The sequence below is a fragment of the Rhinoraja longicauda genome, chromosome 2 (assembly GCF_053455715.1).
Source record: "Rhinoraja longicauda isolate Sanriku21f chromosome 2, sRhiLon1.1, whole genome shotgun sequence".
Classification (NCBI taxonomy): domain Eukaryota; kingdom Metazoa; phylum Chordata; class Chondrichthyes; order Rajiformes; family Arhynchobatidae; genus Rhinoraja; species Rhinoraja longicauda.
This window is the reverse complement of record NC_135954.1, coordinates 5,456,127-5,585,991: the sequence shown is the minus strand read 5'-3', so window position 1 is coordinate 5,585,991 and position 129,865 is coordinate 5,456,127. Positions and strand designations below refer to the sequence as shown.

Sequence of the window (129,865 nt, the reverse complement as noted above, 5' to 3'; positions counted from 1 at the left end):
CAGACCTGGGTGTGTGTCTTATGGTTAGCCTCCAGATGGTCACGTGGCAGCCCAGACAGTATCTTTTCTTTTCAGCCACAGCCAGTGACTGCTCCGTTCAGCGGCATTTGCAAGTTCTTTGATTGCCCTCCTTTGGGCCTGCCCTCTGACTCCAACTTCCCTCAGGAGCCTTGCAGTGGAACTGGCTACAATGCCCCTGCACCCCACCTCCACTGGACGCACCCTTACACTCCAACCTCGCTCCTCTGCCTCTCCTGCAAGGTTGGAATATCTCAGCCTTTTCCTTTCATGTGCTTCGTCCACAGCCTCCTCCCAGGGCACCGTCAGCTCAATGATGTAAACACGCCGACAGGAGTTGGACCAGAGGACCAGGTCTGGTCGTGGGTTGGAAGCTGCGATTTCAACTGGGAAGGAAAGCCTCTGGCCTAGGTCAACCCGCATTTCCCAGTCTCTGGCTGCGCTCAGTGGGCATGAGTTGAGAGGCGAGGTGGTAGTCCTGTGGACGAGGTGAGGTGGTCGTCTTCCGTTTCACTCCTTCCCGGATGAAGGATGGGATTTGCGGGAATGTTAGCTGGGCATTGATAGGCACGGCGTTGGTGGTAACTCTCTTGCACTCGAGTGCAGCTGTCAAACACCTCAGCACCTGGTTGTGTCGCCAGGTGTATCTGCCTTGTGTCTTACAACCGACCAGGATGTGCTTGAGGTTTGCTGGAACTGCACACAGGGGGCAGGCTGCATCCTCTCCCAGCCAAAGATTTAGGTTTGTGGGAGAGGGAAGGACATCATATGTGGCTCTGATAATAAGGCTCAACATACTTGACTCCATGTTCCACAGCTCACTCCATGTGATCTTCCTCCTCTCAATGCCATCCCACCTCATCCAGCGGCCTTGCTTGGCTTGAGATATGGCTTTGGCACACCTGGCTGCTTCTTCTTGGCGGCGCACCTCCTCCACCACCAGGTGCCGACGTTCAGCTGGAGTAGCCTTTTGCCAGGTAGGTTTCATTGCTCTCAGGCCAAAGCCCCCTCGGCCTTATAGACAATAGACAATAGACAATAGACAATAGACAATAGGTGCAGGAGTAGGCCATTCGGCCCTTCGAGCCAGCACCGCCATTCAATGTGATCATGGCTGATCATTCTCAATCAGTACATGTTGGACATGGCCCACTATGTCCCGGTGTCGGAGGGCAGATTTTGCGTCCTGTACCACTGCTGCTGGAGTCCGTTTCTTCCCTGTTGCTAGGGTTGGAGCGACACCTCTAACTATTGGGTCCCGGGATTCTGTCAGTGTTATGTCCAGCCTTGCTTTGGCGCATTTGTATTCCTCCACCAGGCTTGAGACTGGCAGTGAGAGGGCTCCATTCCCATAGAGCCCTATACTGCTGAGGCATCTCGGTAGCCCAAGCCACTTCCTCACTTGTGAGTTCATCAGTCTCTCCAGCTGGTTGACATGGGATAAAGTGACCTCGTAGATGGTAATTGGCCACATGAGTCGGGGCAGCAGACCGAATTGAAGGCACCAAAGCTTCAGCTTCCCTGGGAGAGCAGTGTTGTTGATTTGCTTGAGGCCACTGATTGTATCGTGCCTGAGTTGTTCCACCTGCTCTGCGTCCTTGAGGTGTGCGGTGTACCATCGCCCGAGGCTTTTGACAGGCTTCTCCAGGACAGTTGGTATTGTCTCGTTGTTGATGCGGAACCTTTCATCAGTGAGCCGGCCTTTGACGATGGAAATACCACAGGATTTGCTGGGTTTAATCTCCATTCGTGCCCATTTGATGTTTTCCTGGAGTTTATCCAGCAGGCGTTTGGTGCATGCTTTTGTTGTTGTTATAGTGGTCATGTCATCCATGTACGCCCTGATTGGAGGAAGTCGCAGCCCATTCTTCAAGCGTTCCCCTCCGACTACCCATTGTGATGCTCGAATGATTAGCTCCATTGCCATGGTGAAAACCAGAGGAGAGATGGTACAGCCTGCCACTATAATAATAATAATAATACATTACATTTATATAGCGCTTTTCATATACTCAAAGTCGCTTTACAGTGATTTAGAGAACATAGGGAAGTGAATAAATAGATAAATAAGTAAACGAACAGAGAAAGGAGACAGAAGGTGAGGTGACCTTCAGTGGTTGAAGGCAGTGCTGAATAGGTGAGACTTCAGTGATGTTTTGAATGTGGTGAGTGAGGAGGAGTCTCTGACGGTTTGAGGTAGCGAGTTCCATAGGGTGGGAGCAGCGATGGAGAAAAAGCTCTGTCCCCCCAGGATCTGAGTTTGGTCCGGATGTGGGGGGATAGGAGATTGGCAGCAGCAGAGCGGAGGGTGCAGGTGGGAGTGTGCCTGTGGAGGAGGTCGGTCAGGTAGGATGGGGCCAGGTTATGGAGGGCTTTGTAGGTCATGAGGAGGATTTTGTACTGGATTCTCTGGGGGATGGGGAGCCAGTGGAGTTTGTAAAGGACGGGGGTGATATGGTCACGGATCGGGGTGTGGGTGAGTAGACGGGCAGCGGAGTTTTGAATGTATTGAAGTTTACTGATGATTTTTGAGGGTGAGCCATAGAGGAGGCTGTTTATGCCTATCTCAAGGTGCTGCCAGGCGGTGGTGTTGTCCTGTGTTGTGATGCAGAACTGGAGGTCCTGGAAGTAAGCTTTTACCAGCTTTGTGGTGACCTCTGGGACCTGGAAGAAGTTAAAAGCTGCCCAAAGAGTCTCAAGAATGGCACCGAACTAAAGGCATTGGCAAGATCTAAGAAAACCATGTGAAGATCTCTCTTTTCTTTCTTGGCAGTTTGTATCTGGTGCCAGATGACGTTCGCATGTTCCAGACATCCTGAGAAGCCATGTACCCCTGCTTTCTGCACTGACGTGTCAATGAAGTTGTTGCTCTGCAAAAACGCTGAGAGTCTTTGGGCCACAACACCAAAGAAGATCTTTCCTGCCACGTTCAGAAGGCTGATCTGGCGGAACTGGCTAATGGTTGAGGAGTTCTTTTCTTTGGGAATTAGGATCCCTCCTGCCCTTCGCCATGCCTTAGGTATGATTCCTTTCCCCCACGCCACGTTCATTAACTTCCAGAGGTATTTAGGCCACAAGATTTGAGGCTTAAAGTGAGGGCCACAGCCACATCCTTCCATACTTTAGCTTTCAATCAATCACTCAGGGCCGGCACGGTGGCGCAGCGGTAGAGTTGCTGCCTTATAGCCCCAGAGACCCGGGTTCCATCCCGACCATGGGAGCTGTCTGCACGGAGTTTGTACCTTCTCCCTGTGACCATGTGGACTTCCTCCAGGTGCTCCGGTTTCCTCCCACATTCCAGAAGCGTGCCGGTTCGTGGGTTAATCGGCCCTCTGCAAATTGTCGGTAGTGGATGAGAAACTGGGCTAACTGAGATGGAGCTCTAGGGGCTAGCGGAGTCAGGGGGTATGGGGAGAAGGCAGGCACAGGTTACTGATTGTGGACGATCAGCCGTGTTCACAATGAATGGCAGTGCTGGCTCGAAGGGCCAAATGGCCTCCTCCTGCACCTATTTTCTATGTAACATAGAATTAGTGTGACTGGATAATACTCGATGGTCAGTGCGGGCTCGGTGGGCCGAAGGGCATGTTTCCACGCTGTTTCTCTGAAACAAAAAACACAACTGAAACTTGTTCGTTGTGGTGTGAGATGGTGGTGAATATGGGAGGTGTATTCTGGGGTCAGACATTATGAGCAACAGGAAAGGTGCTGCATTTGGAAATTAAGCGTATGAGTAAAGGGGGGATGTTGTGGTGTCACGGGTCCATTCATCTTGGTTTCTTCCAGTGCTGTCTTTGCATAGTTTGTTCATTCTACTTGTGACTGCGTCACTTTCCCCTGAACACTCTGCTCTCCTCCCACGTCCCAAATGTGTGTGGGTTGATGGGTTAATTAGAATCATAGAGTGATACAGTGTGGAAACAGGCCCCTTGGCCCAACTTGCCCACACCGGCCAACATGTTTAGAGTTTAGGTTAGTTTAGAGATACAGCGCGGAAACAGGCCCCTTCGGCCCACCGGGTCCGCGCCGACCAGCGATCCCCGCACATTAACACTATCCTACACACACCAGGGACAATGTTTACATTTACCCAGTCAATTAACCTACATACCTGCACGTCTTTGGAGTGTGGGAGGAAACCGAAGATCTCGGAGAAAACCCACGCAGGTCACGGGGAGAACGTACAAACTCCGTACGGACAGCACCTGTAGTCAGGATCGAACCCGGGTCTCCGGCGCTGCATTCGCTGTAAGGCAGCAACTCTACACTAGTCCCACCTGCCTGCATTTGCCCCATATCCCTCTAAACCTGTTCTATCCATGTATCTGTCTAAATACCTCTTAAACGTTGGAATAGTCCCTACTCTGGGCAAAAGACCGTGCATCTACCCGATCTATTCCTCTCATGCTCTTATGCACCTCTATAAGATCACTCCTCTCCTCTTAGTCTCCATGGAATAGAGACCCATTTTGCTCAACCTCTCCCTGTAGCTCAGACCCTCAAGTCCTGGCAACATCCTCATAAATCTTCTCCGTACCCTTTCCAGAATGACAACACCTTGTGTGGAGAATCCGCTTTGGTGGATGTCTATGTTAACTTTATGTAGTTGTGTGTCTTGTTGCTTTCTTTTGTATGGCAGTATGGTAATTCGAATTTCACTGTACCTTAATTGGTACATGTTACAATAAACTGACCTTGAAACCTTGATCTTTCCTATAAAATGGTGCCCAGAACTGAACACAATACTCTAGATGCGGCCTCACCATCATGAGGGCGTGCAGCGTAGGTTTACTAGGTTAATTCCCGGAATGGCGGGACTATCATATGTTGAAAGACTGGAGCGACTAGGCTTGTATACACTGAAATTTAGAAGGATGAGAGGAGATCTTATCGAAACGTATAAGATTATTAAGGGGTTGGACACGTTAGAGGCAGGAAACATGTTCCCAATGTTGGGGGAGTCCAGAACAAGGGGCCACAGTTTAAGAATAAGGGGTAGGCCATTTAGAACTGAACTGAGATTTTCAGTCAGAGAGTTGTGAATCTGTGGAATTCTCTGCCTCAGAAGGCAGTGGAGGCCAATTCTCTGAATGCATTCAAGAGAGAGTTAGATAGAGCTCTTAAGGATAGCGGAGTCAGGGGCTATGGGGAGAAGGCAGGAACGGGGTACTGATTGAGAATGATCAGCCATGATCACATTGAATGGCGGTGCTGGGGTGCTGGCTCGAAGGGCCGAATGGCCTCCTCCTGCACCTATTGTCTATTGTCTATTGTCTTACACAACTGCAACATGACCTCCCATCTTCTCCACTCAATACTCTGACTGGTGAAGGCCAATGAGCCAAAAGCCTTTTGGGCCACCCTAGCCACCTGTGACGCCACCTTCAAGGAAGCCCACTACAAATATTCCCAAGTGTGTCGGTGAGTGGTGGAATCGAGAGGGGTTGATAGGAATGAGGGGAGAATGAAAGTGTCGGTAAGAAGAACTGGACCCTCGAGGTTGGCTGGAAGAGGTGCCCCCGGGGTACGAAGGCTGAAGGTGGGCGTGCGAGGAGAGGGGCGACGGTTCACGGGACGGTCCAGACGGAGGTGACAGATCGGGTTGACGCACAGAGTCTCTTGCCCAGAGTAGGGGAATCGAGGGCCAGAGGACATAGGTTCAAGATGAAGGGGGAAAGATTTAATAGGAATCCGAGGGGTAACTTTTTCACACAGAGGGTGGTGGGTGCATGGAACGAGCTGCCAGAGGAGGTAGTTGAGGCTGGGACTATCCCATCGTTTACCATATAACCATATAACAACTACAGCATGGAAACAGGCCCGTTCGGCCCTACCAGTCCACGCCGACCACTCTCCCTGACCTAGTCTCATCTACCTGCTCTCAGACCATAACCCTCCAATCCCCTCTCATCCATATACCTATCCAATTTACTCTTAAATAATAAAATCGAGCCTGCCTCCACCACTTCCACCGGAAGCCCATTCCATACAGCCACCACCCTCTGAGTAAAGAAATTACCCCTCATGTTACCCCTAAACTTTTGTCCCTCAATTCTAAAGTTATGTCCCCTTGTTGGAATCTTCCCCACTCTCAAGGGGAAAAGCCTACCCACGTCAACTCTGTCCGTCCCTCTTAAAATTTTAAAAACCTCTATCAAGTCCCCCCTCAACCTTCTACGCTCCAAAGAATAAAGACCCAACCTGTTCAACCTCTCTCTGTAGCTTAAGTGCTGAAACCCAGGCAACATTCTAGTAAATCTCCTCTGTACCCTCTCCATTTTGTCGACATCCTTCCTATAATTTAAGAAACAGTTGGACAGGTTTGGAGGGTTATGGGCCAAGCGCAGGCAAGTGGGACCAGGGTAGCTGGGACACTGTTGGCCGGTGTGGGCGAGTTGGGCCGAAGGGCCTGTTTCCACACTGTATCAATCCGTGACTGGGGCTCATGTGACTGTGGTGGTGGGCCGGATCTCCAACAACGATGGGAAGGCCTACAGGGAGGAGGTGGCTGATCTGGCACTCTGGTGTCAGGACAACAGCCTCCTCTTGAATGTCACTAAAACAAAGGAGCTGATTGTGGACTTCAGAAGGGCTAAACATCCAAGGACGTACACGCCACTGGAGATAAATGGGTCTACTGTGGATAGGGTGAGCAGTTTTAAATACTTGGGAGTCCGCATCACAGAGGATCTGACGTGAGCAACGCACATTGCCGCACTGGTGGGTAAGGCAAAGCAGCGCCTTTACCACCTTAGACAACTGAGGAAATTCAGAGTGTCTCTGAGGATCCTTCATTGCTTCTACTCTGGGGCTGTAGAGAGCATCCTGTCCGGCAACATTACAGTCTGGTTTGGGAACAGCTCTGCCCAGGACAGGATGGCCCTGCAGAGAGTAGTGCATTTGGCAGAACGCACCATGGGAACTACACTCGTCCCCCTGCAGGACCTATACATCAGGAGGTGCAGATCCAGAGCAAGTAAGATCATGAGGGACCCCTGCCACCCCAGTAACGGACTGTCCCAGCTGCTGCGGTCAGGCAAACGCCTCCGCTGTCACGCTGTGGAAACGGAGAGGATGAGACGGAGTTTCTTCCCACAAGCCATCAACTTTTATAACTCCAGGGACTAAATTTTGTATTCTCTGTATTAACTTTATTTATATGCTGTAACTGTAATTCTTTATTGTGCACAATCCGCAGGCACTGCCACTTTCATTTCACTGCACATCGTGTATGTGCATGTGACAAATAAACTTGACTTGACCTGATGTTGTCGACCTCCTCGTGGTGAGCCCTGTCAACTGACCTTGCTCGGTCAGGCGAACGACAACAGAGACAGCAGAAGCAGAAATAGCAGAAATAACAACGAACAAACAACAACAGTTTGCAGCCCAAATGTCGCTCAGTCGCTGCGGCTTGGTGCTAACCCGGAGCATGCGCCCTTCTTAGGGCGGGCACCTACGGATGCCCAACCGGATGGCATCACCCTGCTGCAGCTGAATGCGGAAGGCCTCACCAAGGCAAAGACCACCATCATTGAACATCACAGAACATCGTTACCATGTACCATAGAAGGAGTCTCAGGAGCCGACAATATAGCTGATTTGTGGAGGCAACATTACTCTGAGCTATTGAATTGTATTAAAAGTGATCCCTACAAAGTGGGCAACATTTCCAACAGTGACAAAGTGGGAATCACAGCCAATAAGGTCTATCAAGCAATCACACAGCTAGCTGATAACAAAGCTAGCGGCTTAGATCACATCACTGCAGAGCACCTCAAACTTGCAAGCCCGAGGGTTGCTGCCCTTCTTGCAATCTGTTTTACTGGCCTTATGAATCATGGTCTGTTACTGGACTCCATGTTGTCCGTTACTCTGGTGCCTGTCATCAAGGACAAAGCGGGCAAGGTGGGGAGCTTGGATAATTACAGACCGATTGCTCTAGCCAGTGTGTTATCCAAAGTCCTGGAAAGAATTTTATTAGATAGATTATGTTTTTATTTGGGTACTACAGACAACCAGTTTGGCTTCAAGGCTAAGCATGGTACTGATTTATGTATCTATGCCCTGAAGGAAATGGTCGAAATGTATAGAAGGCAGAATTCCTCTGTGTTAATTGGTTTTATTGATGCCTCCAAAGCTTTTGATCGAGTCAACCATCATAAGCTGTTCCAAAAACTGAGTCAAAGAGGAGTGCCTAACAGTATAATTAGGGTCCTGGCATATTGGTGCGCCAACCAGAGCATGCAGGTCAAATGGGGTAATGCAGTCTCTGTAACATTTGGTGTTGGTAATGGGGTTTGCCAGGGGGGGCTACTCTCACCAGCCCTCTTTAATGTGTACATGAATGATTTATCTGACCAGCTTAGAGGCTGTAAAACAGGATGTATGATTGGTAACACCCTGGCAAACCATCTTATGTATGCCGATGGTCTGGCGGTTTTTTCTCCTAGCAGTGCTGGGTTTCAGCAGATGTTGAATATATGCTCTGAGTATGGTGTCCAATTTGACGTGAAATACAATGCTAAAAAGAGCGTTGTCATGATTTGTAAAGTAAAAGGGGACAAAGATCTAGTCTTCCCATCGTTTTACCTGTCAGGGCAGGTTCTATCTGTCTGCTGTAAAGCTAAGTATCTGGGACATGTCATCACAGATCAAATGTCTGATGATGAGGACATGTATAGACAGCGCCGCATGTTGTATGCACAAGCTAACATGTTGGTTAGGAAATTCCACTGGTGCTCAGGAAATGTCAAGATAAACCTGTTTAGAGCGTACTGTACTCCTCTTTACACTGCTCCTTTGTGGATAAAGTTTAATAAGTCAAGCATCCATAAACTTAAGGCTGCCTATAATGACTGCATGCACATATTGCTTAGAAAGCCAAGGTGGTGCAGTGCAAGTGAACTGTTTTGTAGTGCAGGAGTCAATACGTTTCATGCCCTGTTGAGGAATCTCATGTTTAAATTTATATGCCGATTGAATGGTTCTCAGAATTCCATCATTGTGCTGCTGGTAAATCCTGGTTTCAGTGCCGTGAGATACCTGGCACCTATGTGGAAACATTGGTATTGTTGCCTTTTCTCATTTAATTTAATTTTATATGTATATACTGTGTACTGTATGTGTATTCTAATGGACCATGAGTCTGCTTAATAAATTTTAATTTAATAATATCACAGAGTCACTGCAATCCTGCTCCAAGACACTCACAAAAGTGACCGCTCCCAACTGAAGGTCCCCGGTTAAACCCTGTCCGCCCACACCGAGAGAGACACCCACGGGACTGCCACTTTTGTCAGTGGCACGGTGGCGCAGCGGTAGAGTTGCTGCCTTACAGCGAATGCAGCGCCGGAGACTCAGGTTCGATCCTGACTACGGGTGCCGTCTGTACGGAGTTTGTACGTTCTCCCCGTCACCTGCGTGGGTTTTCTCCGAGATCTTCGGTTTCCTCCCACACTCCAAAGACGTGCAGGTATGTAGGTTAATTGACTGGGTAATGTGTAAAAATTGTCCCTAGTGTGTGTAGGATCGTGTTAGTGTGCGGGGATCGCTGGGCGGCGCGGACTCGGTGGGCCGAAGGGCCTGTTTCCGCGCTGTATCTCTAAATCTAAAAAAACAGCGTCTGGAGGGCGTTGCATAACTTCTGTTGCCTCAAACACACAAAGAAGAGGAATCTGTGACTCTATCCATGACAATATGGCGGCTCCAATAGACAATAGGTGCAGGAGGAGGCCATTCAGCCCTTTGAGCCAGCACCACCATTCAATGTGATCATGGCTGATCATTCTCAATCAGTACCCCGTTCCTGCCTTCTCCCCATACCCCCTGACTCCGCTATCCTTAGGAGCTCTATCCAGCTCTCTCTTGAATGCATTCAGAGAATTGGCCTCCACTGCCTTCTGAGGCAGAGAATTCCACAGATTCACAACTCTCTGGCTGAAAAAGTTTTTCCTCATCTCAGTTCTAAATGGCCTATCCCTTATTCTTAAACTGTGACCCCTTGTTCTGGACTCCCTCAACATTGGGAACATGTTTCCTGTCTCTAACGTGTCCAACCCCTTAATAATCTTATACGTTTCGATAAGATCTCCTCTCATCCTTCTCCAATAGACCTTTATGGCCAACCGTAGCTGGGACTGGGAAACGGCAGCAAACCTGGCTACTCTTGTACATGGACTCTGTGGCTGTTTCTATACATTCCCCACTTAATCTGGGATTGTGTTTCCATACGAGTTGACTTGAGTTTAGTTTATTGTCACGTATTGTCACGAGCACAGTGAAAAGCTTTTGTTGCGTGCTAACCAGTCAGCGGAAAGGCAACACATGATTACAATCGAGTCGTCCACAGTGAACAGATACATGATAAAGGGAATAATGTGAATAACGTTTAGTGCAAGATAAAGTCTGGTAAAGTTCGATCAAGGATAGTCCGAGGGTCTCCAATGAGGTAGATAGTAGTTCAGGACCGCTCTCTAGTTGTTGATAGGATGGTTCAATTGCCCATTAACAGCTGGGAAGAAACTGTCCCTGAATCTGGAGGTGTGCGTTTTCACACTTCTGTACCTCTTGCCCGATGGGAGAGGGGAGAAGAGGGAGTGGCCGGGGTAAGACTGGTCCTTGATTATGCTGCTGGCCTTGCCGAGGCAGCGTGAAGTATAAATGGAATCAATGGAAGGGAGGTTGGTTTGTGTGATGGTCTGAGGTACGCCCACAATAACCTTACTGAACTGCATGCAAGAAAAAGTATGTACCTTGGTACACATGATAATTCAGAACCATTGATTAAAATGAGATTAGTGTGGGACGAGTGTAAATGGGCGATTGGGAATGAAGGGTGGATATCTGAGTTGTATCACTACAAATCCAAAAAAAAAAATGCAAACCGTCTGACTGAAATGAGTTGCCTGTCAATGGGAATAGTAAGTGGTCGAAGATAGAAACTCTGATCGAGATGGAAACTCAGTAGATAAGACTTTCAGACACATATTAGTCACATATGCAACTGTATAACACGTTGGTGAGACCGCATTTAGAATATTGTGTTCAGTTCTGGGCGTCGTTATAGGAAAGATCAAGGTTTATAGGTCAGTTTATTGTCACACGTACCAATTAAGGTACAGTGAAATTCGAATTACCATACAGCCATACTATAGGAAAGATATTGCCAAGCTTGAAAGGGTTATGAAAAGATTTACGAGGATGTTGCCAGGACTAGAGGGTGTGAGCTACAGGGAGAGGTTGAGCAGGCTGGGTCTCTATTCCATGGAGTGCAGGAGGATGAGGGGAGATCTTATAGAGGTGTACAAAATCATGAGAGGAATAGATCGGGTAGATGCACAGAGTCTTTTACCCAGAGTAGGGGAATCGAAGACCAGAGGACATAGGTTCAAGGTGAAGGGGAAAAGATTTAATAGGAATCCGAGGAGTAACTTTTTCATATAGAGGGTGGTGGGTGTATGGAACAAGCTGCCGGAGGAGGTAGTTGAGGCTGGGACTATCCCATTGTTTAAGAAACAGTTGGACAGGTACATGGATAGGACAGGTTTGGAGGGATATGGACCAAGCGCAGGCTAGTGGGACTAGGGTAGATGGGACATTGTTGGCCAGTGTGGGCGAGTTGGGCCGAAGGGCCAGTTTCCACACTGTATCAATCTATGACTCTATGCACAGTGAAATTCCTTTTGCATATATTACACATGGGGGCACGACCAGTTTACATGCCATTAATCAAAGTCCAAAGCCTGGTCGGCCCGCGCTCTCGATGTACCGGAGTAGGGAGGAACTGGAGATGCCGAAGAGAGATACAAAATGTTGGAGTAACTCAGCAGGACAGGCAGCATCTCTGGAGAGAAGGAACGGGAGATGTTTCAGGTCGGGACCCTGCTTCTGAAGAAGGGTCTCGGCCCGAAACATCACCCATTCCTTCTTCTGAAGAAGGGTGTCGACCCGAATCGTCATCCACTCCGCCTCTCCAGAGATGCTGCCTGTCCCGCTGAGTTACACCAGCATTTTGTGTCTCTCTCGATGTACTGGAGCAGTTCTGGCGAACCCACGTCCCTCTCCTCTCCTGGCCCGGCCACCTTTGTGTCCTGGCGACACCTCCTACAGCCGACCTTGAGGGTGCTGGAGGCATTACCCCGGTTCACCCTCCTACCGGCCCTTGCTCCTCACGTCCCACATCTGCGGCACGGTGGCGCAGCGGTAGAGTTGCTGCCTTACAGCGAATACAGCGCCGGAGACTCAGGTTCGATCCTGACTACGGGCGCCGTCTGCACGGAGTTTGCACCTGCGTGGGTTTTCTCCGAGATCTTCGGTTTCCTCCCAAGCTCCAAAGACGTACAGGTATGTAGGTTAATTGGCTGGGCAAATGTAAAAAATTGTCCCTAGTGGGTGTAGGATAGTGTTAGTATGCGGGGATCGCTGGGCGGTGCGGACCCGGTGGGCCGAAGGGCCTGTTTCTGCGCTGTATCTCTAAATCTAAAATCTCCAGCTCCTACCCGGTTACGCCGACCGACGAGCCTTCAGGAGAGATCTCACCGACCGCAAGGATTCGGCCGATTAATTAATTTGGTTAAATGACACATCATACATCAAATCAAATTGCTTTTATTGTCATTCAAAAATAGACTTGAATGAAATTGTCGTTACCATGCAGTCACAAACAATAAAGAGCACAAGACACACAATTACATAGGTTTAACACAGACAACCATCACAGTGATTCCTCCAGGCACACCCTCACTGTGATGGAAGGCAAAGAAAAGTATTTTCTCCTCCTTTGTTCTTCTCCCTTTTCCCACGGTCAGGCAGTCAAACTGCTGCTTCGAGGCGATCGTGGCTCCCGATTTTTGAAACCCCCGCCGGGCGATAGAAGGTCCCAGGGCCGAGCCGAGCATATACGATTATTAAGGGGTTGGACACGTTAGAGGCAGGAAACATGTTCCCAATGTCGGGGGAGTCCAGAACCAGGGGCCGCCGTTTAAGAATAAGGGGTAGGCCATTTAGAACTGAGATGAGGAAAAACGTTTTCACCCAGAGAGTTGTAAATCTGTGGAATTCTCTGCCTCAGAAGGCAGTGGAGGCCAATTCTCTGGATGCTTTCAAGAAAGAGCTAGATAGAGCTCTTAAAGATAGCGGAGTCAGGGGTACGGGGAGAAGGCAGGAACGGGGTACTGATTGAGAATGATCAGCCATGATCACATTGAATAGCGGTGCTGGCTCGAAGGGCCGAATGGCCTCCTCCTGCACCTATTGTCTATATCAGACAATTTGGTCTGTATTTCTTGTGTGGGCTTTTTGGCAATTTCCAATCAAAGTCCAACTCGCTGCTGGATGTATTTTCCCCATATAAAGCATTTTATCGGGATGCATCACAGCTTGGTTTGGGAACAGTTCCATCCAAGACCGCAAGAAATTGCAGTGAATTGTGGATCCAGCCCAGACCATCACAGAAACCAACCACCCTTCCGTTGACTCCATTTAAATACCTCACGCTGCCTCGGCAAGGCCAGCAGCATAATCAAGGACAGGTCGCACCCCGGTCACTCCCTCTTCTCCCCTCTCCCATCGGGCAAAAGGCAAAACGCACACCTCCAGATTCAGGGACAGTTTCTTCCCAGCTGTTATCAGGCAACTGATAGGTAACTGATAACTGACAGGCAACTCCAGGCCTTGCCGAGGCAGCGCGAGGTATTTAAACAACTAGAGGGTGGTCCTGAGATACTATCTACCTCACTGGAGAACCACGGACTAGTGGACACCTTGATTATAATCATGTACTTACTGTCTTGTCTTTACGCTTTTAACGATAAACTAAACTAAATAACAAAGCCAATAAAATAACAAAATGCTTACACTTTTGAAATATATAACGTGCTCTCATTTGCTTTAACAGGTGATAAATAACATTTTAACGCAGATAAACTTCACAGCTAAATTTATTTACAATAAATGAATTACATAGATGCAGAAATTCACAGCAAGAAACCATGGTACAATATTTGAAAAAATGTAAATATCAAGAGTTTTGAAGCTTTTATATGAAGCAGGTTCTTGACTACTCCGGGTGTCATGGGGTTCTGGGGAGAAGGCAGGAGAATGGCGTTGAGAGGGAAAGTTAGATCAGCCATGATTGAATGGCGGAGTAGACTTGATGGGCCAAATGGCCTACTTATGCTGCGAGAACTTATGGTAGACACAAAATGCTGGAGTAACTCCGCGGGACAGGCAGCATCTCTGGAGAGAAGGAATGGGTGACGTTTCGGGTCGAGACCCTTCTTCAGACTCCATGTTCTCCAGAGACGCTGCCTTACCCGCTGAGATACTCCATTGCTTTGTGTCTTCTTGTGTAAACCAGGATAGTCATCGTGTGATACAGTGTGGAAACAACTTGCCCAACTTGCCCACATGGGGAGAACGTACAAACTCCGTGCAGACAAAGCACCCGTGGTCAGGATGGAATCCGGGTCTCTGGCGCTGTGAGGCAGCAACTCTACCGCCGCGCCACCGAGCTTCAATTCGGAAGGAATGGGATACAGGCCTCTTGCCGTTGGCAATGACAGGGTGTCATCTGCTAAATGAATCGGGGGGAAAACCGTGTAACACTAATTACTAATTGGGTGGTTTTTACACAGGCGTGGGAAGAGACAATCTCACTAGTCGATTGGACTGACGGGAAACGAGACACTCAAGAAACAAAACTAACAAAATGGTTTTCTTTCCAGCATGACGATCTTTCGCCTCAGAAGGAGGTATCTTTAGAAAGTCGAGGAGGAAATTCTTTAGTCGGGGGGGGGGGGGGGGGGGGGTGGTGAATATGTGGAATTCATTGCCACAAATGGCAGTGGAGGCCGCCAATTGATATTTTAAGGCAGAGATTGACAGATTCTTGATTAGTACGGGTGTCAGGGGTTATAGGGAGGAGGCAAGAGAATGGGGTTGTGATGGAAAGATAGAACAGCCATGATTGAATGGCGGAGTAGACGCGATGGGCTGAATGGCCTAATTCTGCTCCTATGACTTATGAACTTCTAACAGTCTTCATTTGAAGGGAACTGCAGGCTTGAATGGTCTGAAAGCCAGTTACTTCTCTTAATATCTTATGTATTTAAATGCGGCATTTTAAAATCAGTTTTTAATACAAGAAATTGAAAATATTTAATTAGTATATACATTCAACATGTAAGTACAGCACTTTTTTTCTTCTAATTAACTACTTGTGTATGTTTGAATATTTTCTCTTTCTGCACAATTTTAATGCTTCTGAGTCCACCTCTTCTGATGCTCTTACACCAGCATTCACAGAGATCAGTTATATTTCCCACTTCAGTCGAGCAGACACACATGCCTTCTGTCTGATCCTAAGTTTAGCTTAGTTTAGACGTACAGCGCGGAAACAGGCCCTTTGGCCCACCGAGTCCGCGCCGACCAGCGATCCCCGCACATTAACACTGTCCTACACCCACTCGGGACAATTTACAATTATACCAAGCCAATTAACCTACAAACCTGTACGTCTTTGAAGTGTGGGAGGAAACCGAAGATCTCGGAGGAAACCCACGCAGGTCACGGGGAGAACGTACAAACTCCGTACAGACAGCGCCCGTAGACAGGATGGAACCCGGGTCTCTGGCGCTGTCAGGCGGCAACTCTGCCGCTGCGCCACCGTGCCGCCCGTGATCACTCCTAATCCTGCAAGTCTCTGGCTGGGTAGGAAGGAACTGCAGGGGCTGGTTCATACCGAAGTTGGACACAAAATGCTGGAAAGTAACTCAGCGGGTCAGGCAGCATCTCTGGAGAAGAAGGGAATACGTGACGTTTCAGGCTGGAACCTTTCCTCATATAGAGGAGGCTAGAACAAATCAGGGCTGGCAACAGATGACCTCAGGAAGGGTGGGGCCCATCTTGGACCATTGTTGGCTGGGGAAGATGTGCTAACGACAGGGATACAAGTCAAGTCAAGTCAAGTCAAGTCAATTTTATTTGTATAGCACATTTAAACACAACCCACGTTGACCAAAGTGCGATGTGAACAATAGACAATAGGTGCAGGAGGAGGCCATTCGGCCCTTCGAGCCAGCACCACCATTCAATGTGATCATGGCTGATCATTCTCAATCAGTACCTCGTTCCTGCCTTCTCCCCATACCCCCTGACTTCGCTATCTTTAAGAGCTCTATCTAGCTCCCTCTTTTGCACGGTAGCGCAGCGGTAGAGTTGCTGCTTTACAGCGAATGCAGCGCCGGAGACTCAGGTTCGATCCTGACTACGGGTGCTGCACTGTAAGAAGTTTGTACGTTCTCCCCGTGACCTGCGTGGGTTTTCTCCGAGATCTTCGGTTTCCTCCCACACTCCAAAGACGTACAGGTATGTAGGTTAATTGGCTGGGTAAATGTAAAAATTGTCCCTAGTGGGTGTAGGATGGTGTTAATGTACGGGGATCGCTGGGCGGCACGGAGTTGGTGGGCCGAAAAAGGCCTATTTCCGGCTGTATATATATGATGATATGATATGATATGAAAGCATCCAGAGAATTGGCCTCCACGGCCTTCTGAGGCAGAGAATTCCACAGATTTACAACCCTCAGTGGGACTAGTAGAACAACTAGGGTGTGAGATAGGGGTGAAGAATGCATCTATTGCAAGGCCTGTTTTTATTCTGGCCTTCTCCATCTTTCAGCCTGAAGAAGGGTCTCGACCCGAAACGTCACCTATTCCCTTTTCCCCAGATGTGCTGCCTGACCCGCTGAGTTGTTCCAGCACTCTGTGTCTAATCTTCAGCCTCTGCTCGGGACTGTTTTCAGGGAGAGGTCGCGGGGAGAAAAAAAAAATACCCATCAGCGAATCATGCACACTGCACACAGAGTTAAAATGGTTAAGATAGCAAAAATTCATCTTTGGGGACTTTAAGCGAAAACAAAACTGAAAGCAGCACATGGTTAAATATATACTAGTTACTATAACCATCCACTTATGTCCTGACAGCTGCCGTCACTTTAACATCAACATGTAGAAGTATAATTATGCCTCTCGGATAGACAGATGGCAAATCAGCTTATCGGTTGCCTGCATGCTTCTAGTTAATCTGCTCTATCACATTTTGCACTGTCGCACAGCCGAGCTCCAACATGCTTGCTCTGGTAATATTCCCATCGATTCATATTTAAACAGCAAAAATCAATTTTATGACAAGATTACAAAAAATCAATTTGCCCAACCCCGAGGCCGTTTGACCGACTGTTCGTACGAGCCGACAAGAGGACGGTTCGCTCCTCTCTCCCCAATTACATTTTCTCCCGCTCGGACCGAGTTCGGGCCAGACAAACAGCACATTTGAAAAATTACACACAGATCGCAGTTTACACCGAAGACAGGAAATCTTTAAGCGTGGCCTTTGTGCTCTGCTGCTTCTGTTCGGAATTCAACAGCATCTTGAGACGAGAGCATTGCAGCTTCTTCCCTTTGGCTGACATCAAAGAGGGCGAAGATGTGACCACAGACGTCCTAGGAAGGTAAATGCAAAGGTTACAAAAACAGCAATGCCTACCCACTGCTGGAAACATTCACTGTTGAGGCGGTGTTGCCAGGAATTGGGGGCCTGAGCTATAGGGAGACGGTGGCCAGGCTAGGACTTCATTCCGAAGTTCACGTTCTAGGAGCAAAAGTAGGCCATTCGGCCCATCGAGTGTACTCCGCCATTCAATCCACCGGGTGGTGCCAGCAATGGCTGCCTTGCCAACAGTCTGTCTGTCCCTTTCTTCTCTGTTGTTTCTTTAGTATGTGTTAAATGGATGTTTTAGTATTCTTTAGCGTGGGGGGTGGGGGGAACTTTTTTAAAGATGGATATGCGATTTTTTTTCAGCATCGCATCTCCGTCCGCACTGCGGCCTAACATCGAGGAGTTGGCGGCCTCTGCTGGAGACCGACTTCGGGAGCTCCAAGCCGCAGGAGCTTCGACCGCCCCGATCGCGGGGACTTCGACCGCCGGCTGCGGGAGCTTCGATCGCTCCGACTGCTGATGGTTCGACTGCCCCGACCGCGAGAGAAAAATGAGGGAAGAACATTGGACTTTATTGCCTTCCATCACAGTGAGGAACGTGGGGAATCCGCTGTGGTGGATGTTTATGTTAACTTTTATGTAGTTGTGTGTTTTGTTGCTTTTTTTAGTATGGCTGTTTGGTAATACAAATATCACTGTACCTTAACTGGTACACATGACAATAAAAGACCTTTGCAACCTTTGAATCATGGCTGATATATCTTTCCCTCTCAACCCCATTCTCCCCATAACTTCGGACACCTGTACTAATCAAGAATCTGTCCATCTCCACGTTAAAAATAATTTTGCTTGTCAGTTTATTGTCATGTTTACAGAGGTGCAGTGAAATGCTTTTGTTGCCTGCTATCTAGCCAGCCAGCACGCTAAATATCCATTGACTTGGCCTCTACAGCCGTTCATTACAATGAATTCCACAGATTCACCACCCATTGACTAAAGAAATTCCCTCTCATCTCTTTACTAAAGATACATCCTTTTATTCTGAGGCTGTGCCCTCTAGTCCTAGACTCTCCCATGAGTGGAAACATCCTCTCCGCATCCACTCTATCCAGGCCGCTCACTATTCGGTAAGTTTCAATGAGGTCCCCCCCTCAACCTTCTAAACTCCAGCGAGTACAGGCCCAGTGCCGATAAACGCTCATCATATGTTAACCCACTCATTCCTGGGATCATTCTCGTAAACCTCCTCTGGACCCTCTCCAGAGCCGGCACATCCTTCCTCAGATATGGGGCCCAAAACTGCTCACAATATTCCAAATGCGGTCAGACCAGCGCCTTATAAAGTGCCTCAGCATTACATCCCTGTTTTTGTATTCCTTGGAATGCAGGAGGATGAGGGGTGATCTTGTAGAGGTGTACAAGATCATGAGGTGAATAGATAAGGTAGATGCAGAATCTTTTACCTAGAGTCGGGGAACCAAGAACCAGAGGATCATAGGTTTAAGGTGAGAGGGGAAAGATTTAATAAGAACCTGAGGGGCAACATTTGCACCCAGAGGGTGGTGGGTGTACGGAACGAGCTGCCAAAGGAGGTAGTTGAGGCACATACTGTAAGGACATTGAATAGGTAGGTACACGGATAGGACAGGTTTAGAGGGATACGAGCCAAACACAGGCAGGTGGGACTAGTATTGGTCGGCATGGGCAAGTTGGGCCAAAGGGCCTATTTCCATGTTGTATGACTCTATTACAATTAGACATACTAAAGCTTTCAAATCTAGAAAAAGTGTCATTGCTTGTTGACCACTGTAATTTAAAGGCAAGAGAAAAGTTGCTGCATATCCAAATTTAAAATATATTTCGTTGAGAGACACAGCACGGAAAAAGGCCCTTCGGTCCACACCGACCAGCGATCCCTGCTCACCGGCCACTGGGGACAAATTTTACAACATTTACCGCAGCCAATTAATCCGCAAACGTGTACATCTCTGGAGTGCGGGAGGAAACCGGAGAAAACCCACTCGGCCACAGGAAGAATGTACAGAGTGCGTACAGACCCCAGATAGGATGGAACCCGGGTCTCTGGCGCTGCAAGACAGCAACTCTACCGCTGCAACTTATTATTACCACAAATACTGCGCTTATTTGTTGCAGAACATTCTATTTCTGCCACTCGCCGATTATAAATACACACGAGCCCGCAGATGCTGGAACCGTTCAGCAAATCACAAAGTGCTGGAGGAACTCAGCGGGTCAGACAGCATTTGCAGAGGGAAACGATCAGACAGAGGGCAGCGTCTCAGTCTGAAGAAGACTTTCTACCCGAAATGTCACCGATTCCTTTTCTCCATAGATGCTGATTGACCCGCTGAGTTACTCCAGTATTTTGTGTCTATCTATCTTCAGTGTAAACCAGCATCTGCATGTTCCTTCCTCTACAGAGGACGTCTCGGGTCGGGACCCTTATTCAGTCAACATGTCCCATCTAGACAATAGACAATAGGTGTAGGAGTAGGCCATTCAGCCCTACGAGCCAGCACCGCCATTCACCGTGATCATGGCTGATCATCCACAATCAGTACCCCGTTCCTGCCTTCTCCCCATTTCCCTTGACTCCGCTTTCATTAAGAGCTCTATCTAACTCTCTCTTGAAAGCATCCAGGGAATTGGCCTCCACTGCCTTCTGAGGCAGAGAGTTCCATAGCTTCACAACTCTGACTGAAAAAGGTTTTCCTCATTTCTGTTCTAAATGGCCTACCCCTTATTCTTAAACTGTGGCCCCTGGTTCCCATTATACTATACTTACTAGTCCCACCTGTCTGTGTTTGGCCCATATCCCTCTAAACCTATCCTGTCCATGTACCTGTCCAAATGTCTCTTAAACATTATAATACCCACCTCATCTATCTCCTCTGTCAGCTCGTTCCATGTACCCACCACCCTGTGTGTGAAGAAGTTAGGTTCTCCCTCAGGTTCCCATTAAATCTTTCCCCCCTCGTCTTAAACCCATGTCCTCTGGTTCTAGATTCCACTACTCTGGGCAAGAGACTTTGCGTTTACCCGATCTATTCCTCTCATGAACTTGTACACATCTATAAGATCACCCCCTTATCCTCCTGCGCTCCAAGGAATAGAGTTCTAGCCTGCACAATCTCTCCCTGTAGCTCAGACGCTCGAGTCCTGGCAACATCCACGTAAAGAGTCATATAAAAGATCAAGAAAGCAGTAAAAAATATATAAATACCGTGGAGTTGTAGCTGGGCTCCTGCTTTCGGAGCTTGATTTAGTCACACTTGGGGAGTATTTGGTTGCTTTCTCTGTAGACTGGGGTATCCCCCTTGCTTCGAGTGGCTTTATGTCAGTTTTTGTCTTGGTTAAGCTTCTTGGGATGCGAGGCCTCACAGCAAGAGATCTCCTTCTCGCTCCATTGAATCTTGAAGTTTCCTCACAGGTGTAGCATGTAACCAACTGCAGGGAGTGAAGAAAGCTCGGTTAGCGCATGTCCGCTCAGAATCAAAGCTGGAGTCCAATTTAAAAAAAAAAAAAAAAAAAATGTACGTCGTTTTTGAACGAGTGAGTAAATTCATTCAAGGAATTCTGGAAATCTATCGACATAATTTGCATTGTTCTTAGACAATAGACAATAGGTACAGGAGTAGGCCATTCGGCCCTTCGAGCCAGCACCGCTATTCAATGTGATCATGGCTGATCATTGTAAATTGTAAATTGTAAAAACCTTTATTGTCACTACACAAAGTACAGCGAAATTAAAGCAGTCCAGATGATGCAATCACACACAGCAGACAGTACAAAGGATAAACCTTTATCCATAACAAGCTAAACCTAATCTACTGAATTAAACAAACTGACCTCTAATACAATATAGACAAAACAATTACAATACGGCCGAGGCAGTGTACAGTGCAATCAAGACAGCAAGTTATTGCACAGCAATGAGAGCCAACATATTGCAAGTGCCGTTTAAAAAAAAAATAATAATAATAATGTAATTAAATATAAGGTGCGGTCGGTTGTAACATGTAATAAGTTTAGCAAATGTTAAGCAATATAAGTGCAGTAGAATGTAAACTTGTATTAAATTGAGGCTTATGTTTTCTGACAAGTAACTGACAGTGTTCCGATCAGTTCCGTTCCTTCCATTCAGTTTTATGTGAGTGTCTGGCAGTGTTCAGCTCACGTATGACGCTGGGGTAGAAACTGTTCTTGAGTCTATTAGTCCGTGATGTAATGGACCTGAACCGTCTACCAGAGGGCAGCAGTTGGAGCAGCTGATGACCAGGGTGGGAAGGATCCCTCAGGATGTTGGCTGCTCTGCTGAGGCAGCGGACGGAGTAAAGTTCCTCTAGAGAGGGCAGTGGGCAACCAATGATTTTCTTTGCAGAGTTGATGACCCTCTGAAGGGCTTTCTTGTCTGCCTCTGAGCTGCTGGTGTACCACATAGAAATACAGTACGTCAGCACACTCTCGATGGTGCAACGGTAGAAAGTCACTAGCAGCTGCTCTTGCAGGTTGTTCTTCCTGAGGATCCTCAGAAAGTAGAGCCGCTGCTGTGCCTTTTTGACTGCCGCTATGGTGTTTGTGGTCCAGAAGAGATCCTCAGCAATATGCGTGCCCAGGAACTTGAAGGCAGGGACCCTTTCCACACAAACCCCGCTGATATGCAGTGGTGTGTAGCCCGTATTGTGTCTTCGGAAGTCTATTATGAGTTCTTTTGTCTTGGAAGGATTCAGAGCCAGATTGTTTTCCGCACACCATCCTATCAGTTTTTGGACTTCATCTCTGTAGGCTGTCTCGTCATCTCCTGAGACGAGTCCAACCACAGTCGTGTCATCCGCAAACTTGATGATGGTGTTGGTAGGATGAGTGAGGGTGCAGTCATGGGTGTAAAGGGCGTAGAGAAGAGGGCTCAACACGCATCCTTGTGGGCAGCCGGTGCTGATTGTTAGAGTGGAGGATGTGTGAGGGCCTAATCTGACCATCTGGGGCCGATTGGTCATTCTCAATCAGTACCCCGTTCCTGCCTTCTCCCCGTACCCCCTGACTCCGCTATCCTTAAGAGCTCTATCTAGCTCTCTCTTGAATGCATTCAGAGAATTGGCCTCCACTGCCTTCTGAGGCAGAGAATTCCACAGATTCACAACTCTGACTGAAAAGGGGTCAATTTATGGAACAGTTGCAACAATGAATTAAAAGAGTGTAGTAACATGTGTAAATTCAAGAAAATGTTCAAAAATATTATATTTGAGAGATACAAAATATGTGATCAGCACTGAGAAATGACTGACATGACAGAAATATAGACTGATCGACTTCAGACTGATCGACTTCTCCAACTTTAGATAGTTCCTCTGTCCCTCTCTTCCCCTCCTCCTTCCCAGATCTCCCTCTATCTTCCTGTCTCCACCTATATCCTTCCTTTGTCCCGCCCCCCTGACATCAGTCTGAAGAAGGGTCTCGACCCGAAACGTCACCCATTCCTTCTCTCCTGAGATGCTGCCTGACCTGCTGAGTTACTCCAGCATTTTGTGAATAAATACCTACGACATGACAGAAATGATGGTTCTTGGCTATATTTGTGTTTCTCTCTATGTTTTGTTTATCTGCTTCTGACTTATGATGTTGTGTTGTTTATTAAATTATATTTTGTTAATAAGTATTAAGGGTAGGCACAATAGGCTTCTGCCTACACCTCTTTTTTCGGTCAGAAAATATCATGCGTGATGATATTGTTTTCATTTTTGATACAATGATTTCGTACTATTTAACTTTCACAACTGTATGGTCAATCTGTTGTATTGTATTGACCGGAAAATAAATAAATAATCTTTTTTTTGTTGTTGTGAAAATGACACAGCAACTTTTGTTTTGTCAAACTGCATGAAAGTAAAACATATAATTCAAATTCCAAACAAATTAGCAACACTACTTCCTCCTCGATATCTATCAGCCCTGTGTGCCCAGTCCCCTTGTCTGCCTCTCGCAATACCCATGATTGTGTAGCCAGACAGTTCTAATGCCATCTTTCATTTTGCTGACGATACCACCTATGTTGGATGAATACTGGAAAACGATGAGTCAGAGGACAAGAGGGTGATTGATAACCTTTTTGAACGGTGCCAGAATACCAACAACCTTGCTCTCAGCATTAGTAAGGCAGAAGAGCCGATTGTTGAAAGGACACATTGTCCTGGGTAATGTCTTTCAACATATGACAGTCCCTTCATTCCGGGAATTAACCTAGTAAACCGGATTATGCCCAGAAATTCCTGCCATTGCTGTTCCACCGTCAATCCTGCTAGGATCCCTTTCCAGTCTACCCTGGCCAGCTCCTCTCTTGTGCCTTCATAGTCCCCTTTGTTCAACTGCAACACTGACACTTCCAATTTAACCTTCTCCTTCTCAAATTGCAGATTAAAACTAATCATATTATGATCACTACCTCCTAGCGGTTCCTTTACCTCGAGATCTCTTATCAAATCTGGTTCATTGGACAACACTAAATCCAGAATTGCCTTTTCTCTGGTAGGCTCCATTACAAGCTGCTCTAAGAATCCATCTCGGAGGCACCCTACAAACTCTTTTTCTTGGGATCCAGATCCAACCTGATTTTCCCGGTCTACCTGCATATTGAAATCCCCCATCACCACAGTGGCATTACCTGTCTTACATGCCAGTTTAACTCCTGCTGCAACTTACACCCGACATCCGGGCTACTATTTGGGGGTCTGTAGATAACACCAATTAGTGTCTTCTTGCCCTTACAATTCCTCAACTCAATCCACAGTGACTCTCCTTCGTCAGTCCCTATGTCTTCCCTCGCAAGGGACTGAATTTTATCCCTCACCAGCAGAGCTCTGCCCATCTGCCTGTCCTTTCTATAGGATGTATAACCCTGAATATTAAGTTCCCAGGCCCGATCCTCCTGCAGCCACATCTTTGTAATCCCCACAATGTTGCATTACATATTTCAGTTTTACACAATTATGGTCACGCATTATAATTTTGCAAAGTCTAACATGGGCATGACCTACACTGTGAATGGTAGGGCGCTGGGGGAGTGTTGTAGAGCAGATGGATCTAAGAATGCAGGGACATATTTCCGTGAAAGTGGCGTCCCAGCTACATAGAGTGGTCAAGTAGGCTTTCAGTACATTGTCATTTATCAGTCATTGAGTATAGAAATTGGGACGTCATGTTATAGTGTACAAGACAATGGCCACTTTTGGAATATTGTGTTCAGTTTTGGTCACCCTTTTATAGGAAAGATGTTGTTAAGCTGGAGTGCAGAGAAGATTTACGAGGATGTTGCCAGGACCCGGGGGCCCGAGCTATAGGCAGAGGTTGAACAGACTAAGACTTTATTCCTTGGAGCGCAGATGAAAGGTGATCGTATAGAAGTGTATAAGATCATGAGGAGAATAGATCGAGTGAATGCGCAAATAGTTTCACCCAGAGTGGACAGTCATAGCTTCATACAGCATGGACATAGGCCCTTCGGCCCAACTTTCCCATGCTGGGATGCCCCATCTGCACTAGTCCTACTTGCCCGTGTTTGGCCTATATCCCTTGAAATCTTTCCCGAGTAGGGGAATCAAGAAGCAGAGGAATTGGGTTTAAGTTGAGTGGGGACAGATTTAATAGGAACCTGAAGGGTAACCTTTACACACAAAGGGTGGTGGGTGTATGGAACGAGCTGCCAGAGGAAGTAGTTGAGGCAGATACTATCACAACATCTAAAATACTTTTGGACAGGCACATGGATAGGACAGGTTTAGAGGGATATGGGCCAAAGACAGGCAGGTGGGACTAGTGTTGGTCAGTGTGGGCAAGTTGGGGTGAAGGGCCGGTTTCCACGATGTTCGACACTATGACCATTGTTATTAATTTATGGTAATATCAGTTTAGTTGTCATGTGTAATTGAAAGGCACCAGGCTCATGCAGGATACATGTGACACATCAACCTCATATAATGTCTGTCTCATCGGAGAATCTATTGAAATATAAGCATCAGATGAGTCAAATGACAGAGTAGCAAGCCAGCTCACAGAAACATACGTCCAGAAGTGATGGGAGTAGAATTAGGCCATTCGGCCCATCGGGTTTACTCCGCCGCTCAATCGTGGCCGATCTATCTTTCCCTCTCAACCCCATTCTCCTTTCTTCTCCCCATAACCCCTGACACCCGTACGTACAGTCTTCCAGTCAGTGTCTCAAAACTCCCACAGCAATGTCAGTATCACGTTCAGTGAACATCCTTTTATTGCGTGATAACCAGTCAGCAGAAAGACTACGCATGATTACAATCGAGTCATCCACAGTGTACAGATATAGCATTTATGTTTAGTGCAAGATAAAGTCCAGTGAAGTCTGATTAAAGATAGTCCGAGGGTCTCCAATGAGGTGGATAGTAGCCCAGAACCGCTCTCTAGTTGTTGATGGAATGGTTCAGTTGCCCGAAGACAGCTGGGAAGACACTGTCCCTGAATCCAGTGGTGTGCGTTTTCACACTTCTGTACCTCTAACTCAGTGGGTCAGGCAGCATCTCTGGAGAAAAAGGATGGGTGATGTTCTGTGTTCTTGATTGGTACAAGTGTCGGAGGATATGGGGAGAAAGCAGAAGTATGGGGTTTGGAGGGAGAGATAGATCAGCCATGATTGAATGGTGGAGTAGACTTGATGGGCCGAATGGCCTAATTCTACTACTATAGTTTATGACCCATCTTCAGATATGGGCCAAACACAGGTAGGTGGGACATCTTGGTAGCATGGGCAAGTTGGGCCGAAGGAACTGTTTCCATGCTGTACGACCCCAAGGCAAAGCAAGCTTGCAGCTAGTAATGAACCAATGCTAATAGGAAAAACCTATTTCATCATTACCTCAGGAAATTATCTGCAGCACAAATGGCGGACCATACAATTCTTGTGAATATGACGCACAGCCTCAAAGCACTGCTTCGTATTACCAAGTTAAAAAAGATAAATGTTAAGACAGATCAAAAAATTCAAAGCTGGAGATCTATAAAGTACTCTGGATGCACAGCAGCAGAAATATGTTTGATCAAATTTGAACCCTCGTGATCTAGTACGTGCCTCACTCCTAGAATCATGCAGTGTGGAAACAGGCCCTTCGGCCCAACATGCCCACACCGGCCAACATGTCCCATCCACACTAGTCACACATGCCTGCGTTTGGCCCAACCACTAAATCTGTCCTATCCATGTACCTGTCCAATAATTTCTTAAACGTTGCAATAGTCCCTGCCTCAACTACCTCTTCCGACAGCTCGTTCCATACACCCACCACTCTTTGTGTGAAAAGGTTACCTCTCAGATTCCTACAAAATCTTTCCCCCTTCACCTTCAACCTATGCGCTCTGATTCCCAATTCCCCAACTCTGGGCAAGAAACTCTGCGGATCTACCCGATATATTCCTCTCATGATTTTGTACAACTCTATAAGATCAACCCTCATCCTCCTGCGCTCCAGGGAATAAAGACCCAGCCTGCTCAACCTTTGATAAGGTGCCTTTGATAAGGTCCCGCACGGGAGATTGGTGACTAAAATTAGAGCACATGGTATTGGGGGTAGGGTGTTGACATGGATAGAAAATTGGTTGGCAGACAGGAAGCAAAGAGTAGGAGTAAACGGGTCCTTTTCAGAATGGCAGGCAGTGGCGAGTGGAGTGCCGCAAGGCTCGGTGTTGGGGCCTCAACTGTTTACCAAATATATTAATGATTTGGAAGAGGGAATTAGAAGCAACACTAACAAGTTTGCAGATGACACAAAGCTGAGTGGCAGTGTAAACTGTGAAGAGGACATTAGGAGGTTGCAGGGTGACCTGGACAGGAAGAGTGAGTGGGCAGATGCGTGGCAGATGCAGTATAATATAGATTAATGTGAGGTTACCCACTTTGGCGGCAAAAACAAGGAGGCAGATTATTATCTCAATGGTGTTAGGTTAAGTAAGGGGGAGGTGCAGCGAGACCTGGGTGTCCTTGTACACCAGTCACTGAAAGTTGACGCGCAGGTACAGCAGGCAGTGAAAAAAGCTAATGGAATGTTGGCCTTCATAACAAGAGGATTTCAGTATAGGAGTAAAGAGGTTCTTCTGCAGTTGTATAGGGCCCTGGTAAGACCACATCTGGAGTATTGTGTACAGTTCTAGTCTCCTAATTTGAGGAAGGACATTCTTGTAATTGAGGCAGTGCAGCGTAGGTTCACGAGATTGATCCCTGGGATGGCGGGACTGTCATGTGAGGAAAGATTGAAAAGACTAGGCTTGTATTCACTGGAGTTTAGAAGGATGAGAGGGGATCTTATAGAAACATATAAAATTATAAAAGGACTGGACAAGCTAGATGCAGGAAAAATGTTCCCAATGTTGGGCGAGTCCAGAACCAAGGGCCACAATCTTAGAATAAAGGGGAGGCTATTTAAAACTGAGGCGAGGAAAAACTTTTTCACCCAGAGAATTGTGAATTTGTGGAATTCTCTGCCACAGAGGGCAGTGGAAGCCAAACCACTGGATGGATTTAAGAGAGAGTTAGATAGAGCTCTAGGGGCTAGCGGAATCAAGGGATATGGGGAGAAGGCAGGCACAGGTTATTGATTGTGGATGATCACCCATGATCACATTGAATGGCGTTGCTGGCTCGAAGGGCCAAATGGCCTCCTCCTGCACCTATTTTCTATGTTTCTATTAACCTCTCCCTATAGCTCAGACCCTCAAGCCCTGGTAACATCCTTGTAAATCTTCTCTGCACCTTTAATAACTTGACAACATCTTTTCCAACTTGACATCAATTTGTACCCTTGCACCATTTTTTAAAATCAAGATTGGCAACCAACCCTGTTTCAATGAGTGTGGGAAAACAAATACAGAACAGGCGCGGCATAGCAACCCAACCGTGCTTCAGTTGGGCCATATACAGGTCAAATACACATTTCCATAGCCAACAGATCAAATGAAAACTTTACAATTCTGCCACCACCAGGTTATTAACGATAATGCACAAATATACTAAAGAGGGGAAGAAAAACATCTAATTTCCCACCAAACGTAGAGTCTACCACATTTGGACAGGTACATGGATAGTACAGGTTTAGACGGAGATGGGCCAAACGTGGGCATGAGGGATTAGTGTAGATGGGGCATCTTGACCAGCATAGACAAGTTGGGCCAACGGGCCAGGTTCTGTGCTGTATGACGATAACTCTACAACATTTAAAAGACAATTGGATAGACAATTAACAATATAAGATAATATAAGATTATTAAGGGGTTGGACACATTAGAGGCAGGAAACATGTTCCCAATGTTGGGGGAGTCCAGAACCAGGGGCCACAGTTTAAGAATAAGGGGTAGGCCATTTGAAACGGAGATGAGGAAAAACCTTTTCAGTCAGAGAGTTGTAAATCTGTGGAATTCTCTGCCTCAGAAGGCAGTGGAGGCCAATTCTCTGAATGCTTTCAAGAGAGAGCTAGATAGAGCTCTTAAGGATGGCGGAGTCAGGGGGTATGGGGAGAAGGCAGGAACGGGGTACTGATTGAGAATGATCAGCCATGATCACATTGAATGGTGGTGCTGGCTCGAAGGGCCGAATGGCCTACTCCTGCACCTATTGTCTATTAAGTTCAGTCGTTCAGTCTGAAGAAGGGTCTCGACCCGAAACATCACCCATTCCTTCACTCCCGAGATGCTGCCTGACCTGCTAAGTTACTCCAGCATTTTGTGTCTACCTTCGATTTAAACCAGCATATGCAGTTCCTTCCCACACATGATGACCTTGACACCCTTCTGGGGTCCGCAGAATTACGCATTGTGTCCTCCGGCGATTTGATTCATACCTTGCTCTATCAAACTCCTGATGTGCATCATGTACTGTGAAGGTTATGTGTCTGGCTGTGTTCTGGCTGGACGCCGAAGAGTTTTGCTCCTGAGCCAGGTGCATCTTTAGTCAAGCTGTTCCAGTACTGCTACAATATTTTGGGAAAGAGAATTGTGGACGCAGCCCAGATCATCACACAAACTGACCTCCCTTCCATCGTCTCCATTTGCACCTCACGTTGCCTCGGCAAGGCCAGCAGCATGATCAAGGACGAGTCGCACCCCGGCCACTCACTCTTCTCCCCTCTCCCATCGGGCAAGAGGTACAGAAGTGTTAAATTCGCACACCTCAGATTCAGGGACAGTTTCTTCCCAGCTGTAGTAAGGCAACTGAACCATCCTACCACCAACTAGAGAGTGGTCCTGAACTACAATCTTACTTCATTGGAGACCCTCGCACTATCGGCACGGTGGCGCAGCGGTAGAGTTGCTGCCTTACAGCATGTGCAGCGCCGGAGGCTCAGGTTCGATCCTGACTACGGGTGCCGTCCGTACGGAGTTTGTACGTTCTCCCCGTGACCTGCGTGGGTTTTCTCCGAGATCTTCGGTTTCCTCCCACACTCCAAAGACGTACAGGTATGTAGGTTAATTGACTGGGTAAATGTAAAAATTGTCCCTAGTGTGTGTAGGATAGTGTTAGTGTGCGGGGATCGCTGGGCGGCGCGGACTCGGTGGGTCGAAGGGCCTGTTTCTGTGCTGTATCTCTAAATCTAAATCTAAATCTTTGATCGGACTTTACTGGCTTTATCTTGCACTAAACGTTACTCACGTCACTCCCTTCATCCTGTATCTGTACACTGCGAATGGCACGATTGTAATCATATTTTGTCTTTCCGCTGACTGGTTAGCACACAACAAAAAAGCTTTTCACTGCACCTTGGCACACGTGACAGTAAACTAATCAAAGCAGATGCTGCCTGACCTGCTGAGTTACTCCGGCCCTGACTTTGGAGGTGTGCGTTTTCACCCTTCTATATCTGGATCAGGGAGTGAATGTGGCCCCAAAGTTCACTGTGTTCATTTTACCATTTCATCAGATTATGAAGTGGTCCATGACTGCATTTCAGGGAGATCTCTTTTCCAAACCGGGGGGGTAGATGTGAACATTAAACACTGCTTCAGTATCATCTGGCCCCAAAGATCACTGCTGCGTTCATTTTACATTTCATCAGATTATAAAGTGGTCTGTGCATGCCTGCAACAAAACTTAATCAGATCCTGTTGGATGTTGTCCAAATGGCAAGTAACACTTACACTTTACAAGTGGCAGGCAATGGACATACACAAGACTCTAATCACCTCCTACTGACACTCTGTGACATTAATAGCCAATACCTCACCATCAAGATCTTGGAGTGTGCATCCATAAACTGAATTGGACCAGGCATGTAAATATTCTACCTACAATAACAGGTCAGGAAATTCTGTGGTAGTTATTTCTCCCACCCATTTATGGTTGTGAGCATTCAATGGCACTTTATTATCACATATACCTAGATACGGGTTAGAAAGGGTGTCAGGGATTATGAGGAGAAGGTAGGAGAATGGGGTTGAGGGAAAGGTAGATCAGCCATGATTGACTGGCAGAGCAGACTTGATAGGCCATGTGGCCTAATTCTGCTCCTACAACTTTAGTTTAGTTTAGAGATAAGGCCCTTCGGCCCACCGATTCCGCACCGACCAGCAATCCCTGCACATTAACATTACCCGACAAACACTAGGGACAATTGACATTTATACCAAGTGAATTAACCTACAAACCTCAACGTCTTTGGAGTGTGGGAGGAAACCGGAGTTCCTGCAAACTCCGTACAGACAGCACCCGTAGTCAGGATTGAACCCAGGTCTCTGGCTCTGTAAGGCAGCACCATGCCGCCCTAAACATGAACTATGCAAGTGTCTTTTAAATTGCAAATTTCCCCGGTGTGGGACGAATAAAGGAATATATATATATATATATATAAATGCTGTTATTGTACCTAATTTATTCAGTCATTGTGTTCATCACTCTAAAACATACTACCTCCACTAGTACACTGCGACTGCAACGTGCATCAGATACAAGATGTACTGCTGCCACTTACTACCGTTTCTTCATTACACTCTCCCAAACTCACACTTGCTAGCACCAGCACCACCTCCTGCTGCAAATTCCACACCATTCAGTCATAGAAATAAATTACTGCTTCATCATCAATTCAAACTCCCAATGTAACACTTTAACATGCATGTCTGACAAACGATTATAAACCTGAATGGAATTATGCCTGTTATAAGTGGGGAAAAAGAACAGGAGCAAGATAATATAATTAAGGGCGGCATGGAGGTGCAATGTTAGAGTCAATAGACAATAGGTGCAGGAGTAGGCCATTCGGCCCTTCGAGCCAGCACCGCCATTCAATGTGATCATGGCTGATAATTCTCAATCAGTACCCCGTTCCTACCTTCTCCCCATACCCCCTGACTCTGCTATCCTTAAGAGCTCTATCCAGCTCTCTCTTGAATGCCTTACAGCGCCAGAAACTCGGGTTCAATCCTGACCACGGTTGATGTCTGTACGGAGTTTGTACGTTCTCTCTGTGAACTGCGTGGGTTTTCTCTGGGTGCTCCGGTTTCCTCCCATAGTCCAAAAATGTACAGGTTTGTCAGGATAATTGGCTTTGGCAAAAATTGTAAATTGTCACGAGTGTGTAAGATAGTGCTAGTGCTGATTGGCGCGGACTCGGTGGGCTGAAGGGACTGTTTCCTCCCTGTATCTCTAAACTAAACTAAACATTTACATTGAAAATGTAATGAAGAGACAGGGTACAGGAAGGAGATTGAGAACCTCCGAACTTGGTGCCAGCGCAACAACCTCTCCCTCAATGTAAGCAAGACAAAGGAGATGGTGATCGACTTCAGGAGGCGAAGTAATACAAACACCCCAGTGTACAATGATGGCGCCGAAGTAGAGATGGTCAAAAGCTTCCAATTCTTAGAAATAATTGTCACCAGTAATTTGTCCTGGACTAGCCACATCAAAGCTATAGCCAAGAATACTGATTGAGAATGATCACATTGAATGGCGGTGCTGGCTCGAAGGGCCGAATGGCCTATTCCTGCACCTATTGTCTATTGTCATGCTTCTACTACCTTAGAAGTTTGGCATGTACCCAACAACTCTCACCAACTTCTACAGATGCGTTGTTGAAAGCATTTTATCTGGATGCATCACAGCATGGTTTGGGTAAAAACTCCATCTGATATGTGGACACAGCCCAGACTATCACACAAACTAACCTCCCTTCCATTGACACCATCTACACTTCACTCTGCCTCGGCAAGGCCACCAGCATAATCAAGGATCAGTCGCACCCTGGTCACTCCCTCTTCTCCCCTTTCCGACCAGAAGTTTGAAAACGCATACCTACAGTTTCAGGGACAATTTCTTCCCGGCTGTTATCAGGCAACTGAACCATCCTCTCAGCAACTAGTGTGTGGTCCTGACCTCCCATCAAATTTATTGAAGGTATCACAAAATGCTGGAGTAACGCAGCGGGTCAGGCAGCATCTAGGAGAGAGGGAATGGGTGACGTTTCGGGTCGAGACCCTTCTTCAGACTGAGAAGCCTTTGAACTATCTTTAATTGGACTTGCCTTGACTTTATCTTGCACTAAATATTGTACCCTTTATCTTTCATCTCTACGCTGTGGACAGCTTGATCGTGTATAGTCTTTTCGCTGACTGATTAGCATGCAACAAAACATCTTTTCACTGTACTTCGGTACACATGACAATAATATATAAACCAAACTAAAAATCAAACATCTTCATACATTGAAAAGCTGAAATTAAAAAAGAAAACTGGAAATACTCCACAATTCAAGTAACAAATGTGGAGACAAACGGTTAACAGTTCAAATGGCCTTTGAACAAGTTGGAAATCGAATAACTTTCAAAAAGGACACAAATTGGTGGAATGACTCAGTGGGTCAAGCAGCATCCCTGGAGAAGATGGATAGGCGACGTGTCAGGTCAGGACCCTTCTTCAGACTAATTTTAAAAACAGGTTTGATTTTTAAAATTTTCCTATTCTGATGATTGGTCATAAACCTGAAACCTTAACACTGTTCATGAGTCTGAAGAAGGGTCCCAAGCCGAAACGTTACCGATCCATTTTCTCCAGAGATGCTACCTGACCCGCTGAGTTACTGCAACCTTTTGCGTCTATCTTTGGTTTCACCAGCATCTGCGGTTCCTTTTTATTACAACCTTAATACTGTCCTTTTTGCTGCAGTATTTTCTACTGCATTATGTGGAGATCCGGTTTGATCATATTTGGAGCACTCTGCACACCATGAGTCTTCACACCCATTCCTTTAGATGCAACAAAGGTTGACTGATTTCAGGATGAGATGGGCTCTCCTATGAAAAGATGGAACAGAATAATGCCTATACACCGATGAGCTAAAACATTATGACCACTGCGAGGTGAAGTGAATAACATTGATTATCTTGTTACAATGGCACCTGTCAAGGGGTGGGATATAACGGGCGGCACGGTGGCACAGCGGTAGAGTTGCTGCCTTACTGCCTGCGAATGCAGCTACCTAAACATCGTTGCAGACCAGGTACACCCCTTCATGGCAATGGTATTCCCTGATGTCAGTGGCCTCTTTCAGCAGGATAATGTGCCTGGCACACTGCACACATTGTTCAGGAATGGTTTGAGGAACACGATGAAGTGATCAGGGTGTTGCCCTGGCCTTCAAACTCTCTAGATCTCAATCCGATTGAGCATCTGTGGGATGTGCTGGTTCGACAAGTCCGATCCACGGCGACTCCACCTCGCAACTTACTGGACTTGAAGGATCTGCTGCTAATGTTTATTAGGCATATTAGGCAGGTGGTCATAATGTTTTGGCTCATCGGTGTATGTTCTGGACAAACTAGAGATGATCTCGCTTAAACAGGCAGAATGTTTTGAGGACAGGATACAAAGTGCTGGAGTAACTCAGCGGGTCAGGCAGCATCTCTGGAGAACATGGATAGGTGACGTTTCACAGAGTGCTGGAGTAACTCAGCGGGTCAGGCAGCATCTCTGGAGAACATGGATAGGTGACGTTTCACAGAGTGCTGGAGTAACTCAGCGGGTCAGGCAGCATTTCTGGAGAACATGGATAGGTGACGTTTCGAGTCCGGATTCTTCTTCAGATTGAAGGTGGGTCCCAACATGAAACGTCACCTATCCATGTTCTTCAGAGATGCTGCCTGACCTGCTGAGTTACTCCAGCACTCTGTGCCTTTTTTTCTAAATCTGCAGTTCCTTGTTTCTACAATAGACGAAAAGTACTTGCCTAGACACAAAATGCTGGAGTAACTCAGCGGGCCAGGCAGCACCTCTGGAGAGAAGGAATGGGTGACATTCCGGGTCGAGACCCTTCTTCAGACTGTTCTAGCCTTCCTGATAAACGCCCACATCTGTGGTGAATCTGTGGAAGTCATTGCCAGAAAAGGCTGTGGAGATCAAGTCAATGGATATTTTTGCATGAGTATGGGTGTCAGGAGTTATGGAGAGAAGGCAGGAGAATGGGATTGAGAGGAAAAGATAGACCAGCCATGATTGAATGGCAGAGTAGACTTGATGAGCCAAATGGCCTAATTCTGCTCCTATCACTGATGAACATCCCTTGAATAGAACATACAAGAGCTAAACCTGGATTGCACTTAATAGCTGTTAGCATTAGCAAAATTTAATGCGCTCCTCAAATAATCAAATTATGTTAAATAACCATTAGATTTCTCTCCACAACAATCTGGATAAAATTGGAATTTTCCTCATTATGATTTATCTTCTACTAAATTCCTTCAAAAAAAGTATTAATTGCCGTGAAATAATTGAGCATATTAGTACTTTTGCAGAGCTAGGAATTAAATATCCCCATCTCCATACACACCGTTGAGCCAAAACATTATGTCCACTGACAAGTGAAGTGAATAGTATTGGTTATCTTGTTACAATGGCATCTGTCAAGGGGTGGGATATATTAGGCAGCAAGTAAACAGTCAGTTCTTGAAGTTAATGTGTTGGACGCAGGAGAAAAGGGCAGGAGTAAAGACCTGACGTAAAGACGGTCACAAAGAGATCGTGCAAACTCCACATCGACAGCGCCCGAGGGCAGGATGGAATCTGGGACTCTGGCACAGTGGGGCAGGAGGTCCACCAGCTTCGCCACGGTGTCACCCGCATCCTCTGGTGTTTTGTTGTCTCATTCAAATACATCATCTGACAAAGGTGGCGTGTGGAAGTAAATTTCCATAAACTCCAAACAGGCACAAATTCAATTTAATTCAATTTAGTTCAGTCTATTGACGAGTGTACAGTGAAAAGCTTTGGTCAAATTTACTCAAAGCACAGATGAAATAGAGAGATCACAGAAGTCCCAGGTTTAACATTCTATGGCAAATCAAAATGATTGTCAGGAAAGAGGATGTGCAGAGAGATAGTCATAGAGTCATGAGATGGAAGTGAGAACATTATAAATTGATCAGTCCAGGGAGCCTGAGGCCATAGGTGCAGGAGTAGGCCATTCAGCCCTTCGAGCCAGCACCACCATTCAATGTGATCATGGCTGATCATTCCCAATCAGTACCCCGTTCCTGCCTTCTCCCCATACCCCCTGACTCCGCTTAAGAGCTCTATCTAGCTCTCTCTTGAATGCATTCAGAGAATTGGCCTCCACTGCCTTGTCTATTACCCAATTAAAACTGTTGTTCAGTTCAGTTCATTTTATTGTCACGTGCACCAAGGTACAGTGAAAAGCTTTTGTTACATGCTAACCAGTCAGGGGAAATGTAGTTGGCAATACCCGTTAAAATCAAGTCACTTTCATCTAGGTACTTTATTTTAGCTTAGTTTATTGTCACATATACTGAGGTACAATGAAAAGCCTTTGTTAAAATGCTTTCAATATGCATACAAAGATAAACACAAAAAGCTGGAGTAACTCAGCGGGACAGGCAGCAACTCTGGAGAGAAGGATTGTGTGACGCTTCAGGTCAAGACCCTTTTACAGACAAAGATAAGTTATCACACAAGGGTGGAATTCATTGCCACAGAAGGCTGTGGAGGCCAAGTCAATGTGTATCGTCAAGGCAGAGATTGGTAGATTCTTGTTTTGGACGGGTGTCAGGGGTTATGGGGAGAAGGCAGGAGAATGGGGTTGAGAGGGAAAGATAGATCAGCCATGATTTAATGGCGGAGAGGACTTGAATGGACTAATTCTGCTCTTACAACATGAGAACTTATATCATCGGTTGACCAGAACATGTCTTGGCCAGGGGAAATAAAAAGGTCAGTGGAATACAACATGGACACGATATGGAAACAAAAAACTACAGATGCTGCTTTATTTTTTCAAAAGACACAAAGTGCCGGAGTAACTCAGCAGTCAGGCAGCATCTCTGAAAAACATGGAGAGGTGACGTTTCAGGTCAGGACCCTTCTTCAGAGTGATTCAAAACGATGTATTTTGGTACTACCGGTATTAGATTAATTTCTTACCCTATTGTTCATAGCCCAGTGTGGCCACACTGGTCAAAAGGATTGTTGCATAACTAAATACAGTTACTCATAACTCAGTGAAGTAGGTTTTGCTTAGTGGGCCAGAACAAAAAGACACAGAATACAAATGTGGGCGGGTAATTGTCACATCAGATTTTGACAACACAAAACCCTTGCAAAAATGAATTAGTCATAAACTGTTGTTGAAGCAAAGACCATTTCTAAACCAGCGGTGTGTCGGAAGGAACTGCAGATGCTAGTTTACACCGAAGATAGACACATAGAAAATAGGTGCAGGAGTAGGCCATTCGGCCCTTCGAGCCTGCACCGCCATTCAATATGATCATGGCTGATCATCCAGCTCAGTAACCTGTACCTGCCTTCTCTCCATACCCCCTGATCCATTTAGCCATAAGGGCCACATCTAACTCCCTCTTAAATATAGCCAATGAACTGGCCTCAACTACGTTCTGCGGCAGAGAATTCCACAGACTCACCACTCTCTGTGTGAAGAAATGTTTTCTCATCTCGGTCCTAAAAGACTTCCCCCTTATCCTTAAGCTGTGACCCCTGGTTCTGGACTTCCCCAACATCGGAAACAATCTTCCCGCATCTAGCCTCTCCAACCCCTTAAGAATTTTATATGTTTCAATAAGATCCCCCCTCAGTCTTCTAAATTCCAGCGAGTATAAGCCCAGTCTATCCAGTCTTTCTTCATATGAAAGTCCTGCCATCCCAGGGATCAATCTGGTGAACCTTCTCTGTACTCCCTCTAAGGCTAGAATGTCTTTCCTCAGATTAGGAGACTAAAACTGTACACAATACTCCAGGTGCGGTCTCACCAAGGCCCTGTACAACTGCAGCAGAACCTCCCTGCTCCTATACTCAAATCCTCTTGCTATGAATGCTAACATAGCATTTCTTGACACAAAATGCTGGAGTAACTCAGTGGGTCAGGCAGCATCTCTGGAGAAAAGTAACGGGTGACGTTTCGGGTTGAGACCCTGCTTTAGACTGAGAGTCGGGGGGTGAGGGAAACTAGAGGTATGAAAAGCTTCTGAGCAAATCAGAGCCGGTGACCAAATCACCAATGACCAAGGAAAGGTGGAGCCCACAATGGTCCATTGTTGTCTGTGGAAGAGGTAGATAACAAAGGGAGAAAAGTATACAAACAGTGGAACTGGCAGGACAACTAGGGTGGGGGAGGGACAGAGAGAGAGGGAATGCAAAGGCTACTTGAAATTAGAGAAATCAATATTCATACCAGCAAAATACGAGGTGCTGTTCCACCAATTTGCGCTGGGCCTCACTCTGACAGTGGAGGAGGCCCAGGACAGAAAGGTCAGTGTGGGAATGGGAGTTAAAGTGTTTGGCAGCTGGGAATCTAAGAGAAATGGTTGAAATCAGCCATGATTGAATGGCGAAGTAGACTTGATGGGCCAAATGGCCTGATTCTGCTCCTGTCACATGAAAAAAAGGGGAAAAGTAAAAGATATAGAGATATTGCAGTATTATGGGACTTTACAATGAGAGATACCCGGATTATTTTGACAAAGTAATAGCTTGCCTGCACTAAAATAATACTAAGATTTTATTTTATGACTGCTAGCATTAATCACCCTTTCTCTCCTCACCTGGAGTCGAGTAAATTAAAGACACCATGATGCCAAGAAACAATTATTAATATGCTGAACTTTTAAACCAGAGATGGTTGAAATCAGTCATGATTAAATGGCAGATTAGACTCGATGGGCCAAATTCTGATCCTATGACTCATTAATGGGAAAAAGGGAAACATTTAAAGGATATGGATATATCCTGGTAGAGTGGATGTGGAGAGGATATTTCCACTAGTGAGAAAGTCTAGGACCAGTTCATTTTAGTTTATGACCAGAGGTCATAGCTTCAGGATTAAAGGACGTTCCTTTAGGAAGGAGATGAGGAGGAATTTCTTTAGTCAGAGGGTGGTGAATCTGTGGTATTCATTGCCACAGAAGGCTGTGGAGGCCAAGTCAATGGATATTCTTTAAGGCATTGATAGATGGATTCTTGATTAGTACGGGTTTCAGGGGTTATCGGGAGAAGGCAGGAGAATGGGGTTGAGAGGAAGAGATAGATCAGCCATGATTAAATGGTGGAGGAGACTTGATGGGCTGAATGGCCTAATTTAGATTTTTTTAGATTTATATATACAGCGCGGAAACAGGCCCTTCGGCCCACCGAGTCCGCGCCGCCCAGCGATCCCCGCACATTAACACTATCCTACACACACTAGGGACAATTTTTTTAAACATTTACCCAGTCAATTAACCTACATACCTGTACATCTTTGGAGTGTGGGAGGAAACCGAAGATCTCTGAGAAAACCCACGCAGGTCACGGGGAGAACGTACAAACTCTGTGCAGACGGCGCCCATAGTCAGGATCGAACCCGAGTCTCCGGCGCTGCATTCGCTGTAAGGCAGCAACTCTACCTCTGCGCCACCGTGTCGCTCCTTCTGCTCCTATCACTTCTGACCTTATATTGCAGTACACTGGGACTTTACACAAGGAGAGATACCCGGCTAATGTTGACCAAGTAATGGCTTGCTTGCGCTAAAGCAATTCTAGGGTTTTATTTTATGATTGGTAACATTAATCATCCTTTCTCTCCTCACCTGGAGTCGAGTCAATTAGAGACACCATGATGCTGAGGAACAATTATTAATATGCTGCACTTTTAAACCAGAGATGGTTGAAATCAGCCATGATTAAATGGCGGAGTAGAATTCGATGGGCCAAATGGCTTAATTCTGCTCCTACGACTTATGAGCTTGACAAAAGGGGAAAATGAAAGGATATGGAGATATTGCAGTATTATGGGACTTTACAATGAGGGATACCAGGGTAATGTTGACAATGTAATAGCTTGCTCGCACTAAAACAATTCTACAATTTTATTTTGACGACTCGTAACATCAATCATCTCCTCACCTTATTATACTGTACTTACATAATTACATAATACTGTAAACAACTGTGTGCGAATGCCAAATGCACAAACGATTCATTGTCCTAAAGCACAATCAGTCGTAAAACCCATTGTCAAACGGTTTCGGCGAATCTAGGTTACCACGATAATTACACGGAATTCATTAAACAGCTAATCCAGAAATTTAAATTTAAAACACATTTAAATCCACAAGCAACAACCAAGTATGACCGTCTGCAAATCCTACAAATATTCCTGTTGGGAGATATTTATTTGTGGCGAGGAATTTATTGAGCACAGCGTGCTTGCAACAGCCTGTCAAACTCTTTGATGCACACTTCTTGTTATCTAAACCCACTGGGCTTCTCAAGCTGAGCAGACGTGCACTGCATGCTTAAATCTGAAGGTCAGTGGGATTTTATTTTGCAGCGCAGAGTGGCACATTTCCATTTATAATCACTTGAAAAGGATTCTATTCGCACACTGTCACGTAGCATCGAAAAGATCGGCTGCAAAAATCTCCATTCGATATCTTAATTGCCACCGGCAGCCGAGATTTTCCCTTTTCAAATATCCGTCTACAGGTAACGGCAAAGGACCAAGCAGTCCAATTTAACAAAAAAAGACCGAATACTCACCGACACAAATGCAGCCATCACAGAGCTGAGTTGTAATGAAGATTGGTTCCGACGAGAGCAGATAAACGCACCAGCTTCGAGAGCAGTCTGGGGTACTGATTTGGGTGGGGCTCTTTGAGGCCACTGTCACATTTTACACAGAATCTTGAACCAATACCCTGCTACGAGGGAGGGTCGATGGCACATTCATAATGGTCTGTCTCCAAATGACTGGCAAGAGGCACAAAACCAACGCAGCAGAGCAGCAGGTCCGCACGATGTGACAATTGCAATATTACCATACTACGCTAAACACAGTCATTCATGCCAGGGGTATGGTTCGGAATACAAAGTGCTGTTTGACGAAAGGACAAATCTTGTGACATCAAATGGAAGCCATCTGGTGATGGGGGGGGCGAGTTGCTTCAGCAAGGTAGAGGGTGTGAGAGATCACACGAATAAATTTTAAGTGAATAGACTCACGGCAACTAATGTTATGGCAACACAGCGATCCCGACCCAAGGGACAGTGAATTCTTTGATAACCTGCAGCTGAAAGTAGGACAAGTGGATTTAATGATCTGTTTACATTGTCAGTACGATGCTGCTCTCATGTAAATTTGCTTTTGAGAGCATTTACATTCACAGTACGCATTTCACTTGGAACTGGCTGTGCTAATATAAATTTAAATCGCTGTTACTTTCTCCAAGCCGGAATGGATGAATTAATTGCAAACTGATATCGCCAGCTTACAGTATCAATAGACAATAGGTGCAGGAGGAGGCCATTCGGCCCTTCGAGCCAGCACCACCATTCAATGTGATCATGGCTGATCATTCTCAATCAGTACCCCGTTCCTGCCTTCTCCCCATACCCCCTGACTCTGCTATCCATAAGAGCTCTATCTAGCTCTCTCTTGAATGCATTTAGAGAATTGGCCTCCACTGCCTTCTGAGGCAGAGAATTCCACAGATTTACAACTATGAGTGAAAAAGTTTTTCCTCATCTCCGTTCTAAATGGCCTACCCCTTATTCTTAAACTGTGGCCCCTGGTTCTGGACTCCCCCAACATTGGGAACATGTTTCCTGCCTTTAGCGTGTCCATTCCCTTAATAATCTTATATGTTCAGCCACAATCACATTGAATGGCGGTGCTGGCTCGAAGGGCCGAACTCCTGCACCTATTGTCTAATGTCTATTGTTTCAACAAGATCCCCTCTCATCCTTCTAAATTCCAGTGTATACAAGCCCAGTCGCTCCAGTCTTTCAACATATGATAGTCCTGCCATTCCGGGATTTAACCTAGTGAACCTATGCTGCACTCCCTCGATAGCAAGAATGTCCTTCCTCAAATTTTGAGACCAAAACTGCACATAGTACTCCAGGTGTGGTCTCACTAGGGCCCTGTACAACTGCTAAATACAAACCATATGGACTAAGAAGTGGGAACAGGAGTATGACCTCTTGAGCCTGCTATGCCAATCAACTATCATGGCTGATCTTCTAGCAGCAGTATTAGGCCATTTGGCCCATCAAGTCTACTCCGCCATTCAATTTGATCTATCTTTCCCTCTTAACCCCATTCTTCTGTCTTCTCTCCAGAATCTCTGACACCTGTACTAATACTGTCAATCTCTACCTTAAAATTACCCATTGACTTGGCCTCCACATCCTTCTGTGGCAATGAATGCCACACGTTCACCACCCTCTGACTAAGGAAATTTCTCCTCATCTCCTTTGTAAAGGTACATCTTTTTATTCTGAGGCTGTGGCCTCTGATACCGGACTCTCCCGCTAGTGGAAGCATCCTCTCCACATCCACTCTATCCAGGCCTTTCGCTATTCCTTAAGTTTCAATAAGGTCCCTCCTCATCAATCTAAACTCCAGTGTGTACAGGCTCAGTGCCGTCAAACGCTCATCATATGTTAACCCAGTCATGCCTGGGATCATTCCCAAAAACATCCTCTGGTCCCTCTCCAACGACAGCACATCCTCCCTCCGATATGGGGCCCAAAACTGCTCCCGATACTCCAAATCTTCCTCCTCAACGCCATCCTCTTATTCTCCCAATGTCCAGAAATCTATCGACTTCTAGTTCAGTTTAGAAATACAGCGTGGAAGCAGGCCCTTCCATTTCTATCCTACACACGAGGGGCAATTTACAAAGGCCAATCAACCAAAAAACCTGGCCCCGTAGCAGAAGCCTCCGCGTAGCGGGGCTGTAAACTGGAAGTGTCCTGAGCTAATTCTGCTACCACCATCATCTACTGTACGTGATGTCTTCCACTGATTATCGCCGGAAGCTTCCGCCCTTTTCAGGACGGACGATGACAGCGATGTCAACATTTGAAGCATGGAAGATGGACACGAAAGAAGAATTGGGCGGCACGGTGGCGCAGCGGTAGAGTTGCTGCCTTACAGCGAATGCAGCATCTGAGACTCAGGTTCGATCCTGGCTACGGGCGCCGTCTGTACGGAATTTGTACGTTCTCCCCGTGACCTGCATGGGTTTTCTCCGAGATCTTCGGTTTCCTCCCACACTCCAAAGACGTACAGGTTTGTAGGTTAATTGACTGGGTAAAATGTTTTTAAAAATTGTCCCTAGTGTGCGTAGGATAGTGTTAATGTGCGGGGATCGCTGGGCAGCGCGGACTCGGTGGGCCGAAGGACCTGTTTCCGCGCTGTATCTCTAAATCTAAATCTAAAACTAAAAAACCTGCACATCTTTGGAATGTTGGAGGAATCTGGAACACCCAGAGAAAATCCACACGGTCACGGGGAGAACGTACAAACTCCGCACGGACAGCATCCGTAGTCAGGATGGAACCCAGGTCTTTGGCGCTGTAAGGCAGCAACTCCACCGCTGCGCCACCGTGCCATTCTGAACGGCTGAGCCCCAGGGGGTAGAGGACTACAAAGGTTGACCAAACGGTCCTCCCATAAGCTAGGTGACGGTCCTGATTTTCCCAAACAGCCTCATTGTAGACGTCGGACTTTTTCCTCGGGAACTGTTACTCTACAAAGTTGAAGAAAGCTATATTTCGCAACACAAAAAGAACGACAGAGTAGGGGGGGGGGGGGGGGTGTGTGTGTGTGTGTGTGTGTGTGCGTGCGTGCGTGCGTGCATGCGTGAGTGTGTGTGTGTGTGAAGAAGGGAGAAGCAGGACAAAGCCTGGCCAGTTATAAATATGTTAATACCGGTGATACAGAAGGGTCTTGACCCGAAACGTCACCTATTCCTTTTTTACTGAAATGCTGTCTAACCCACTGAGATACTCCAGCTTGTTGTGCCTATCAGCGGTTTTGATAGGCAGATGGTTGAACAATTGTCAGAGATGAAAAGACAGAAGCTATATTCCACCTACATTCCTACCTCTGGCTTCACAATTTACAACTGTTCAATCCTTTTGTCACAAAGCTTCTGTTTTTTTCTTCTCTGGTCTATGTCCAACCTTGTGCCTACCAAAGGGCCTCATCATCTCGATCCACCTAGGCTTTGCCCTGCACTGCCCTCACTTTCTTCCTCCACCCTTCTACAATGCCTGAACTAGGGTCCCAACCTGAAACATCGCCTATCCATCTTCATCACAGATGCTACCTCGTCTGAGTTACTCCAGCACTTTTTTTGTAAACCATCATTTGTGAGGTCATAAATGATAGGAGAAAAAAATAGGCCATTTGGCCCATCAAATCTACTCAGCCATTCAATCATGACTGGTCTATCTTTCCCTCCTAACCCCATTCTGCTGCCTTTTCCCCAAAACCCCTGAAACCCATACTAATTAAGACACGGTGGCGCAGCGGTAGAGTTGCTGCCTTACAGCGAATACAGCGCCGGAGACGCAGGTTCAATCCTGACTACGGGCGCCGTCTGTACGGAGTTTGTACGTTCTCCCCGTGACCTGCGTGGGTTTTCTCCGAGATCTTCTGTTTCCTCCCACACTCCAAAGACGTACAGGTTTGTAGGTTAATTGGCTGGGCAAAATGTAAAAATTGTCCGTAGTGGGTGTAGGATAGTGTTAATGTGCAGGGATCGCTGGGCGGCGCGGACCCGGTGGGCCGAAAGGGCCTGTTTCTGCGCTGTATCTCTAAATCTAAAAACAAAATCTAATCTATCTATCCCTGTAGTTCCTTGTTTCAAACTATATTCTGCACTCTGCTATTTTTCTCTCTTTGCTCTAGATGTTGTACACATGTGTTTGGCTTGTTTGATTAAATATTGATAACAAAGGGGCAGCGCCTCATATTGCTTGGGCAGCTCACGACCCAGTGGTATGAACGCTGATTCCCCTAATTTCTAGTAGCCCCTGCAATCCCTCTCTAGTCGTCCAACTAGTTCCACTGTTCACATACCTGTCTGTGTCCCTTTGTTATCACCTCTTCCCCAGTCAACAACGGGCCATTGTGGGCTCCGCCCGTCCTTGTTCATCTATTGCCAGCCTTGCTTTGCGCTGGCAGTTTCCCAACTCCAGTTCCCTCCCCTCTACTTTCAGTCTGAACATAGAAACATAGAAAATAGGTGCAGGAGGAGGCCATTCGGCCCTTCGAGCCAGCATCGCCATTCATTGTGATCATGGCTGATCATCCACAATCAATAATCCGTGCCTGCCTTCTCCCCATATCCCTTGATTCCACTAGTCCCTAGAGCTCTATCTCACTCTCTTTTAAATCCATCCAGTGATTTGGCCTCCACTGCCCTCTGTGGCAGAGAATTCCACAAATTCACAACTCTCTGGATGACAAAGTTCCTTCTCACCTCAGTTTTAAATGACCTCCCCTTTATTCTAAGACTGTGGCCCCTGGTTCTGGACTCGCCCAACATTGAAGAAGGGTCCCAACCCAAAACGTCACCTATCCATGTTCTCCAGAGATGCTGCCTGACCCACTGAGTTACTGCAGCACTCTGTGAAACGTCACCTATCCATGTTCTCCAGAGATGCTGCCTGACCCACTGAGTTACTCCAGCACTCTGTGTCCGTCTCCAGCATGTGATATTGCATCTACTGGTTCCCTTTCAATAGTTACATCCTCAGAGCTCCTGCAGATTAGTCAAACATTATTTATTTTCATAAATCCATACCAACTCTGCTCACTTCTATTATTCTTTTCATGGTTTTGTTCAAATATCCTTGATTACAGATTCAACAATTCCCTGCCATTGTCATCAAGCTAACAGATCAATCATTTCCTGTTCCAACTTCCTCACTGGAGACCTTCAGACTATCTTTAATCAGACTTTATCTTGCATTAAACGTTATTCCCTTTATCCTGTATCTGTACACTGCGGACGGCTTGATTGTAATCGTGTATAGTCCTTTTGATGACTGGATAGCATGCAACTAAAAGCTTTTCACTGTACCTCGGTACATGTGACAATAAACTAAGCTAAACTTTATTCCCTTTATCCTGTATCTGTTCACTGTGGACGGCTTGATTGTATGTACAGTCTTTTGCTGATTGGATAGCAAGCAACAAAAAGCTTTTCACTGTACCTTAGTACACGTGACAATAAACTAAATTAAACGTTTATTCCCTATATCATGTACCTGTCCACTGTGGACGGCTTGATTGTAATCAATGTGTAGTCTTTTTGCTGACTGGATAACGAGCAACAAAAAGCTTTTCACTGTACCTCGGTACATGTGACAATAATAAATAAAACTCCTTTGTTAAATAGCACGTCGCGTTTTCGACAATGCAATCCATAGGAACAATTCCAGAACTCATTGAATGCTGAAAGATGATATGCTTAAGGAAGGAACTACAGATGCTGGTTTGTACTGAAGATAGACATAAAAAGCTGGAGTAACAGCGGGAAAGACAGGATCTCTGGAGGAAAGGAAAAGGTGAAGTTTCAGGTTGAGACCCTTCTTCAGACAACTGCAACATCCATTACCTCATTAGTTTAGAGATACAGCGCGGAAACAGGCCCTTCGGCCCACCGGGTCCGCGCCGACCAGCGATCCCCGCACACTAACACTATCCTACACCCCATTAGGGACAATTTTTACATTTACCAAGCCAATTAACCTACAAACCTGCACGTCTTTGGAGTGTGGGAGGAAACTGAAGATCTCGGAGAAAACCCACGCAGGTCACGGGGAGAACGTACAAACTCTGTACAGACAGCACCCATAGTCGGGATGGAACCCGGGTCTCCGGCGCTGCATTCGTTGTAAGGCAGCGACTCTACCGCTGCCCCACCGTGCCGCCCTGCTTCAAAACATTACGCCTGCTTCAAAACATTATGGCACAGAACGTCAGGTCCTTAAGATTTATCAACTTATTTTATTCCTTTTGTACTGTGGTTCTTGGCTGCCCACTTGAATGTCTAATATATCCAGTAAGTTTTACATATCTTCATGAAGACAGACTCAAAACACTTATTTAATCCCTTCTGCCAGTTCTTTCATCCCCATCAATTCCTCTGGACGGGGCCCTTGCTAATCTTTTCTCTTTGAGTACCTATGAAAGCTCTGACAGCTTTCTACGATTATTGCCAATTCATTTTCATATGTTGTAAACTTCCAAACATGCCTTTTAGGAGGATGAGGGGGGGACCTCATTGAAACATGCCCAATAGTGAAAGGCCAGAGTAGAGTGGATGTGGAGAGGGTGTTTCCACTGGTGGGACTCAGCGGGTCAGGCAGCATCTCCGGAGAGAAGGAATGGGTGACGTTTCGGGTCGAGTCCCTTCTTCGGACTGATGTCAGGGGAGGGGGCGGGACAGAGATAGAATATAGTTGGAAACAGTAAGACTAGTGGGAGAACTGGGAAGGGGAGGGGATAGAGAGGGAAAGCAAGGGCTATCTGAAGTTAGAGAAGTCAATGTCCATACCGCTGGGGTGTAAACTACCCAAGCGAAATATGAGGTGCTGTTCCTTCAATTTGCGCTGGGCCTCACTCTGACAATGGAGGAGGCCCAGGACAGAAAGGTCGGATTGGGAATGTGAGGGGGAGTTCCTTCCCTCTGACTTCATACTGAACCACATCACTTTCAAGCTTAATGCAAATTCGAACATAGAACAAACAGTACAGCACAACAAGAGGCCCTTTGGCCCACAATGTCTGAGTCCAACATGATGCCAAGACCATCACTTATCTGCCTGCACGTAACTCATATTCCTCCATCCCTTGCATATGTGCCTATCTAAAAGTGTTAAATGCTATTTAACGGGTGGGCAGAGAGAGGGGCAGATAGAGAGAAGGGCTGGCAGGCAGAGGGGCAGACAAAGAGAGGGGCGGGCAGGCGGGCAGAGAGGAGGGTGGCACAGTGGCGCTGTGGTACAGTCATTGCCTTATGGTGACAGAGACCGGGGTTCAATTCTGACGAGGAGTGTTAGCGGTACAGAGTTTGTACGTTCCCCCGTGTGACAGCGCGGGTTTTCTCCGGGTGCTCTGGTTTCCTCCCACACTCCAATGACGCACAGGTTTGTGGGTTAATTACTTCTGTAAATTGTCCCTAGAGTACAGGATAGTGCTCGTGTACAGGGAGATGATGGCTGGTCGGCTAGGAGTCCGCGGGCCAAAGTGCCTGTTGCCATGATGTATCTCTAAAGTCTAAAGCAATATAAATCTTTGGTTAGGCCACATTTTTAGTAATGTGTGCTGTTCTGGTCAGCCCATTACAGGAGTGATGTGGAGGCATTGGAGGTGGTGCGGAAGAGGTTTACCCGAATGCTGCCTGGATTAGTGGGTATTTCGCTTCCTACACACTGGGGGCAATTTGCAGAGGCAATTTACAATCTTTACCGAAACCAATTAACCTAAAAACCTGCACATCTTTGGAATGTAGGAGTAAACCTGAGCACCCAGAGAAAACCCACGCGGTCACAGGAAGAACATATGAACTCCGCACAGACAGCACCTGTAGTTAGGAGAGAACCCGGGTCTCTGGCGCTGTGTGGCAGCAGCTCTACCAGCTTGTCACTATAGTGGGGGGGGGGGGGAGGGTTCGGTTCAGTTTAGTTTATTGTCACGTGTACCGAGGTACAGTGAATAGCTTTGGTTGCGTGCTAACCAGTCGGCAGAAGGACAATACATGATTACAATCAATCCATTTGCAGTATATAGATACATGATAAGGGAATAAGATTTAGTGCAAGGTAAAGCCAGCAAAGTCCGATCAAGGATAGCCCAAGTAGTACAAGAAAATAACTGCAGATGCTGGTACAAATCGAAGGTATTTATTCACAAAATGCTGGAGTAACTCAGCAGGTCAGGCAGCATCTCGGGAGAGAAGAAATAACGAAGGGTCTCGATCCGAAACTTCGCCCATTCCTTCTCTCCCGAGATGCTGCCTGACTACTGAGTTACTCCAGCATTTTGTGAAAGCCCAAGGGTCACCAAAGAGGTAGATAGTAGTTCAGCACTGCTCTCTGGTTGCGGTAGGATGATTCAGTTGTCTGATAACAGCTGAGAAGAAACTGTCCCTGAAACTGATGGATGAAGTGGTTGGAGGGAACAACTGGCAAAATGACACCCTATTCTTACAACACGTCTAGTGTGCCAGAAATTCTCGGAACAGATGGACTATTTCAGTGACAGCAATACGTGACGTATTGTTGCTCGGCAATCTAGTGCCCTGCTATTGATTACGATCCAATGAGCCACGCTGACAACGCTTGTAAAACTGAGTCAGGAACATCAGATATTTGACTAAAAGAATCAGACATCATGAAGCTGGGAAAACTATAGGTAATCAGCTATCAACATTCATGCTAAATAAATCCATGTACAGATGTTACATGAAAGAATTATATATTGCTGTAAGGATCAGTCACTAAACTCATAGTATCAGCAAAAATCACGTATCTAGGTTACCACTAAATATACAGGATTTATTAAATGGCACTGGACACAGCCTTTATAATCCCACATGAAGGGCTTTAAAAAACTATCATAGATTAGTTTAGAGATACAGCGCGGAAACAGGCCCTTCGGCCCATCAAGTGCACACCGACCAGTGATCCCCACACATAAACACTACTCTGCACACACTAAGGACAATTTTACGTTTATACGTTTTTACGTTTATACCGATTATCAATGGTTCAATGGTACTTTATCTGTCACATGTGCCGAGGTGCAGTGAAATTCATTTTTGTGTACAGTTCAGTACAAGTATCATTATACGTGAATAGATACATATTTGATAAGTATCTCCGATATGGTACACATGTATAGCAGTCGTACACAGAGACAGTATACAGACTCGCCAGTTTTGGCGCCATTTTCACGTCTCAGTTGTTTAAAGTGCCGGTTTCTTGACCTGACCATAAAAGTCCGTTGTCATAACTTCATAAATTATATATTGCAGAATTAGGCCATTCAGCCCATCGAGTCTACTCCGCCATTCAATCATGGCTGATCTATCTTTCCCTCTCAATTCCATTCTCCCGCCTTCTCCTCATAACCCCTGACACCCGTACTAATCAAAAAGGCGTTCCTGATGGTAGTTGATTCAGTGTGATGCTTGTAGGATGTGGGAGGTCAGGGATACTGCTGGTGCCTCTGGCTGCTACAAGTGCGAGAAGTGTATCCAGGTACAGCTCCTGAAGGACCGTGTTGGGGAACTGGAGAAGCAAGTGGATGACCTCAGGTTCGTCCGAGAAACTGAGTCGTTCCTCGACAAGTCCTACAGTGAGATTGTTACACCAAAGGTGGGTGACGGTGAGAAAGGGAAGGAAACTTGGAATGCAAAGGTCCCCGGCTGTTGTGCCTCTTGAGAACAGGTTCACCCACTTGGAAGCTGTCGGGGAAGAAGACGTTACCACACCGAGCGGCAGACTGGCCTGCGAAGCAAAAAGTGCCGTTGAGCCAAAACCAAAGAGGCCGACGTCAGGCAACGCCGTGGTAGTAGGAGACTCCATTGTGAGAGGTACGGACAGGGGTTTCTGCGGCAACAGGCGGGATTCGAGGATGGCGTGCTGCCTCCCTGGTGCCAGGATCCAGGATGTCACGGACAGAGTGCAGGAAATCCTCAAGGGCGAAGGTGAACAGCCGGAAGTGGTAATGCATGTCGGTACAAACGATGTCGGAAAGAAGGGGATGAATATTCTGTAGCGTGACTTTAGAGAGCTCGGAAAAATGCTGAAAAGCAGGACCTCCAGGGTGGTAATCTCTAGTTTGCTTCCAGTGCTGGCGAGAGCAGGAACAGGGAGATACAGGACCTGAATGTGTGGCTGAGGAACTGGTGCAGGGGACAGGGATTTAGATTCTTAGATCACTGGGATCTGTTTTGGGGTAAGGGGGGATTGTACAAAAGGGATGGATTGCACCTTAACAGGTGGGGGACAAGCATTCTGGCAGGCAGGTTTGCCACTGCTACACAGGTGGTTTTAAACTAAATAAGGGGGGGGGGGTCAAATGGGATAGTCAAGGATGGAGTTAAAGGGAAAGAGAGTAAAGGGATAGTTAATGACCCAAGAAGTAACAGGAAAGAAAGCTCACAAAGGGATAGGAGAATATGGCCAAGTGTAATAAGGATCGATATGAAGAGTGAGATAAGTAAGGAATTAAAAGTATTGTATATGAATGCGCTAAGTATAAAAAGTAAAGTAGATGATCTTGAGGCTCAGTTAGAGGTTGGTAGATATGACATTGTGGAGATTTCAGAGACGTGGCTGCAGGAGGATCGGGCCTGGGAACTTAATATTCAGGGTTATACATCCTATAGAAAGGACAGGCAGGTGGGAAGAGGCGGTGGGGTAGCTCTGCTGGTGAGGGATGAAATTCAGTCCCTTGCGAGGGAAGACATAGGGACTGACGAGGTAGAGTCACTGTGGATTGAGTTGAGGAATTGTAAGGGCAAGAAGACACTAATTGGTGTTATCTACAGACCCCCAAATAGTAGCCCGGATGTAGGGTGTAAGATGCAGCAGGAGTTAAAACTGGCATGTAACAAAGGTAATGCCACTGTGGTGATGGGGGATTTCAATATGCAGGTAGACCGGGAAAATCAGGTTCGTTCTTGTAATGGAGCCTACCAGAGAAAAGGCAATTCTGGATTTAGTGTTGTCCAATAAACCAGATTTGATAAGAGAACTCGAGGAAAAGGAACCGCTTGGAGGTAGTGATCATAATATGATTAGTTTTAATCTGCTATTTGAGAAGGAGAAGGTTAAATCAGAAGAGTCAGTGTTGCAGTTGAACAAAGGGGACTATGAAGGCATGAGAGAGGAGCTGGCCAAGATAGACTGGAAAGGGATCCTAGCAGGAATGATGGTGGAAAAGCAATGGCAGGAATTTCTGGGCATAATCCGGAAGATGCAGGATCATTTCATTCCAAAAAGGAAGAAAGATTCTAAGGGGAGTAGGAGGCAACTGTGGCTGACAAGGGTTGATTAGTAGGACTAGATGTTACAATCCCTAAGGTTTGCACTACAATTGACTGGTGTTGTTCTTAGGGGTGACCACTAGGTGATGTTGCTACCATTCCGACACATCTTCAGTTGTGTACGTCAACGTCACTGGGTGTTTCGGCCTTTTATCACAAGACACCCTCAGTCGAGGCTGGCCCACCGCAGGGTGATCAGACCTGGGTGTGTGTCTTATGGTTAGCCTCCAGATGGTCACGTGGCAGCCCAGACAGTATCTTTTCTTTTCAGCCACAGCCAGTGACTGCTCACTGCCCTCCGTTCGGCGGCATTTGCAAGTTCTTTGATTGCCCTCCTTTGGGCCTGCCCTCTGACTCCAACTTCCCTCAGGAGCCTTGCAGTGGAACTGGCTACAAAGCCCCTGCTTTGGAATAAAACTAAAAGAAAAGATGTATAACACAGCAAAGAGTAGCCGGAAGCTAGAGGATTGGGAAACTTTCATAGGACAATAGAAGGTAACAAAACGGGCAATACGGGCTGAAAAGATGAAGTACGAGGGGAAGCTGGCCAAGAATTATAAAGAAGGACAGTAAAAGCTTCTTTAGATATGTTAAGAGAAAAAGAGTAGCAAAGTCAAATGTGGGTCCCTTGAAGGAAGACACGGGTGAAATTATTATGGGTAACAAGGAAATGGCAGAAGAGTTGAACAGGTACTTCGGATCTGTCTTCACTAAGGAAGACACAAACAATCTCCCAGATGTACTGGAGGACAGAGGATCTAGGGGGATAGAGGAACTGAAAGAAATTTTCATTAGGCAAGAAATAGTATTGGGTAGACTAATGGGACTGAAGGATGATAAATCCCCTGGGCCTGATGATCTGCATCCCAGGGTCCTCAGGGAGGTGGCTCTAGAAATAGTGGACGCATTGGTGATCATTTTCCAATGTTCAATAGATTCAGGAGCAGTTCCTGTGGATTGGAGGATAGCTAATGTCATCCCACTTTTCAAGAAAGGAGCGAGAGAGAAAACGGGGAATTACAGACCAGTTAGCCTGACTTCGGTGGTGGGAAAGATGCTGGAGTCAATTATTAAAGAGGTAATAACGGTGCATTTGGATAGCAGTAAAAGGATAAGTCCAAGTCAGCATGGATTTATGAAAGGGAAATCATGCTTGACTAATCTTCTGGAATTTTTTGAGGATTGATAAGGAAAATGGATGAAGGGGAGCCAGTGGATGTAGTGTAACTAGACTTTCAGAAAGCCTTTGATAAGGTCCCGCACGGGGGATTGGTGACTAAAATTAGAGCACATGGTATTGGGGGTAGGGTGTTGACACGGATAGAAAATTGTTTGGCAGACAGGAAGCAAAGAGTAAGAGTAAACGGGTCCTTTTCAGAATGGCAGGCAGTGGCGAGTGGAGTACCGCAAGGTTCGGTGTTGGGGCCGCAACTGTTTACCATATATATTAATGATTTCGAAGAGGGAATTAGATGCAACACTAGCAAATTTGCGGATGACACAAAGTTGAGTGGCAGTGTAAACTGTGAAGAGGCTGTTACGAGGTTGCGGGGTGACCTGGACAGGTTGAGTGAATGGGCAGATGCGTGGCAGATGCAGTATAATATAGATAAATGTGAGGTTATCCACTTTGGCGGCAAAAACAAGGAGGCAGATTGTTATCTCAATGGTGTTAGGTTAGGTAAAGGGGAGGTGCAGCGAGACCTGGGTGTCCTTGTACACCAGTCACTGAAAGTTGGCGTGCAGGTACAGCAGGCAGTGAAGAAAGCTAATAGAATGTTGGCCTTCATAACAAGAGAATTTCAGTATAGGAGTAAAGAGGTTCTTCTGCAGTTGTATAGGGCCCTGGTAAGACCACATCTGGAGTATTGTGTACAGTTCTAGTCTCCTAATTTGAGGAAGGACATTCTTGTAATTGAGGCAGTGCAGCGTAGGTTCACGAGATTGATCCCTGGGATGGCGGGACTGTCATATGAGGAAAGATTGAAAAGACTAGGCTTGTATTCACTGGAGTTTAGAAGGATGAGAGGGGATCTTATAGAAACATATAAAATTATGAAAGGACTGGACACACTAGATGCATGCAGCGTAGGTTTACTAGGTTAATTCCCGGAATGGCGGGACTGTGATATGTTGAAAGACTGGAGCGACTAGGCTTGTATACACTGGAATTTAGAAGGATGAGAGGGGATCTTATCGAAACGTATAAGATTATTAAGGGGTTGGACACGTTAGAGCCAGGAAACATGTTCCCAATGTTGGGGAGTCCAGAACCAGGGGCCACAGTCTTAGAATAAAAGGGAGGCCATTTAAAACTGAGGTGAGAAGAAATTTTTTCACCCAGAGAGTTGTGAATTTGTGGAATTCTCTGCCACAGAGGGCAGTGGAAACCAAATCACTGGATGGATTTAAGAAAGAGTTAGATAGAGCTCTAGGGGCTAGTGGAATCAAGGGATATGGGGAGAAGGCAGGCACGGGTTATTGACTGGGGACGATCAGCCCAGACCCTTCTTCAGAATTAGAGTCAGGGGAGAGGGAGACTAGAGGTACAGAAGGGTAAGGTGTGAAAATGACAGATCAAAGCAGAAGTTGATCGAGGAAATGGAGAATGGTTCATTGTTTTCCTGATTGTATGCTTCGGTGTCACCTTTTTCTCACTAACAATGAGCCATTTCCTTAATCATTGCCTGCTTTGATCTATCGTTTTCCCACCTTACTCTTCCATATCTCTAGTCTCCCTCTCCCCTGACTGTGTCTGAAGAAGGGTCTCGACCCAAAACGCCAACTATTCCTTCTCTCCAGAGATTTTGCCTGTCCCACTGAGTTACTCCAGCACTTTGTGTCTATTTTCAATATAGTGTTCTCCAACATGTTCCCTACAAAATGTCATATTTTTCTGATGCCAACTTGAGAAATAAAAACCCTAATCAAAAGCAGGTTACATTCAAGTCCTCTGAAGATATTAGACACATTTTTTTAAAAAAATTCTTTGACGTTTAGACTACAGGATTAAAAATTACAGAGGAAATCAGGGCATCCAAATGAACACAACTATTTTTGTTCATATGGATACCCTAATTTCCCGATTACAGAGAAAACCAGGGCATTCACATGAATAGTTTTGTTGTTCAGAGTCCTTGAATTATTTTTGATGTTAAAAATCAATGTGACCAAGTATGCCACTTGATGCACACAATGGCACACGTGGCTGCATCGACAAAATGAAGCGCAGAGACCTGGATTCTGCAACCGTTCCCTAATCCATCATCCCCGAGGAGCGACACAGGTTCGATCCTGACCTCGGGTGCTGTATCCCACACACAATCTTTTACCAAAATCAATTAACGTAGACAATAGGTGCAGGAGGAGGCCATTCGGCCCTTCGAGCCAGCACCGCCATTCAATGTGATCATGGCTGATCATTCTCAATCAGTACCCCGTTCCTGCCTTCTCCCCGTACCCCCTGACTCCGCTATCCTCAAGAGCTGTATCTAGCTCTCTCTTGAATGTATTCAGAGAATTGGCCTCCACTGCCTTTTGAGGCAGAGAATTCCACAGATTCACAACTCTCTGACTGAAAAAGTTTTTCCTCATCTCAGTTCTAAATGGCCTACCCCTTATTCTTAAACTGTGGCCCCTTGTTCTGGACTCCCCCAACATTGGGAACATGTTTCCTGGCTCTAACGTGTCCAACCCCTTAATAATCTTATACGTTTCGATAAGATCCCCTCTCATCCTTCTAAATTCCAGTGTATACAAGCCTAGTCGCTCCAGTCTTTCAACATATGACAGTCCCGCCATTCCGGGAATTAACCTAGTAAACCTACGCTGCACGCCCTCAAACCTGTACATCTTTGGAGTGAGGAAGGAAACTGAAGCACCTGGAGAAAACCCACACGGTCACACAGAGAACGTACAAACTCCATAGAGACAGCACCCGTAGTCAGGATCGAACCCCTGTTGCTGGCACTTGGAGGCAGCATCTCTACCACTGCGCCATTGTGACACCCAAATACTGACTCTGTTTCTCATTCCACTGGTACGGTCTGCCCTGCAGACTTCTTCCATGTTTTTGTTTTAGAATTCCTAAGTCTGGCGTGTAAAGCAACAACTCTAAGGCTGCGCCACTGTGTCGCCCCGGCTTCATTTGCACCAAACATTAATCCTGTTATCCAGTATCTGCAGTGGGCACGGCTTGACTGTGACCATGTATAGTCCTTCTTTACAACTTTAGATAGTTCCTCTGTCCCTCTCTTCCCCTCCCCCTTCCCAGATCTCCCTCTATCTTCCTGTCTCCACCTATATCCTTCCTTTGTCCCGCCCCCCTGACTCTCAGTCTGAAGAAGGGTCTCGACCCGAAACGTCACCCCATTCCTTCTCTCCCGAGATGCTGCCTGACCTGCTGAGTTACTCCAGCATTTTGTGAATAAATACCTTCGATTTGTACCAGCATCTGCAGTTATTTTCTTACACTTCCCCTGCACCTTGGTACACGTGACAATAAACTAAACAAAAATCAAAATTTGCTGGATAACCTTCAAATCCAACCTAAACCAATTTAAATGCAAATATCTCAAGTTGCCGATTCCAACCTACAGAATTTGTGTTGCAATATTCAGAATATGGAGTGAATAATTAATACAGGAGGATAATAGAACTGAGTCATTATGTGATGGATTGCCAAGGGTTATTAATGGAGCAGTGCTGACAACCTGCTCGTAAGTACATGCTTGTGGCAATTGAAAAATACACAATTTTTGTAAGTACCAATTAATTCGAGGATTATGCAGCGAGAATGAAAACACAAAGCGGAATGGCAGAATCCGCTGTTAAATGACAATGGCTCATGCTCATCAGTGATAGGAGCAGAATTAGTCCATTCGGCCCAACAAGTCTTCTCCGCCATTCAATCATGACTGATCTATCTTTCCCTCCTAACCCCGTTCTCCTGCCTTCTCCACATAACCCCTGACACCCGTAGTAATCAAGAATCTATCTGTCTCTGCCTTAAAAATATCCATTGACCTGGCCTCCATAGCCTTCGGTGGCAATAATGAATTCCACAGATTCACCACCCTCTTGACTAAAGAAATTCCTCCTCGTCTCCTTCCGAAAGGAATGTCCTTTAATTCTGAGGCTATGACCTCTAGACATAGCCACTCCTACTTGTCCCTCATAAGTGATAGGGGCAGAATAAGACCATTCGGCCCATCAGGTCTACTCCGCCATTCAATCATGGCTGATCTATCTCTCCCTCCTAACCCCATTCCTCCCTCCAATTCTCCCACCAGTGGAAGCATCTTCTCCACATCCACTCTATCCATGCCTTGCACTATTCGTCTTTCACAATTGCTCTGAGTCGAACTACTGGCTCACATTTACATCGTATAAATTCCATTAATTCCAGGACCTCTATACATGCACAAAGGCTTGAGTCTTAGAATTGTGGCATAACAGTTTCAGAGAACAGTCCAATATCCGCAATGAGGTCGAATAGAAAATCAGGACTGCACCCTAACTTATGGTAATAGAGGGGAAGAAACTATCGTTTAGTTTAGAGATACAGTGCGGAAACAGGCCCTTCGGGTCTGCGTCCATCAGCAATCCCCGCACACCGACACTATCCTACACACACCAGGGACAATTTACAATTATACCACGTCAATTAATCTACTAAACTGTACGCCTTCGGAGTGTGGGAGGAAACCAGAGATCCTGGAGAAAACCTACGGAGGTCACGGGGAGAATGTACAAACTCCGGACAAACAGCACCCAGAGTCAGGATGGAACACGGGTGTCTGGCACTGTAAGGCACCAACTCTAGTGCTGCACCACTGTGTCGCCCAAACTGTTCCCCAGTCTGGTAGCACGCACTTTCAAGCCTCTATGTCTTCTGCCAGGTGGGAGCGTGGCAGAAGAGGAATGATCATTGTGGGAAAAGGTCCTTGAATACTTTAGCTGTTTTTCCATAGAGCAGTATAACACAGGAACGGCCCCTTCGGCCCACAACGTTTGTGCCGAACATGATGTCTAGCTGAATATGATCCATGTCCCTCTAATCCTTGCACTCCCATGTGCCTGTTCAAAAGCCTCTTAAATGCCATATCGTATCTGCCCCTGTCGCCACCGGTACCAATGCATTCCAGGCCCCCACCACTCTCCGTGTAATAAAACTTCCCCTGCACATCCCCATTAACTTTTCCTCTTCTCACTTTATAGCTATGCCCTCTAGTGTTGGAACCTGGGAAAACAAAAATTCTGACTGTCTTCCCTCTGCCTCCCATGATTATATACTTCTATCGTCTCCCCTCAACTATTCCGTATTTCCCCGAGGTGTCCAGGCCGTGTCGCCGAGAACCAAGGGGGACCCTGCGTGAGGGGGAAGACAATAGACAATAGGTGCAGGAGGAGGCCATTCGGCCCTTCGAGCCAGCATCGCCATTCAATGTGATCATGGCTGATCATTCACAATCAGTACCCCGTTCCTGCCTTCTCCCCATACCCCCTGACTCCGCTATCCTTAAGAGCTCTATCTAGCTCTCTCTTGAATGCATTCAGAGAATTGGCCTCCACTGCCTTCTGAGGCAGAGAATTCCACAGATTCACAACTCTCTGACTGACAGCTTGTTCCATATACCCACCACCCTCTGTGTGAAAAAGTTACCTACGGATTCCTATAACATCTTTTCCCCTTCACCTTGAACCTATGTCCTCTGGTCCTTGATTCTCCTACTCTGGGTAAAAGACTCTGTGCATCTACCCAATCTATTCCTCTCATGATTTTGTATACCTCTATAAGATCTCCCCTCACCATCCTGCGCTCCATGGAATAGAGACCTAACCTACTCAACCTCTCCCTGTAGCTCACACCCTCTAGTCCTGGCAACATCCTCGTAAATCTTTTCTGAACCCTTTCAAGCTTGGAAGTCTATTTGAAGTTAGACTTCTCTAACTTCAAGTAGCCCTTGTTTTGCCTCCCTTTCCATCCCCTCCCCTTCTCAGTTCTCCCACCAGCCTTACTGTCTCCGACTACATTTTATCTCTGTCCCGCCAACTCCCCTGACATCTGAAGAAGGGTCTCGACCCGAAACGTCACCCATTCCCTCTCTCCAGAGATGATGTCTGCCCCGCTGAGTTGCTCCAGCATTTTGTATCTACCTTCGATTTAAACCAGCATCTGCAGTCTTTCCTACACAAACTGAAATCACAACTCCATAAAGCTTGCGTTTAACTCAATTCCACAGGAAAATCTAAAAAAAAAAATCAGTGCTGCAGAGAAAACAATTTCAGGATATTTGACTCATCGAGTTAGCAATGCGTACAAATACTTGTTTTTTTGGAAGAAAAAGATGTCATCAAATCTGTTACATGCACTAATTTGTGCATTTTGACGTACAAACTGAAATACCTTGCTCTGCAAAGTTCAAACTTAATACGCAAGAACGCACATGGTCTCTTTCCCAGAATAGGGAAATCGAGAAGAGGACAGAGGTTTAAAGTGAGGGGGGGGAAAGATTGAACAGGAACTCGATTGCTTTTTTTTTTAAACACAAAGGGCAGTGTCATAGAGTCATAGTCTCACAGCTTGGAAACAGGCCCCCAGCCCACTTTGCCCACACCAGCCAACATGTCCCAGCTACACTAGTCCCACCTTCCAGCATTTGGTCCATACCCCTCTGAACCTGTCCTATCCACGTATCTGTCCAACTGCTTCTTAAAAGCTGAGATAGTCCGAACCCTCAACTTGTTCCATACATCCACCACCCTTGTATGAAAAAGTTCCCCCTCAGATTCCTATTAGATCTTTTCCCCTTCACCTTAAACCTATGTCCTCTGGTCCTCAATTCACCCACTCTGGGCAAGAGACTCTATGCATCTACCCGAACTAATCCTCTCATGATTTTATACACCTTTAATTGCAGCAGATTGTGGATGCAGCTCAGATCATCACACAAACCAAACTCTCTTCCATTGACTCCATTTATACCAAGCGCTGCCTCGGCAAGGCCAGCAGCATAGAGGCATAGAGAGATGCAGTGTGGAAACAGGCCCTTCGTACCACACCGCCGAACATGACCAGCTACACTAGATCCACCTGCCTGTGCTTGGTCCATATCCCTCCAAACCTGTCCTATCCATGTACCTGTCTAACTGTTTCTTAAATGTTGGGATAGTCCCAGCCTCAACTACCTTCTCTGGCAACTTGTTCCATACACCCCACCACCCTCTGCGTGAAAAAGTTACCCCTCAGGTTCCTACTAAATCTTTTCCCTATTCACCTTAAAGCTATTTGTGCAATTTATATTTTTGTGCAGTGAAGTACAACATATTGATTTGCTGCAGTGCTTTGCTTATTTTTTTTTTAGTTTAGAGTTGGCGGTGGGGCCTCGCGGTTGATTAGCGTGAGGGGGGAGGGGAAGACAATGGGGACCCAGCGTGGGGGAACCACCGTGAAGAACAATGGGGACCTGACGTGGGGGGGGGGGGGGGGAAACCGCTGTGAGGGACGGTGGGAGAACAAAGGGGGACCCAGTGTTGGGGAGGGGAGCATTCTAGTTCAAAATCCTATGCCCAGGGGATAAGTCTGTGTTTGTTCGTTTGTTTGTACATTTGTTCCAGTGAAGGTGCTGTGCACATGGCAGCCAGCCAAAATGTTGCTTGTCTTTTTTTTGTTTGTTTTCACTTTTAATTTCAAGTTTTTGTGTTCCTTGTGTGTTGTGACTGTCGGCAGGCCAATTTCCCTCAGGGGATGAGTAAAGTTTTATCGTATTGTATCATTTCCCACTGTTATTAGGCAACTGAACCATCCTATCAACAACTAAGGAGCAGTGCTGAACTACTATCTACCTCATTGGTGACCCTCGGGCTATCTTTGATCGGACTTTACCTTGCACTAAACGTTATTCCCTTACCCATGTATCTATACACTGTGAATGGATCGAATGTAATCATGTATTGTCTTTCCGCTGACTGGATGGCGGCGCTGCCATAGCAGCTGCGGCTTACCTGCGGTCCATTTGTCTTTGTGTTTTTGTTGTTTTTTTGTCTTAATTGTAGTTGTGATGTCGTGTTTTTGTGTTTGTGTACTATGTGGGGGGGAGGGGGGGAACTGTAAAATTGTAAATATGTGTCCCTTCCGAACGGAGACCCGACCTTTGTTTTCTGGGTGGTGTCTCCGTTCCTGCTGCGGCCTACCATCGGCCCAACTCCTGGAACTGGCGGCCTCCAGGGCTCCGGTTCGCAGAGCCCGCGGATCGGACTTACCATCAGCGGAGCCGGCCGTCTTCGGAGGCTGCGGGAGCAGCTGCGACTCGCCTTAGGCTCGGGCCGCGTGGATGCCAACATCGGGAGCTCCGGCAGCGGCAGCGTGTTCGCCCGCCCCGGATCGCGGGGCTTGGGTCGCGGACATTTCACCGTCCGGCGCGGCCTAAGATAGGCCGCGGGATATTTCTCTGCTGGGCGGGGGCTTCAATGTCGGGAGCCACGACCGCCCCGACGTGCAGCAACAGCGGCAGCAGCAGCGTGTTTGCCCGCCCCGGATCGGACTTATCATCGGCGGAGCTGGCCGTCTTCGGAGGCTGCGGGAGCGGCTGCCACTCGCCTTAGGCTCGGCCCGCTGCGGACCGTCCGGCGCGGCCTGCAACCACAACAACCTGACCGCGGGAGAGGACAGCAGGAGAAGGGAAAAGACATTGTGGCCTTCCATCACAGTGAGGAGAGGACTGGAGGAGGAGACTCACTGTGATGGATGTTTTCTTGATGGATGTTTCTTTTGTGTGTTTTGGGGGTTGTGTAATTTTAATGCCTATTTTGATGCTTTTGTTGTTGGACTGTGGGTGACTGAATTTCGTCCAATTTGGATGACAATAAAGCTATCTTGAGTCTTGAATCTTGGATAGCACGCCACAAAGCTTTTCACTGTACCTCGGCACACGTGACAATAAACTACACTGAACAGTATTTTGTGTATTTTGACATACGATCTAAGTTGCCAGCATTTGAAAATACCCTGCTCAGCAATGTTGAAACATAATATGCAAGAAGAAAAATAACAAGATTTGGACATACATTAATACTTTGACAAGATTGTCACAAACCTCACCAGTTTATTTGGAGACTTCCAGTATTTCCACAGTTTTCGTTGCTGTTTGAGGTTCAGTTTCCAGTTGGCTGCCTGATGTTGCAGTAGCTTTTTTATTTGCGGTGTCATCTTTCTCCTGGGTTTTAGCCGCACCCGATGGTTTCCGGGACGAAGGAACTGGAAGCAGTGCTTACACACTCCACTCGATTTATTTTTCCCATCTGCAAGGTAAATAAGTGATAGATGCTGGTGATAACGTGGAAGCTGCAGCGGAGGTAACGTTTGAAGTAAGGATTCCCCACTGTACCGCCACCTCTCTCATACCAGTGTCTGCCGCTTGTTGGGACTACTGGCTGATAACAAATGGGCGGCCCCCTGATCATGTCCCTGGCCACCCAACCCAACAAGATTCTTGGAATTAATATCTTCACCTCAACCTCGATCCCCCGTTTGTACCTTTGGAGACATCCACACATATGTCAACTTGATAGGTTTCCAGTTAAATTCATGTTCATAAGATAGGGGCAGAATAAGGCCTTTCAGCCCGTCAAGTCTACTCCACCATTCAATTATGGTTGATTTATCTCCCCCTCCTAACCCCATTCTCCTGCCTTCTCCCCATAGGAAAATGGACAAGGGAGAGCCAGTGGATGCAGTGTACCTGGACTTTCAGAAAGCCTTTGATAAGGTCCCACATAGGAGATTAGTGGGCAAGATTAGAGCACATGGTATTGGGGGTAGGGTGCTGACATGGATACAAAATTGGTTGGCAGACAGGAAACAAAGAGTAGGGATTAACGGGTCCCTTTCAGAATGGCAGGCAGTGACTAGTGGGGTACCGCAAGGCTCGGTGCTGCGACCACAGCTATTTACAATATACATTAATGACTTAGAATGATGAAGGGATTAAAAGTAACATTAGCAAATTTGCAGATGACACAAAGCTGGGTGGCAGTGTGAACTGTGAGGTAGATGCTATGAGGTTGCAGGGTGACTTGGACAGGTTGTGTGAGTGGGCAGATGCATGACAGATGCAGTTTAATGTGGATAAATGTGAGGTTATCCACTTTGGTGTTAAGAACAGAAAGGCAGATTATTATCTGAATAGTGTCAAGTTAGGAAATGGGGAAGTACAAAGAGATCTGGGTGTCCTTGATCATCAGTCACTTAAAGTTAGCATGCAGGTTCAGCAGGCAGTGAAGAAAGCCTTTGGAATGTTGGCCTTCATAACAAGAGGAGTTGAGTACGGCAGCAAAGAGGTCCTTCTGCAGTTGTACAGGGCCCTAGTGAGACCGCACCTGGAGTACTGTGTGCAGTTTTGGTCTCCAAATTTGAGGAAGGACATTCTTGCCAATTGAGGGAGTGCAGTGTAGGTTCACTAGGTTAATTCCCGGAATGGCGGGACTGTCGTATGTTGAAAGACTGGAGCGACCAGGCTTGTTTACACTGGAATTTAGAAGGATGAGAGGGGATCTTATTGAAACATAAGATTATTAAAGGATTGGAAACGTTAGAGGCAGGAAACATGTTCCGAATGTTGGGGGAGTCCAGAACCAGGGGCCACAGTTTAGGAATAACGGGTAGGCCATTTAGAACTGAGATGAGGAAAAACCTTTTCTGTCAGAGAGTGGTGAATCTGTGGAATTCTCTGCCTCAGAAGGCAGTGGAGGCCAATTCTCTGAATGCATTCAAGAGAGAGCTAGGTAGAGCTCGAGGAGAGCGGAGTCAGGGGGTATGGGGAGAAGGCAGGAACGGGGTACTGATTGTGAATGATCAGCCATGATCACATTGAATGGTGGTGCTGGCTCGAAGGGCCAAATGGCCTCCTCCTGCACCTATTGTCTATTGTCATAACCCCTGGCACCCATACTAATCAAGAATCTACCTATCTCTGCCTTAAAAATATTAATTGACTTGGCCTTCACAGCCTTCTGTGGCAATGAATTCCACAGATTCACCACCTTCTGACTAAAGACCAGGGTGGTGGGTGTATGGAACGAGCTGCCGGAGGAGGTAGTTGAGGCAGGTACTGTTGCAACATTTAAGAAACATTTAGACAGGTACATGGATAGGACAGGTTTAGAGGGATATGGGCCAAAGACTAACAAACAAAATAGCCCAAAACTGTGCTCAAGACTAATTAATGCAGCAGTGCAGTGTTTTATACTGACCTGCTATAGAATTGTGTGTCCATCTACAAAAAAAAGAAATAAAAAACAATCAAAGATTATGTAAGCTAACACATTTTAAAACTACAGTACACAGAAAATGGTGTCATGATAATTACACTATTAAATCATGAAGAAATCACTAAAATTCAAACATCTAATTCAAAAACACCGACAGAGGGCGGTGAGTGCCTGGAACACACTGTCAATGTTGGTGGTGGAGGCAGATACGATAGTTTAGTTTAGTTTATTATCCTCACATGTACCGAGGTTAGAACGGAGATGAGGCAAAACTTCATCAGTCAGAGAGTTGTGAATCTGTGGAATTCTCTGCCTCAGAAGGCGGTGGAGGCCAATTCTCTGAATGCATTCAAGAGAGAGCTAGATAGAGCTCTTAAGGATAGCGGAGTCAGGGGGCATGGGGAGAGGGCAGAACAAGTGCTTATGTATAGCGATATTTGTTCTGAACTGTATATAAAAATGAATTTCACTCTACCTTTACAGTCTTTACCAAAGCCAATTAACCGACAAAAACTACATGTCCATGGAGTGCGGGACGAAACCAGAGCGCCCGGGGTAATCCCACGAGGTCATGTGGAGAACGTACAAACTCCGCACAGACAGCAGCCACAGTCAGGATCCCCTCTTATCCTTCTAAATTCCAGTGAATATATTATTTCATCATATGTCAGTCCCACCGTCCTGAGAATTAACCTGGTGAACCTACGCTGCACTCCCTCAATAGCAAGATTGTCCTTCCTCATATTAGGACACCTAAACTGCACACAGTGCTCCAGGTGTGGTCTCACCAGGGCTATGTTCAACTGCAGTAAGACCTCCTTGTTCCTATACTCTCGCTATGAACGCCAACATGCCATTTGCTTTCTTCACTGCCTGCTGTACCTGCATGCTTAATTAGCAGGCAAATAGTTGCCTGGGTTGGGCGCCATCTTGGTTTATGGTTCATGGCATAGGCAAGGAACGGAGGGGTAGGGATCACGTGCTAGCAGAGGAGATTAGATTTACGAGGATGTTGCCAGTAGAGGGTGTGAGCTGTAGGGAGAGGTTGAGCAGGCTGGGTCTCTATTCCATGGAGCGTAGGAGGATGAGGGGTGATCCTATAGAGGTGTACAAAATCATGAGAGGAATAGATCGGGTAGATGCTCAGTGTCTTTTACCCAGAGTAGGGGAATCGAGGACCAGAGGACATACTTTCAAAGTGAAGGGGAAAAGATTTAATAGGAATCCGAGGGGTAACCTTTTCACACAAAGGGTGGTGGGTGTATTGAACAAGCTGCCAGAGGTGGTTGAGGCTGGGACTATCCCATCGTTTAAGTAGTTGAGTCAGGGACTATCGTAATGTTTAAGAAACAGTTAGATAGGTACATGGATAGGACAGGTTTGGAGGGATATGGATCAAGCGCATGCAAGCGGGACTAGTGTAGATGGGACACTATTGGCCGGTGTGGGCAAGTTGGGCCTGTTTCCATACTGCATCACTCTATGACTATGACCTGGTAACAAGTTCAACACGAACATTGGGGGCCGAAGAGTTTGTAGGCAGGTGGGACATAATTATGAGCATTTCTAGCACTATAATACTCGAGAAGTGAAGGAGAAGCTATTTTCTCTTTCAACACCTCACACTGCCTTGGCAAGGCCAGCAGCATAATCAGGCAAGAGGTATAGAAGTGTGAAAACACACACTTCCTGGTTCAGGGACAGTTTCTTCCCAGCTGTATTCGGGCAACTCATCCATCCCATCAACAACTAGAGAGTTATGGGAGCTTGTTTGGGAAGGAGTTGCAGATGCTGATTTACACTGAAGCTAGACACAAAAAGTTGGAGTAACTCAGTGGGTCGGACAGCTTCTCGGGAGAAAAGGAATGTGACGTTTCTGGTCGAGACCCTTTTTCAGTCCGAGAGTCAGGGGAAAGGGAAACGAGTGATATTAGCAGTGATGTAGAGAGATATAGAACAAATGAATGAAAGATATGCAAAAAAGTAACAATGATAAAGGAAACAGGCCATTGTTAGCTGTGGGCTCAGTGAAAAGGGGTTACAGACAATGAAACTCACCAGGACATCAGCAAAACTAGTACCACAACTAGGGTGGGGGGAGAGACAGAGAGGGGATGCAAGGGTTGCTTGAAGTTAGAGAAATCAATATTCATACCACTGAGTTATACGCTGCCCAAGCAAAATATGAGGTGCTGTTCCTCCCATTTGCGTTGGACCTCACTCTTGACAATGGAGGAGGCCCAGGATAGAAAGGTCAGTGTTGGAATGGGAAGGGGAGTTAAAGTGTTTGACACCCAGGAGATCGGGTAGGACCAGGCGGACAGAGCGAAGGTTTTCAGTTAAACCATCCCTCCCCCCACCCTAGAATCGCTGTCGTCCAGGTGAGTCTCATTGTTTGTAACTAGTTTTCACCCAGCCCACAGCTAACAATGGACTGTTTCCTTTATCGTCATTATTTTTCTACATATCTTTCATTCATTTGTTCTATATCTCTGTATATCACCGTCTATATCTCTTGTTTCCCTTTCCCCTAACCCTCAGTCTGAAGAAGGGGCTCAACCCGAAACATCACCTATTCCTTTTCTCCAGAGATGCTAGATGACCCGCTATGTTACTCCAGCTTTTTATCATGCACTAAACGTTATTCGTCTTTATCCTGTATCTGTACACTCTGGATGGCTTGATTGTAATCATGTATAGTTTATAAATTATAGGAGCAGAATTCGGCCCATCGAGTCTACTCCACCATTCAATCATGGCTGATCTATCTTTCCCTCTCAATCCCATTCTCCTTGCTTCTCCCCGTAACCCCTGACACCGTTATTAATCAAGAATCTATCAATCTAAAAATATTAATAGACGGCCTCCACAGCCTTCTGTGGCAAAGAATACCACAGATTCTCCACCCTCTGACGAACAAAATTGTTCCTTTATTATTTAACAACAAAATTATTTCGAACAAAATAAATAGTTTTAAATAGTCTTTTCGCTGACTGGTAAGCACACAACAAAAAGCTTTTATCTGTACCTCAGTACACGTGACAATAAACTAATCTAACCATGAATCAGAATAGGAACATCATTTGTTTCTCTTTCCTCAGGGTGATTTAGAGGTTTGCAATTTCTTTAATATCCAGAACAAATATAAATGGTAATATTTCTTTGAAAATCAATCAGAACTGACACACAAATAAGCAGACAGTTCATCCAGAACTAAAATCCACGCTAATGCTATACAATCCCCTTCAAGTCAGATGAAAAAGAAAGCTATTTTCTCTTTCAACAAAGCCTCTTACATGATGGCATAATGAAGCAGATGTTTATAAAGGATTGCAGCGAAACACATTAGAACTGCGTTCTCTTGCGGCACGGTGGCACAGCAGTAGAGTTGCTGCCTTACAGCGCCAGAGTTGCTGCCTTACAGCGCCAGACACCCGGGTTCAATCCTCACTAAGGGTGCTAACTGTGCTCAGTTTGTACATTCTCCCCGTGACCGCGTGGGTTTTCCCCGGGTGCTCCGGTTTCCTCCCACATTCCCCAAAGACGTACAGGTTTGTAGGTTAATTGGCTTGGTATCATTGTAAATTGTCCCGTGTGCGTGTAGGGTAGTGTTAGTGTGCGGGGATCGCTGGTTTGCACGGACTCAGTGGGCCTGCTTCAGCGCTGTATCTCTAAACTAAACTGCTGCAAAAGACAATATAAGATCATAAGTGATAGGAGTAGAATTAGGCCATTCGACCCATCGAGTCTATCCCGCCATTCAATCATGGCTGATCCATCTCTACCTCCTAACCTCATTCTCCTGTCTTCTCCCCTTAACCTCCGACACCCGTATCTTAACGAATCCGGAAAAATCCCCTCCCAGTTCACATGCATACGTGATCATCATTTTGATGGAAATCACAAAATGCAGAGGTTTCCGAGCATGATCCCAGGGGCTCGGCCTGACCGAGCATGATCTCAGGGATGATTGGGTTAACCTACGAGGAGCGTTTGATGGCGCTGGGACTGTACTTCCTGGAGTTTAGAAGGATTAAGGGGATCTTAAACTAGATAGAGCTCTTAAGGATAGCGGAGTCAGGGGGTATGGGGAGAAGGCAGGAACAGGGTACTGATTGAGAATGATCAGCCATGATCACATTGAATGGCGGTGCTGGCTCAAAGGGCCGAATGGCCTACTCCTGCACTTATTGTCTATTGTCCATCTCAGTTAGAATATTGAGAGCAGTTTTGGGCCCCACATCTGAGGAGGGATGTGCTGGCATTGGAGAGTCCAAAGAAGGTTTATGAGAATGATCCCGGGGATCATTGAGTTAATGTACGAGGAAGCTACTGGGTAATAAAACGCCTAGATAGAGTGGATGCAGAAAGGATATTTTCAGTAATGGGAGAGTCTAGGACCTGAGGGCACAGCCTCGGAATAAAAGGATGTACCATTAGAATGGAGGAGGAAGAATTTCTTTTGTCAGAGGATAGTGAATCTGTGGAATTCATTGCCGGACACCAGTGGAGGCCAAGTCATTGGGTATTTTTAAAGAGGAGAGTGACAGATTCCTGATCAGTAAGGTTGCCAAAGGTTACAGGGAGAAGGCAAGAGAATGGGGTTGAGAGGGGAAAACTGGATCAGCCGTGGTCGAATGGCGGACCAGAATGGCCTAATTCTGCTCCTTTGTCTAATGATCCTTTGGTTTTAAGCGGCAGCTATTTAGAGTTGAGGTTTCTTGCATGCTTCTTATGTTCCAATGGTAAAGGATTAAAGAGAGAATACAGTGGCAGAAGTAAAGATTTTGTCACGATAGTGATATAAGCACAGAGCAATTACATGTTATATTCATGAGACATACAGCACAAAACCAGGCCCTTCAATCCAACTTGCCCATATTTTACAATAATTATTAGACTTCAGACTTTAGAGATCAGAGTGGAAACAAGCCCTTCGGCCCACCGAGACCGCGCTGGCCAGCGATCACCCCGTACACTAGTTCTATCCTACACACAAGGGATGATTTACCATTTTATCTAAGCCAATTAACCTAGAAACCTGTACGTTTTTGGAGTGTTGGAGAAAACTGGAACACCCAGAAAAAGCCTACGTAGTCACTGGGAGAACGTACAAACTCCGTACAGACAGCACCTGTAATCAAGATTAATCCCAGGTCTCTGACGCTGTGAGGCAGCAACTCTACCGCTGCGCCACCATGCTACTCTCAAATTGGTTCTCTAATCTTTGGAGCAGTTTAAAACATTATGGATAAAGTTTATCATTACTGGTCATTTCGAGGTATAGTCAGAGTCATACAGCATGGAAACAGTCCCTTCAACCCAACTTGCCCATGCCGACCAAGTCTTTCCAGGTGAGGTTCACCTGCACCTCCTCCAACCTCATCTATTGTATCCGCTGCTCTAGATGTCAACGTCTTTCCATCGGCGAAACCAAACGCAGGCTCGGCAATCATTTCGCTTAACACCTCCGCTCAGTCCACCTTAACCAACCTGATCTCCCGGTAGCTAAGCACTTCAACTCCCCCTCCCACTCCCAGTCTGACCTTTCTGTCATGGGCCTCCTCCAGTGTCATAGTGAGGCCCACCAGAAATTGGAGGAACAGCACCTCATATTTCGCTTGGGTAGCTTGCAACCCAGCGGTATGAACACTGACTTCTCCAACTTTAGATAGTTCCTCTGTCCCTCTCTTCTCCCTCCCCCCCTCCCCTTCCCAGTTCTCCCTCTATCTTCCTGTCTCCACCTATATCCTTCCTTTGTCCCGCCCCCCTGACATCAGTCTGAAGAAGGGTCTCGACCCGAAACGTCACCCATTCCTTCTCTCCTGAGATGCTGCCTGACATGCTGAGTTACTCCAGCATTTTGTGAATAAATACCTTTGATTTGTACCAGCATCTGCAGTTATTTTCATACACTAAGATACCCATCTAGGCTAGGTCCACCTGCCTGCTTCTGGCCCATACCCCTCTAAACTATTCCTATCCATGTACCAGTCCACATGTCTACTAAATGTTGTTATAGAACCTGCCTCAACTACCTCATCTGGCAGCTCGTTCCATATAGAGTATTGTATTCAGATTCGGGCATCCTGTTATAGGAAAGATGATGGCAAGCTGGAAAGGATGCAGAGAAGATTTACGAGGATGTTGCCAGGACTCGAGGGCCTGAGCTATAGGGAAAGATTGAGCAGGCTGGGCACAAAATGCTGGAGTCACTCAGCGGGACAGGCAGCATCTCTGGAGAGAAGGAATGGGTGACGTTTCGGTTGAGACCTTTCCTCAGACTGAGTCCCACTGAGTTACCTTAGCATTTTGTGTCTACCTTCAATTTAAACCAGCATCTGCAGTTCTTTCCTACACCTTGAGCAGGCTAGGATTCTATTCCTTGGAGCGCAGGAGGATGAGGGATGATCTTAGAGAGGTGTACAAAATCATGAGAGAAATAGATCGATTAAAAATGTGGTTACCCTTGCCCAGAGTAAGGAAATCGAGAACCAGGGGACATAGGTTTAAGGTGATGGGGGAAATATTGAATGGGAACCTGAAGAATAACTTTTTTTTTTATGCGATGGTTGATGGGCATAAGGAATCGTACTTGTACCTACCAGAGGAGGTAGTTGAGACAAGTACTGTCAAAACATTTAAGAAACATTTGGACGGATGATAGGTTAGAGGGATATAGGCTAAATGCAGGCAGGTGGGACTAGTGTAGATGGGACATGTTGGTCAGTGTGTGCAAGCTGGGCCGAAGGTCCAGTTTCCACACTGCATGGCTCCATATCTGGCAGTCTTTATGTGAAAATGTTGTCCCCTCAGGTTTAAACTGAATCATACCAGGTATTAAACCTTTCCCCTCTTGGGAAAAGAGATGTGCATTTATGTACACAATGCATCCATCTGCAAGTTGGGTAGTTACTGATGTATCTCTCTGATGCTGCAATTTCCTAGCACATATTTCTTCCCCCACATTTCACAAGATAAACAGTAGTGGGAAAAGCAGCTGATTTAAATCAAGCTTTACTTACAAGAGGAAGCTTGCGACTGCTGGGCAGGTTTCCTTCAGATGAAAAGCCGAGTTCCTGAGAAATTGCAGCCTTTTCAAATTATCCATTATCAGAAGGAGCTGGAAATTGAGAAGTACGTTAAGCAGGTATTTATTACCGTCTGAAGAAGGGTCTCGACCCGAAACGTCACCCATTCCTTCTCTCCCGAGATGTTGCCTGACCTGCTGAGTTACTCCAGCATTTTGTGAATAAATCGATTTGTACCAGCATCTGCAGTTATTTTCTTATACTATCTATTACCAAATTTATTTAGATACCGAAGATAGACACAAAATGCTAGAGTAACACGGCACTGTTTTAAAAAGGAGGCGAGGAGGAACTTCTTTAGTCAGAGTGTAGTTAATCTGTGAAACATTGCCACAGAGGGCTGTGGAGGGCGTCAGTAGATATTTTTAAGGCAGAGATAGACAAATTCTTGAATAGAACAAGTATCAAGGGTAATGGAGAGAAGGAAGGAAAATGCGATTAGGAGGTAGAGATCTACCATGATTGAATGGCAGAGTGGACTCGATGGGCCGAATGGCCTAATTCTACTCCTATAACTTGTGAACTTGTGACAGGCAGCATCTCTGGAGAGAGAAGGAATGGATGACGTTTCGAGTCGAGACCCTTCTTCAGACCCAACCCGAAACATCACCAATTCCTTCTCTCTGGAGATGCTGCCTGTCCTGCTGAGTTACTCCAGCATTTTGTGTCCATCTTTGGTTTAAACCAGCATTTGCAGTTCCTACCTACATTTATTTAGATAACGAGATGGTCATTAACCAAAAAATATATACTCACAGGCAATAACTTTAGAGATACAGCGCAGAAAATGGCCCTTCAGCCCACCAAGTCCACGCTGACCAGCAATCACCCTCTACACTAGCACTATCCTATATACTAGGGACTATTTGATTTAGTTTACTTTATTGTCTCTTGTACGAGGTACTGTGAAAAGTTGTTGGTGCATGTTAACCAGTCAGCGGAAAGACTGCACATAATTAAAATCGAGAAAAGGAACAGGTGACGTTTTGGGTTGAGACCCTTTTTCAGACGTTAAACCAGCATCTGCAGTTCCTCCTTGCACACGAATCATGAGGTTGAGTCTGATGTGTGCTTATCTTGATTTTACTTTTCTCTCTGAAGCAAGAAAATTTTGTGCACTTACTACCTACTCCAAAAAGAAGGGGCCACAGTTTAAGAATAAGGGGTAGGCCATTTAGAACAGAGATGAGGAAAAACTTTTTTAGTCAGAGAGTTGTGAATCTGTGGAATTCTCTGCCTCAGAGGGCAGTGGAGGCCAATTCTCTGAATACATTCAAGAGAGAGCTAGATAGAGCTCTTAAGGATAGCGGAGTCAGGGGGTATGGGGAGAAAGCAGGAACGGGGTACTGATTGAGAATGATCAGCCATGATCACATTGAATGACGGTGCTGGCTCGAAGGGCCGAATGGCCTACTCCTGCACCTATTGTCTATTGGTCCTGACCCGAAACGTCACCCGAGATGCTGCCTGACCTGCTGAGTTACTCCAGCACTTTGTGTCTTTTTATGTAAACCAGCATCTGTAGTTGTTTGTTTCTACATTGCCTTTTTGTTTTGCTTGATTCCATCCAAGCTGCAGCTTGCTGGTTACTCCAGCTTTTTGTGTCTGTCTGCTACACGAGTACTTTTGTACCTTTTCAGATGGAAGTGCCCACAAGACCACTACCTGTAGCTTGCAAAATTCCAAACAACTTTTGCCACACGTCAGGATGAACGGTAGAGTGCAGCAACAGCCACATTTTGAAAACAATTATACCAAATCTCCTCAGGACACTTTAATAACTGACAACGAGCAGAAACTCATCTGGAAATTAATTAAGCTTCTCAGACACTTCAGAAAAACAGTGGTATTGCCTTGGGATTCAGTAATAGTGCAAGTAGTAGTAATAGTATATTGTCAAATACAATAGCACGTAGCACAATTTGCAGCAGTATTACACTTTTTGACGAAGCAATAGCATAATTGACTGGTTAACACGCAACAGAAGCTTTTCACTGTACCTCGGTATACGTGATAATAAACTAAACTGAAATATAAGGTGAGGGGGGGGGGGCAAGATTTAGACAATAGACAATAGGTGCAGAAGGAGGCCAAACGGCCCTTCGACATTCAATGTGATCATGGCTGATCATTCTCAATCGGTACCCCGTTCCTGCCTTCTCCCCATACTCCCTGACTCTGCTATCCTTAAGAGCTCTATTTAATAGGACCCTGAGGGGTAACCTTTTTCACACAGAGGGTGGTGGGTGTATCGAACGAGCTGCCAGAGGAGGTAGTAGTTGAGGCTGGTACTATTGTAACTTTTAAGAAACATTTGGACAGGTACACGGATAAGACAGGTTTAGAGTGATATGGGCCAAACACAGACAGGTGGAACAATGGGACATGTTGGCCGGTGTGGGGAAGTTGGGCCGAAGGGCCTGTTTCCACGCTGCATGACAATGCACTGGCTGACTTAACTAAATTACTTTCCCTTGTTGCACTAAAATCTCATGGGGCTCACATGGACAATATTTAAACATTAATGCAAAGGTGCAGCTGCAGACTTTGCAAATAAAAGAGCAAAGTATAATGTTATTGGAGTTGCAGCCCTGGTGCTGTTCAGATCTAGGGGTTTATGAGCAGCCCAGAGCTTCCCCGGCTCCGGGCACTCTCCCACCGGGCCAGGCAGCGAGCCAGAGGCCGCTCCCCTCTCCAGCAGCTACTAGCCTGGGGCAGAGGCCGCTCCCCCCTCCAGCAGCTACTAGCCCGAGGCAGAGGCTGCTCCCCCACCTCCCCCTCCAACAGCTGCTCGCCTGGGTCAGAGGCTGCTTCCCCCCCAGTAGCTACTACTGGGCCGGGTCAGAGGCCGTTCACCCCCTCCAGCAGCTGCTAGCCCGGGTAAGAAGCCATTCCCCCCCTCCAACAGTTGCTAGCCCGGGTAAGAGTCCGTTCCTCCCTCCAGCAGCTGCGAGCACGGATCAGAGGCCGTTCCCTCCTCCAGCAGCTGCTAGCACGAGGTAGAGGCCGTTCTCCCACCTCCCCCTCTAACAGCTGCTAGCCCAGGGCAGAGGCCGCTCCCCCCTCCAACAGCTACTAGCCCGGGGCGGGGTACAGGCCGCTCTCCCCCTCCAACATCTGCTAGCCCGGGGCAGATGCCACTCCCCCCATCCAACAGCTGTTAGCACGAGGTAGAGGCCGCTCCCCCACCTCCCCCAGCAGCTGCTAGCCCGGGGTGCCAGAGGCCGCTCCTTCACCTCCCCCTCCAGCAGCTGCTCGCCCGGGGCGGGGTAGAGGCCGCTCACCCCTCTCCAGCAGCTGCTAGACCGGTGGGAATCCCCGGTGCGGGTGGAATGTGACCCTGTGGCTCCGTGTACCTTGCTGTGCCGTCTTCTGCCCCCGCTCCCGGAGGGCGGTGAGGAGGGAGGAAGGGTGGGTGGAGGCCTCAGGCCGCGGTCGCGGTCGCCCCGGACAACAGCAGCTCGCGCTCCCCCCCGGCTAAGCACGCGGCCCGCGTGACGTCACTCGGGAAGCCCCGGGAGGCGGCAGGCAGGCGTCCCAGAAGGGGGCGGGGAAGGTGTGACGTCGCGGGAGGGGGCGGGGAGGAGAGACGTCGCTGGAGGAGGCGGGGGAGGTGTGACGTCGCTGGAGGGGGCGGGGATGTGTGACGTCGCAGGAGGGGGCGGGAAAAGTGTGACGTTGCGGTAGGAGGCGGGGAGGAAAGACGTCGCGGGAGGGAGCGGGGAGGAGAGACGTCGCTGGAGGGGGCGGGGAGGAGAGACGTCGCTGGAGGAGAGACGTCGCTGGAGGAGGTGGGGAGGAGAGACGTCGCTGGAGGAGGCGGGGAAGGTGTGACGCCGCTGGAGGGGGCGGGTATGTGTGACGTTGCTGAGAGGGCGGGCGAAGACGACGATAATGAGGGGGCGGGGCGCTGCTTATGTTACTGAGGGGGCGGGGCACTGATGTCGTTACCGAGGGGCGGGGCGGTGATGACGTTACCGAGGGGGCGGGTTGAAGATGACGTTCATGTGGGCGGGCCTGCGCGACGTTACCGAAAGGACGGTCGATGATGATGTTGATGAGGGGCGGGTCTGTTGTGACGTTACCGAGGGGGCGGGGCACTAATGACGTTAACGAGGTGCGGGTCACTGATGACGTAACCGAGGGGGCGGTCGATGATGATGTTGATGAGGGGCGGGTAACGGGTGACGTTGACGAGGGGACGGGTCGATGAAGACGTTATGGTGGGCGGGGCTGAGGCGGCAGGGAGTGAACTGCCTGGGATGGCGGCCCTTCGGCCCACCGCGTCCATACCCACCCAGAGGTCCAACTGAGATTTTTCCCGAATGGCGCACATCCATCTACCGCTCCACACGCATATCGAAGGTAACTGCACCCTTTTCTACCATCTCCACTGACAGGTGGTTCCACCTACCCACCATCCTCTGAAAAAGAGCTCATGTAGTTCATGAGACATTGTCTTGAAAGTGGAGACATAGAAAATAGGTGCAGGAGGAGGCCATTCGGCCTTTCGAACCGGCACCGCCATTCACTGTGATCATGGCTGATCATCCACAATCAGTAGGAAAGAACTGCGACTGCTGGTTTAAATCGAGTTACTCCAGCATTTTGTGTCGACATCCAAAATCAGTACCCCGTCCCTGCCTTCTCCCCATATCCCTTGATTCCGTTAGCCCTAAGAGCTACATCTAACTCTCACTTGAATACTTCGCAGGTAGATCGGGTGGTCAAAAAGGCTTATGGCACATTGGCCTTCATCAGTCAGAGTATTGAGAATAGAGGTTGGAAGCCTTATCTATAATAATAATAATAATAATAATGCATTACATTTATATAGCGCTTTTCAAACACTCAAAGACGCTTTACAGGGATTACTAGAACATAGAGAAGAAAATAAATAGATAAATAAGTAAACGAACAGAAAAAGGAGACAGAAGGTGAGGTGACGGTCAGTGGTTGAAGGCAGTACTGAACAGGTGAGACTTTAGTGATGTTTTGAATGTGGTGAGTGAGGAGGAGTCTCTGACGGTTTGGGGTAGTGAGTTCCAGAGGGTGGGAGCAGCGATGGAGAAAGCCCTGTCCCCCCAGGATCTGAGTTTGGTCCGGATGGGGGGGGGACAGGAGGTTGGCAGCAGCAGAGCGGAGCGTGCAGGTGGGAGTGTGCCTGTGGAGGAGGTCAGTCAGGTAGGATGGGGCCAGGTTATGGAGGGCTTTGTAGGTCATGAGGAGGATTTTGTACTGGATTCTCTGGGGGATGGGGAGCCAGTGGAGCTTGTAAAGGACGGGGATGATATGGTCACGGATCGGGGATGTACAGCCCACGCCCCTGACATCAGTCTGAAGAAAGGTCTAGACCCGAAATGTCACCCATTCCTTCTCTCCAGAGATGCTGCCTGTCTCACTGAGTTACTCCAGCATTGTGTGTCTATCTTCGATTTAAACCAGCATCTGCAGTTCCTTCCTACCAATAGAAGTTGGAAGGTCATGTTACAGTTGTATATGACGTTGGTGAGGCTGCATTTAGAGTTTTGTGTTCAGTTCTGGGGACACTTTGTTTTTGGAAAGATATTGCCAAGTTGAAAGGGCGCAGAGAAGATTTACCAGGATGTTGCCAGGACTCGAGGGTCTGAGCTATAGGGCAGGCTAGGACTCTATTCCTTGGAGCGCAGGATGAAGTGGGGTGATCTTAACGAGGAGTACAAAATCATGAGAGGAATAGATCGGATAAATACACAGTTCTTTGCCTGAAGAAGTGGAACCGAGAACCAAAGGATAAAGGTTTAAGGTGAGGGGGAAAGATTTAATAGGAACCTGAGGGGTGACTTTTTCACACAAAACCGCATTCACCTACCACTACCTTAAAAATATCTATTGACTTGGCCTCCAAAGCCTTCAGTGGCAGGGATTACCATAACGTTTAAGAAACATTTAGACAGGAACATGGCTGGAGTAGGTTTTTAGGTATATGGGCCGAGTAAAGTGGAAAAGGCAGTTTAAAAAGAGCGCCAAAAGGACGCCAGTAGTCAGTTTGAAAAGTCCGGGAGCAGAGCAAGGACGCCCGTTGGCTGAGAAGACAAGTGAGTGCTAATTACAGTGGAAAAGGCAGTTTAAAAAGAGTGCCAAAAGGACGCCAGTAGTCAGTTTGAAAAGTCCGGGAGCAGAGCAAGGACGCCCGTTGGCTGAGAAGACAAGTGAGTGCTAATTACAGTGGAAAAGGCAGTTTAAAAAGAGCGCCAAAAGGACGCCAGTAGTCAGTTTGAAAAGTCCGGGAGCAGAGCAAGGACGCCCGTTGGCTGAGAAGACAAGTGAGTGCTAATTACAGTGGAAAAGGCAGTTTAAAAAGAGCGCCAAAAGGACGCCAGTAGTCAGTTTGAAAAGTCCGGGAGCAGAGCAAGGATGCCCGTTGGCTGAGAAGACAAGTGAGTGCTAATTACAGTGGAAAAGGCAGTTTAAAAAGAGCGCCAAAAGGACGCCAGTAGTCAGTTTGAAAAGTCCGGGAGCAGAGCAAGGACGCCCGTTGGCTGAGAAGACAAGTGAGTGCTAATTACAGTGGAAAAGGCAGTTTAAAAAGAGCGCCAAAAGGACGCCAGTAGTCAGTTTGAAAAGTCCGGGAGCAGAGCAAGGACGCCCGTTGGCTGAGAAGACAAGTGAGTGCTAATTACAGTGGAAAAGGCAGTTTAAAAAGAGCGCCAAAAGAGGCGGAAAGACTCTAAGGGGAGTAAGAGACACCTGTGGCTGACAAGGGAAGTCAGGGACAGCATAAAAATTAAGGAGAGGAAGTATAACATGGCAAAGAAGAGTGGGAAGACAGAGGATTGGGACTCTTTTAAAGAGCAACAAAAGTTAACTAAAAAGGCAATACGGGGAGAAAAGATGAGGTACGAGGGTAAACTAGCCAATAATATAAAGGAGGATAGCAAAAGTTTTTTTAGGTACGTGAAGAGGAAAAAAATAGTCAAGGCAAATGTGGGTCCCTTGAAGACAGAAACAGGGGAATTTATTATGGGGAACAAAGAAATGGCAGACGAGTTAAACCGTTACTTTGGATCTGTCTTCACTGAGGAAGATACACACAATCTCCCAAATGTTCTAGGGGTCGGAGAACCTAGGGTGATGGAGGAACTGAAGGAAATCCACATTAGGCAGGAAATGGTTTTGGGTAGACTGAGGGGACTGAAGGCTGATAAATCCCCAGGGCCTGATGGTCTGCATCCCAGGGTACTTAAGGAGGTGGCTCTAGAAATAGTGGAAGCATTGGAGATCATTTTTCAATGTTCTATAGATTCAGGATCAGTTCCGGTGGATTGGAGGATAGCAAATGTTACCCCACTTTTTAAGAAAGGAGGGAGAGAGAAAACGGGTAATTATAGACCAGTTAGTCTGACATCAGTGGTGGGGAAGATGCTGGAGTCAATTATAAAAGACGAAATTGCTGAGCATTTGGATAGCAGTAACGGGATCATTCCGAGTCAGCATGGATTTATGAAGGGGAAATCATGCTTGACAAATCTACTGGAATTTTTTGAGGATGTAACTAGGAAAATTGACAAGGGAGAGTCAGTGGATGTGGTGTACCTCGACTTTCAGAAAGCCTTCGACAAGGTCCCACACAGGAGATTAGTGGGCAAAATTAGGGCACATCGTATTGGGGGTAGGGTACTGACATGGATAGAAAATTGGTTGACAGACAGAAAGCAAAGAGTGGGGATAAATGGGTCCCTTTCGGAATGGGAGGCAGTGACCAGTGGGGTACCGCAAGGTTCGGTGCTGGGACCCCAGCTATTTACGATATACATTAATGACTTAGACGAAGGGATTAAAAGTACCATTAGCAAATTTGCAGATGATACTAAGCTGGGGGGTAGTGTGAATTGTGAGGAAGATGCAATAAGGCTGCAGGGTGACTTGGACAGGTTGTGTGAGTGGGCGGATACATGGCAGATGCAGTTTAATGTAGATAAGTGTGAGGTTATTCACTTTGGAAGTAAGAATAGAAAGGCAGATTATTATCTGAATGGTGTCAAGTTAGGAGGAGGGGGAGTTCAACGAGATCTGGGTGTCCTAGTGCATCAGTCAATGAAAGGAAGCATGCAGGTACAGCAGGCAGTGAAGAAAGCCAATGGAATGTTGGCCTTCGTAACAAGAGGAGTTGAGTATAGGAGCAAAGAGGTCCTTCTACAGTTGTACCGGGCCCTGGTGAGACCGCACCTGGAGTACTGTGTGCAGTTTTGGTCTCCAAATTTGAGGAAGGATATTCTTGCTATGGAGGGCGTGCAGCGTAGGTTCACTAGGTTAATTCCCGGAATGGCGGGACTGTCGTATGTTGAAAGGCTGGAGCGATTGGGCTTGTATACACTGGAATTTAGAAGGATGAGGGGGGATCTTATTGAAACATATAAGATAATTAGGGGATTGGACACATTAGAGGCAGGAAACATGTTCCCAATGTTGGGGGAGTCCAGAACAAGGGGCCACAGTTTAAGAATAAGGGGTAGGCCATTTAGAACGGAGATGAGGAAGAACTTTTTCAGTCAGAGAGTGGTGAAGGTGTGGAATTTTCTGCCTCAGAAGGCAGTGGAGGCCAGTTCGTTGGATGCTTTCAAGAGATAGCTGGATAGAGCTCTTAAGGATAGCGGAGTGAGGGGGTATGGGGAGAAGGCAGGAACGGGGTACTGATTGAGAGTGATCAGCCATGATCGCATTGAATGGCGGTGCTGGCTCGAAGGGCTGAATGGCCTACTCCTGCACCTATTGTCTATTGTCTATTGTCTATTGAGTAGACATAGAAACATAGGAAATAGGTGCAGGACTAGGCCATTCGGGCCTTCGAGCCAGCACCACCGTTCAAAGGTTTCACAGGTCTTTTATTGTCACGTGTACCAATTAAGATACAGTGATATGCGAATTATCATACAGCCATACGAAAAAAAAGCAACAAGACACACCAATACATAAAAGTTAATTAAACATCCACCACAACGGATTCCCCACATTCCTAACTGTAATGGAAGGCAAAAAAGTCCAAACTTCTTCCTCTTTATTTCTCCTTATTGCTCCCACGGTCGGGGCGATCAAAGCTCCCGCAGCCAGCGGTCGAAGCTCCCGCGGCGGGGCGATCGAAACTCCCGCGGCTTGGAGTTCCCGATGTTGGTCTCTGACCAGAGACCGCGGGCTCCATGATGTTAAGTCCGCAGGCACCCGCGATGGAGCTCTGAAAGGTCAGTCTCCAGCAAAGGCCGCCAACTCCTCGATGTTAGGCCACAGTGCGATACGGGAAAAAATCGCATCTTCGTTGAGGTAAGAGATTAGAAAAAGTTCGTAAAAACGTACATTTAACACATGCTATTTAAACACAAAGAAGGAAAGGACAGACAGAGTGTTGGCGAGGCAGCCAATATGATCATGGCTGATCATCCAAAATCAGTACCCTGTTCCGGCATTTTCCTCATATCCCTTGATTCCCTTAGCCCTAGGAGCTAAATTAGAGGTAGATGGGGCAAGTTGTTCTGTGTGGGCCGGTTGGGCCGAAGGGCCTGTTTCCATGCTATATTACTCTATATGACATAAGAACAGAATTAGGCCATTGGGTCTATCGTGTTACTCCGCCGTTCAATCATGGCTGATCTATCTTTCCCTCTCAGCCCCATTCTCCTGCTTTCGCTCCATAACATAGAAACATAGAAAATAGGTGCAGGAGGAGGCCATTTGGCCCTTTGAGCCAGCACCGCCATTCATTGTGATTATAGCTGATCATCTACAATTAGTAACCTGTGCCTGCCTTCTCCCCATATCCCCTGATTCCACTAGCCCCTAGAGCTCTATCTAACTCTCTTTTAAATTCATCCAGTGAATTGGCCTCCACTGCCTTCTGTGGCAGAGAATTCCACAAATTCACAACTCTCTGGGTGAAAAGGTTTCTTCTCACCTCAGTTTTAAATGGTTTCCCCTTTATTCTTAGACTGTGTCCCCTGGTTCTGGACTCTCCCAACATTGGAAAATTTTCCTGCATCTAGCTTGTCTAGTCCTTTTATAATTTTATACGTCTCTATAAGATTCCCTCTCATCCTTCTAAACTCCAGTGAATACAAGGCCAGTCTTTCCAATCTTTCCTCATATGATAGTCCCTCCATCCCAGGGATTAACCTCGTAAACCTATGCTGCACTGCCTCAATAGCAAGGACGTCCTTCCTTAAATTAGGAGACCAAAACTGCACACAATACTCCAAATATGGTCTCATCAGGGCCCTATACAACTGCAGGACTTCTTTGCTCCTGTACTGAAATCATCTCAGTATGAAGGCCAACATGCCTTTGGCTTTCTTCACTGCCTGCTGTACCTGCACACTTACTTTTAGTGATTGGTGTACAAGGACTCCAATGTCTCGTTGCACTTCCCCATCACCTAATCTGACACCATTGAGATAATAATCTGCCGCCTTATTTTTGCCGCTTATTTTAACCCCTGATACCCTTACTAATCAAGAACTCCGCTTTAGAAATACCCAATGACTTGGCCTCCACAGATTCACCACCCTCTGACTAAAGAAATTCCTTCTCATCTCCATTCTGCAGAAATGTCCTTTAATTCTGAGGCTCTTGCCTCGGGTGCTAGACTCTCCCACTAATGGAAACATCCTCTCCACATCCACTCTATCCAGGCCTTTCATTATTCGGTAAATTTCAATGAGGTCCCCCCTCATCCTTCTAAACTCCAGTAAGTACAGGCCCAGTGCCGTCAAACGTTCATCATATGTTTACCCATTCACCCCTGGGATCATTCTCGTAAACCTCCCCTGGACCCCCTCCACCGCCAGCATGTCCTTCCTCTGATACGGGGGTGAAAACTGCTCACAATACCACAAATGTGGTCTGACCAGTGCCTTATAAAGTGGACGAAACCAAATGCAGGCTCGGTGATCGTTTGGCTCAACATCTTCACTCAGTCCGCCTTAACCAACCTGATCTCCCGGTGGCTGAGCACTTCAACTCCCCCTCCCACTCCCACTCCCAGTCTGACCTTTCTGTCATGTGTCTCCTCCAGTGCCATAGTGAGGCCCACCGAAAATTGGAGGAACAGCACCTCATATTTCGTTTGGGCAGCTTTCAGCCCAGCGGTATGAACATTGACTTCTCCAACTTTAGATAGTTCCTCTGTCCCTCTCTTCTTCCCCCCCTCCTCCTTCCCAGTTCTCCCTCTAACTTCCTGTCTCCACCTATATCCTTCCTTTGTCCCGCCCCCCTGACATCAGTCTGAAGAAGGGTCTCGACCCAAAACGTCACCTATTCATTCTCTCCTGAGATGCTGCCTGACCTGCTGAGTTACTCCAGCATTTTGTGAATAAGTGCCTTATAAAGACTCGGCGTTAAATTCCCATTTTTATATACTAGTCCTCTCGAAATGAATGCTAACATTGCATTTGCCTTCCTTACTCCCGGATTCCTCCTGCAATTTAATCTGTTGGTAATCCTGCGCCTGCACTCCCAAGTCCCTTTTCAGCTGGATCAGATCCGGTTGGTCAGCATCCGTAGAACGAGAACAGGGGTAATGCAACAAAGACACAAAGCGCTGGAATAACTTAGCGGGTTAGACAGTAACTCTGGTGAACGTGGATAGGTGACATTTCGGGTCAGGACCATTCTTCAGACCACAAAGTTTTCACTTAAACCAATGCCTTTGTGTTTTACACACCCCTACCCTGGGAAATAGACTGATCATCCACTATTATACTCCCCATTATTTTATAAACCTCTGTTAGTTCTCCTTTCCTACAGGGAAAATCTGTTCCAAACTACCCACTTTAGGGAATTTGGGCTGTTATTTTGTTTTGCACTAATATTATGTTTTATTATCTATTGAAAATTTTAAATTTTATTTTACGATGTTATCTATGAGCACGTTACGAGCACTCATAGATGACTCAAGATTATACGTGAGTATGTGTTTACTTGCCTGTTGTGTTGCTGCAAGTAAGAATTTCATTGTGTAGCTAGGAACTGCAGGTGCTGGTTTAAACCGAAGATAGACACAAAAAGCTAGAGTAACTCAGCAGGACAGGCAGCATCTCTGGAGAGAAGGAATGGGTGACGTTTCTGGTTGAAACCCTTCTTCAGGTCTGAGTTACTCCAGGTTTTTGTGTCTATCTAAGAATTTTATTGTTCTGTTTCGGTACATATGGAAATCAAACGCTTGACTCCCTTTATAATTAAAACCCTCCATTCCCCTTCACATCGTTTAGACTTTAGAGATACTACGCGGAAACAGACCCTCTGGGTCGGTGCTCCGGATTCCTCCCACACTCCAAAGACATGCAGGTTTGTATGTTAATTAGCTTTGGTAATAATTGTAAATTGTTCCCAGTGTGTAACGTGTGCCAGTGTAACGAGAATCACTGGTCGGCATGGACTTGGTGGGCCGAAGGGCTTGTTTCCGCACTGTATCTCCAAATTAAACTTAACTAAAACTAACATTAACCAAAGCCCTGATTCAACATGTGTGGGAAGGAACTGCAGATGCTGGTTTATACCAAAGATGCTGGAGTAACTCAGCGGTCAGGCCGCAGTGAAGAAAGCCAATGGAATGTTGGCCTTCATAACAAGAGGAGTTGAGAATAGGAGCAAAGAGGTCCTTCTGCAGTTGTACAGGGCCCTAGTGAGATCTCACCTGGACTACTGTGTGCGGTTTTGGTCTCCAAATTTGAGGAAGGATATTCTTGCTATTGAGGGCGTGCAGCGTAGGTTTACTAGGTTAATTCCCGGAATGGCGGAACTGTCATAAGTTGAAAGACTGGAGCGACTCGGCTTGTGTACACTGGAATTTAGAAGGATGAGAGGAGATCTTATCGAAACGTATAAGATTATTAAGGGGTTGGACACGTTAGAGGCAGGAAACATGTTCCCAATGTTGGGGGGGGGGGGGGGGGGTCCAGAACAAGGGGCCACAGTTTAAGAATAAGGGGTAGGCCATTTAGAACTGAGATGAGGAAAAACTTTTTTAGTCAGAGAGTTGTGAATCTGTGGAATTCTCTGCCTCAGAAGGCAGTGGAGGCCAATTCTCTGAATGCATTCAAGAGAGAGCTGGATAGAGCTCTTAAGGATAGCGGAGTCAGGGGGTATGGGGAGAAGGCAGGAACGGGGTACTGATTGAGAATGATCAGTCATGATCACATTGAATGGCTCGAAGGGCCGAATGGCCTCCTCCTGCACCTATTGTCTATTGTCTATCTCCGGAGAAGAGGAATAGGTGATGTTTCGGGTTGGAACCCTTCTTCAGACCCTAATTCATCTAGACTTTAGACGTTAGAGAAACATCGTGGAAACAGCCCACGAAGTCCGTGCCGACCAGCGATTACCCCTTATATTGGCATCATCCTACACAATAGGGACACTTTTCAATTTTAACAAAGCCAGTACAAACCTGCACACCTTTGGAATGTGGGAGGAAACCGGAGCACCCAGAAAAATCCCATGCAGGTCACGGGGAGAACGTACAAACTCCGTACAGACAGCACCCGCAGTAAGGATCAAACCCGGGCCTCTGGCGCTGTAAGGTTGCAACTCTACCGCTGCGCCACAGTGCTGCCCTGTGGAGTTACTCCAGCACTTTGTGTCCTTTTGTGTAAACCAACATCTGCAGTTCCTTGTTTCTGCTCTCTTATATTTCAGTGCCTTCTTTGCCCCATCCTGCATACTTTATTAAACAATCTACTGATTTGTGGCAAGTCAACCAAAATATCAATACTGCCTTTTGTTTTTTCATACTTTAATTAACACAAGAGTGTGGTGAACCTGTGGAATTCTGCCACAGAAGGACCTGGAGGCCAAGTCAGTGCATACGTTTAAGGCGGAGAGTGACAGAGTCTTGATTGGGAACGGTGTCAGGGGTTACAGGGAGAAGGCAGGAAAATGGGGTTAGGATTCCACAGATTCACCACCCTCTAACTAAAGAAATTTCTCCTCATCTCCTTCCTAAAAGAACGTCCTTAAATTCTGAGGCTGTGACCTCTAGTCCTAGACTCTCCCACTAGTGGAAACATCCTCGCCATATCCACTCTATCCAAGCCTTTCCCTATTCGGTATGTTTCAATGAGGTCCCCCCTCATTCTTCTAAACTCCAGCGAGTACAGGCCCAGTGCCGACAAACGCTCATCATAGGCTAACTCATTCATTCCCGGTATAGGGTTGAGAGGGGAAGATAGACCAGGCATGATTGATTGGCAGAGTAGACTTGATGGGTCAAATGGTCTATTTCTGCTCCTAGATCTGCTATTCCCGTGAACCTTTTGTTAGCTGCAGTAACCTTGAATGGAAATGTATTGAAATTCACTCCAGAAACTCATTTTGCACACTTGTACCACATACTTTACAAAAGTCATCAGCATTCACTGCCATATCTTTTAATAATCGTTACAATGGCTGGACAAGAAACCAAGTGCCCGCTGGTAATGGATACAACATTTGAAATATCCTCAGCAATCAGCACTGCAGTTCTGAAAGAGAACTGATGTGCCAGTGTTAACCAGTTTCTGTCCCACATTGACGAGAAGCAATGAGTCTCGACAACGTGCCCTTGGCCATCACTTCACTGCCACCAAATGACGACGTTGCAACATTTTAGAGTCAGAGAATCATAGATTGATACAGTGTGGAAACAGGCTCTTCAGCCCAACTTGCCCACACCAGCCAACATATCCCATCTACACTCGTCCCACCTGCCTGCGTTTGGACCATATCCCTCTAAACCTGTCCTATCCATGCACCTGTCGAAATGTTTCTTAAATGTTGCAATAGTCCCAGCCTCAACCACCTCCTCTGGCAGCTCGTTCCACACACCCACCACCCTTTGTGTGAAGAAGTTACCCCACAGGTTCCTACTAAATCTTTCTCCCCTATGTCCTGAAACCTATGTCCTTTGGTTCTCGATTCCCCTACTCGGGGCAAAAGACTCAGTGTGGGACAGAACTGCAGATGCTGGTTTAGTTCGGCATGTGCATTTACCCAATCTATTCTTCTCATGATTTTGTACACCTCTATAAGATCTATACGAGGGATAGGAATCTAAGGGGTAACTTTAAGGGGTCACTCCAGCATTTTGTGTCTAAAGTCCGATTAGAGATAGTTCAAGCGTTTGACCAGTTAAATTGGCTAATTAGTAATATTTCTACGTTACCTGTGGCACTAGACATATTCTCCAGAGATGCAATCAGATTTCATTGCCTGTAGCAGCTATATATAACCATGACCAATTTTATGGTATAAATGTTTGGGAGCATTAAAAGAATGACATGAAGCAATTATAATGGTAGGTCCAGTAATAGCAGAGTAAAGTGTGAATTTGTGCATCTCTGTATTATATTTTAGTTTAGTTTAGTTTATTGTCACGTGTACCGAGGTACAGTGAAAAGCTTTTTGTTGCCTGCTATCCAGTCAGTGGAAAGACAATACATGATTATAATTGAGCTGCTCACTGTACAGAGACAGAACGAAGGTAATAAAGTTTAATGCAAGATAACGTCCAGTAAAGTCCGATTAAAGAGTCCAAGGGTTTACCATGAGGAGATGGTAGTTCAAGACCGCTCTCTAGTTGTTGATAGGATGGTTCAGTTGCCTGATGTCAGCTGGGAAGAAACTGTCCTTGAATCTGGAGGTGTGCGTTTTCACACTTTTGTGCCTCTTGCCTGATGGGAGTGACCGGGGTGAGACTGATGAGTTAAAACGTTTGGCAACCAGGAGATTGCGTAGGCTAAGGTGGACTGAGATCCATCCAGGGACCCAGACAGTCCTCTCAGGTGAGGCGGAGGTTCACTTGCACCTCCTCCAACCTCATCTACTGTGTCCGTTGTTCTCAGAGTGGGCTCCTATATATCAGCGAGACCGAGAGCAGGCTGGGCGATCGTTTCGCTGAACACCTCCGCTGAGTCAGCCTTGGCCTACACGATCTCCTTGTTGCCAAACATTTTAACATCCCCTCCCGTTCCCACACTGCCCTTTCTGTCCTGGGCTTTAAGCCAAAGTAGGGGAATCGAGAACCCAAGGACACAGGTTTAAGGTTGAGGGGGGAAATATTTAATAGGAACCTGAGGGTCAACTTTTTTTTACACAGAGGGAGGAGGTATATGAAACGAGCTGCCAGAGGAGGTAATTGAGGTACTATCACAATGTCTTCACCGTGGATTGTCGTCTTGTCGAGGTGGAGAAGCTTGTGTGGTCCTGAGATCCTGAGAGCGATGCTGTCTGGAGCTACGCTCCTGGTAGGGTCACCCATGGGGGTAAGGTTGAGGGGGAGGCCCCTGACAAAGAGCAATCCAACCAAGACCTCAACGGTGGAACAGGCGGAGGATGGTGGCTGACTTTAGTGGAGCGTCACAACGGCTGGGAAGGCGGATGGATGAAGGCTGCAGCAGAAAAGGGTCCCCGGTCGTCTTGGACTCCACGCCACTGGATCCTGACCCAGATCTGCCAAAGACCGTGTGGTGGCTGTCTGTGCACCAGTCCCTCCACGTTAAACAAAGTCACGCACAGGCGTCCGACCGTATGGAGAGGACAGTCACACTCGCTTCCAGTGACCGCCGATGATGATGATCACAATGTTTAAAAAACATTTGGATCGGCACATGGATAGGATACAGTTGGAGAGATACGGGCCAAATGCAGGCAGTGCGGATGGGACATGTTGGTCGGCCTGGGCAAGTTGGGCCGAAGGGCTTGTTACCCTCTGTTACCCTCAGGTTCCTATCAAGATTTAAAGTGAGGGGGGAAAGATTTAAATAGGAACCTGAGGGATAACTGTTACACGCAAAGGGCGGTGGGTGTACGGAATGAGCTGCCGGAAGAGGTAGTTGAGGCAGGTGCTATCGCAACGTTTAAGAAACATTTAGACAGGTACATGCGTAGGACAAGTTTAGAGAGATTTGCAGGCAGGTGGGACTAGTGCAGATTTTAATTTAGTTTGGTTTATTGCCACCATCGCCAAATTTTGTAAATTAGTTTATTGTCACCGCCTAAAGTCTCTTCTTGTGTACCGAGGTACAATGAAAAGCTTTTTGTGGCGTGCTGACCAATCATCATTGTAGGCAAGTTGGGCTGTTTCCACGCTGTAAGACTCTATAACTCTAAATCTTTCCCCCTCACCAATTCAACGAAACCGGGTACATTTCATAGAAACATAAAAAAAAAAAAAACAATAGACAATAGGTGCAGGAGGAGGCCATTTGGCCCTTTAAGCCAGCACCGCCATTCAATGCGATCATGGCTGATCATTCACAATCAGTACCCCTTTCCTGCCCTCTCCCCGTACCCCCTAACTCTGCTATCATTAAGAGCTCTATCTAACTCTCTCTTGAAAGCATCCAGAGAATTGGCTTCCACTGCCTTCTGAGGCAGAGAATTCCACAGATTTACAACTCTCTGGTGCAGGAGTATAAGAAAATAACTGCAGATGCTGGTACAAATCGAAGGTATTCATTCACAAAATGCTGGAGTAACTCAGCAGGTCAGGCAGCATCTCAGGAGAAAAGGAATGGGTGACGTTTCGGGTCGAGACCCTTCTTCAGGCTGATCCAGGAACAGACTGTACAGGAGTAGGCCATTCGGCCCATCGAGCCAGCACCCCCATTCAATATGATCATGGCTGACCATCCAGAATCAGTACCCCCGTTCCTGCTTTCCCCCCCCATATCCCTTGATTCCGTTAGCCGTGCGAGCTACTGTATATCCGACTCTCTCCTCAATACATTTTGTGTTTGAGAATTTGGGCTGTGCATTATAAATAGCCCTGTTCAGTCGGAGGCTGGTGCCGCAGTCTCAGTAGGTACTGCACCTGTGAGGTGATACGTTCTCATCCACCTGAGTGCTACGTAGAGTCATATTACCCCCGGCCGTGCTAGCTGGCCTGGGGTTTAGCCACGCTCCAGACAGTCTGTGGATTGCACTGTGAACCGTCACCACCCACCCACCCACCCACCGCTGAGGCTGGGGTGGGTGTGAAGGGACTTGCAGACTGGAAAACGGGATCACTGAAACCTTCCCCACTATCGAAGCCCAGTCACTACTTGAAGGTTATCGAGCTGCAGCAGCGTAGGACGAGCCTCTGAATGGTACAAAGCTTTATTCCTTTTTTTTTTTGGATTCTCGCCGTTGCCAGGGCGACGGGGATGATCGGAGACACAATGGAGCTACAAATGTGCACTGCACAGTTGCGATGGTGGAGGGCTCGATAGAAGGCAACGCTCCGTGCAAACCGCGACATAACAGGTAACCAAAAAAAAAACAACAAAAAAGTTTCATTCTTACTCGACTTTCTGCCAACATTGAGAATGTAAATCGTTTTCTGGGCGAACCTTAAGCCAGGGAAGTGGGATGACAATAAGCAGAAACTGTGCCGTCTTGCCCTTAAACATTGCTGGTGAGGTCTGAAAGAATCTGTAACGAGATGGCAATCAGTTTGTTTCACACATCAGACCTGCAAATATCTTTTGCAAAAATGAACGGGCATTAAAATAGAAGAGTGGGCCAACAGGATATGATGCAAGTGGGCGATTTAGGGCATTTCAAAAATATATAGAGCGATCAGGATTTTAAAGCACATCCACCTCATAAAATTATTCCCATTTGACTTGAGCCTGCAAATCAACAATGCTTCCCTCAGCTTAATAATGCTTGCCAACCTTGCTCTCAGCATTAGGAAGGCAGAAGAGCAGATTGTTGAAAGGACACATAGTCCTGGGTATTTATTTCGCAAACTGTTGGAGTAACTCAGCAGGTCAGGCAGCATCTCTGGAGAGAAGGAAGGGGTGACGTTTCGGGTCGAGACCCTTCTTCAGACTGAGAGTCAGGGGAGAGGGAGATACAGAGGTAGGAAGTGTAAGGTGTGAGAATGAGACAAAGGGGATGGAGAATAGATCATCGTTAGCTCGGAGAAGGTAACAACAAAGCAAACAGAGGTAAAATGTAAACGAGGACAGAGCCTTTGTCTTTTTTTTCGCACCGTACACTTCCTTATCTCTGTCTCTCCCTCTCCCCTGACTCAGGCTGAAGAAGGGTCTCGACCCGAAACGTCACCCATTCCTTCTCTCCGGAGATGCTGCCAGTCCCGCTGAGTTACTCCAGCATTTTGTGTTTATCTTTGGTTTAAACCAGCATCTGCAGTTCCTTCCTACACATTTAGTAATGCTGGAGATGTCTTTGTCAGTGGTATCATGGTAGCTTATTTAAGTAATGGCACTAATGAAAGCTCCAAGCTAAATCCATAGACACAAATTGGACCTCTAATGGAACGGCACTGTAGATTTTGGGAATCCCCCTATTAGGGAAGGGGTGCCGTAGAAAGAAAATAGGGATGGAGTATTGCAAAGGTGTATTGAATAGCAATTTATTATTATTGAAAAATAATCAGAGTCTAAGTAACTGGTATGCCACAATGCTGAGAACTATATTCTGCACTCTGTATCTTCCCCTTTGTTCTACCTTTTGTACTTGAGTTTGACCCGATTGTATTTATGTATGGCCTTATGTCAAACACGGCTTTTCACTGTACCTCGACACACGTGACAGTAATAAACCTAAACCTAAACCTAAGATGGACACAAAATAGTGGAGTAACTCAGCGGGACAGGCAGCATCTCTGGAGAAAAAGGAATGGGTGACGTTTCGGGTTGGAACCTTTCTTCAGACTCATCACGTTCACCTATTATTCTATAATGTCACCCATTCCTTTTCTACGGAGATGTCCATGTCCTCTGGAGATGCTGCCTGACCCGCTGAGTAACTCCAGCACTTTGTGTCCATCCTCCGTATAAACCAGCATCTGCCGTTCCTTCCTACACACTAAAACCTCAAGCTTTAGGATGGCTGTAAGTTCATAAGTTCCAGGAGCAGAATTAGGCCGTTCGGCCCATCGTCTACTCCGCCATTCAATCATGGCTGATCTATCTTTTCCTCTCAAACGGAGTAGGTGCTGTCTGTACGGAGTTTGTATGTTCTCCCTGAGAGCACATGGGTTTACTCCAGGTGCTCCGGTTACCTCTCACACCCCAAAAACATGCAGGTTTGTAGGTTAATTGGCTTCTGAACAACCGTTCCTAGTGTGTGGGACAGAACTAGTGTACGGGTGATCGCTGGTCGGCATGGACACAGTGGGCCGAAGGGCCTGTTTCCACTCTGTATCTCTAAGCTAAACTACATTTTATAGCACTATATACCACAGAAAATATGAATTCTAGATGTCATTAGAAAGTGCATTTCTCATGTCGAGTTAAAATAGGTGGCACAGCTGTCGTGCGGGTTTTAGGTTAATTGGCTTCTGTAAAATATGAATTGTAGATGTCAATAAAAAGTGTTTTTTTTAATTGAAAGTTAAAATACCTCCACAGCTGAAAGCTCAGGTGTGAGTTACAGTAACTATTGCTGAGAAGAGCTTGTCATTGTGATTAGCTGTTTTAAAAGAAGTCTTCAACCTGTGATGTAAGGTGAGAAGGCCTTCTAAAGTTATCAGATGGAACTGAAGCCTGGGGAATCGCCTTTAATCTAAGGAACATCAATCATGTGCACAGTGGAGTAAGGCCAGTACAAAAACAAATGGGAAACTCAAAAAACGCTCAAATCTACGCAATGTATAGAATGAATCCCCTAACTGATTCTGTCTACTGGCACCAACAAGTTTCACTGTCCTCCTGATTAAATTTTAAACACAGAAACGTAGAAAATAGGTACAGGAGGCGGCCATTCGGCCCTTCGAGACAGCACCGCCATTCATTGTGACCATGGCTGATCATCTACAATCAGTAACCCGTGCCTGCCTTCTCCCCATATCCCTTGATTCCACGAGCCCCTAGAGCTCTATCTAACTCTCTTTTAAATTCATCCAGTGAATTGGCCTCCACTGCCCTCTGTGGCAGAGAATTCCACAAATTCACAACTCTTTGGGTGAAAAACTTTCTTCTCACCTCAATTTTAAATGGCCTCCCCTTTATTCTTCGTCTGTAGCCCCTGGTTCTGGACTACCCCAACATTGGGAACATTTTTCCTGCAACATTGGGAACATAGCAGGATGTACGTCAAATACAGGCATACACCATTCACAATAGACTATAGACAATAGGTGCAGGAGGCCATTCGGCTCTTCGAGCCAGCACCGCCATTCAATGTGATCATGGCTGATCATTCTCAATCAGTACCCCGTTCCTGCCTTCTCCCCATACCCCCTGACTCCGCTATCCTTAAGAGCTCTATCTAGCTCTCTCTTGAATGCATTCAGAGAATTGGCCTCCACTGCCTTCTGAGGCAGAGAATTCCACGGATTCACAACTCTCTGACTGAAAAAGTTTTTCCTCATCTCAGTTCTAAATGGCCTATGCCTTATTCTTAAACTGTGGCCCCTTGTTCTGGACCCCCCCCAACATTGGGAACATGTTTCCTGCCTCTAACGTGTCCAACCCCTTAATAATCTTAAACGTGTCAATTGTTCATTATACTTTATCCTAATCATCCCCGGGATTATTCTTGTAAATCTCCTCTGGACCCTCTCCAACGCCAGCACATCCTTCCTCAGATATGGGTTCACGATACTCCAAATGCAGTCTGACCAGCGGCTTGTAGAGCCCCAGCAATACATCCCTGCTTTAATATTCTCGCCCTCTCAAAAATAAATGCCAGCATTGCATTTGCCTTCGTTAATACCGATTCAACTTGCAAAGTAACCTTTTGGGAATCCTGCACCAGCACTCCCAAGTCCCTTTGCACCACTGCTTTCTGAATCCTCTCCCCATTTAGAAATAGTCTCTACCTTTACTCGTACTAGCAAAATGCAATGTGGGCTGAGGGGGCCGTTCTTGTGCTGTACCTTTCGTTGTTCTATGAGCCTCCGCTCAGTCCACCTTCACCAATCCGATCTCCCGGTGGCTCAGCGCTTCAACTCCCCCCTCCCATTCCCAATCTGACCTTTCTGTCCTGGGCCTCCTCCATTGTCAGAGTGAGGCCCAGCGCAAACTGGAGGAACAGCACCTCATATTTCGCTTGGGTAGTTTACACCCCAGCGGTATGAATATTGATTTCTCTAACTTTAGATTGTTCTTCTTTCCCTCTCTATCCCCTCCCCCTTCCCAGTTCCCCCTCTAGTCTTCCTGTCTCCGACTACATCCCATCTTTGTCCCGCCCCCCTCCCCTGACATCAGTCTGAAGAAGGGTCCCGACTCGAAACGTCACCCATTCCTTCTCTCCAGAGATGCTGCCTGGCCCGCTGAGTTACTCCAGCATTTTGTGTCTACCTTCGATTTAAACCAGCATCTGCAGTTTTTTTCCAACATTTCATTGTTCTATGTTCTTTTGTCGTGTTTTGGGATTGCAAATTCTTTGGCATAATTTATTGTTATTTTTGGAATAAAAATTAAGAAAGGTTATTTCAAATAAAGGCATCCATTTTTATGCTGCCTGACCTGCTGAGCTACTCCAGCATTTTGTGAATAAATACCTTCGATTTGTACCAGCATCTGCAGTTATTTTCTTATACCATCCATTTTTTATAACTGTTTAGTCTAGTTTAGTTTAGATTAGTTTGATTTAGTTTAGTTTAGAGATACAGCGCGGAAACAGGCCCTTCAGCCCACCGAGTCCGACACCGACCAGCGATCCCCGTACACTAGCACTATCCTACACACTAGTGAAAAGTTTTTGTTGCATGCTAACCATTCAGTTAGCACGGGCAATATGTGATTACAATCGAGCCACCCACAGTGGACAGATACAGGATAAAGGGAATAATGTTTACTGCAAGATAAAGTGCAGTAAAGTTCAATCAAAGATAGTCCAATGGTCACCAATGAGGTAGATAGTAGCTCAGGACCGCTCTCAAGTTGTTGGTAGGACGGTTCAGTTACCTGATAACAACTGGGTAGAAACTGTCCCTGAATCTGGAGGTGTGCGTTTTCACACTTCTATATCTATTGCCTAATTGGAGAGGGGAGAAGAGGGAGTGGCCGGGGTGTAACTTGTCCTTGATTATGTCTCTGGCCTTGCCGAGGCAGCGTGAGGTGTAGATGGAGTCAATGGAAGGGAGATTAGTTAGTGTGATGGTCTGGGCTGCGTCCACAATTCGCTGCAATTTCTTCAGGTGGATGGAGCTGTTCCCAAACCGTGCTGTGATGCATCGCAATGCATCCGATGCTCTGGATGTAGTTTAGAGATACAGCGCGGAAACACTCCCCTCGACCCACCAAATCAGTCAGGATCGAACCCGGGCCTCTGGCGCTGTAAGGCAGCAAATCTATCGCTACGCCACCGTGCTGCCCCATTTATATTATTATACAATATTATATAATATTTTAAGTAGTAGGAAATAAAAACTGCAGATGCTGGTTTAAATCGAAGGTAGACACAAAATGCTGGAGTAACTCAGCGGTTCAGGCAGCATCTCGAGAGAGAAGGAATGGGTGACGTTTCGGGTCGAGACCCTTCTTCAGACTGGTGTCAGGGGAGGGGGAAGAACAGAGATAGGATGTAGTCGGAGACAGGAAGACTAGTGGGAGAACCGGGAAGGGGGAGGGGATAGAGAGGGTAAGCAGGGACTATCTGAAGTTAGAGAAGTCAATGTTCATACTATATCATATTTTAATATTATTTATAATCATAAACGTCCATGGATTATTTTAATGGCTGTAGTCATCTTGCATTCCTATCCTAGAACAGTTCTACACGGCTCCAATAATCTCTCTTAATGATTTTCAAAAATATTGCTGTCCAAGGATTGCCTGGCATTTCATTAGCCATCACCATGGTTGTTGTCATGCACATCACATCTATCCTGTAGCAAATGTTTGCACATTCATCTTTGAGTGAAGGGATAATATCAGGGAATGTGTAGGTGTTCAGCAAGGGCAATCAACGGTCAATCACACAGTGTGATTGGTAGTGAAATTAGGAATTGCATACAGAACCTTAATGTGTAGAGGCCGTGGGTGCCTGGAGACCACATCCTTCTAAACTCCAGCGAGCACATGCCCGGAGTCATCAAATGCTCATCATTTGTTAACCCAAACATCTCCAGGATCATTCCTGTAAACCTTGCGCTGGTTGACATGGACTTGTTGGGCCGAAGGGCCTGTTTCCGCACTGTATCTCTAAACAAAACTAAACAATCTTAGACTAGGATAAAGGGATTAAAAGTACCATTAGCAAATTTGCAGATGACACAAAGCTGGGTGGTAGTGTGAACTGTGAGGAAGATGCTATGAGGTTGCAGGGTGACTTGGACAGGTTGTGTGAGTGGGCGGATGCATGGCCGATGCAGTTTAATGTGGATAAGTGTGAGGTTATCCACTTTGGTGGTAAGAATAGGAAGGCAGAGTATTATCTGAATGGTGTCAAGTTAGGAACAGGGGACGTACAACGAGATCTGGGTGTCCTAGTGCATCAGTCACTGAAAGGAAGCATGCAGGTACAGCAGGCTATTAAGGGGTTGGACACGTTAGAGGCAGGAAACATGTTCCCAATGGTCCAGAACCAGGGGCCACAGTTTAAGAATAAGGGGTAGGCCATTTAGAACTGAGATGAGGAAAAACTTTTTCAGTCAGAGAGTTGTGGCCTCCTCCTGCACCTATCGTTTATTGTCTATTGTCTACTAGCGTGTACGGAGTGATCGCTGGTCGACATGGACTCGGTGGGCTGAAGGGCCTGTTTCCGCACTGTATCTCTAAACTAAACTAAACAATCTTAGACTAGTGTGTACGGAGTGATCGCTGGTCGGCACGGACTCGGTGGGCTGAAGGGCCTGTTTCCGCGCTGTATCTCTAAAGCCTAAAGAGATAAAGCCCCAGCCTACCCAGCTTCTTCTAGCTTGAGGTACCGCTTAGATGATAGAGTCATACAGCACGGACACAGGCCCTTCGGCCCAGCTCTTGCATGCTGACCAAGATGCCTCATCGAGGCTAGTCCCATTTTCCTGCATTTGGCCCATTTAGACTTTAGAGGTGCAGCGCGGAAACAAGCCCTTCAGCCCACATTGTGAATCTGTGGAATTCTCTGCCACAGAGGGCAGTGGAGGCCAATTCAATGGATGAATTTAAAAGAGAGTTAGATAGAGCTCTAGGGGCTAGTGGAATAAAGGGATATGGGGAGAAGGTAGGCACGGGTTGCTGGATGATCAGCCATGATCACAATGATTGGCGGTGCTGGCTCAAAGGGCCGAATGGCCTCCTCCTGCACCTATTTTCTATGTTTCAAGGTGACCGAAACAGTAATCTTCAGAAGCAAAAGTGAAAACAAATTGCTTTGCATTTATTAAATAAAATAGTATTATCGTCTGTAGGGTATTACTTCTGTCATGTCTTGAAACAGGATCCAGGTGGTTTGTGCTGTAGTGTGAAATTAGACGTCAATCAGTCCCAGCAAATCATCTATTCTTAGTCCCACTAAAATTTACAGGTGGATCTGGATCAGATCCATTCTTGCAGACAGGACTTTAGACAAATCGTTAGAGATACGGGGTGGAAACAGGCCTTTCGGCCCACTGAGTCCGTGCCAACCAGCGATCCCCACACACTAACACTGTCCTACACACACTGGGGACAATTTACAATTTTTTTTACCAAAGGCAATTAGTCTACAAACTAGCACATCTTTGGAGTGTGGGAGGAAACCGGAGAAAACCCACGCGGTCACAGAAAGAAAGTACAAACTCCGTACAAACAGCACCCGCAGTTACGATTGAACCTGGGTCTCTGGCGCTGTGAGGCAGCAACTCTACCGCTGCACCACCGTGACCTTTGACACCCTTCGTAGTCATGAACCTATCAATTTCCACTTTAAAAATACCCATTGACTTGGCCTCCACAGCCGTCTGTGGCAACGAATTCCACAGATTCACCACCATCTGGGTAAAGACATTCCTCCTCATCTCCTTTCTAAAGGTGCGTCCTTTTATTCTGAGGCTGTGCCCTCTGGTCCTAGACTCTCCCACTAGTGGAAGCATCCTCTCCACATCCACTCTATCCAGGTCTTTCATTATTCGGTAAGTTTCAATGAGGTCCCCCCCTCATCCTTCTAAAATGAATGTTGAAATGAATAGAACCAATTTTGGATGCAGGGTTTACTGTGTGTCTTGAATTGCATTATCAGTTTAATGCATATGACCGAGTACAAACATTCACCCCAATTTCTTCTGCTTTTGAAATCCTACTCCTACATAGATTACCCCCAGTGTTTGATTTGCTTTGGTGCTCATTTATACAGTACAATCCTTTACTCTTCTATTCAATTTAGTTCCTAGTTTGCTGTGAAGGCCACAATGCACTTACATTGAATTAGAGTCATCCAGCGTGGAAACAGGCCCTTCAGCCCAACTTGCCCACAGCAGCCAACACTGGTTCTACCTGCCTGCATTTGACCCACATCACTCTATCCCTTCTTTAGACAGAAGATGGTGAATCTGTGGACTTCATTGCCACAGTCGGCTGTGGAGGCCACATGGATATCCTATCCATGCCCCTGTCCAACTGTTGCCTAAACGATACAATGTTCATATGTTATATGAGCAGAATTAGGCCATTCGGCCATCGTTAACTCCGCCATTCTCCCTCCCAACCCCATTCTCCTGCCTTCTCCTGATAACCCCTGACACCCGTACTAATCAAGAATCTGCCAATCTGCGCCTTTAAAATACCCAATGACTTGACCTCCACAGCCGTCTGTGGCAATGATTTCCACAGATTCACCACATTCTGGCTAAAGAAATTCCTCCTCATCTCCTTTCGAAAGGTACATCCTTTTATTCTGAGGCTATGGCCTTTGGTCCTAGACTCTCCCTCTGGTGGAAACATCCTCTCCACATCCACAATAGTACCTGCGATGGGAGAGATGGAAAAAGAGACCTGATTAATTGGTTTAATAAAATGTTAGATCCTTGGCAGAAAGAGAGAAACATTCAGAAAGAGAGTTTGGCTAGTTTAGTTTAGAGATACTGCGCGGAAACAGGCCCTTCAGCCCACCGAGTCCGCGCCGACCAACGATCCCTGTACATTGACACCACCCTACACACCTACGGACAAGTTTACATTTTATACCTAGCTAATAAACCTACAAGCTTGTATGTCCTTGGATTGTGGGAGGAAACCGAAGATCTCGGAGAAACCGAAGATCTCGGAGAAAACCCGCCCTGGTCACGGGGAGAACGTACAAACTCCGTACAGATGGCACCTGTAGTCAGGATGGAACCCAGGTCTCTGGCGCTGTGAGGCAGCAACTCTACTGCTGCGCCACCGCGCCGGGTAATTTACACTAATTTATTTATACCTCCATCACACACTGTTAGAGAAACCAGAACGGATCTGATTCATGAGCCCTGAAATTACAAACCTTTGTTTCTTCCTGCTGAAAATCACACCTGAATCTTTGATTCCCACACCTTTTACAGCTAAGCCATGTCTACAGTGGAAGAGTGCTGCTTCAGAACAATCATTTATGTCTATAATTAACCTGGAATAAATTAGTGTTGGGGCAAAGAGAGGAATTATCTGAAAGTGTTTCATGTAAAATGGACAAACTTGCATTGTTTTCTCTGGAACTCTACCGCTGCGCCACCGTGCCGCACATTTGAGGACATTGGACTGTCTGTGGAACTGATGCACCACAATAGTGGGTACAATATTCTGCACTCTGTATCTTCCCCATTGCTCTATGTTTTGTGCTTGAGTTTGACTCGATTGTATTAATGTATAGTATTACCTGACCTGATTGAACAGCACTCAAAACAAATCTTTCCATTGTCCACATGATAATAATACACCTGAACCTGCGGTTTTGGCGGCACGATGGCGCAGCGGTAGCGTTGCCGCCTCACCGCGCCAGAGATCCAGGTTCGCTCCTGACTACAGATGCTGTAACCTGCGTGGTTTTTCTCCGAGATCTTTGGTTTCCTCCCACACTCCACAGAGACGTCTGTACGGGAGTTTGTACGTTTTCACAGTGACCCCGTGAGTTTTCTCCGGGCGCTCCGGTTTCCTCCCACACTCCAATGGCGTGCAGGTTTGTAGGTTTATTGGCTTCTGTAAATTGTCCTAAGAGTGTTAACGGCGTGTTAGGAATTGTCCTAACGGCGGCACGGTGGCGCAACGGTAGAGTTGCTGCTTTACAGCGAATGCAGCGCCGGAGACTCAGGTTCGATCCTGACTACGGGTGCTGTCTGTACGGAGTTTGTACGTTCTCCCCGTGACCTGCGTGGGTTTTCTCCGAGATCTTCGGTTTCCTCCCACACTCCAAAGACGTACTGGTATGTAGGTTAATTGACTGGGTAAATGTAAAAATTGTCCCTAGTGTGTGTAGGATAGTGTTAATGTGCGGGGATCGCTGGGCGGCGCGGACTTGGTGGGCCGAAAAGGCCTGTTTCCGCGCTGTATCTGAAATATGAAAAAAAAAAATAAGTGTTGGGTAGAACTAGTGTACGGGTGATTGCTGATCGGCATGGACTCGACGGGCCGAAGGGCCTGTTTCCATGCTGCATCTCTAAAATTAAATTAAATAAAATATAAATAAATGCATTCCTTTATTTGGCCCACACTGGGGAAATTTTCACTGTTACAGCAGCAAAGTGGATAGCAAGAGATCGTTCATTATAAATAAAAATAAAGACAAGGATAAATTGTCATCAATTTAATGTGTATTCCTTAACTGTTACTGTTGACTGGTCTGCTGGGAGCAGTGCTGGTTGTGCAGTTTCACAGCAACGGGAAGGAAGGGCCTCCTATATCTCTCCTTCACACACTTATCTCTCCTTCACACACACACGAGTCTGTCACTGAAGGAGCTATTCAGTGCAGTGACAGTGTCCTGTATGGGGTGGGAGTCGTTGTCCAGCAGCGATGTTATCTTTGCCATCATCCTCCTCTCTCCCACCGCCTGCACTGAGTCGAGGGGGCAACCCAGGACAGAGCCGGCCTTCCTGACCAGCTTGTCGAGTCTCTTCCCCTCCACCGCTGAGATGCTGCTGCTCCAGCAGACCACACCAAGAAAATGGCTGATGCAACCAGTGTTGTGGAAGGTCCTTACGAGTGCCCCCTGCACTCCAAAGGACCCGAGTCTCCTCAGCAGATAAAGTCTGCTTTGGCCCTTTTTGTATAGCGCATTGATGTTTTCGGTCCAGTCTAGTTTATAGTTGAGGTAAACACCCAGGTACTTATAAGAGTCCACCCTCCCGATGTCCATTCCCTGGATGTTCACCGGTGTCGGGGGACCTGGTTGCGCCTGCGGAAATCCACCATCATCTCCCTGGTTTTCCCCGTGTTGATCCGGAGGCGGTTCCGCTGGCACCAGTCCACAAACCCCTTGATCAGTTCTCTGTATGCCCTGTCATCGTCGCCCGTGATGAGATGTGGAGCATTAAGGAAAAGTTATCTCCTGCTAAACCTGTGGCGAGTTGGTAAGTGTGTGTTACACTTTCGGAGGTTGAATGTAAGGTAAAACAGTACTGTTAATTGCAAGACCCTTAACAACATTTTAGTACAGATGGATCTTGTTTAGTTTAGTTTAGAGATGCAGATGGGTAACAGCCCCTTCAGTCCACCGAGTCCGCGCCGACCAACGATCCCCGCACCTTAACGCTACCCTACACACACTAGGGACAATTTACACTTATACCAAGCCAATTAACCTACAAACCTGAGGTATTTATTCACAAAATGCTGAAGTAACTCAGCAGGTCAGGCAGCATCTCAGGAGAGAAGGAATGCAAACCTGCTTCAGTTCCCTGAAAGTAACAACTCAACACCTAACGCAACAACCTTTCTCACAATGTCCGCAAGACATAGTGATGGCTGAGAATTGTGGATGTAGCCCAGACCATCACACAAACCGCCCTCCCTTCCACTGACTCCATCTACACTTCACGCTGCCTCGGCAAGGCCAGCAGCATCATCAAGGATCAGTCTCAACTCCCTCTTCTCCCCTCTCCCATCAGGCAAGAGTTACACAAGTGTGAAAACGCACACCTCCAGATTCAGGGACAGTTTCTTATCAGGCAAACAACCATCCTATCAACAACTAGAGAGTTGTCCTGGAACTAGAATCTACCTTACTGGAGAACCTTGGACTATCTTTAAAAGGACTTTACTGGACTTGATCTTGCACTAAACATTGAATGTATTTACTTCACAAAATGCTGGAGTAACTCAGCAGGTCAGGCAGCATCTCAGGAGAGAAGGAATGGGTGACGTTTCAGGTCGAGACCCTTCTTCAGTCTGAAGAAATAAATACCTTCGATTTGTACCAGCATCTGCAGTTATTTTCTTGCACTAAACATTATTCCCTTTATCCCGTCTCTGTACACTGTGGATGGCTCTGTGAAGGCATTATCTCCAATTACTTCAATTATGCATACGTTGGCATGTACAGCAGAAAAAGTCTATTTGGCCCATCTAGTCTATGCTGGCAAGGAACTCCAGATGCAGGAATCTTGCATAGAACACAAAAATGGCACAACGGTGGAGTCTCTGACTTACAGCATCAAAGACCCGGTTAGATCCTGACTACAGGGGCTGTCTGTACGGAGTTATCCGTTCTCCCCGGGACCATGTGGGTTTTCTCTGGGTGCTCTGGTTTCCCCCACACTCCAAAGATGCACAGGTTTGTAGGTTAATTAGCTTTGGTGAGAATTGTAAATTGTCCCTAGTGTGCAGGATAGTGCTAGTGTACGGGGATCGCTGGTCAGCGTGGACTCTGTGGGCTGAAAGGGCCTGTTTCATAGATTCATAAGTGATAGGAGCAGAATTAGGACATCAAGTCTACTCTGCCATTCAATCATGGCTGATCTATCTTTCCCTCTCAACCCCATTCTCCTGCCTTCTCCCCATAGCCTCTGACACCCGTACTAATCAAGAATCTATCTATCTCTGCCTTAAAAATATCCATTGACTTGGCCTCCACGGCCGCCTGTGACAATGAATTCCTCAGATTCACCACCCTCTGACTAAAAAAATTCCTCCTCGTCTCCTTCCTGAAGGAACGTCCTTTAATTCTGAGGCAGTGGCCTCTGGTCGGAGACTCTCCCACTAGTGGAAACATCCTCTCCACATCCACTCTATCCAAGCCTTTCACTATTCGGTAACTTTCAATGAGGTCCCCCTTTCATTCTTCTATACTCCAGCAAGTACAGGCCCAGTGCCTTCAAACGCTCATCAAACGTTAACCCAATCATTCCTGGGATGATTCTCGTGAATGATTTCCACGCTGCATCTCGAAACAAAAACCAAAACGAAACTAACCAGGTGCGGCAGCATCTCTGGAGGACATGGATGGCGATGTGTTGGGTTTTTATGACCAGTCTTCAGTCTATGGTGGTCTCCATGTTCCACTCAGGCCTCTATGCATCTCCCTCATATAAATTAATCAACATAAATCTATCCACTGCTCCTTCATATATTTGTCTAATCTCCCCTAAATGCATCTAAACTGCCCGCCTCAAACACTCCCCGTGGAGATGAACGTAATTGTAGAATCTAATTTCCGATATCCCTGGGCAAATATCAATCTCTCATGAAGTAAAGACAAGTCCCACCCTGGCCACTCCCCCGTCTCCCCTCTTCCATCGGGCAAGAGGTACAGAAGTGTGAAAACGCACACCTCCAGATTCAGGGACAGTTTCTTCCCGGCTGTTATCAGGCAACTGAACCATCCTATCAACAACTAGAGAGCGGGGATCACTGGTTGGCGTGGACCCGGTAGACTGAAGGGCCTGTTTCTGCGCTGTATCTCGGAACTAAACTAAACTAGAGAGCGGTCCTGAGCTACTATCTACCTCACTGGAGACCTTTAGTCTATCTTTAATTGGATTTTATTGGACTAGCACGGTTTGGGAACAAAGATCACAAGAAAATGCAGTGAATTGTGGACGCAGCCCAGACCATGAAACAAACCAACCTCTCTTCCATTGACTCCATTTACACCTCACGCTGCCTCTGCAAGGCCAGCAGCATCATCAAGGACTAAGTTGCACCCCGGCCACTCCCTCTTCTCCCCTCTCCCATCAGGCAAGAGGTACACAAGTGTGAAAACGCACACCTCCAGATTCAGGGACAGTTTCTTCCCGGCTGTTATCAGGCAACTGAACCATCCTACCACAACCAGAGAGCAGTCCTGAACTACCATCAGCCACATTGGAGACCCTCGGACTATCTTTGATCAGATTTTACTGGACTTTATCTTGCACGAAACGTTATTCCCTTTGTCATGTATCTGTATACTGTGGATGGCACGGATGTAATCATGTATAGTCTTTCCGCTGACTGCTTTTCACTGAACCTCGCTCGGTACACGTGACAATAAACTAAACTCAACTATTTTTCATTACTCAGTCACGGTGAACTATTTTTCTGGGCTCGGCCGACAGCGTCTCATCTCTGAGTCAAAACATCAAGCATTCAAGCAACACTCCAGGAACTGAACACACCCCCCAACCTGGGACTCACAGTATCTTCTGAAAGCAAGGTGTTATCTTTCAGATTAGCTGTTGAATCAAGGAGCGATCTGCTTGCTGAGCCAAATGTAAAAGATCCCATGGCGTTACCTGAAGAAGGAGATTGAATTCTCACGGTACCTTGGCCAATATCCATCCGACGAATAAACAGGTAAGCTGGTCATTTGGGCTCAATGGCAGAGTACGGCAGACACAAAAAGCTGGAGTAACTCAGTGGGACAGGCAGCATCCCTGAACAGAAGGAATCGGTGATGTTGCTATTGAGGGAGTGCAGCGTAGGTTCACGAGGTTAGTTCCCCGGGATGGCGGGCCTGTCATATGTTGAAAGAATGGAGCGACTGGGCTTGTATTCACTGGAATTTAGAAGTGTAAGAAAATAACTGCAGATGCTGGTACAAATCGAAGGTATTTACATACAGTGAGTTCTGCATGGGTACAAGAGGTAGCACCAATGCAGTCGTCAATGTAGCGGAGGTAGAGTTCGGGGATGGGGCCAGTGTACGTCTGGAACAGGGATTGTTCGACGTACCCGACAAAGAGGCAGGCGTAGCTAGGGCCCATGCGAGTGCCCATAGCTACGCCTCTGGTTTGGAGGAAGTGGGAGGAGTCAAAGGAGAAGTTGTTAAGGGTAAGAACCAGCTCTGCTAGGCGGAGGAGAGTGTTGGTAGATGGGGATTGGCTGGTTCTATGGTCGAGGAAGAAACGGAGGGCTTCGAGACCATCCTTATGGGGAATGGAAGTGTAGAGTGACTGGACATCCATGGTAAAGATGAGGGAGTGGGGGCCTGGGAACCGGAAGTTATCGAGGAGATGGAGAGCGTGTGAGGTGTCTTGGACGTAGGTGGGGAGGGATTTGACCAGGGGGGATAGGATGGAGTCGAGGTAGGTGGAAATAAGTTTGGTGGGACATGAATTTAGAAGGATGAGAGGTGATCTTATAGAAACATATAAGATTATTAAGGGATTGGACACGCTAGAAGCAGGAAACATGTTCCCGATGTTAGGGGAGTCCAGAACCAGGGGCCACAGTTTAAGAATAAGGGGTAGGCCATTTAGAACTGAGATGAGGAAAAACTTGTTCACACAGAGAGTTGTGAATCTGTGGAATTCTCTGTCTCAGAAGGCTGTGTAAGCCGATTCACTGGAAGCATTCAAAAGAGAGTTAGATAGAGCTCTTAGGGCTAGCGGAATTAAGGGGTAGGGGGAGAAGGCAGGAACGGGGTACTGGTTGTGGATTATCAGCCATGATCACATTGAATAGCTGTGCTGGCTCGAACGGCCGAATGGCCTCCTCCTGCACTTATTGTCTATGTATCTAAGACCCTTCTTCAGACTTATTGAAGTCATTGAAGGCAGAGTATTGAAGTGGGGAGGTCATGTTGCAGTTGTACAAGACACAATTGGTGAGGCTGCATTTAGAGAATTGCGTTCAGTTCTGGGCACCATGTTATAGGAGAGATGTTGTGAAGTTGGAGAAGATTTACAAGGATGTTGCTAGGACTCGAGGGCCTGAGCTATAGGGAGAGGTTGAGTAGGCCAGGACTTTGTTCCTTGGAGTGCAGGAGGATGAGGGGTGATCTTATAGAGGTGTACAAAATCATGAGAGGAATAGATCGGGTAGATGCACAGAGTCTCTTGCCAAGGGTAGGGGAATCGAGGACCAGAGGACATAGGTTTAAGGTGAAGGGGGGAAAGATTTAATAAGAATCTGTGGGGTAACATTTTCACACAAAGGGTGGTGTATATATGGAAAGTTGTACTTTTTAACTGCATTAAAAAATAAGTATGCAAGAACTACCAGATAGGGCGGCACAGTGGTGCTTCTGTAGAGTTGCTGCCTTACAGCGCCAGAGACCCGGGTTCCATCCTGATCACGGGTGCAGTCTGTACGGAGTTTGTACGTTCTCCCTGTGACCGCGAGGGTTTTCTCCTGGCGCTCCAGTTTCCTCCCGCACTCCAAAGACATGTGGCGTTGTAGTTTAATTGGCTTTGGTTAAAAATTGTAAATTGTCCCTAGTGTGTAGGATAGTGCGAGTGTGCGAGTGTGATCGCTGGTCGGCACGGACTCGGTGGGCCGTCGGGCCTGTTTCCGTGCTGTATATCTAAAACTAAGAAGCTAAAACTGTAACACACGAGGGACTTTTTAACACAGGGGGAGGTGGGTGTACAGATGGAGCTGCCAGAGGAGGTAGTTTTAGAACACCTAAGACATATGGACAGGTACATGGATGGGAAAGGTTTAGAAGGATAAGGGCCAAATGCGGGGAGGTGGGGCAAGTGGGAGAGATAGATCACCCATGATTGAATGGCGGAATAGACATTTGGAGATACAGCGTGGAAACAGGCCCTTCGGCCCACCTGCCGACCAGCAATTACCCCGTACACTAGCACTATCTTACACATACTAAGGACAACTTACAATTTTAACGATTAGAATTTAGTGAGTTTAGAGATTCAGTGTGAAAACAGGCCCTTTGACCCATCGATTCCACGCCGACCAGCGATCACCCAAACACTAGTTCTATGTCATCCCACTTTCCCATCCACTCCCCACACACAAGGGGCAATTTACCAAAGCCAATTAACCTACAAAACCTGCACGTATTTGGAACATGAGAGGAAACCGGAGCACCCGGAGAAAACCCATGCGGTCACGGGGAGAAGGTACAAACTCCGTACGGACAGCGCCCGTAGTCAGGATCGAACCTGGGTTTCTGGTGCTGCGAGGCAGCAATTCTATCGCTGCCCCACCGTGCCGCATGGGGGCCGAATGGCCTAATTCACCTCCTAGAACTTATGACATCTGAGCGGATTTTACATTTCAGTACAATAAAACATTATGCAAACATTTTTCTCTCTGCAGTTAATCGGACAATTGGTTCATTTGGGACTGTCAGCATCAAAAGCAGCCCTGCTTTCTCTCTGGAATATCGTGAGAGCAGCTGAAGAATTGCCCAATTTCAGCCCTTCATCTGGACGGTTCCAAGGTTTTACATGGCATTCACCTCATATTTCGCTCGGGCAGCTTACACCCCAGCGGTATGAACATTGACTTCTACAACTTCAAGTAAACCTTGCTTTCCCCCTCTCTCCATCCCTCCCTCACCCTAGTTCTCCGACTGGTTTCACTGTCCTGAATTTTGCGGATTGTATGCCTCGTGTCACCTTCCCCTCTGCCAACGATGAACCATTCTACATTTCCCTTGATCACCGTCCGCTTTGATCTGTCGTTCCCTTCCTTGTCTCTGGGCTCCCTCTCCCCTGACTCTCAGTCTGAAGAAGGGTCCCGACCCGAAGCGTCACCCGTTCCTTCTCTCCAGAGATGCTGCCTGTCCCGCTGAGTTGATCCAGCATTTTGTGTCTGCCGTCGGTGTGAACCAGCGTCCGCCTGGTCCCATTGCTTCCCGCTGAGATAGATCCCTGCCCGCCGAGGGACGGTCACGATGAGCGGCCAGACGGTGGAGGTGTCCGCTGAGAAGCAGCTGTTTGCCCCCGAGGAGCTGGAGTGCAAGATCTGCTACAGCCCATACAACCTGAAGAACAGGAGGCCCAAGTTGCTGGAGTGCTTTCACAGGGTGTGCTCCAAATGCCTGTACAAGATCGTCGACTTTGGCGACTGCTCCCTGGGCATCATCAGTTGCCCCTTCTGCAGGTACGAGACCAGCGTGCTGGAGGACGTGGGCGGCCTCCCGGACGACACCAACGTGGTGGCCACCCTGGCCTGCAAGGAGCGGAGCCGGCGGCTCAACCTGGACAACCCGTCCGAGCTGCTGCTGTCCCCGAAAAGGCTGGCTTCCTTCCCCAGCCCCTCCCGCGCCTCCTCCAACTGCCTGGTGATCACCATCATGGAGGTCCAGAGGGACCCCCCTCAGTCGCAGAGCCCGGCCCCGGCCATGGAGTTCTACAACACCAGCTTCGACTCCATGGGCTCCATGTCCCGGCAGTGGGCGGTTTGGAACTGCACGCCCCTCCTGTGCCAGACGGTGGGCAGAATCCTGGTCTGGTTGCTGGGCCTCCTGTACTTCAGCTCGCTGCCCCTGGGGGTCTACCTGCTGGTGATCCAGAAAGTCACACTCGGCATCATCTTCGTCAGCCTGGTCCCCTCCAGCCTCGTCATCCTGATGGTCTACGGCTTCTGCCAGTGTTTGTGCCACGAGTTTTTGGATTGCATATCTTCCTGAAGGGCAAAAGGAAATCTCAGAGTAAGTGTGTGAGCTGCCGGGTGGGGTGGCGACGTGGTGAGGAGTTGAGGGACCTTGTTTCATGTTAGGCCGGGGTGGTGAACTGTGTAACTGTTGCCCTTGTACGTAACTGAAGAGACCCTCCCTGGCGGTAGTAGATTATGTACGTTCTCTGTTACTTTATTTGCCACGTGCACCACCGAGGTACAGCGAAATTCATTTCTGTATGCAGTTCAGTACAAGTATCACTATACATAAGCACTTCAGGGGTTATAGGGAGGAGGCAGGAGAATGGGGTTAGGAGGGAGAGATAGATCAGCCGAGGACAGCTTGTACTCGCTGGAATTTAGAAGATTGAGAGGAGATCTTATAGAAACGTACAAAATTCTTACGGGGTTGGACAGGCTAGATGCAGGAAGATTGTTCCCGATGTTGGGGAAGTCCAGAACAAGGGGTCACAGTTTAAGGATAAGGGGGAAGTCTTTTAGGACCGAGATGAGAACGTTTTTTTTCACACAGAGTGGTGAATCTGTGGAATTCTCTGCCACAGAAGGTAGTTGAGGCCAGTTCATTGGCTATATTTAAGAGGGAGTTAGATGTGGCCCTTGTTGCTAAAAGGATATGGGGCTATGGAGAGAAGGCAGGTACGGGATACTGAGTTGGATGATCAGCCATGATCATATTGAATGGCGGTGCAGGCTCGCAGGGCCGAATGGCCTACTCCTGCACCTATTTTCTATGTTTCTATGATTGAATGGCAGAGTAGACCTGATGGGCCGAATGGCCTAATTCTGCTCCTATCGCTTGTGACCTTAGATGCGTCTTCGATGAGCATCTCAGATGCAGTGCAAGTGCACAGCAGCGGTGCACTGAGACAGTGTTTAGAGCCGCCAGTTTGGCGCCATTTTCAAGTCCCAGTTGTTGTCAGTGCAGGGTTCTCGGCCTGACCACGAAGGCCTGTTGTCATGGCGACGTTGCAGGGTCGGCCTGGCCAAGCATAGGCGTGGTGTCCTCCGCCTCTGCTCCACCGCTGTAGGCTGCGTCCGGTCCACGCGCTCGGCCTCTTGGAGCGGCGCCCGGTCCAGCCCAGCCCGCTGCAGGACTGGTAGGTGCTGCTACAGAACATCTCCTCGGGATGTGATATATATATATATATATATATTGTGATGTCTTGAGAGGTCGGGAGCTTTTCTCTTGAAGGTTGGGAGGTGTGGGTGCCGGAAATGAAGACAAAAAAGTTCTTGTTTTCAAACTTAAATTCCATATATTTAGTCTTTTCCAAAGACAGGTAAACTTAATTGTTTGCAGACAGGTACACAAAACCAAAACAGGTAGTTAAATCAAAACTGTAGCTTGCTGCCTTCTTATAAAAATATAACTCAAACACTGCTTCTCTCCCTGTCTGCTCCAGTCGTTGTCTCTCTTTTTAAATACACTGCTTCTCTTCCCTTTTAGCTCTCTCACTGAGGCAATCAGCTCATCTGGTTCAGCTGGGCAGCAATCAGTGTCAGCAGCAATCAGCGTCAGCAGCAATCAGTGTCAGCAGCAATCAGTGTCAGCAGCAATCAGTGTCAGCAGCAATCAGTGTAAGCAGGGCAGGCAGCCCTGACTATGGGTTTTGTAGTCTTTTGCTGGCAGCCATGATGGTTTGTAGTCCTTGTTGCATCCACCGGGAGGAAATGTATCTCCCCTCTATGACTCTACCTCTCATGATATCACAATATATATATATATATATATATATATATATACTCTTGCTGCACATTTTATCGAGTATAATCAAGCGTTTCGAAGAACGAGCGGGGCAATAAATCATTCTCGTTATCACGTTGAGAGATGGGTAGGAGCATTTTAACAAAACCCTTAATCTAAGCAGTCTATGGCCTTCTGATAGGAGTGGATCTAACCCAATCCGTATATATCATGTGGTATAAATCCTGAGGAATAGTGTTAATGTACATCATAAAACATGCTGACAAATGGGTTATGAATTCTCTAGCACTTAGTATACTGAGTTCGCCAATAAAATAATTTAAACCAGATCTTCCTGATGGGTGGCATGGTGGCACAGCGGTAGAGTTGCTGCCTCACAGCCCCAGAGACCCGGGTTCGATCCTGACCACAGGCGCAGTCTGCACGGTGTTTGTACGTTCCCCCCATGACCTGCGTGGGTTTTCTCCGGGTGCTCCAGTTTTCCCCCCACACTCCAAAGACGTGCAGTTTGTAGGTTAATTGCCTTCAGTGATAATTGTAAATTGTCCGTAGTGTGTGTGTAGGATAGTGTTAGTGTTCGGGGTGATCGCTGGTCGGCACGGACTCGGTGGGCCGAAGAACCGTTTCTATCAACTATACTAATCGAAGATCTTATAAAGCAATAATCTATCGTCTGAAAGGAAGAGAGATATGCCTTGTTTTGTGAGAGTGCTATCGAAGTGTGTAACATATACACGGATCAGCCAAAACATTATGACCACTGACGGGCGAAGTGAATAACATTGATTATCTTATTACAATGGCACCTGTCAAGGGGTGGGATATATTAGGCAGCAAGTGAACAGTCAGTTCTTGAAGTTGACGTGTTGGATGCAGGAGAAATGGGCAGGAGTAAAGACCTAAGCGACCTTGACAAGGGTCAAATTGTTATGGCCAGACGACTGGGTCAGAGTATCTCTGAAACGGCAAGGCTTGTGGGGTGCTCCCGGTCAGCAGTGGTGAGTACCTACCGACAGTGGTCCGAGGAGGGACAAACCACAAACCGGCGACAGACAGGGTGTTGGGCGCCCAAGGCTCATCGATGCGCGAGGGCAACGAAGGCTATCCCATCTGGTCCGAACCGACAGAAGGTCGACTGTGGCACAAGTCACAGAAAATGTTAATGGTGGTCACGGGAGGAATGTGTCACAATACACAGTGCATCGCACCCTGCTGCGTATGGGGCTGCACACAGAGGACCAACAGCATATTAGGCAGGTGGGCATAATGTTTTGGCTCATCAGGTCACAATGTTTTGGCTGATCAGTGTATAAAGAAGGTAGTTTACGATCGAGGGAATTGGAAGTAGGAAGGTTAACGGTGCTATCAGAAGCAATGAGAGGAGGACTAATGGCAGATGCTTGTTGCAGTGTTTGCAAGCATGGTTCTCAGTTCAGTTTCAGTTCAGTTTAGCTTATTGTCACGTGTACCGAGGTACAGTGAAAAGCTTTAGTTGCGTGCTAACCAATAAGCGGAAAGTCAATACATGATTACAATCGAGCCGTTCACAGTGTACAGATACATGATAAGGGAATAACGTTTAGTGCAAGGCAAAGCCAGCAAAGTCCGATCAAGGATAGTCCGAGGGTCACCAAAGAGGTAGATAGTAGTTCAGCACTGCTCTCTGGTTGTGGTAGGATGGTTCAGTTGCCTGATAACTGCTGAGAAGAAACTGTCCCAGAATCTGGAGGTGTGCGTTTTCACACTTCTGTACCTTTTGCCTGATGGGAGAGGGGAGAAGAGGGAGTGGCCGGGGTGGGACTGGTCCTTGATTATGCTGCTGGCCTTGCCGTGGCAGCGTGAGGTGTAGATGGAGTCAATGGAAGGGAGGTTGGTTTGTGTGATGGTTTTATACTTTGGGAAGGCAACAGTATAAAATGTCATTTGATTGAGGGTGGTGGGCAGGGGTTGCCAACTGTCCCGTATTAGCCGGGACATCCCGTATTTTGGGCTAAATTAGTTTGTCCCGTACGGGAAACCGCCCTTGTCCCGTATTAGTAGGGTTGCCAACTTCCTCACTCCCAAATACGGGACAAAGGGTGACGTCACCAACCCACGCCCCACGTGACCTCACCCAGCCAGCGGCCACGTGCTCCCGCTCCACCAATGGCGGTTGCCATTGGTGGAGCGGGAGCAGGTGGCCGCTGGCTGGGTGAGGTCACGTGGGGCGTGGGTTGGTGACGTCACCCTTTGTCCCTTATTTGGGAGTGAGGAAGTTGGCAACCCTAGTGGTGGGTGTATGGAACGAGCTGCCTGATGAGGTAGTTAAGTCATGTGCGATAACCACATTTGGACAGGTGCACGGATAGGACAGGTTTAGAGGGATATGGGCCAAATCTGGGCACATGGGACTAGTGTAGATGGGGCATGTTGGGCGGTGTGGGGCAAGTTGGGCCGAAGGGCCCGTTTCCACGCTGTGTGACCTTATTTCAAGGATAGGTTTTCCAACACTACGGATCCATCACTGGTTTTCCGGCACCCTTGGTTCCAGACTTTTGCCGGATTATCCGGTTTGCCAGACTGACAAGAGGTCACGGCCTCCGAGAGGAGTCCAACGGTACCGGAACGTTCGGTCCAGGCCGGCGAGGGGCCGAGATACCGGCCCACAAAGTCGTGCCTCGGGAGTCGGCTATGGGAATGGATCTGCCGGCTCTGGCCGGGCCGGAGTTCTAGAGCCCCGGCCTCAGGGGGGGCAAATTCAACCCGCCGATCGGCCGCGCAAGTCCCGATGAGGTCGCGATCGGCCGCCTCACCCGGCCTCGGCGCCACATTTTCGGGGGGACTTCCAGGGGGGATTTCAAGTGCGCGCTCGTGATTCTGTCCAGATTAAAAGAGGTGCCAGACCACCAGATACCAGAAGGTATTTATTCACAAAATGCTGGAGTAACTCAGCAGGTCAGTCAGCATCTCAGGAGAGAAGGAATGGGTTCGATTTGTACCAGATACCAGAAAATCGATGGTGGATCTGTACTATAATTGAATTGAATTGAATAAGTTTATTAGCCAAGTATGTACACGTACAAGGAATGTGCCTTGGTGCTCCGCTCACAAGTAACAACACAAACATGCAGTAAACAATTAAGAATAAAGCATAAAACGTTAAAACATTAAGAATACAATATTATAGTTTTTAAAAAAGCTAGTGTCGAGATTTGAAAAAAATACTCATGTGCGATGCACATTTTTATGTGACGGTACTTGTACCAGCTCCTCTAAAAAGTTAACAACTAGATTGGTGTACAGCAGTCTATAATTTTGTATGAATATTTACAGACAACTAATTGTAAACAGGACTGTTCCTATGCACTATTAATGGACAAGTCTGTCAGTTTCATATCATACAGTCACAGAGACATAGAGTGAAAACAGGCCCTTCGGCCCAACTTGCCAACATGTCCCACCACACTAGTCCCCGCTGCCTGCGTTTGGCCCATATCCCACTAAACCCGTCCAATCCATCGACCTGTTCAAATGTTTCTTAAACGTTGTGATAGTCCACGCCTCAACTGTCTCCTCCGGCAGCTCGTTCCATACACCCACAACCCTTTGTGTGAAAAAGTTGCCTCTTAGGTTCCTATTAAATATTTCCCCTTTCAATTTAAACCTATGTCCTCTGGTTCTCGATTCCCCTACTCTGGGGAAGAGACTCTGTGTGTCTACCTGATCTATTCCCCTCATGATTTTGTACACCTCTCTATAAGATCACCCCTCATCCTCCTGTGCTCCAAGGACCGTCCTGCTCAAACTCGCCCAAGAGCTCAGTCCCTCGAGTCCTAAGTCCCGATCCTGTTGGATTATGCGCAACAGTAATAAAAGGAATGTAAAAATACAGAATGCTGTCGAACAGAAGCTAAGACCTGAGTAAGTTAAATAGAAAGGTTTTAATTCAGGTTAAAGAAAAGAAACAGTGCTGGAGTAACTCAGCGGGTCTGGCAGCAACTGTGGAGAAAAGGAATAGGTAACGTTTCCTGTTGGGACCCTTCTTCGGACATTGTGGGATTGGAGGGGAGGGGAAAGAAATCTGGAAGAGAGGAGAACACCCCTTTCCTGCCTTCTCCCCATGCCCCCTGACTCCACTATCTTTAAGAGCTCTATCTAACTCTCTCTTGAAAGCATCCAGAGAATCGGCCTCCACTGCCTTCTGAGGCAGAGAATTCCACAGATTCACAACTCTCTGGGTGAAAAGGTTTTTCCTCATCTCCGTTCTGAATGGCCTACCCCTTTATTCTTAAACTGTGGCCCCTGGTTCTGGACTCCCCCAACATCGGGAACATGTTTTCTGCATCTAGCCTGTCCAATTCTTATTAATAATTTTATATGTCTCTTTCAGATTCCCTCTCACCGTTCTAAATTCCAGTCAATACAAGCCCAGTCGGCCCATTCTTTCATCATATGTCAGTCCCGCCATCCCGGGAATTAACCTGGTGAACCTATGCTGCACTCCCTCAATGGCAAGAACGTCCTTGCTCAAATTAGGAGACCAAAATTGCACGCATTACTCCAGGTGCGTTCTCACCGGGGCCCAGTACAACTGCAGTAGGAATGCGAACAGTTGTAGAATGACAAGGTTGGGGGGGGGGGGGTGTGGGGGAGGAGAGTGAGGGGGGGTGGGAGAAGTGGGGAGAGATGGTATGAAGGCATTACTTGAAATTAGAGAGATCAACGAGTGCCCACTTGAAATCCCCCCGCGGAAGTCTTCCCAAAAATGTGGCGCCCAGGCCGGGTGAGGCGGCTGATCTCGACCTCATCGGGACTTCCGCGGCCGATCGGCGGGTCGAATTTGACCTCCTGAGGCCGGGGCTCTGGAACTCCGGCCCGGCCAGAGCCGGCAGATCCGTTCCCATGGCCGACTCCCGAGGCCGACTTTGCGGCCCGGTATCTCAGCCCCCCCCAATGCCATTGACCTCTGTCGGCCCGGCAAAACGGATGCTACGGCAATGCTCCGGAATCAAGGATGCTGGGAAATCAGTGGTGGACATGTACCTCCCCAAAAAATAAATCATCTCGTGAAGAATGGGATTTTGGACACAGGAGGTGATTAGAGAGATGGACACGGTGTGAGATAGGGGGGGGGGGGATGGAAGACGAGGGAAGGGAGAGGTGAGGATTTGAAGTTGGAGAGTGGGAGATTGCAGGAGATTGGAGCTGCAAATATAGAACCAAGAGAATGGACCATGCGAGAGGTTGGAGATGAAGATAGAGAGGATTTCAATGGTCCAATAGTGCTTTATTAGTCACATGTGTAACTGCACAGTGAAATTCATTCTGCATATATTAACCTGCGGGCGCCGCCATGTTTGGGCGCCATTATTCAAAGTCCAACGTCAGGTCGGCCCATGGGCTCGATGTACTGGAGCAGTTCCAGCGAACCCACGTCCCGCTCATCTCCTCTCCTCGCCCGGCCATCTCTGTGTCCCATGGGGTGCCTCCTGTAGCCGACCTTGAAGGCGCTGAAGGCATTACCCCAGTTAACCCTCCTACCGGCCCTTGCTCCTCGCGTCCCACGTCTCCAGCGGCAGCTCCCTCCCGGTTACGCCGACCGACCCACGAACCTTTGGGCGAGTTCCACGGCCAACTGGAAGAGGGGGAGATGCACATTGTGGGAAGATAGTGGATGATAGGATAAAAGGCAATGATGAGCTTTTGTCGGCACTGGGCCTGTACTTGCTGGAGTTTACAAGGATGAGGGGGGGGCTCATTGAAACATACAGAATAGCGAAAGGCCTGGATAGAGTGGAAGTGGAGAGGATGTTTCCACTAGTGGGAGAGTCTAGGACCAGAGGGCACAGCCTCAGAATTAAAGGACGTTCCTTTAGGAAGGAGATGAGGAGGAATTTCTTTAGTCAGCGGGTGGTGAATCTGGAATTCTTTGCCACAGAAGGCTGTGGAGGCCATGTCATGTGGTTATTTTTAAGGCAGAGATAGATTCTTGATTAGTGCGGATGTCTGGGGTAATGGGGAGAAGGCAGGAGAATGAGGTTGGAAGGGAGAGATAGATCAGCCGTGATTGAATGGTGGAGTAGACTTGATGGGCCGAATGGACTAATTCTACTCCTATCACTTATGATTAGAGGCATGAAGAGCACAGAGTGTTTAAGTTTATTGGCCAAGTATGTGCACATACAAGGAATGTGCCTTGGTGCTCCGCTCACAAATGACAACACAAACATACAGATAACAATTAAGAATAAAGTATAACCACATCAAAACAATAAGGATACAACATTACGGTCTAAACATGTGGGTGAAAATAAACCAGAGCAAAAAACAGACTACAGACTTTGGTTGTTGAGTAGAACTATCACTCGTGGAAAAAAGCTGTTTTTATGTCTGGCTGTGGCTGCTTTGACAGTCCGGAGTCGCCTTCCAGAGGGAAGTGCTTCGAAGAGTTTGTGGCCAGGGTGAGAGGGGTCAGAGATGATCTTGCCCGCTCGCTTCCTGGCCCTTGCAGTGTACAGTTCGTCAATGGGGGGGAAGGTTGCAGCCAACAACCTTCTCAGCCGTGCGAACGATCCGTTGCAGCCTCCGGATGTCGTGCTTGGTGGCTGAGCCAAACCAGACCATGATGGAGAAGGTGAGGACGGACTCAATGATAGCAGTATAGAATTGGACCATCATTGCCTGTGGCAATGTGGCGAGTGAAGAAACAGTTCCAAATAGGTACATGTCTGTGCAAGTTGCATCGGTTTGCGTTGGTGCTATTGAAACGATTTGCTTCCAGTGGCTCTACCAGTCTGCTGCCTGGAGTCAGGGGGGTGGAAGCTACAGGGACAAACTTGGATTGTTTTCCCTGGAACGCCGGAGCTTGTGAGGAGATCTGAGAGAAGTATATAAAATTACCAGAGGCACAGATAGGGTGGACAGTCAGAACCTTTATCCCAGGGTGGAAAAATCAAAAAGATGGAAAATGACTGAAGAAGGGTCTCAACCCGAAATGTCACCCATTCCTTCTCTCCAGAGATGCTGCCTGTCAATAGACAATAGGTGCAGGAGTATGCCATTTGGCCCTTCGAGCCAGCACCGCCATTCACTGTGATCATGGCTGATCATCAACAATCTGTACCCCGTTCCTGCCTTCTCTCCATATCCCTTGACTCCGCTATCATTAAGAGCTCTATCTAGCTCTCTCTTGAAAGCATCCAGAGAATTGGCCTCCTGAGGCGGAGAATTCCACAGATTCACAACTCTGGTGAAAAAGGTTTTCCTCATCTCCGTCCTAAATGGCCTACCCCTTATTCTTAAACTGTGGCCCCCGGTTCTGCACTCCCCCAACATCAGGAACATGTTTCCTGCCTCTGGCGTGTCCAATCCCTTAATAATCTTATACGGTTCAATAAGATCCCCTCTCATCCTTCTAAATTTCCTGCTGAGTTACTCCAGGATTTTGTGTCTATCATGGAAAAAATCAAATACCAGAAGGCAAAGCTTCAAGATGAGAGGGTTCAAGTTTAAAGGCGAGTATTTTTACACAGAGGGTGGTGGGTGCCTGGAACATGCTGCCAGGGTTGGCGGTGGAGGCAGATACGATAGTGGCGTTTAAGAAGCTGTTTGTCAGCATACGGGTATGCAGAGAATGGAGGGATATTGATTGTGCACAAGTAGATAAGAGATGACACAAGAAAGTGCAGATGCTGGACTCCAGAGTAAAACACAAAGGGTGGCAGGGTGGTGCAGCTGCCTGACAGCGCCAGAGTCCCGGCTTCAATCCTGACTACGGGTGCTGTCTGTACGGAGTTTGTACGTTCTCCTCGTGACCTGCGTGGGTTTATCTCCGGGTGCTCCGGTTTCCTCACACACTCCAAAGACGTACAGGTTTGTGGGCTAATCGGCTTCGGTAAAAATTGTCAATTGTCCATAGTGTGTAGGATAGTGCTAGTGTACGGGGTGATCGCTGGTCGTCGTGAACTCAGTGGGCCGAAGGGCCTGTTTCCGTGCTGTATCACTAAACGAAAACGGAACTGAATCTCATATTCCTTGTCTTCCAACTTCATCGGTAAAATGGTGCACAATGTACCATTGTGGTAGTGAAAATAAGTTACCGGTTGTAAAATAAATGGGGTGTTGATCTCGCTAAAACAAAATACAAATCTTATACAGAATAGCAATAGAAATAGGCCATGGAATTATCACTAGCCATGGCCAACTAAGTCTACCTAATGAAAATAAGCTATGTTAAATACATATGGTGCTGCTGTAAATGTCTGTCTCTGCTAAATCTTTGTGAGGTTGGTTCAGTCTGACATGTAACAACAATAAACTGTTACAAACTAAAGTGTTTTGCATCTTTCATTCTATATCTCTCTATATCACCATCTATATCTCTCGTTTCCCTCTCCCCTGACTCTCAGTCTGAAGAAGGGTCTCGACCCGAAACGTCACCTGTTCCTTTTCTCCAGAGATGCTGCCTGACCCGCTGAGTTACTCCAGCTATTTTTGTGTCTATCTTCTGTATGAATCTAGACTGTTTAACCTCCCATTGAAGTGAGTTAATTTTTTTTTATGATATAAAATTGTTTGACATACAAAACACAGAATATTAAATATTTAATACTAATATTCAGTGTCACACACTTGTGCAGATTGAATTCCGGTTAGTGCTCAGTTAAAGCCGGCACGGTAGCACAGCGGTAGAGTTGCTGCCTCCATACAGCATCAGAGACCCCGGTTCAATCCAGACTGGGGGTGCTGTCTGCACGGAGTTTGCACGTTCTCCCCGTGACCGCGTGGGTTTTCTCTGGGTACTCCGGTTTCCTCCCATGTTCCAAAGACGTGCAGGTTTGTAGGTTAATTGGCTTTGGTAAATTGCTCCTTGTGTGTGGGGAGTGGATGGGAAAGTGGGATGACATAGAACTAGTGTTTGGGTGATCGCTGGTCGGCGTGGACTCGACGGGTCGAAGGGCCTGTTTTCACACTGTATCTCTAAACTCACTAAATTCTAATCACCTGTCTAGTCCGCCATTATCCCCTCGTATTCTACAGCTCCCAACATCAGATCACACTTTCAATTTCTGTTGCACCTGCAGACATTTTAACTATTATTGTTTTTTTCCTTGAAGGTGGAGTCGCAGGTAGATCGGGTGTTCAAAAAGGTTTTTGGCACATTGGCCTTCATCAGTCAGAGTATTGAGTATAGAAGTTGGGAGATCATGTTGCAGTTGTATAAGACGTTGGTGAGGCCGCATTTAGAGTATTGTGTTCAGTTTTGGTCACCATGTGAAAGGAAAGATGTTGTCAAGCTGGAAAGGGTGCAGAGAAGATTTACAAGGATGTTACCAGGACTCGAGGATCTGAGCTATAGGGAGAGGTTGAGCAGGCTAAGACTTTATTCCTTGGAGCACAGGAAGATGAGGGGTGATCTTATAGAGGTGCACAAAATCATGAGAGCAATGGATTGGAAAAATGCCCAGAGTATGGGATTCAGGGTCAGAGGACATAGGTTTAAGGTGAGGTAACAGGAACCCGGGGGGTAACAATTCACACAAAGGGTGGTGGGTGTATGGAACAAGTTGCCAGAGGACGCAGTTGAGGCAGGGACTATCGCAATGTTTAAGAAACAGTTAGACAAGTACATGGATAGGACAGGTTTAGAGGGATATGGGCCAAACGCAGGTAAATGGGACAAGTGTAGATGGGACATGTTGGTCAACATGAATGAGTTGGGCCGAAGGGCCTGGTTCTGTGCTGAAGGACTCAATAACTTCATCAGAAGTGGGAAAGAGGTAGAGAGAGAAAAAATGAGTGTACGAGAGAGAGAGCAAAAGATAGAAAGTGTGAAAGAGCAAGTGAGCGAGAAAGAGTGAAAGAGAGAGTGTGAAAGGGAGCGCAACAGAGAGAGAGAAAGAGAGAGGGGGAGAGAAAGAGAGGCAAAGAAAAAAAGAGGGAGAGAGAAGGAGAGAGAGTCAGAAGGAGAGAGAAAGAAGAAAGTGCAAAAGATAGAAAGTGTGAAAGAGGGAGCGAGAGAACGAGTGAAAGGGAGAGTATGAAAGATTGAGTGAAACAGAGTGAAAGAAAGAGAGAGAGTGGAGAGAGCAAAAGGCAGAGAACAGAGAGAGACAAAAAAAAGAGAGCAAAGGATAGAAAGTGTGAAAGAGCGAGCGAATGAGAAAGAGTGAAAGTGGAAGTGTGAAAGGGTGTGTAACAGAGAGAGAGAGAGAGAGAGAGAGAGAGAGAGAGAGAGAGAGAGAGGGGGAGCGAGAGAGAGAGAGAGAGAGAGAGAGAGAGAGAGAGGGGGGGGAGAGAGAGAGAGAGAGGGGGGGGGAGCGAGAGAAAGAGGTAGAGATAGAGATGAGAAAGAGAGAGATAGATAGAGAGAGGGAGAGAGAGAATGAGTGAAAGAGAGAGAGAGAGAGAGAGAGAGAGAAAGATGAGAAAGAGAGAGATAGATAGGGAGAGAGAGAATGAGTGAAAGAGAGAGAGAGAGAGAGTGTGAGAGAGAGAACCACAGGCATAGCGGATGATGGAGGGGGAGCTTACACAGTGGTAGTGGGAGATGTTGAGGTTGGTGGGATGTGGCTGTCATTAGTTTCACACCAGAACTGTTGGCTTGCCGGTGATGTGAAGCACCATGAAACCAGCCCAATGCCAAACCAACGGCACGCCAACCCGACTGAGCCACCCGCCTCTGGCTTCGACCTTCCTCTTTGGCTGCTTAGCCATGAGGTACCAGTGGAGCATCAGACAAGGTAAGGTCCATGGGTATCTCAGACGGTCAAGAGGACACCCACAAAGAACAAACACTTTCTGTCCTGGGCCTCCTCCACTGTCAGAGTGATGCCACACGCAAATTGGAGGAACAGCACCTCATATTTCGCTTGGGCAGCTTACAACCCAGTGGTATGACTTGATTTCTCTAACTTCAAGCAACCCTTTCCTCCCCTCTCTCCCAGTCCCTCCCCCACCCTGGTTGTCCTATTAGTTTTACTGTCCTGCTGAGTTTCACTATTTGCATCATTAGTTATCACCCTCCCCGCAGCCAACATTGGACCATTGTGGGCTCCACCTTTACTTTGACCATTGTTGCTGCCTTTGATTTGACCTTTTGCACGCCTTTCAGTCATTTTTTTTCTGTACCTTTTCATATCTCTTTTCCCTCTCTGAGTCTGAGGAAGGGTCTCGACCCGAAACGTCACTTATTCCTTCTGTCCCGAGATGCTGCCTGTCCCACTGAGTTACTCCAGCACTTTGTGCCGATCCAAGGAAGCGTAATCTTTTCCAAAGTTGACTGAACCCAGTGGCATTTGTACAAAAGCCGATGATAAAAGACTTGCCATCCTCCATAGGGATTGTTAATGATCACACACACACACACAGGACAGGTGCAGTTATTGATCGGAGGATTATTGATTAGGGCGAGACAGTGGCCCGGCGGTAGAGTTGGTGCCTCATAGAGCCGGAGACCCGGGCTCGATCCTGACCACGGGGCTGTTTGTACGTTCTCCCTGTGGGTTTTCTCCGGGTGCTCCGGTTTCCTCCCACCTTCCAAAGACATACAGGTTTGTAGGTTCGTTGGCTTCTGTAAGTTGGTCAATTGTCCCTAGTGTGTAGGATAGGGCTAGATCACGGGGTTACTAGGTTAATTCCCGGAATGGCGGGACTGTCATATGTTGAAAGACTGGAGCGACTAGGCTTGTATACACTGGAATTTAGAAGGATGAGAGGAGATCTTATCGAAACGTATAAGATTATTTAGGGGTTGGACACATTAGAGGCAGGAAACATGTTCCCAATGTTGGGGGAGTCCAGAACAAGGGGCCACAGTTTAAGAATAAGGGGTAGGCCATTTAGAACTGAGATGAGGAAAAAAAATTTCAGTCAGAGTTGTGAATCTGGTGGAATTCTCTGTCTCAGAAGGCAGTGGAGGCCAATTCTCTGAATGCATTCAAGAGAGAGCTAGATAGAGCTCTTAAGGATAGTGGAGTCAGGGGGTATGGGGAGAAGGCAGGAACGGGGTACTGATTGAGAATGATCAGCCATGATCCCATTGAATAGCGGTGCTGGCTCGAAGGGCCGAATGGCCTCCTCCTGCACCTATTATCTATTGTCTATTGTGATCGCTGGTCGGCGCAGACTCGGTGGCGCGAAGTGTCGGCATACATGCTGCATCTCTAAACTGAAAGACACGTGCAGTTATTGATCAGATATGGGACATGTGCAGTTATTAATTAGATAAGAGACTACGGTTGCCAACTTTCTCACTCCCAAATAAGGAACAAAAGGTGACGTCACCGCCCCACGTGACCTCACCCAGCCAGCGGCCATGTGCTCCCGCTCCACCCAATGGCGGCCGCCCGGGCCGGGAGGCGGATTGTAGGCCTGGGCCTACACTGTCCGGGCCTACAGTATCCGGGTCTACAGCGCCCCCTGGGCCTAATACGGGACAAGGGCGGTCCCGTACGGGACAAACCAATTTAGCCCAATATACGGGATATCCCGGCTAATACGGGACAGTTGCCAATCCTATAAGGGACACATGTTCAAATTGTCCTTGATTGTAAGAAATATGGAGTATAAAGGTAATATTGGATGCAGTGTGGTTCTATCATTGGAGAGCCACTGGAGTGAAAGAGTGATGTCAGAAGAAAGAACACCTCTAGATTTCCCCAGCAGGGGGACCTAACTCTCAGCATCCACCCTGACCATTCTCATCAAAATCTTATATCTCAATAAGATCACCTCTCATTTTGGACTTTCGACTTTACAGATGCAGCGTGGAAACGGGCCCTTCGGCCTATCAAGTCCGCGCCGACCAGCGATTACCCCGTACACTAACCTAAGCAGACTAGGGACAATTTTACAACTTACCAAAACCGGGTTCGATCCTGACTACGGGTGCCGTCTGTACGGAGTTTGAATGTTCCCAAGTGTGGACTCTGATGACCGAAGGGCCTGTTTCCGTGCTGTATCTCTAAAAGTTCAATGGTTCAATGGTACTTTATCGTCATCTGTACCGAGGTACAAGTGATATTCCTTTTTGCATAGAATTCAGTAAAAATCTTAAGCACAATCATACATTCTCCCGTGACCACATGGGTTTTCTCTGGATGCTCCGATTTCCTCCAACACTCTAAAGACGGGCAGGTTTGTAGGCTAATTGGCTTTGATAAATTTGTAAATTGTCCCTAGTGTGCGTGTAGGATAGTGCTAGTGTAAGGGGATCGCTGGTCGGCACGGACTCGGTGGGCCGAAGGGCCTGTTTCTGCGCCGTAACTCCAAATGTTCAATGATTCAACGGTTCAATGGCACTTTATTGTCACGTGTACCTAGGTACAGTGATAATGCTTTGTTGCACACAGTTCAGTAAAAATCGTAAGCATATTCAAGGTTAAGTACAATAATAATAATAATAATAATATTCATTTATTGTCATTGCAACGAGTACAACGAAATTAAAAAATAGCCAATCCTGACGGTGCGTACAAACATATATGCAATAAATGCAAAAACAAATAAATACATAAATACAATTAAATACAATTATGTTAAGTACAAAGATTTTTTAGTGTTGCCTAGTGCAAAGGTAGTGTTCAGTTCTCGTATGGCCCTGGGGTAAAAACTGTTCTTAAGTCTGTTTGTTCGGGATTTTATCGACCTGAAACGTCGACCAGAGGGCAGATGAACAAACAGACGGTGGCCGGGGTGGGATGGATCTTTTATTATTTTGCCTGCTCTACTGAGGCAGCGTAGGCTGAACAGGTGCTCCAGGGAGGGCAGTGAGCAGCCGATGATTTTCTGGGCCGTCGTGATGACCCTCTGAAGGGCCTTCCTGTCCTTTTCTGAGCAGCTGGCATACCATGTGGTTATACAGTATGCCAGCACACTCTCGATGGAGCAGCGATAGAAGGACAACATGAGCTTCTCCTGCAGGTTGGTTTTCCTGAGGATCCTCAGGAAGTGGAGTCTCTGCTGTGCCTTCTTTACTGTGGTGATGGTGTTGGTAGACCAGGTGAGATCCTCTGCGATGTGCGTACCCAGGAACCTGAAAGCTGGTACCCTTTCCACACAGACCCCATTGATGTAGAGTGGGTCGTAATCTCCACTGGTTTTCCTAAAGTCAATTATAAGTTCCTTTGTTTTGGAGGAGTTCAGGACCAGATTGTTCACTGAACACCATGCTGCCAGCCTTTGGATTTCATCCCTATAGGCTGTCTCATCTCCTTCTGAGATGAGTCCAACCACAGTCGTGTCATCCGCGAACTTGATGATGGTGTTGGTGGGATGGGTGGGGGCGCAGTCGTGAGTGTAGAGGGAGTAAAGGATGGGGCTCAACACACAGCCCTGTGGTGAGCCGGTGCTCAGTGTAATGGTGGAGGAGAGGTGAGGGCCTATTTTGACTGTCTGGGGGCGGTTGGTCAGAAAGTCCTTGATCCATTTGCAGATGGTTTGGGAAAATCCAAGGTCGGAAAGTTTGGTGACCAGTCTGCTCGGGATGACCGTGTTAAAGGCAGAGCTGAAGTCGAGGAAGAGCATCCTCACATAGCTCCCCTGGTGTTCAAGGTGGGTCAGTGCAGTGTGAAGAGCAGTGTCGATGGCATCCCCTGTAGACCTATTTGCTCTGTAGGCAAACTGGTGTGGGTCGAAGGTGGGTGGGAGGCTGGCTTTGATGTGCTGCAGGACCAGTCTCTCGAAGCACTTTGTGATGACCGGTGTGAGTGCTACCGGACGGTAGTCGTTAAGACTGCTGATGACAGACTTTTTCGGCAGTGGGATGATTATGGCGGACTTCAGGCAGGGAGGGATGGTGGATTTTAAAAGGGACAGGTTGAAGATTTTTGTGAAGACCTCAGATAATTGGTCTGCACATTCCCTCAGCACTCTGCCCGTCACACCATCGGGGCCTGCAGCTTTCCTGGGATTCACTGCTCTGAGCACGCGCTTAACATCATACTCCTGCACAGTGAAGGTGTTGCTGTCAGGTGCTGGAGAGGGTGTAATGTCTGCCACTGTAGCTTTCACCTCGAAACGAGCAAAGAAACAGTTCAGTTCCTCAGCCAGCGAGGCGTCGCCGTCGGCAGTCGTGCGGTTGCTGGTCTTGTAGTTGGTGATGTGCTGGATGCCTTGCCATACCCGCCGTGGGTCATTGTTGGAGAAGTGGTCTTCAATCTTCCTCTTGTAGGACGCTTTGGCATCCTTGATGCCTCTCTTCAGGTTGGTTCTAGCAGCACTGTATAGAGCTCTATCACTAGACCTGAAGGCGGTGTTACGGTCCTTGAGGAGAGACCTGACATCCTTTGTCATCCAGGGTTTTTGATTGGGATACAACCGGATGCGTTTGTCGACGGTGACATTGTCAACGCAGTTTTGGATGTAGCAAAGTACAGTTGATGTGTACTCCTCCAAGTCCTGATCCTCAAAAATATCCCAGTTGGTCCTTTCGAAGCAATCCTGCAGCTGCGAGGAAGCTCCTTCAGGCCATGTCTTAACAGTCTTTATGGTGACTGGAGCTTTCCTCCTGAGTGGGGTGTATGCTGGGGTTAGGAATATGGACAGGTGATCTGACTGCCCCAGGTGTGGTAGTGGTGCTGACCTGAACCCCTTCTTAATATTTGAGTAAACCTTGTCTAGTGTGTTTTTCCCCCTGGTAGCACATCTTATGTGTTGTTCAAGTTTCGGGAGAACTGACTTTAGGTCTGCATGGTTGAAGTCCCCGGCTATGATGTGGGCTGCTTCTGGATATGTGCTCTGTTGTGAGTTTATTGCACCGAGCAGGTAGCCTAAAGCTGTGCTAGCGTTAGCATTCGGTGGGATGTAGACTGCTGTTACTATAACCCCTGTAAATTCGCGAGGAAGGTAAAAAGGCCTGCATTTAACTGTTAGGGACTCCAGATCAGGAGAACAGTGGCTATCTATGATTTGGATGTTAGTGCACCAGTTGTTGTGCACATAAATGCATAACCCCCCCCCCCCTTGCTCTTACCGGAGTCGATGTTTCTGTCCCAACGAAACGCTGTACGCCCGGCTAGCTCAATGGCTCCGTCTGGGATAAGTGGATGAAGCCATGTCTCTGTTACTAAGAGAATGCAACAGTCCTCCACGAGTTTGTTTGCTGATATCAGCAGTTTTAGTTCGTCCATTTTGTTGATGATGGATCTGGCGTTGGTGAGGAACATGCTGGGTAGCGGTGGTTTGTGTGGCTGTCTCTTTAGCTTGGCAAGTATACCGGACCGGCATCCTCGCTTTTGCTTCCTGTTTCTCCTCCGCCTGCGACGCCTGTTCGCGCCGACAACTATCCACGGAGCGCCCGGTGTCCTGGCTATCTCTTCCGGTATGTTTCGCGGGTGTGGAAATTCGCGCACAAGGTCCCGATTGCACTGGAATCCGATGATCAGAAGGTCCTTTCGGTTGTAGGTAGGATTTGCCTGATTTTCCTGGTTTGCATGACTAAAATTGACTAACAGACATAACACAGATAACACACATAAAACGCACCGAAAGGGAGAGCTGTGAGCCGCTGCGTCCGTGCGCGCCGCCATCTTGTAGGTGAGTGTAGGAATAGTAGGTCACACTGAGTCCGTACACAAGAGTCTTGCTATGGAGGGCGTGCAGCGTAGGTGCACTAGGTTAATTCCCGGAATGTCAGGATTGTCGTATGTTGAAAGGCTGGAGCGATTGGGATTGTATACACTGGAATTTAGAAGGATGAGGGGGGATCTTATTGAAACATATAAGATAATTAGGGGATTGGACACATTAGAGGCAGATAACATGTTCCCAATGTTGGGGGAGTCCAGAACAAGGGGCCACAGTTTAAGAATAAGGGGTAGGCCATTTAGAACGGAGATGAGGAAGAACTTTTTCAGTCAGAGAGTGGTGAAGGTGTGGAATTCTCTGCCTCAGAAGGCAGTGGAGGCCAGTTCGTTGGATGCTTTCAAGAGAGAGCTGGATAGAGCTCTTAAGGATAGCGGAGTGAGGGGGTATGGGGAGAAGGCAGGAACGGGGTACTGATTGAGAGTGATCAGCCATGATCGCATTGAATGGCGGTGCTGGCTCGAAGGGCTGAATGGCCTCCTCCTGCACCTATTGTCTATTGTCTAGAGATCAGTCCTGAACTACTATCAACCTTATTGGAGACCCTCGGACTATCTTTGATCGGACTTTACTGGCATTACCTTGCACTAAACATTATTCCCTTTAATCATGTATCTATACACCGTAAATGGCTCGATTGTAATCGTGTGTTGTCTTTCCGCTGACTGGTTAGCATGCAACAAAAGCTTTTCATCTTACCTCGGTAAACGTGACAATAGAAACATAGAAACATAGAAAATAGACTAAACTGGACTGCTCTGCCGCTCCAGGCCACGTCTGATCCACACTCTCGGTCCCCTGGAGCGGCAGCTGATCCACTTGAGCCCCAGGCTGCTGCCGGGCCACCTGCAGCCCAATCCACCACCACCTCGTCCCTCACCTCACACGGCCATTGCTCGGACTCCACGCTTCCAGAAACCTCCCGCGGTCGACGTCGGAACAGCCAGAGGACCTCCAAGCCCGCGACAGGTAAGACGAGTGTAAATTAGGAGTAATGTCGGCAGTTTGGGCCGCATATCTGAGGAGGGACGTGCTAGCGTTGGAGAGTATCCAGAGGAGGTTTACGAGAATGATCACAGGGATGAGTGCGTTCTATAACATTGTAAGAGTCTTTGCCTCCATCAAGTTCTTAGGCAGTGCATTCCAGATTACAACCCCCTCAGAATGGAAATAATAGAAACATAGAAAAATAGGTGAGTAGGCCATTCAACCCTTCGGGCCAGCATCGCCATTCAATATGATCATGGCTGATCATCTAAACTCAGTACCCCGTTCCTGTTTTTTCCCCATATCCCTTGATTCCGTTAGCCCGAAGAGCTAAATCCAACTCTCTCTTAAAAACATCCAGTGAATCGACCTCCACTGCCTTCTGTGGCAGAGAATTCCACAGATTCACAACTCTCTGGGTGAAGATGTTTTTCCTAATCTCAGTTCTAAATAGCCTTCCCCTTATTCTTAAACTGTGACCCCTGGTTCTGGACTCTCCCCAACACAACCTCCGCCATTTTGTCTGCCATTGGAAAGGTTTCTTACTGTCTTCCCTATCAAGCCCTCGCATAATTTCACACATTGTTCTCTGTTTCACCCCTCAGCCTCCTCTGTTCCAGAGAAAATAACCCTAACTATTCCACTCTCCCTTAATGAGTGACACATTCCAACCCAAACAACATTCTGGTGAATGGTCCTCGACACATAGAAAATAGGTGCAGGAGGAGGCCATTTGGCCCTTCGAGCCAGCACCGCCATTCATTGTGATCATGGCTGATCATCCACAATCAGTAACCCGTGCCTGCCTTCTCCCCATATCCCTTGATTCCGCTAGCCCCTAGAGATCTATCTAACTCTCTTTTAAATTCATCCAGTTAATTGGCCTCCACTGCCCTCTGTGGCAGAGAATTCCACAAATTCACAACTCTCTGGGTGAAAACGTTTTTTCTCACCTCAGTTTTAAATGGCCTCCCCTTTATTCTTAGACTGTGGCCCCTGGTTCTGGACTCCCCCAACTTTGAGAACATTTTTCCTGCATCTAGCTTGTCCAGCCCTTTTATAATTATATACGTTTCTATAAGATCCCCTCTCATCCTTCTAAATTCCAGTCTTTCCAATCTTTCATCCTATGACAGTCCCGCCATCCCGGGGATTAACCTCGCGAACCTACGCTGCACTGCCTCAAAAGCAAGAACGTCCTTCCTCAAATTAGGAGACCAAAACTGCACGCAATACTCCAGATGTGGTCTCACCAGGGCCCTATACATCCTTCCTGGTCCTCCTCCATTGTCAGTGAGGCCTAACACAAATTGGAGAAACAGCATCTCATATTTCGCTTGAGCAGCTTACAGCCCAATGGTATGGATATTGATTTCTCTCACTTCAGGTAGCCCCGGCATTCCCTCTCTCTCCATCCCTCCCCCACCCAAGTCGCACCAGCTTCTCGTTTTCACCCAACAAACAGCTATCAATGGCCTGCCTCCTTTACCATCGTTACTTTTTTGCGTTTCTTTCATTCGTTGTTCGTTATCTCTCTACATCACCGTCTATATCTCTCGTTTCCCTTATCCAGAACTAGTCTGGAGAAGGGTCTCGACCCGAAACGTCACCCATTCCCGAGGTGCTGCCTGTCCCGCTGAGTTACTCCAGCTTTTTGTGTCTATCTTCTGGTGAACCTCCTCTGCACACTCTCAGTCCAATCAGAAGTTTTTGGAGCAGAATTAGGCTATTCGGCCCATCGAGGCAGCTCTCCCATTTGCTCATGGCTGATCTAGTTTTCATTCTCAACCCCAGTCTCGATGGTTCAATGGTGCTTTATTGTCACAAGTACGAGGTGAAAAGGCAGTGAAATTCTTTGCTTACAAACATTCCAGTGGAGAATCACCACACCATCCCCCGATTAGCAAGTGTACAGAAATAGTCCGCTGATCCCACATGCAACAGAGGCCATATTTAGGTGCCATTTTCCAAGTCCAGTCCATGCTATAGACAATAGGTGCAGGAGTAGGCCATTCGGCCCTTCGAGCCAGCACCGCCATTCAATGTGATCATGGCTGATCATTCTCAATCAGTACCCCGTTCCCGCCTTCTCCCCATACCCCCTGACCCTGCTATCCTTAAGAGCTCTATCTAGCTCTCTCTGGAATGCATTCAGAGAATTGGCCTCCACTGCCTTCTGAGGCAGGGAATTCCACAGATTGACAACTCTCTGACTGAAAAGGTTTTCCTCATCTCAGTTCTAAATGGCCTACCCCTTATTCTTAAACTGTGGCCCCTTGTTCTGGACTCCCCCAACATTGGGAACATGTTTCCTGCCTCTAATGTGTCCAACCCCTTAATAAACTTATATGTTTCGATAAGATCTCCTCTCATCCTTCTAAATTCCAGTGTATACAAGCCTAGTCGCTCCAGTCTTTCAACATACGACAGTCCCGCCATTCCGGGAATTAACCTAGTGAACCTACGCTGCACGCCCTCAATAGCAAGAATATCCTTCCTCAACCGTGCTCCGGTTGTTTATGAGCGGTGCCCAATCCAGGCGAGCCCCAGGCTGCTGCAGGGTCTCCTGCCATCGCCTTCCTTGCTCGACCAGTGACCCCACGCCCCTCTCCTCTCCTCTCCTCGCCCGTCCACCTTTGTTCCCGGGGGGGGGGGGTGAGCCTCCCCACAGCCCACCTCGAGGCCATGGTGGGCCTGACCCCAGTTCCCACTCC

At 47.1% G+C, this 129,865-nt stretch overlaps 2 protein-coding genes across 2 annotated transcripts; one reads left to right on the top strand and one right to left on the bottom strand.

Annotated features, from left to right (window-relative positions):
• Window positions 1-12,611: 12,611 nt before the first annotated feature.
• On the bottom strand, window positions 12,612-74,796 carry rmp24 (ribonuclease MRP subunit p24). The gene is made up of 6 exons (XM_078414424.1): window positions 74,615-74,796; window positions 71,193-71,290; window positions 64,150-64,172; window positions 62,000-62,199; window positions 20,762-20,985; window positions 12,612-17,522 (listed from the first exon to the last, which is right to left on the bottom strand). The coding sequence occupies exons 2-6, from the start codon at window positions 71,276-71,278 to the stop codon at window positions 17,378-17,380; spliced, it is 678 nt and encodes a 225-aa protein (XP_078270550.1). The 5' UTR covers window positions 71,279-71,290; window positions 74,615-74,796; the 3' UTR covers window positions 12,612-17,377.
• A 694-nt stretch (window positions 74,797-75,490) lies between these two features.
• rnf182 (ring finger protein 182) lies at window positions 75,491-111,650 on the top strand. Its single transcript, XM_078414411.1, has 4 exons — window positions 75,491-75,623; window positions 89,398-89,507; window positions 103,586-103,858; window positions 106,571-111,650. The coding sequence occupies exon 4, from the start codon at window positions 107,151-107,153 to the stop codon at window positions 107,886-107,888; it is 738 nt and encodes a 245-aa protein (XP_078270537.1). The 5' UTR covers window positions 75,491-75,623; window positions 89,398-89,507; window positions 103,586-103,858; window positions 106,571-107,150; the 3' UTR covers window positions 107,889-111,650.
• Window positions 111,651-129,865: the final 18,215 nt, after the last annotated feature.

Coding starts and splice junctions, on each gene's coding strand:
- rnf182 (XM_078414411.1), top strand. CDS start 107,151: ATGAGCGGCCAGACGGTGGAGGTGTCCGCTGAGAAGCAGCTGTTTGCC.
- rmp24 (XM_078414424.1), bottom strand. CDS start 71,278: ATGGATAATTTGAAAAGGCTGCAATTTCTCAGGAACTCGGCTTTTCAT. Junction 64,173..71,192: donor GCAGTCGCAAGCTTCCTCTT/GTAAGTAAAGCT, acceptor TTTTTTTTGTAG/ATGGACACACAATTCTATAG. Junction 62,200..64,149: donor GACACACAATTCTATAGCAG/GTCAGTATAAAA, acceptor TTTACCTTGCAG/ATGGGAAAAATAAATCGAGT.